Genomic DNA, 128,380 nt, shown 5'->3' with positions numbered 1-128,380 from the left:
GCAGGCAAATTCTCTCCCTTTAAACCCATGATTATAAAGCACCTTGGGGCGAGTCTACATCCTAGATGGTCTCTAAAGTAACCAGCTTGTATTGTCATAAAAGCTGAAACGGCTTTAATCCATTTCCTCACAATAGCAGTTTTAATTCACTCCAAGAGGGCTGGCTGTCAAGAAAATAGTATTTTTCTCAGATTCACACCTGAGGTCAAAACCTTGCCCTCTGTGCCAGAGCTAATAAATCACATTTCTTTTTTCCTGTTCCTTTTGAACAGTGAGGACAGTCTTTTGCAGAAAGACAAAAAAGGGTCTTTGCAGGAGCGTGTGCAGCATCGTGGGGGAGGGATGTGGAAAAAGTCCCAGCAGCATCCCATAATCATGTACTGGGGAAGGCAGGCTTGCAGCTGTGCCTGGCCTTGAAAAGAAAGATTCAGCACCTGTTTACTCTTGACTGAAAGGTCTCAAGTTATGGCTGTAATGCTCTAATACACCCCATTAAATATTTGCATATTAAACATACAGAAAATAAAACCCTTTTGAAGTGACAGAGAGTGAATAGCATTGCAGCCTCTCCCACTCTTCATTGGTCCCTCTAATTGGTCCCTCTCATCCTGACACTTGATTGCTGTGGAGGCAGGGTGGGTTTTAAGGCAGAAATTCCCCAGGCATTCCAGTGGTGCACAGCAGTAGCTGCTCACAGACAAAGCCCTGGCAGTTGCCATCACAGGATCTGGTAGCTGGCAGGCTTTCCTTCCGCCAAAGAGAGGAGACTAGACTGTGTCTCCTGCACTGTCAACAGGAGCAATCACGGCAGGTCATGACCCTTCTTCAGCCCATCAACATCCCTTTCCCAAACCAAAGAGAAGTCTGACATCCAGAAATATTTCTTTCTACCTGCAGACTCTGCCTGAATCCCCTAAGTCTCTGTGGAAGATTATCCTAACAACCACAGCTCCAGCTGTAACTAAAGCCAGATAAAAAGACCTCCTCTGGGCTGCTCAACAAAATGCCAAGGTGCCCACAGAGCCTTCTGCCCTCAGCCACCAACAGCTGCATACCATGATGGTTTGGGACCACCCTGCCCACCCACAAATGCTGTACTGATGCCAGCAGATGGAATCGGGTCTCACTGCACTTCCCAGCTCAGTGTTTGAGCACTTGGACAGCCTGCTGGGGAGCAGCTGTGGGGCTGGGGAGCAGTCATGGGACTGGGGAGAATTGGGAGCACTCATACCAAAGTTCCAGAGGCTGGTCCATCCCCTGGCTGCTCCCTGGGATGAACACTCTGCTTCCTGGCACCGCAGTGCCCGGGCCTGGGGACAGCAGGAGATGTGACCACACCAGCCATTTTGCCATGCACATTTGGCAGACTCAGCTGAAGTCAGACTTGCATGTGGTTTCAGAGGTAGTCAATGTCTGGTTTGATATTCTGTTGACATGGTTTGTTTTCAGTTGTGGTTTTAAGCACCAGTCTCACAAGTGCTCCCGCCTGTACAGAGTGTTTTTCATTTGAGTGGCAGCAGGGGCCCCCCCAGCTCACAAGCGGGGTTTGGACCAGCAGCAGGAGAACATTTAAGAAATGGCATCTCTGCCTGGGGTATGAACGCTTGTTTGGGGCTTTCCAGCTCTACAGCCTGCATGTGCACCAGAACCCTGGCTTGCAGGGTGCAGAAGAAGAGATTACCAACTCCTGGTGTCCTGGCCATGTCTGGTATCCTTGCCAAAGGTCCCAGGACAGCCTGGTTGCACTGGAGCAGCAGATACCAGCCACCTCACTCTTTCAGAGACAACCCTGCAGCAGCCAGTCCTCATCTCTGCACCCCTGAGCTCCCTCACAGAGCAGTGAGATGACCACCCAGGCACAGCTGGCCCATGGCCTGGGGGCAGAGGCAGGTGCAGGAGAAAGCCCCTTTCCATAGCCTGCATCTTTGCAGTCAATGCTGCAAGTGTGCTCTGCATCATCAGAGGAAGATGCCTCATGCTGAGAAAGGATGCCTGATGCTGCCCAGTCTCTAGGGGTGTTCCTTCCACTGCCACACACTGGAAATGCTCTGCTCCTGGCACAAAGAAGCTTTATTCTTAAGGCAGAGACTTTTATTGTGCCAAAGGAACTTGTCCAGCACAATGGCCCCCTTTGTACTGCTGCTTCACCCATGAGCCATATGCAGTCCCAAGGCAAGGCCTGAATGCTGCGGAAGGCATTACAGGGTCTCTCTGCACAGAGAAACATTCAGCTCAAACAGTGTTATTTTTGTCTTACTTTTGGTGACTGCCAGGGGAGACTCAGATGAAGACAATGGTAGGGAAAGTGTGCATGAGCCCTGCAGACACTTTGTCTTTTCACTTATGAACAAGTAGAGAGGGAAAGAAGCTCACTGAGTTCCTGATGTGCCTAATTGCCCAGCAGCAGCAGCAGCGAGTGAATTGGCAGTGTCTGCATCACCCGCACCGGCTGGTTCCTCGCCTCACCATATGTCTGCTCAGACACTCACGACTCCCCTGAACAAGACACATGGCAGCTTGGGCACTCCATAAGGGCTGTGCATGCTGTTCTAGAGGAGTAATCAAAAACAATTCCAAATGTTCAATGTTTCTGGCCTTGGCAGAGACTAGAACTGGGCTGTTATGGCGCCATTCTATTCTGTAGTTTATTATAGGCATTACAGATGTTGGGAATGTAACCCTGCCCTCTTACCAGTCACATTTTTTAACAAATTATTGAATTAAATTACCAACTAGGTTGGCATTTCCTATTGTTCTTTACTGACTGGATTGTTTTTCAGTCACAAAACATATTTAATCACAAGTTAGCCTGTAAGAAATGCCCTCTCTGTCAGGTGCTACTGGTAAATGACCTTGAGCTAGAATGGTCACAGGCTCTGAGAGGTCTGGAAGTTTCAGCTAGTCCTGCTGCTCACCTACAGGGTGGGTTTCTGGAGCACCACAGCCTTGCCTTCCAGCTGGCTCCTGCCTCCATCGCACCAACAGAAGACAGTACTGCCGGGTATAGCAGCAGTTGCCCCTCCACAAAACCAACATTTTTTAGAATGACATTCAACACTACTCTGAGCTCCTAACTCATTGCACTGAAGTACCTCTTCACCAGGATATGCACAAGCAGCACAGCAGTCTCAGTTTCTTGGTTCTTGCTTCTGGGGGAAGGAGAATGCCTGCAAAATCCTTGTCCCTATCATACTGTTATCTCATCGGCATTAGATGATTCCATGTGATGGAGGGTGTTTTGGCCTGACATAGTCCTAACAGTGGCAGGAGTTAAAAAAAGTCTTGCTGTGAGTATTGCATGCAGGTCTCTCTCATTTAGCTTCCAGCAGCAAAAAGTGGGCAAGTACATTTCTCTAAATCTGCTGCCCTGTTGCAGGTTCGATCAGGCAAAAATCTTGATTTCCTTCTTGCAGCAATGAAACTAAAAACTTTACCAGCAAACAAGACCACAGATAGACTCAGAAATTCATTACCCACTGGAGTACACTTTTCCTTCTCAGCCAGCTTTACACCCCATGGCAGTCAGATACATGGGCTCCTTTTTTGAATTACCTTCAGTGGGTGAACACTCTGTAGAGGCAGGGGGAGAGCTCTACCAGCTCTAAAGGCACTGGCAAGAGCTTGGATCTGGCCATGAAGTCACCCAGCCCAGGGCACACCCGAGGGAGACGGGGTGTGCGGAGCAGTGTCAGACTCCCAGGCCATGCTCCTCTCCTCCGGCAGCTGTGTGCAGATACACAGACGGAAATGTTTTCCAAGCAGGCACTTTGCAAACCCTCACCCAGGGGGCAGGCAGCACAAACCCTCAAACAAACAGCTGCCAGCTGAGGAAAAGTGAGCAGCGTGGCTGTTGTCATAGCTTTGGGCCCACCACTACCGCTGTGCCTGGCACCTCGGCCTCCCTCACCTCTAATCCCTCGCCGCCATCGGCCTCAGTGCAAGGCCAGCCTTGGCCGGGCTGCGTTTTTTTTAATCTTTTCAGGCTGCCAAAACCCAAGCTGTCAAATACAAGTTAACAGACCGAAAGCACAGATGTCTGTTCTTGACTGAGTTGCCCATGCAGACTGGACGTGCTCAGAGCAGCTTTTAAGGTCAAAGCACTGGTCCCTTTCCCCAGGCCTGGCTCCTCAGCCCGTCTTTGTGAGCTTTGCTTTTCATGCACCTTGGTTTGACAAAGCACTGTCTTACACATACGTGGCTACAGTTTATCAGGGACAAAAGCAAGGACCTCATGACACATACACTTTGTGTGATACAGTGCACTGGGGATCAAAGATTTCTCATCTACAGTGCTCGAGAGTGGCCTGAGGCAGGGGGATTCGAAGTGTGCAGGGAGTTTGTCTAAATGCCCTTCTTACTCACCTGGAAACACAGATGCTCTTCTTGCTCACAGGCCTGAAGAGACTTGACCTGCACAAAGACACGGAATATTTGTGTTATTTGTGTGTTGCCCATGAAGAACACAGCACTGGGGACCCCTAGGGTTTGCTGAGAGCCTATATTTGGCACCCAGGGCTGGGTACTGAGCACCCTCCTCATCAGCAGGCCTTGGATCTTCTCCAGAAGGCAATCATACCTGGGCTGAGATCATCACTCAGCCTCCGTGTCACTGAAACTTCAGTTTCTCTCCTGACTCTAAAACCACATACTCAATGAGCAGATCAGATCTGTCATTGGACCAGTGTGGGAGAATCCTGTTAATTTTTTCCTGATGAATGTAGAAGCTTGCCCTTCACCTTCCCTGCTGGCTTACCTATTCCATTCACTTGCCACAGATTCTGTTCAGGACAGTAAAGCCTTTGAAAGGGGGTGTCAAAACTGAGATAGGCTTGTGCACGGGCTGCCACAGTGGGTCCTGGGCAGGGTGACCTGATAAAGCCTTAATACAGGATAAACTGCAACAATAAAAGCAGAACCTAATTGTTGGAATCAAATAATTCTTGCCAAGGCCACCCAAGCTGGTGACTTCAGGGGCTTTTGAGCTGTAAGTGAAAGGCAGTTTTTGTGTGTCAAACTGCCAGAGTGAAATCTGATTTCTGAAACACTCACCCACAAAATTATCCCTGAGAAGCCACAGCTCATTTTCAACAGTGTCAGGGATACTCAGAACTGCATAAATTTTAAAGTAAGGTCTCTCCTAAAGAAATGATCAATAAAGTGAAGCAAAAATAAAATTTATCCAGTCATTCCCTGCAGTACTGTATTAAGTTATTTTGTTCTCTGTTACTCTGGTCTTGGCTACATTGAGATAAGGTAGTAAGTCTGAGTTAGGTATTTGGGATGCATTTCCAGACAGGTGCCTTGTTTTTTATATTGTTTTTTTTTCTTTTGTCTGAAGCATAAAGAATGGGCCACTGCCACAGGCAGGGTACCAGGCTTGACAGACCAGTGGTCTGATCAAGTCTGGCATATCCTTTGTTCTTCTGTTCCAATTTAATGCCTGCTGGGAGTGAATTCCAATCATGAGGGGATGTTTTTGCCAATGAATATTTACCAACATCCTGGCTACCCCGGGAGTACAGTTAAAAAATTAACTCCCAGAGAAGTGAACACATACTAGAATAAACACAGATAAGCCATGAGCTTTTTCCTTTAACACTGAAGGGAGCAACATTTGGTTCAATTCCCATGTACATTTTGAGCTAAAATAACACAAAGGCACATACTCCACATGTCATGGTTACTAGACCTGGATTTTTAGGCCATTTATAAGCATGTCAATCATGTTTAAAGAATATATTATTTTAACAACCCATTCATCCTTACAGTCCAGGAGACAAATAGGCAGGCTGTAATCTGATTTCCTTAACTGCAGAGAAAGTAACTCATTAAAGACACAGGGTTTGTGCAGATAACCCCAAAAATTCAAATCCCTGATTAGTCCAGGAACTCCTCCATCATGTTAAATCCCTGGATATGTCTGTACCACTCATCTTTACCAAATGCTGTCCCATTTGTGGTTTGAGGATCAGTTGGTGCTTAGCTGTGAGAACTGTTTGATGATGCAATGTTTGTTCTACCTCTCTTCTAATTGCTAAGCTCCATTAAAACAGGCAAGAAGTCAATTATACTCTTCACTGGTGTCACATGGAAGAGCAGGCAATTGCAGCAGCTATGAGAATTGTTGAAGAAGATGAGGTGGGTTCTGAGACAATATGAAGTGCTGGAGGATGTTGTCACTGGGTGATCTCTGCTCCAACCAGTTGATGAGTTTCAACCACCACGCTGCATTTTTTCATCTCTTGAAACAGCATCAAAAGTAGGTAAATGTGAACTCTTCCTGGCCCCGAACACCTCAAGTGAAGCCTGTGACAACAGAGAGCACCTAAGGTCTTCTTCCCTACATGAAATTCACAAGGAACACACCTGCAGAGGAGCTTTGCAGCACAGCTCTGCTAACACAGTGGCTAGAGAGACCTCCAGAAGTACAGAGCTGCCCTGGCTTGCATGGTGTTCAACAAAGTAGTGCTGGCAGCCTCAACATTCAGCCTGTCCATCTGCTTAAAATTACAAGATTTTACAATAGGCCACAACAAAGATAGGAGAGTTTTAAGATTCTAACATGGCATTTCTCTGTAAGAAGAAGGGTTTGAAAGTTGGTGGGGAGTTTTGTATATATGTTAGTTTGTTTTATGCTAAAAAACATCCTGTAAACCCTTGTTGCAGAGCCTATGGCTTCAGGAAAAAAGAAATCAAAGCCTCCCCATGAAAGCTCTGGTGCTGGCGGCACAAATGCTCTGTTCTGCTCTGTGATGTTGACCTGGTGTCCTGCACACAAACCCCCAGTCTCTAGAGAGGAGAGGGTTTCACCTTCCCACTTTCATGTGCAAAATGATGACAGGGTCAGGATTTTCTCAGATGGAAGGTGTTTTGGGCAGAGAGGGATCTAGTGTTGCCAGTTTCACCTTGACTCACAGCACTTTGGAGCTCTAATAAAACCCAGGCTCTCGGAGGAGTGTGCCTGCTCCCACGTGTGCCTTTGCTGGCACTGACCTTCTCCCTGCCCATGCAAGGCCTCACCACAGGTATGGAAAGAGGAGCAGCTCTGAGGACCTTCTTCTTCCTCCTCATCTTGCCTTATTTGGGCCTCACATGCTAGACTAGTGAATATCTGCATCTCATCAGTGAGAGCAAATAGGCAGCACAAGGGAGCTGTTAGTGAGCAGCCTGACATAGGAATGCACATTTGTACCTCCTCTAGTCCTGGATAATTTGGGGTGATGAGATCTGGCTGCACTAGAAGGAGTGAAACAGAACTCCAATATTTATACAGGTCACCATATAACCACAAGAAAAGTAGGACAGACAATTTTGGATTAACCTGTAATGTTAAGTACTTAATCAACAACTTAAATATTCTTCAAATTCCCAGTTTGACTGACAGCATTTGAATAGCTTTCTGCAAATTAAGTGGGCTTAAATTTAAGCACATTAGGGCTCTCTAGTTAGTATTGACAGTCATAACCAGGGCTTCAGCTATTGCATATTTATGCTACAACACAGATAGGGTGTTCAGTCTAGATTTTGAGGATTTAGGAATTTTTAGAGTTCCAAAAATAAATGTAATGGAATGAAATATCAGAAATATGACATCTGCTCTAGTGCATGATTTGCAAGAGACTGTAGGTCTGTTCCTTTGAGAACATTATCATTGCCAGAAAATACTAAGTCCTAAAAAAAGTGTCAACTATAATTTGCAAATACTAAGCCACATTCCTCAGTCATTCCTTTCCAGGGCAGCCTGTCTACTCTGTATCCGTTCAGGATGCTTCTCTCTTTTTAGTGCCAGAGAGTCTCAGAGTATTAAATGTACATATCTTCATCATCCTTGCAGGGCAGCAAAGTGCTGTCACCAGCCTTTAAAAGATGGGGAACATGAGTCTTTGGCTTGCCCACAGTCTCTGAGGTAAAGCAAGGAATAGAAAGACTGTTTTCAAAATCCTGGTTTCCCTTTCATCTTTCCTACTGGGTGGCTTGGCTGTTCAGGCAGCAGCTTTTAATGTGTGGGTCTGCTGGTGAGAAGTGCAGATTAAAGCAGTGGTTCCCCTTCTGCCACAGCAGTCTGGCTTCATGCTACTGGCTAAAAAGACAAAGTGTATAGGCTTGCCAGAGCAGGCAACCTCTCTATTTTTACACAGTGCTCTGCAAATAATAGGCAATTTGCAAACAATGAATATTTTATACCAGTTTTTCCAAACTTTGCCTGTCATTTCCTCAGGTGCCCTGACTGTAACTACTATTTTATCTTTTCCAAAGTGATGAAATCAGAAGTCCTGTTTACATGGATACAGCTTTTTGGAACATCTTCCACATCTTTAAGACCAAGGCTCATAACTACTAGCAGAAAGGAGCTGCACAAGGGCTCTATAGGGCTTGTGAAGGCTGGTTTTTGTGCCTCTTAGTTCCAACTTGCCAGGAGATATAGTTCTGACTTAGACATTTACATGATTAAATGCTGCCTCCACAATGGTTTTCGAAGTTTATTTTTTGGCATGGATTAAACAGAACCTGAATTATAAACTGTTACCTAGTCTTTCCATCTTCCCCTAACCCTGAAATTGCGTAAATATTGGACATTTGCTATATCTCAAAGCCTAAACCTTGCCATATGGGACATGCAGACCAATAGATTCTGAAAAGAGATGTATTAATAATGATTTTTGTTTAATCTGGCAGCCAGAACTGTTACAAAAGAGTGAATTCCCAAATACTTTCCTCAGGCAAGAGATAAAGGTGGGGTTTTTTTGTTTTTTTTCTGAATTACTTGCCCTTACCATTATGATTACCATAAATTAAGGTTAAATAAAAATATGAAATGTTGACTTTTTAAATTAATAATTAAGGAGTTTCAAAGTTTTCTTCCTGTTTTGGGGCAGCCTGTTAGGGTCCAGCCCAGGTGGTTCATGGTTCACACTCACTAACAGATTTGATTGTCCTGCAAATTTCTGGACCATCCAGCTTGGCAGAGGCAGCTGCTGCAGTCTGGGCTGAACAACACTGCTCAGACATAGGCTCTACTTATTGAACCACTTGTATGGCAGTAGCTCTTTTCTCCTGTAGCAGTTCCTTGGAAGTCTAGCAGGGCAAGTTGCCTTTTAGGCCAAAGGTAGGTGTTAAAAAAAGCAACACATTTTATCATATTATTATATGGAAACAATTATACAGCAATCTTTAAAACATAAAGTCATGTCATCAATCTCTGTATTCAGTGTGTCACTGAGAAAATGGAAGACTTCAGGTACAGGCCTATCAGACACTTTGAATAAATAACATTTTCTGTATTCAGAAGTACCCAGTACACACTCTGCCAGCATCTCTGAAAATGCAAATGTTGTCCTTTTTTTCCATTTATATATATTTAAAATTAAAATAAGATGGTACTTTGTTCATTATGCAAAAAAACCAAACTGGAGATATCTCTTTGGGAAAAAAAAAAAGCCAGGAGGCTTCAGGGGTGGCCTGCTTGGGTGGCAGACTTGGCTCAAATGAGGGGCAGAGGCAGAGCACATCCCTTATCCCAGTCATGCTTGCTCAGAGCAAAGAGTTCTGTGAGATCTGCCTTGGAGGGGACAGCTTTGGAAGAGAAAAAGAACATTTACTAGCGTAGCTGCCATTAGCAGGAAACCAGGTGTAGACTGTGTGAATATTTTAAATCTAATTTAATTTGGTGCTGGGATTAGGTGTGTGCTATTTATAAGCAAGCAATGCCAAGTGGTTCCTCAGGTCTTGCAGCAGGTGGGAGCCTATTTATTGTGGAGTCAGGGAGCGCTGTGCACGCTGCAGGGTGAAGCTGGAGCTCTCTGTGGCTGGCACTGCCAAAGCCCAGCACGCAGAGAGGAGATTTACATTTTCTAAGCACCCGAGGGGTGATTAACAGGCAGAGCATGTGCATCCCCCGGCTTTGTAATCGCATCCCTGAGAAACCGAGCAACCTTTTGTGCTCAGTAACATTTGCATGAGGTGAGGACAAGTGGTTTGTTCTGGCTTTAGGGCTCTCCCTGGTACGGGAGTGGTTTGGTATCTTCCTCTGGACACAAAGAGCCATTCCCAGCCATCCTGGCAGAGGGCTGTGGCCAGGAGCTGTGCAGCACCAGCGGTGCTGGTGAGCAGAGGCCAGGCTCCGTGTGTTCTGCACAGTTTGCTTCACTATCTAGATACCAAATTTTATTGGACACATGGTCCTAAAAGAGTTTCCAGAGCAGTAAAACATTGTCAGAGATAGGAACAGGGCATTTAACCCATTAGATCTGGACCAGCTGCAACTTTTTCAGTGGGGGACACAGTTGATCCCAGAAAAAAACCTCAAAATCTGGATAAAAAGTGCTATAGGGAAAAGCTGAAATTAGGGGAAACTGCCAGCTCAGTTAGTGATTCTTATTTCCCATGTCCCTTTGTTGGGGCATGGAAAAAAATTCATAGTGCATTCTGATGGCAAAGAAATTGATAAAAAATATATAATGCCATTTTGTCTCCTGCTTACTGTACTAATATTACATTATTGCAAAAATAAATCCTTCAGATGGAGCAGGCACATTCCCTAGACATTCAGTCACAGCAGCCCTACACTTCTGTCTCCCTGAAACATGACAGGCACCCAGAAAGGCTGTCTGCTAGCGGCAGGAAGTTTGTCCTGGCTGTCCCAGCACTGCCAGGTGCTGTGAGTACCCACTGCTGACTCACAGGAGATCTGTGCATGGCTGCTGCTGTGTTGTGCAGAGAAGACCTCAAGCACTGCTAGTCTGGGGTTTGGATGCACACTGTCCCACTAACTGCTTCTTTCTTCTATTCCCTGCAGTTTGCAGGCGGTACTGAAATGAGGGGAGGTGGATAATTCATATGCTGGAGGGCAGAGTTGCTGTGCTTCAGGGCTTTACTGCAGAACCTGGAGAATCAACTGAGAAGAATCTCATTAAACTCAAAAAAGACAAACACAGAGTCCTGTACCTGGGATGAGACAACCCCCCACAGCAGGACAGGGTGGGGTTAAGCAAACAGGCAGCGGTTTGGCAGAAAAGGATCTGGGAGTCCTTGTGGACCAAATGTGGGACATGAGGCAGCAGTGTGCCCTTGCAGCAAAGGCAGCCAGCTCCATGCTGAGCTGGGGGAGCATGAAGCAGAGGCAGCAGGTAGGGAGATATGAGAGTGTATCTGGAGCACTCTGCACTTTTGGGCTCCACAGTGCATCAACAAACAGGATTGAGTCCAGAGGAGGCCACAGAGATGGTGAGGGGGTTGGAGCAGGTGATGTGTGGGTGGAGGCTGAGAACTGGGTTTTTTCAGCATGGAGAAGGGAAAGCTTCAGGAAGGGGTCCACAAAAGGGCAGATGGAGTCAGACTCCTCAGTGGTACACAGTGATGGGCAGCGGACCAGCTGGAATATGGTAAATTCAAATCAGACAGTGGGAAAACCTGATTCATCAGCAGGGCAGAGGGAGACCCTGCAACAACTTTCCCAGGGAGGTTGTAGAGTCTCCATCCTTGCAGATGTGAAAAGCCCAGCCCATCAAAACCCTGAGCAGTGTGCTGCAGTTGACCCCCTTCTGAGCAGCAGGGTGACAAGATGGTCTTCAGAGATCCCTTCCAACCTAAATTACTCTGTGCTTCTAAGGCACTACCCAGGCTAACTGCTGAGTTGGTCTCATCAACCACGTGCTCCAGAGCACAGTTCCAAGTTAGGTTCTTTGAACTGACCACTAAGAAGCCTTTTACTCTTTATTGAGACCTTAGAGAGATTATATGGGTAAATAAGTGTGCAATATTGGTTGTGTGAATTATCTGTAAGCCTGATGGCACAAATACAGGTGTGAATGCTTAATTCTACTGAAATTGCTACTTGATCCTCCTTTTTCTGGAAATCACAACCTGATTTCTGAATCTTTTTGTTTCTTAAAAAATTATTATATACTTATTTTTTCAGCTTTCCAAAAACCTCAGATAAATTCTATTAGTATTGCAAAGCACTTAAGCACATGCCCAGCTTAATGATTACAGACATTATTGGTTAGACCAAAGTACTTGTATCACAACCCATCTTCAGACAAAAGTCTGAAGTGTGAAATACTGTATTTTTCACTGGGATTTTCTGTTTACTGCTTGTTTTCACTCCCCCAGTCATTTGCTGTTTGCAGAACTACACGATGAGATGACAGAACAGTGCTGGTTTCAAAACTGCAGAAAAAACCTAACAAATTCTGGCATGAATAGCAGTTTAGGATTTGCTAACATTCTTTTACCAAACCATCTCAATATCTTTTCCTAGGTATTTTTATTATTTGCCATGAGTCTACTAATGCATCAGTGCATAAGCTATCTGCAGGTCAGTCCACACTGCTAATTTAGCTGGAGATTAACCCAGGAGCTTTCTTATCCTATGTTAATTTATATTTGAGCCCCCAAACCTGGGTATTGAGTGACCTCCCACTCTGATCTAGAGCCTTCTCTAACCCCAGAGTCACTGGCCAATGAACTTCTTAAGAAAGACTCAATTTTTCCCTTAAGCACCATTTAATTGAGAGTAGTTTTCCTTCCTGCTGGAGAGAATAGTCAAAGTTTAGAACTTCCGAGTACCTGAAGCTACTATGCGCTTATAAAACCTCAGGCAAGATCCTATGACTGCTTGTATATGATTTTATGGCATGAATTGTAAAACAAATACATTTTAAAGCCTTATCCTTGCACTGCCCTGCATGAGAGTGTTTAAATCTGTCATGACAGTGTCCTCAAGCTGTGCTTTTCAGTACATACTTGCAAGCTCAGATCACAAAACCACACAAATCCCTTTTCTTCTTGGTCTGAAATAAATAGAGGCTATCAGGTTGTACCCAAAAAAATAGAATCCAGGCTCCTTCTGGATTATTGGTATATGCAGACACTCATAGCTGTAGTGAGATGATGGAACTGAAAGAGGTGGAGTATCTCCAAAAGCAACCTATGTATCTGGTTATGTCCTAGCTCTGATTGTCTTGAAAAGCAAAAAAATACCTCCGTTTTCCATTGGCTTTCAAACAGCAATGATTGCTTTTGAGCATTGAGGTACCTCATGTGCTTAGGAGGTTCTTAGTGCTTTCATTAGACCAGAATGAAATTAGAAAATTAATAACCAGAAAGATCTGTTAGATCTTTCTACCATTTCCCACCAATAAAAGTGACAGAATGGAGTAAAATAACAGCAGCACATTGCGCCTCTTTATTTTAGATAGGATTGATTGTAGCAAGGAAAGTTTCTGGTTAAGGTTATCCAACAGGAAAGTGCTGGATGTACAGGAAGTGGAAGGACTTGTCAACTCTTCAGAGACACTTTCTTTGTAAAGGTGAACTCTTTACCAGGGTATTTGACACACGCAGAGAAGAAGGTGTTAATCTGTTCACATCCAAGGCACAGTCTGCAGGCTGCTGGTAATTGCTGCCCCATAAATGTGCCTGTCATGCCTCCTTAGTCTTTAAATATCCAAACTCAAAATAGATGTCTGTGCAACATGTTGAGCCCAGCACTATTGTTTTGTGAGGCAGTATTATTCATTTAGCTTCAGCCAGCTGCTCTCTATATTCAGCCTGGAGGAACAGACTGGAATTTGTAACCAGACAGTCAGGCTGGGAAGCTATAACTTATTCCCTGGGCTGATAAACCAGTGCATCGAAAGTACAGTAAACAAACGCCCACTGGAAACCCATTCCAGGGCTGTGTCCCCTCCTTTCCCCTGCCACAAATAGCAGTGATCACAAGGGAACCTGCCTCCATAAACAAATACCCTAGACCTTAATTCTAGTATCAGCTGCATGACATAGTGTTGCTGGTATGTTAAACACGGCACATAACAGCAGGACACACTATTAGGTCACACATGGCAATATAAAACACTAGGTAAGGTCGATGCCTTCTGCTGGGTGGGGACCCGGAGCAGGTCGGTTGTTTGTAACTACATTGCCCTCTACTGACAGATGCCCAAGGAGGTTGAGACCCTAATTCTGCTGAACTTCACTCGGGGAGAGGCTGTCCTGTTGCACGTGGTGAGGCAAAAGCAGGAGGTGGTGTCATGGCCCAGCCTGGCAGGAGATACCAGCATTCATCACCTTTGGTGGAGACACCATTTATTCTAGTCTCAAAGACGGGTACTTGGCTATGAATTGATGTTCTCCACTGAGAGAGTCTCCTTCTTTTCCTTTTTTGAAAACAAATAAGCAATTGTCTGAACTGTTTTCTCTGCATTCTTCAACCTTTTGTGGACATTGGAAGCAACCATGTGCATAATCCAGCTGCAGGCAAGCAACCATTGTGAGTAGGAGTGCCTCCAGCCCTTCTGCAGCACGCTGCAGCTGTGTGGAGCCTCAGCACAAGCACATCCTCTGGCAGCTGTTACTGCTGCTTGAGGAACAGGAATCTTCACAGGGCTCCACATGGATAAACTGGGAGGTCTGTTTCCATGTGCTCCTACAAGAAATAATAAAGCAATGGGTGACTTCTCCTCAGCCTCCAACAGCTCCCAGTCAATGGCTGTGACTCTGTGCTTGCCTGTGGGAGTTGCCAAGGCTGTCAGAGCACTGGACTAAGCAGTCACAGCCTTGACTTCATCTGTACATCACAGACTCTCAGCTGGATTGTGTCTGGCCTCCAGCAGAAGCTGTGCTGTCTGCTGCTTGTAGCAGGCTCTCACTCCCCATATGTCTTTGAACCACCTCCAGAAACATGTGGGCTGCAGAGGAGATGGCACTCGTCTGTGAAGCTGCAGTTTGAAAGGCTGAGAGCTGGCACAGCAGATTAAAAAGCCTGTGAACTCCTCTTCTGGGACAATTGTGTGTTTCACTCAGGTACTTCATGTTCTCTGGCCTTTATTTACTTGAGGCAGCACAAAAGTTTTTAAGAAGGCAAATGCAATTCTACAGCTATGATAGCAAGGAGAGTTACATTGTATCTTCTCAATCGGCAATTTGTACAATCAAGACTCATTTATATATGTTCCTTAATGTAGGGAGAAATCTTAGATGCCAAGTATTTTCCCAAGGGAAATTTCCACTAGTGCCATAAAAATTCAAATGGTAGAAACTTCATGTCAGTGCTATGCAATTTTTCCTATCTCTAAAGATACTGCTTCATACCAAGAGAAACCAATAGAAGAAACATATTATCTGCATGGGAAAACTTGCACATGCCTGAAAAGAATGTGGAATGTATGTGTGTTTGTGTGTGTGTGTCCCTCTCTACAACAGGATTCATATGATTAAAATCAGCACTTTTACTTCAGGCATGAATTATTTTCATTCAGTCGCTGGTGGATTTGAAATGTTTTCAAATATCCCTTGAAAACAAGTGGGAACATCTGCAAAGCCGACAGACTGTGGTGTGTGTGTGTGTGAACTCACCCTGTGGTGAGTTCAGAGGAAGGAAACCAGCCATTGATCAGCTCACCATCAGGTGTCATCTCCATGGCTGGAAATGCTGGCAAGGAGGGAAGCTGGACACGGGAAGGAACTGAGCAGCAAACAGGCCATGAGTGAAGCCCAGGAATAAAGAGTGCAAAAACAATGAAGCTTAGGTAATGGGAGAACTCCTGCCATGTAGGAAGAGGAACAGGCTGCAACTCATTCCAGCCCAATCACTCCAGGACAAGCATCATCTGAGGGCACACATAGGATGCTATTTATAGCTGTTAGTTGAAGTTCTTATTTATTGTTGTGTTTTTGCAGAAGGAAACCCACTAGTACAGGAAAGATGCTTCTCCAAGTCTCAAGTGTTTCCTGCAAATTTTATATATGTGCTTTAGCCCAGCTTTATTTATGTTCACATTCTTTGTGTTAAAAAGTGTATGGATTAATGGTGCACTGCTGATAAATATTTATTTATACCAGTGTGATGCCCTCCCAAGGATCCCTGCAAAGGTGGTGTGGGGGATCCTTGGGCTGATGAGTGTGTGCATCTCCTGCCAGGTCTTCCATTATCTCCTCCCTCAAGGGCACAAAAGGCTGAAACATGAAACGCCCCAGGCTCATCTTTACAAGATAAATAAATAAGTAGCAGGCAGAGGGCTCAGTGGGCTCTGGGCTGCTGGAGGCCTGGAGGAGGAGGTGGCAGGTGAGTGAGAGGTCATGGTGAAGGTCAGCTCTGGCTTTCCCCTGAGGAGTTTGTATAGCTCAGTTTTTCCCCAGTAAATGCTCCAGGGTGACAAATGCTTTAGTCCAGAGTGTGCCTGAGGAGAGCAGCCCAGCAGCTCTGCTTCCCCTGGGGCTGCTTCCCCTCTGCCACCACTGCCTTGCTGGGAGCACTGGTGTGGGGGAAAGCCCCAGGCACCACCCCTTTAGCCCAGTAAAATGCCTTTCAGGTCTGCCTGTCTCCTGTCTCCAGGAGCCTGGGAAGGCTAACAGTGCATCCCTAAATTGCCAGCTCTGCAACAATGGCAGGCTTGCATAGCCCCCAGAGATTTTTCCTCTGCCCTTTCTGTCATTACCCCCAGCTGGTAATGCTCATGCAGAAAGAGGAGTGTTTGTGGGGCAGATCCATTTACACTATTGCTTCTCATGGAATGAGACATGAGACTGGGTGGTGGTTCCCACCTCTCCTCCTGTGCCAGCTGGCTCCCTACGGGAGCATTTCTGTCCTCCCTGACTGCTACAGCTCTCAGGGCCCTTATCTGGAGGGCTGGAGATCTGTCCAGCAAGGAGCTGGGGTTTCATGGATAACATTGTCCTGATTTGGTAAGAGGGAAGCAGTGAGAGAGTGCTCAGCTGTAGGAATTGTCCTCCCCATTTGCATGCCTGTGTAGGCCCATTTCACTGCCAGTCCTACTGTAACCATCCAGCTCTCCTTTACTGGGGATCTCTGTTTAACCCTTTCCTGAAACATCAGCATCATTTCTGTCCTTCCACACAGATCTCAGTTATTGACTGAAGGTGTCAGGAGTGCCTGTTAGCATCAATGAGGAAATACCATTCAGTTCCTTGCTAAACAAACATTTAATACATTGTTAAAAACCCCACAGTAAGTACTATTTAGAATACCAGTGCTTTAGTTTTAAACAAAAGCCATTCAAGCAGTAAATCCATTGGCTTTTCTCATACAAAATTTCCCCTTTGTTACCACTACACATACTTGTAGTGAAAGGTCACATCACAGCACTTGCACTTCTGTACTTCAGTATGCACAAAGAAACACAGTCCTCTCCAAACGTCTTTCAGGGATAATTTTCCTGTCTTAGTATAACTGCAATTTACAGTCTAGACCTGAATTTCTTAGAGCTGGAAAAGAGGAGTATCATCTTATTTGTTACCTAAACACTTCAAAAGCCCTTCAGCAAGCAACCTGCGTATCTTCACAGCCAACAATATTTTCCTGTTATGACTTGACCAGCATCTTCAGCTGCAGTGACACTCCCCTGGAGTTCTGCTTTTGCACATACATTAACACAAACTCATTTGGCCAGTTAGTGCACACAACTAAATTTAATTTCTAAATTTACAACCTCTCTCCAGGCTGAGACCCCTGTCTGTCTCAGCAGAGCTGTAGTCAATGAAGAGGAGATGCATTCACCTGGTAAGTTTTTTGAGCTGGGTGAACTTTGTTTGAAGTCAGAAATCAGAGATTTTCTTTGCTTGGGCCCTTCTGGCTGAATTGTCCTGGACACCATATAATCAAATAAAAAATGCATCTTTGTTTTCATATGATTCCTCTCCTTTGCTTTTGCATTTCCCATCACAACTGAGGCATAAAGAGGGTGGATTGTTCCTCCAGTTATAGCATTGCAGAATGATGTAATTTAGAAGTAACCTTGGGAGATCTCACTCCATTCACAGCAGACAACCCCCAACTTAGTAGCTAGGTGGAATTTTCCAGTTTCCAAATTGTGTTCATTGCCTTTTGCTGTGCACATCTTTTAAGAGTCTGGCTCCTTCTTTCTTCCCTGCACCCCAGTAGCTGTAGACAGCAGCAAGAGCCCTGACAGCCATCCCTCTCCAGGCTGGGCAGGCCCCTCTCAGCCTCTCCTCGTCCACATGCACCAGCCTCCAAAAATCTTGGTGGCCTCTACTGGGCACAGTTCAGTATCTCAAGGTCTGTCTTGTTCTGGACAGTCCAAAAGTGGACATGGTACTCCCAGCGTACATAATTCTGAATAAAGGTTAATCACAGCTTTCCTCAAAACACGAAAAATTGCCTCAAACTGTGCGAGCAAAAGCAGCCTGTGTTTCTGGGAATGAGGACATCATAAACAAGAATTTTCAAATCAAAACAACCTCTTCTTTTCCTTTATTCAGCTGAGGCTTTAAGCTGAGCATCTGGGAGTTTCTCTTTAGTAGGAGAAACCTGCATGGAAGCCACCTTTTCATGCCCACTGTCTCCTTCTAACAATACAGAAGTGGATTCATTACAAAGGGCAGAGGAAATCAGTTGTTCTTAACTTTCATTTCTGTACTTTATTTGTCCACAAAACCCAAAGTAAGACTCTTTTTTAATGTCTTGGCAGCAAGGAAGAGGAAGCATTTAGCCCAGATTCTGTATTATGTGCACATTATTTTATAAAACTTGCATTAATAACGTCATTATAATAAAGTGCAAAGAAGAAATTTGATCTGCTGTGCATTCCCTGCAGGGAATGCATTTCTTTCTCTGCTGAGTGAACCTCTCAGCATCTCACAAACATATGGTATCTTAGGTGTAAGTGATGCTCACCTGCTTTATTGTCTTTAGCGGGAAAGAACTAAATATGTAACAGATGCTCAAGTACCTTAAAATGAATGTATTGTGCAAACAGAATTGTCATCACAGCCCTTGCAGTCACATTTTTCACCCGTTGTATGTTTGTTTATCTGTAGTTTGTTTTGACAATGTGTAAAGTGTTTTTCTAAAAGATTGGAAAACTCCCAGTTGCAGAGCTGAGGTACTGTCTTATGTCTCCATAGGTGGCACCTCCATATCTAGATCATTTAATATCTGTTTAAAACTCCAGTAAATGTATTCCACTCCCCCCACACCCTTTTAAATTTTTTTTAAATTGTGCTAAATTTGTGCATGGTAATAGACAGTTTGGCAGAAAAAGAGGTGTTTCATCTTCAGACAGCAGAAGACAGTCCTTTTTTGTTTTGCTTGGAACGGATCCAAATATGAACTCATACCTGAATTTGAATTCCTTGCATTTCAGATGTTTTCAGATCAGACTTCAGGTTTAGACTATCACAAAACACAAACCAAAATATACATTCTGGCTACTGACTCAGGGTTTTTTTCTTTCTTTTCTCCCCATCATTTATACCAAGTAGAGTTTGGAAGAGAATTTTTCCTGCCCTCAGGTTCCTCTTTGCTGAACTAAATGTGTGTCATGTCAGCAAGTGAGCCAGGTCCTCAGCCCAGGGCCTTCAGCAGGTCTTGCATGCAATCAATTTTTCTGGTTTTATTAAATGTCTAATCTTCATAACAGAAGAAGAGGAAGATTTGCCCTGGCCTTTAGGGCCATGGCTTTTATACTTCTGTCTGTTAGGTGATTTATATTACAACCCTTTTGGCACTAACAAGCAAGAAGTTGGCACTTGGGTCCTCCTGGGCACCACTTCCCAAGGTCTCCAGCACTGCTGGGATGTGAGAACAGCAGCCATCCTTCCCTCTCCTCTCCTTCTCTGTTTCTTGGCTGCCTCATGTCCATGGCTGTCAGCCATGCTGCACACAATGTATGACTACTACAGAGTTTACCTGCCCCAGAGCTTTTCTTGCGGAACCCCAGAGACAGGAGGTTTGTTTTCTGTCCACAGGTATAAAGCTGCGATGGAAATGGTGGGTCCATGGACACTCGGCTTGGTTTGGGGTTGTGCTTGTCACACTGTTGAATTTGAGGACAAGGATGCAAACAACCACATGGCAAACCTGTGGCTAAGTGATGAGCTCTTGGGAGATTCCATGCTGCCAAGAGTTCTGGGATCTGCCTGGTGGGCTGTGGAGCTGCTCCACAGCTCACATGCCAGGCAAGATCTCTGTCCAGATGCCCAGTACAAACTGAGTGAAGGCAGTAAAGACTTGCTGATATTCAAGCGGGTTTAGCCTTTATTGTCTCCATAGAATGTTTGAAAGCCTCTCTCCCCAGTGCAGCCAAGTCAGAAGGATCAGCTTTTCTCCATTTGAGTCATTTCATGGTGGTTAAATGGATGGGAGAAGCTCGCACTCAATGCAATCTGCCTCAGAGCTGCTGTACCTGACTTGCTGAGTGAGTTTTCTGTCTCTTTGATCCACTCAGGCTCCAGCTCTCCAGCCTTGTCCTGTATTGTGAGGCAAAAGAAGTGGCTTCTGCTATGGGGACTGGAGATCCACCTTGCCCTCAGCCCAGACCCTTACAGCAAGAGCACCTGAGGCTTGCAGGGGCATGCCTGAAGCTACCACAGCCAGAGAGAGCTGTACCTCTGCCTCCTACTTCATCAGGCAATGTGCCATTGCAGGATTTATAAGAGGCTGCAGACAGCTCTGCCTGAGGGATATAGGCTCTGTAGCACCAAGGGGGTCAAACTCAGCTAGAGATAAGCCACTGCTCTTGCTGTAGGACATCTCTGGTTGCTGGGTACATGGGCCAGTGCACAAGACAGATCAGAATGTTTCCTAATTGCTGTGCAAGGTTATTTCTTACTCTGCAGCTTGGTTTTTATCACTCCTTGTGTGACGAAAACTCGGAGGGGCTTGACTCCCTGCAGTCATACAATGTGCAGAGAGCTTTGGGACATAATTCAGGGCCATGACTCCAGTTGGCAGATAAGGTCTTAAAAACCTTTTTTGTGCATCTTGCCCTGAGAGATGTGTACCAAGAGTGTGGTATTAGTAGAGGGTCACTTCTCATGCTCACAGACCCCTGACCCATGGCTGGCTGGCACTCTGCACCAGCACATGCTGGGCTCATTTTTAAGCTCTGCAGCAATTCTTTGAGAGTTGCTCAAAGGCTTCAATCTGACTCTGGGACGTGACTCTCAGGCACTGTGCAGCTGTTGGCTGACTTGCCTCCTCTTGTATGCTGTGGTTGGGGCACTTAGATCTCAGCAGAAGAGGAGGTGCCCGAGCCCCTTCCTGTCCAGCTCACAGGGGAAATGGCACCTCAGCTCCTCCAGGCACCCACCAGCTCAGTCAGCCCCCGGAAACGGTACAAATGCAGCTCTGCACCTGCAGGAGCACTGAGGCAGCACTCACATGCAGTGTCTTGGCTGGGAGGGGGAAAGGCTTTCTAACATTAGCACACTCACAGTCCAATTTCCTTCTCTTTAGCTGCTCCAGGAATTGCTTTACCCTCAGTAGGACTGCCTGGAAAGCCAAAGTGAGCAGAGCCTGACCTTTGACATAAAAAAGGTGTTGTTTCTTCATCCCAGGCTTTTTTCTGCTCTACCGCGTTCATTTGTGTGTCACCTAATTCCTGGTACCCAACCATGGCAACCTCATTTTAAAAAGTAACAGCTCCCAGGATCAGTCCCTGCTGCCCCTGTCATGAGTGACAAGGTGTCTGGAGGGCTCAGAGGTGCAGGTCTTGGGACTGCACAAGCACAGTTTTCAGGGATAAAGTGAGAATTGTGTCCCTGAAGACCCCTGCTTCACACCTCCCTGTAGTCAGGCAGGCCTGGGTGTCTGGTGAGATCCTCTAAACCCTGGGAAAAGAGCCTAAGTTTTAATTTGATGTGAGACAAGCAAATCACAACTTAGATAAAGGAAGTTTCTCTGTTTAAGCAAAAAGGACTCTGTTTTGTTAATTTATTTATTCTTCTTTCATAGTGTACTAATACCTAGAAGCAACACAATTACTGTCCAAATCCTTATGCCTTGAAATGCTTTCAGAATGAGATACTACAGAAAGTCTTGTATTGGTAAGAGAATATTTTTAGAAGCCAGAAAAATCTTTGGAAAGTAAGTGAGGATAATTCTGTGTGTTTGTTTACTTCACAAAGGACATATCTAAGAAAAACTATTGGTATGTCATAACCCTTACAAAACTGTTATGATATACCAATGTCATGGGTAGTTAAGCTTCAGCAAATTTCTTTCAGTTCTGCAACTTGTAGGCATGCACTAAGTGGCAAAAATTCCCACCTGTCTTGGCACCTGTTGCTCAACTATTCCAAGTGGCATCTCTCATGGATTTTTTGTTTACAGCTTCATTAAAGGCAAGGCACTCTGAACCCCACTTGGTTTTGAAGAACGTGTGACATCTTGCTGCAGTGACATCTCCAGCAACAGAGATGTTCACTTGTTCACTTTAAAATCAGAACTATAGAAAATTGACAATATTTGCAAGGCACATTATGCTCTGGCTGAATACAATTTCAATAGGCATTTATAAACTCAAGTAACAATGACCTAAGTTAATTTGACCCTCATTCTCATCTACAATATCCTGCATTTTTCCAAATGTTGGTTTTTATGGCTATTGTTTAAACTAAGGCCAATATTGATCAACACAGGTTTGAATACCAGCCAAAATAGCACTAAATAAAATTCTTTGCTAATTCTGAGCATCTGCACCTTGTAGGTTCTTTATAAAGTTGGCCTGCTGTCCTGAGAACAATTCCATGAACAAGGAGTGGGTCTGCTCTTAGCACCAGGGAGAGTTTGGTAGCAGGGCTTGGCCAGTGCAGTGTGCAGCACCCTCTCGTGGGAGCTGGCCCTGCTCCTCCTCCCCCTTCACTCCCAGTGATGCAATCATCCTTTTCATTGCAAACCTGGAGGCTGATTCTTCAACGATAGCATGTCTGGTTTCCAAAATCCATTATGGTGCACCTGCAGATGTCAGTATAGCCTAAAAAATATATACTTTAAAAAAGGGGCTCCTAATTAGTGGAGGTTAATCCATTCATGCAAAGCTCATGACTCGCTCAAGACTTTGGGCTTCTGTGAAGGAAAAGGTTCCTACAGTAAGTGTCCAAATGCTTCAGTCCACAAAATCAAGACAACTGAAAGGAGACAAAAGGAGCAGAGGCTGGAGAAAGGGGCTTGCACAGCACAGGTAGGAATGGGTTGGGCTTTCTAGTCTGTGCAGCAGAGGCTGTGGCTCTGGAAAGCACAGGCTTGGCTTTGCTCAGAGGTGAAGCAGCTGTCCATCTAGAATTTCTCTTTAGGCCATACTTCTAAAGGGAACACAGGCTGAAATAGTGTTTCAGGACACATTATTTGCTTTTAGAACCTATGCCCATCTGTTTCAGCCTGGGCTGTTAGCCCAATGGAACATTTGCAGATAATATATGGGCATTGTGCATCATCTTTGTGTATTTGCAGGAGGTTAAAAGCATGCCTTTGGGTGAGAAGCTGGAGCCTTTTTATTTCATGTGATTTCTGGTTTGGAGAAAAAGGCAATTACAGAGGTCAGATTCCTACTACATTCTGAATTTTTTGGAATAATAAAGAAGATGGGACAGTTATTCTTAATTTGTCACTCATGAAGTTAATCCTCTGTGCTCAAGGGCACTGCCTGCCTTGTGAGCTGATGTCTGTGTATCACAAGTTCAATCCCAGCAGGGGCTATTGCTTGAGGGTTGGACTTGGTGGTCCCCTCCAACTGAGAATATTCTGTGATTCTGTGAACACAGCAGCCTTTCTGCTGCCAGGGAGGGTAGAGCTCTTTGCAGGAGATCGTGGAGGCACTTGCTGCCTTTCTCCTGCAGGCTCTGAGGTGGGAGGAGCTGAGTTAGCTCTGTAATTCAAAGCTGTAGGTATTTACATCATGATTTTGCAGCCTATGCGAGGTAACCTGCCTTGGAACTGAGCAGCAGATGAATGCCAAATAGCTTTCCTGTAAGGGACTTCACACTAAGCCTTTTAGGAGCCTGGCTTATGGCAAATACCGTGGGGATAGAACAGAGCAGCAAACAGCCTGTGCAAAGAGCTGGCACAACTCAAGCCTGCTGCCTCTGGAGATCACTCAGAGGAAAAGCAGCAGACCTGGCTGAGCCCCTGCCTGAGCAAGGAAGTGCCTGTATGTACACAGGTCACTTTTCCTCTACTCCCCAAAATCAAGGGGGATTTTTTGTTAGGGTTCTTTTCTTTTCTTGTTGTTGAAAGGTTGGAGGGTTATAAAAACCAGTGTCAGCTAGTGGCTCAATGCTGCCAGCAGCCTGCACACCTTTGAGCCTATGGAAATCAGTGCAGGGGTGTCTGGTAAATGTTTGCCTCCTACATTAACTCCATCCTGTGCTAATCATCTTGTTTTAGCTAAATAGGACCATGAAAACATGTGACTAACCAAATATGTCCCATATATAGGGCTTTGTGTCACAGGCCCTGGACTGAGTTCACCTGAGGATTTTTCCAGGACATTGCAAATAGTTGGTCAGGGTCTAAAATTATTCCAGGAGATCTCTAGGCAGGTGCAGACACAGAACAAATGGACCCACATAAACCCAGAAGAAGAGTCCAGGATGAGAGAACATGGATGTGACTTCTCAGCCAGGGGTGTGCCATGGTGCTGCCCATGGTGAGGTGCCCCAACAGAGGCGTGCCCAGGGAGGAGCGATGCTCCCAGGTGTGGGGGCTGTGCTGGCAGCCTGCACTGCACCACCCTCTGCCCCAGCCTAGTGGAGCTCCAAGCCTGTTTGTTGGCTAGTTTACCCCCTCCATCCGTATGTTTTAATCCAATAAGCCAGTGCATGAAGGAGCCAAGTACAGAAGAGGAATGGAACAAAAGCTGTTCATTCTACCTACAACAGTCACACCAAGCAGTTAAAAGCTGACAGCACAACAGTAAACAATCAATTTCTTTGGTTCTGAGAGTTTGCCCTAAGCTGAACAGAGTTAACAGAAGTCTTCCAAGACTGGGTTTGTCTTCTGCTTTGGTCATCACCTATTTATAGGATAGAGAGAAAAACTTTGCAGTTCCTCCTGCTAACCTCTCTCCCCTGATGTGAGAGGATACCAGTCCTTGCTACCCTCAAACTGAGTTGAAAAATAAAGAAATGACTGGAGAAATAAGAATCTGACTATGGCTTGTCTTGCTTGTCTTGATCTAATTCAGATCTCCTGAGTTTGTAAAAAAATAATATCGAGGTATACACCAGACTCAGGATGCAGCTCAGGCCTTAGGTCTAAGTAGAAAAGCAACCCCTTTTCTCTCTCCTAGGACACATTGCATCACCAGTCAAAATGCTTTTGGCAAATGTTTCTGAGGTTGTGACAGAGTGAGGACCCACGACATCTTTGTTCCTGGGGCTGGGGCAGCAGAGGATGTCAGGGGAGGCTGAACCACCAGCTGCATGATGCTCTAAAAGTGCCATTTCCTCTCCCTGAGCCCCAGCAAAGCAGCCAGGACTGCACCTGCAACAGAAGCAACAGCTTTTCAGGAGCCATCTCAAATTTATCCCTTAGGATAAGCTGTGTCTGAGTTGCCCAGTGACCTATGGGTGGTGGACAGTTGTAAATGTTGGGAGGAGGAATGTGTTGGATCTGTCTATACTGAAAGTGCTCCTGATTCATTTTTACCTGTTATTGTCTGTGTTTGGAATCTTCCTTGATGCCCTCAGTAAACTTCAGTTAAGTGACCCTGAAATAACCTTTTTTTCCCCTGCCAATTGACATAATTTAATGAACAGCAGTGGTGCTTAAAGATCAAGTTTTGCTGGAAATGCAACAAATTAAAGGCAAAATGGTGCTAAGTTCTGTGGCCTTGTGTTCCTAGGAAGCCTGTGCAATGCTGAGCTGCCTCACCCCATCTGCTCTCTGGTGGCTCAGGTCCTGCCTGAACCTCTGTCAGCTTTAGATTCTACAGCTCTTGTAGGCAAAACCTTCAACCAGCAGTATTGCAGCAAGCAAGAGTGAGAGTCCCGGCGGAGCATTTGCCGGCATGGGAAAAACGCGCCAAAGAGAATGTTCTTACTGCAGTGCTTCTCTCCTATTAGGTTTTCAAATAACAGATGTTTCCCTCTGACATTTCACAAAAACTTCTCTGTGAGGTTTTCATTGCTTTCCAGACACTTTCCAGTTAAAAGAAACTTATAAAATTGCCTACTGTTTAACACCTGTTTAACATCAAGGCGAGTGGAAACTCATGGCGCCTGTGCTAGCGCAAAAGGACCACTTTCTAAACGTGTCACTTCCAGTTTCAGCTCCTGCTGTGCTGTGAACCAGGACATGGTGGTATCTTTGATCTCAGAAGGATGTGGGGAGCACAGGGATGTGTGCAATATGGAGACTTTCAGGAGCACTAGTTTACTGTAGTGAGTACTCCAGCTGTGCCCACATGCACCTGTAGCAACAGTCAGTCAGGAGTCCTGGAGAAATTTCATAGCAGGAAACTATGGAATAACTTTACTAGGCCTTGTCACTCAAAACATGTTTATGTCTTGAATATAGCAGCTTAAATACCATGAGTGAAGTGGCCTCTTATTTCTTTAGTGATACACAGCATGTTGACTTGAAGGTTTTTGGCACAGCAATCCTGCGAGTTTGTGGGTTATGCTGCAGGGAACAGAAAAGCATCATGTTTTCAACAAAGTACAGTACTGGCATAAGAGCAGGATGATACTGTAATTGCTGCAGTCTGCTTTGTGCTCCACTTGTGCTTATTGACCTTTCCCAGCTCCCTTTGGCTTCTATCTTTTTCCTTCTTTTTAATCAGCTCTTGCTCATCATGATCTCCTTCTATTGCTGCATCATAAGTACAAATTTCTAAGGCAAAACCTCTCAAAGCCTTTCTTTAAAAACCTGTGCCTGGAGAGAATTCTTTTGCACCATGATAGTTTCAAAAGGTACCAAAATGTAGGAGAAGACAAAATTGTTCTTTGAACATCCCTTTTCTTTGGACACATTCATTTTCTTTTGAAGTCGTTGAATCCGCAACCCTATCACACACATTCTCGCTCTTGCCCAATGCAATATTCCTTCCCAAGTGTGGGTTTTGTGTATGTGTAGTAGGCAGTTTGTGGTGTCAAATCATAGTCAGTGTAAATTATCAGGGTTTTTGTATTGCCCTTAAACTGATACTTAACTGTCTTTCTTTTGTAAATCAGCTAACAAGTGGTAGGATGCTCTGTGGGGGTCTCTTTAGTGAGGCATTCTTCAGACTCCTCCGAAACACCTGGAAGGGACAGCAAGCGACTAACAAAAGTCCCATGGCTCTCTGTATAAAATTTTTGGTGCTGGGGTTTTTGCAAATTCACCCCATGCCTAAATATGTCAGGAGACCGAAAACACAGCCTTAAAATCCAACCAGGCTTTGCTGAGCTTTAAAGTGAGCTCCAGTCTGCAAGCACCAGTGACGTCTTGCCCAGCTGGGAGCTGAAAACTTGATCTGCTGCATACCCGCTCCCAAGGATCTTGGAGAGTTCTCTGACAACCTGCCACATCTAGACATAGTAAGGTGAGCTAAGGATAACTTAGGGTAAACTTCATTTTTCTCTTCCCTTATTTGGACTTACAGCACAGTCTTAACTTTTTAAATGGCTTTCTTTGTCTTGGCAGATTGCTGTGAACTGCACCATGCCGGGATGACATTTTAATATTAATCTCAGTGAAAGACCAATTTAGGGTTTCATGTGTTTTCTGAGATGTTCCCAACATCTGTTATCAATTTGGGCATGAACGTTTGTTTTTGCTTTGTCAATGGGTACGGCCACTATTCCAGCTGTCAATAAAATCTTGTTAGGAAGGGAGGAGGCTGGAGACTCATTGACTGCCGGCCACCAAAGAAGCAGTGGCAGAGTGAGTTTTATTCCCTTCTGCTCCTGCTTCTTCACAAGACCCTAAGGCCTAAGTGCTCAAAACGTTTTAGGTAGTGCAAGGCTTCCTCTGAAAGCGAGGAAACACTTTTTCACTGTGAAGGTGATTGAACACTGGCACGGTGCCCAGGGGTGTGGTGCAGTCTCCATCGCTGGAGATATTTAAAAGCCATCTGGGCATGGTTCTAGGCAGCCTCCTCTAGGTGTCCCTGGCTGACCTCCAGAAGTCCCCTCCAGCCTTATCTCTACAGTGATATTGTGGTTCTGACTGCTCCCATCAGGCAAACTTCCAGAGAGCCTATAGCCGTGCATGACAGTAATGGTGGCACAGACTGCCCATTTGTACCACAAGGCTCCTGTAGTTCTTCTGTGGCTCCTCAGCAAACTGCTGCTGCAGTTACAGCCCTGGCAGGAAAACTCATGATGGCCACTGACAGGGCTGGCATTTCCAGAGCAGCTCGAGTTACATGTGCCAGACCAGGGTCAGACACAGGGCGCACGCTCAGGAATGTCCCTCTGGGTCCGTGTGTTTTGGTGCAGCCTGTAATTTTTTGTTCCTTTCTAATTTTTGTAACATGAAGAAGCAAACATGGAAAATCTTGTTTCAAAGCCCAGTTTGTTGTAAAAGATCAGGAATGTCAAGGCTGTGTAGCTGTAGTTGTTTGGAGAGCTGTTAACAGCCTGGAGGAATCTATGCGGGGTTAGAGGTTTGCTTGCCTCTTTTTTAAAGCTTTTCCTTCTGCTCACAGCTGAATTAAATAAAGAAAAATAGGAAAGGAGCTTTATTAACAAGAAGCACTATAGGGTATTTTTTTTCCTTTGTGGATTTTCTATAAGCAACTGTTTGTCAATTGTATGACATTTCCTCCTGTGGCTCATTCCTTCACCTGGCCCAGATGGCTCCCTCTGGCCACCTCACACCTGGAGACTGTGGCTCCACCATCCTCCTTCCACTGGCTCTGCTCAGTGTGCATGTGCCTGACAGTTCAGGTAGTGGCTTTGGCAGAGATTTGTACCTTCTGACCCCTTGTTGCCTGCCAGTTTCTGCAGCAGCCATGGTCTCAGTGAGCTCTAAGAACAGTGCAGTGTCCTTCCCCCCCAGGAGAGCTGTGGCTGCACTCACTGCCCATCCAATCCTCCATCCTCCCACCACCAGTACATGAGTTGCAGGGTGGAGAGTCTGGGGATTTTTACCAAGTTCTCTTATCTGCTGAAAAATTCCCTGAGTTGATCCCTCATCCTGCTTTGGAGATATATTTGTTTCTTGGTGTAGATATTTTTGTCTTGTTTTAATTTTTTTTATTGCCTTGTTATTTTTACTACTTGCTTCACTTTTACAAAGGCTTTTGCTGAGCCTGGTTTCCAGAGGGGGGAAACTCCTGCAGATGCTGTCTTTCATCCTTCTCAGCATTCTGCATCCTGAGCTTTAGCCTGATAGATTTTCTCCTTTCTACCCTGAGTCCTGGCATTGTAATATTATAGACAATCCATGACAGAACCCAGCCAAGATGAGCTTATGCACAAGCTTTTTCTGTAAAGACATCATCTTGCTCTTTTAAGCAACTCTGAACTAGTGTGTAAATCTTGGCAAGTGTGGAGTAACAAATAATTAAACAATTCTTTTGACAAACAATAAAGACATACCTTTGACATTTTTGGCTTTATGAACATGTTCTAAAAGATTTATTTTGCATACTTTAAATACAGCAAATATTCATTTCTCCAATGGCTCTGTTACAGTGGGAATCTTCATCTTGTTTGTCTGCACAGCTTCGAGTAAGGTCATTGAGCCAAGCAATTAATAAAAGGAGCCTCTAAAATTAAGGTTTCTGAAATAACTTTGGTCCTTTGCCCCTCAGTGTTTGTGCCCCACAAGGGGAGGTGTAGAAAGCTCTTCTGGCATCTCATGGCCCCTCAGTGGGCACATGTTCAGTGCAAAGATATTTTAGCTGGCAACCTCCAGCTGGAATTTATTGCCCATGTGCTGTCTGAAAGTTTTCACAGACTCAAAAATTGGCCAAATTTGGTCAAGCTGCATGGAAATGACAAAATCTCATCATTAATATGAGACCTCTCAGCCAGTTTCTGAATTTCTGCCTTGAACAATAGATGTGCTAATGCTCCCCACTGAAGGCCTGTCACCTCAGGGTCTTTCCCTGAGCTCCTTCTGAGGTTTCTCTGAGCAGGTTTTGTGACAGTGCCTCTCAAACATTACAAACCAAAGTAGAAATCCCACACAGCAAATCTTGTAAACTTTTCTGCTCTTGATGGGTTTATAATCCACCAGAAAATGGTCCTGTATTAAAGAATTTTGGACTGCTTACAGTATTCATAATTATAAATGCTGACATGGCTTGGGAAAGAGATGGAGGGAGTTGAGTCATACCTGCTGAATTATTGGAGATATAAAAAGCAAGGTGAGGAAAAAGAAGGAAGGAGATAGAGAAAAGAAAGAATTATTAAAAGGATCTAGAGGTAAAGGCAAGTTGCAGCCTTTACAATGTAGGAGAAAACCCCGAAATTGTGCCAGTGGTTGAGCTGGGATGAGACGCCCCAAAGCATTTTGCCTAATCATGTCCTGCTTCCAGGTCATGGAAACTCACAGCTAGTGCCAGGTACTGTGAACTTAAAGCAGCATTTACTTCCTCTGGTGCAAAGCTTTTTTTAAAGTCCTGTGTGTAAGCAGAAGCTGCTTTCAACCACCTTCTAACCAGAGAGCTGCTCTTTGGTCCAAGCTGGATTCCTCCTCAGTGAGAGTGAGTTGGGTTGCAGAGGAGATGCTCTGTGGGTGAGAATTGAACACACTCCATAAGCATGGTCTGTGCCTCTGGCACGCTCCTTTTTCTTCCTTGCTCACTTGGTTTATCATATCCAACAGCACAACAGGTCTCATTTCCTCTTCTTCCCCTCCCTGCAAGCTGCTATTGCTTCAGTGAGTCATCAAATGTAGGGACTGGTGGAAGATGGTGATGTGGTGCTGACTGGAGCAGAGGGAGACACACAAACAAAATATTTTCTGTCTGAAAGAGTCTGATCAGCACTAGTGAAGCCAGTGCCTGTCCCTGTCCCACACAGAAAACTCTGCTTGGCTCTGTGCAGGTGTCACCAGAGACCTCTGTTAGGGATTAAGAAGAGGACCAAGAGCTCATGGCAGCTGCAGGAAGAGGCTGCATGAGCCTCAAGTGATCCTTTGGGGATGTGATGCAGCATCTGACTGAGATGCTTCCCTGTGTGAACCACTTCATGGTACTGATCTGTGCTGACTCACAGAGCTGAGGCTGTACCTTATTTCAAGCTGCTCTGCACTCTTAGGCTGACTTTCAAATATCTTTCCTTCAAAGATGAAAGATGCTAAGAAGTAGGTCCTATAGCTGCCTCTATCTTACATGTTAATCCAATAACATGTAAAATGATAGACAGCAGCTCTAAGAAATGTCATACAAAGTGTTCATTTTTAAAAAACCAAAAACCAGTCCAACTTTCAAAATTAAACTAATATAACTCACAGCGCTTCTGTCCCCAGTACCAGAAGGTTTAACTTTGGGGGACATTTAGGAACAAGCAGTGTTTAAAAACAAAGAGGTTAGAGGTACAAAATGTAGATCCAGACTGCATGGCCACCCGGGCCTGGGGCCCTGGCTTGGGAGGGATGGAAATCTGAGAAACAGGCAGCTGCACAGACCTCATGAGCATGAAGAGGTTTTTCTTACTTTCTGACTGCTGGAGCCTATAAAGTACACAAGAATTTTTAAATAGTGCTTTGGAGTCAACACACCATTTTCTTAGTTAACCAGTTGGTATGAGTGGTGGTTGTTTATGACCATAATGAATCTACACTTCAAGACAGGAGGACTGCATGTGAAGTTTAATTAGGATTTGCAGAGGACTTTCTGCTCTCACCCATCCCCAAGCTGCTGGTACAACATTGGAGGGACGTTGAGGCCTCACTGCTGAGCACAGATGGCGGAGGTGCAGAGGGTAGCACCTGTCTGGGAGCAGCATCAACAGCAACAACACACTCAAAATCCTCCCAGTGGGGCTGTAGATGTGTTAAAATCAGTACCAAGGCTGTGAACAAGGTAGCCAGTCCAACACAAACCTTTTGGCACCAGACAAGGGCAACTTCTAAAAGAGAAGATATTGTCTGCACGCTGCTTTTATGCACTTATATATACATCATCATGTGCCAAAAGGAGAAGGGAAGAATTTTGAAAGCATTCTCTCCTTTCTGTGTTTGCTCTGGGAATAGATAAATATTTCACATTAACTGTGTTCGTCTGCCAATTTTTGTCGTGAGAGCGCTATCTCCGAATTGTAGAGCCTGTGAATTATGGTGGTAAACGCTGTATTGCTTTGACCTTTTGAAATGTCTCCAGCATGACTGGCTGCCTGTCCTCCCCTTCCCCCAGAGGTCAGGCAGGTTGTAAATATAGGCGAAATGGAATAGCCAGATAATCAAATTGAACCCATTTCACTGCAGTGCGGTGCAATCACAGCACAGCGAAATTCCATCAGCGTCGGGGCTGCATTTCCAGTGCCACGGAAATCGCTCTGTAACTGTCCACACAACCCGAGGAGCAGGGCTTGTCATCTGCCACAGTCTGGGCTCTGCATTTTTAAGCCTCCTTTAGCAAAGGAAAAAAGAAATCCCAAAGCCACATAAAAAAGGGTAAGGAATAGGCTGACATTTAAAAAACACATCATCTGAAAAGAATTACCTTGACATATAGGATGATTGATAAGTTATATTTGCCTTGTTGGTTGGTTGCTTTTTTCCTTTTCTTTTAAAGACTCTAAAATGCTTCCTCTGCTCCAGAGCAGATAACAGAATTGCTTGCTGCATCACCTGAGAATGCCTTCTTCAAAGAATAAGTACTTTAGTCATTATATTAGCATTGAAGTACAGCACAAAAGTAGTGATACAAAGAGCACCATAACTGTGGTTATTCATGAGGATGGAATTTAGGACCAATGTCCCTTGACCAAGCCAGACAAAAACCTGGAAGTTGAAATCCATATAGATGTATTTTCGGTAGTAGGAGCCAAGCACAGAGCTGTGCTTCTGTTTCTTGCAAGCCCAGAGATGTTAGCAGTGGGGTAGCAGGGCATAATTGATGTTTACTTACAATCAGCATCTTTCTGTGCCAGCAATCATGGCAGACTGAAACTAAGCAGGGGAACCAGAAACCCTGCTGCTTTCAGCTGTCTGGAACAATAATTACACAGTGCCACGGCACCTCTGGGAGTCTGGCACCATTTATCCTCCCGACTCTCGGCGTTGGTTACCTGCCACAGAGCAATCCCCAAAGCAACCAATCCTCAACATCATTTTCATACAAAAGGTGGAGAGAATGATAATGGCTATGCTATTGCTCTGCCTTCAGAAACCCGGGCTGATGGCTTAATTGAGGTTAAAATAAGCTCCAATCAGAGAGGTAAAAACTTAACAGGGCTACTTAATCTTATATAAATACAAGAGAGATACAAGTGCATGAGGAGAGAATAATAACTTACTCTGGTGAGGTTTCTATGGAGAATAATCATTAGCCAAGCAGTGAACAGATTGGACTGGGAACAGGCTATTTAGCATTCATGCCCTGGTGGTAAAGGCTTTGAGCTGGAGCCTAATTTGAATTTTAGGGTTGGGTTTAAAAAGAATAGAAAAGAAAAGAAAAAACCCACCCTGTCTGGAGCAAACAGCATCAACCTAATTTTTGCCCTAGACTGTGCCAAAGAAATTCGACTGACTTTTACTCTGTCACCTAAGTGCAGATTGCCTAATACAAGAGAGAAGTAATTGCAGGGCACGAAGGCTTTCAGTTGTCTCGGGAGCAGGGATTTGCCCTGCCCAGGGCAGTGTCCTCAGCCCTGTTTGTACCTCCTCTCTCTCCCCACACTCTTTGTAAGGCTGAGCAGGCAGCCCAGCCTGCTGCCCTTCAGCAGCAGTACTGGGAATGCTACCAGAAAAACAAATTTAAAAAAGAGTTTGATTTTTGCTTTACATTTTCATTCTCAGAAATATTTCCCTTTTTAGAACTTGAAATTAAAATATTTACTCTTTTGCAAATCACTGGAAAGGTTTGGCAAAACTCAGATGTTTTTGTTTTTTAGGCTTGCTGATTGCTGCTTATCTGTTTTGTTAAGTTAAATTAGATGTTAGATTTCAGAAGTATTTGCAAACACTTCTTTCATGCAATGGCCCTTCAAATAGGAGCTATAATTTTGATCCTTTTCTGCTCTGTTTTTTTGTTGTTGTTTTTTTTTTTTACCAGCTGCTTGCAAGAGTGGTTTCTGTTACAGTTATTTCCTTTTAAACATACTCTGAAAAAATGCAATAACTAGCTGGAGATGTGCAGATCCTGCCAAAGTACAGTTTCTGGGCTCTTTTTTCCTCAGTATGTATCCCAGGGATAAAGTGATGTCTTTCCCAACCAGCAGCTCAGCTGACACAGTCCCATACCAGCTGCAGCTGGGCCTGGCCTCTGGATCTGTAGCTGGGGACAGATGAAGTTAGAAGCATGTATGATACTGCTGGATGTATTTCAGAGTTTATTTATTTTAGTCTAACTTGAGATCCAGCCTCTCCTGTTACTTTTTACTTAGTATTTAGTAAAGCATATCTTGTTATTATACAATTTCAAAAACATGTTGCGTGCACTGTGACAGAATCTGTGGTTTGCTAGGGACTTCTGTGTACTTACTAGCTTTGCTTGTACCTCCCCATTTTCCTGATTTAGCTGGAAGTCCTTCAGTTTATGCCCATCAAGAGATAAAAATAAACCGTAGGCTGCAGCTCAGTGTAGTTGGATGCTCCATTACTGTTGCAAAGTACAAGAGTCCTCAGGAAAGCAATGAAAAATTACCCCTCTCCAGGCAGTGAAAAATGTCAGGAGTCTCATGGTCTCTGAGGCCTTAGCAGAGAATAATTATGCTCTGAACAGATTGCTCTGTGCCAGAGACCTCACAGTCCTCCTAAAGGGACGGCTGTGAGACCCCCTTGAAAGGGAGATCAGAGCCCTCACATGGCACTTTTTGGGAGAAAGCAGGAAATGATAAAACACCATATTCCCAGACTGGCTGCCTTTATTGAGGTGAGTGGTCCTGTGCCTTCCAGGACTGCTTACAACCAGGAAAATACAAGATAAATATGATCCAGCAGATAATTGGGTGTGTATTTTTAACAAACTGGGCTGTGACCTTCATTCTACTGGTAGCCAATGACTGGAGAGTAAAACAAACAGAAAAGGAGTCTGAGGTTTCAGGCAAGGAGAGAACTTGGCCTGGAAATTTTCCTGGAATACCCAATTCTCCCTGTGCTTGTAAGCATTGCCTGTCCTCTCCAGGGCACTCTCCAGTCAGAGGATCCAGCCCACCTTGGCCCAGGCTGTGCCTCCTGCTCGTGCCCATCATGGTAAGGGACAGCCCAGAACTTTGCCCTGGCTGTTGTGCTTGGAGCTGGGGCCCTCCTGCCCTCGGGGAGCTGCATGCAGTGTCTGACTCCAGAAGCAGGATGAGAAGAGGGAGTTTTTTTGCAGCCTGGTAGCATTCATAAGTGTGCTCTGCAGAGGAGACGTAATGAGGATGATGACCAGGACCAAGGATGACCAATGTGATGAGGTCAAGGCAATTCCAAAGCAATTTGTGCTTAATGGGTAACAGGGGCCAGAATTTGTAAGATATTTCACCTCCCTAGGAAAGGGTCTGACAGAGCCAAGTTCATTATCCTGGGGAAAGGTGACAGTGCTGTTCTGCCAGATTGAACAGGAGCAGGGTTAAGGCTGCAAAAAGAGGACCAGAGTCCTCCTAATTGTGTCTTCCCTCTCTTTTCAGTGCTTAAATTATAAAATGTGCTTGTGCAAGACTGTGAGATGCTGGGCAGCTTGGTGGGGAGCAGAGCTTTGGGGGAGGGCAACAACTTTGCCCAGGGTTTGTTTGCAGGGCAGGTGGGAGGGGGCCCAGATGGTGGGATCAAAGGAGCAGTAACTCACTCACTTTGCACCATCTGCTCTGCCCTGGGTTATAATTTCCAGCTCTTTCAACTTCACCCAGGATTTGGTGACTTGTTTGGGGATCACTTTGTGTGAACAAAAAGGGAAATGGAGGCCCTGCTTTGCAGACCTTGGGTTTCTCTCAGGAAGAGGATTGGCCATGTCTTCCACACAGCAATGCACTGTGGGGAAATCATTACTAGACCCCAAACTACCACTGAATGGCTTTACAGGGTTTGAATTAAAGGCTTTTCATGGGTTCCTGCAAATGACAGGAAGTTCAGATTGTCACCCTCTTCCTGGAGTTGCAGGTGTAGTGTTGATGACCAGCTCACATAAAATAGTAATAAATAACACCTCTGTTTGTTCTTTTAATTTGCCAGCCAAATCTGCTAGACTAAGCCGAATGTGCTAATACCTTGTTTTTATTTTAATCTTGGTTCTGAATGTTCAGAGCCTTAATTTTCTGTACATAATTACAAGATGTTGAGACCCGTTACAAGGTTAAATATTTCATTGTCACAACAAGTTTTGTCTTCAAAATAATAATCAAGCTAGATGTGTTTGGTGTTTCTGTGTCCAAAACCTCTTCTAGGTAGCTAACAGCACGGTCCTTCGATGCTGACTTTCATGCCATGAGCAGAAAGGTAATTCCAGCTTTTCCTGGTCTGTCCAGGGCCCAGCTGGTGGGGCAGCTCTTGCCCGGATGACCTGACTCATGGAAGCTACAGAGCAGGGCAGGACAGCATGGCAGCTGTCATGGTCACCACTGTGGGACACAGAGGGGAGGGTACTGCCAAGAGGAGGGAAGGGGAACCCCAGGGCTTTCCCCGTTTTGTGGCCCTGGCCCCATCCAGGATATTTGTGAGGCTTTACGTGGTGTTCTAGGGAGACAACAGCAGGGTGTGCAGGGCTGCTGCTTTGGTGACAGCTCCTGAAAGCCATTCTTCTTCTTCTTCCCGGTCCAAAGCCTGGTTTTGGGGGTCAGTGCAGTCCCTTTGCAATGTCCTGGTTTGCCAGTGCTGCTCCAGGCTCCCTGCACACAGCCCAGCCCATGGAGCAGCACTTTCTGCCAGTGCTCTGGTCCCTGGCACTTCAGAAAAGCTTTGGTTCACAAGGATAACAAGAGTTACCTACCTGAGTGTTGACATCACCTAAACTTGTTGTTCTGGAAAGGAGTCAGAGTAAACAGCTCCTCTGCCCAGACCCAGTGCAGCTGCCCATGATGGTTTTCACTTTCCTCCCTGAAAATTAATGCCAGTTCTCCTTGCCAACACTTCTGAGTAGATTTGTACATTTTGGAGAACTTTGATCTATCAGCTGTTACTGTGAGTTTTTGCTCCTCCCAAGGACATGTCCCTGCAGATGTTAAGCAGAGTGATTTGCACACCAGCCGGACTGTGAGTGCTGCCATGGGTGATGAGACAGGTTTGCTCAACTAGGCAGTGCTCATTTAGGACAAAAATGGGAAGGAAGCCTTTGGCCAGAAGAAGTGCTTTCATTTGCTAGAGACCATGAATGGCCAAGTGGGAACAAAGAAGCCCATGGCTAAACAGGAGGCTACTGCCAATTCCATTCACAGATTCTCCAAAATCCGGGAGGACTGCTGCAATGATGATGTCTGGCCTGCAATTTGCCAAGACCCTTAGATCACAACCAAGCAAATGAGAAAGGCAGCAGGAAGGAAGGAAAGGCTCTAGTCCCCAGGTTCTACCTTGTACAACATGGGCAGCACTTCTGTCACCTGAGACTGATGCTGGCAGAGTGAGATTTGCTGTGCCACCAACAGCAGCACTCAGCTTGGTTGTGCTGCATCCTGCCCTCATGTGCTCAGGCTTTCTTTTAATCTCAGGGATGCAAAGAAAGCCCAGAACACATTAGGACAACCACCTGGGGAGTTAGTTATGATTTTTAAAAGCTAATGATGCTGCCCACTGTTCAATGTTTATAATAAACTGTCTTCTCCCCCCTCTTAACTAAATTGTGTATATACAGGGTAAGAAGCTGCCCAAGGGCTCTGAGCACCTGGCTTGCTGCACAGAGCTGCTGTACTCCATAAATAGGAAAGGTGGACAGAAAGTTATTAATTTTCATACATTTGAATGGGACAGGCTGGGAAGCACGGGCAAAAAAAAGCAACAAGAATGATCCTGGCCTACAGCTGCAGTGTTTTAATGCAAACCTGAAGACAGTGCTGTCCTCTTGGCAGCTGGCTGGCAGCTCAGCCTGCACAAGCGATGCAGATGGGGATTCAAAGGTTGCATGGAAACACATTGCTTTCCTCCAGCCCAGTGCCAAATGCAATACCTGATTGCTCAGCTTACAGACATTTCTGCAGTACCAGAGGAGAGGCACTCTGCAACACGGAGCAGCACACAGCCTGCTGTAACTATCACCTGGAAAGGAACATTTCTCTAATTCTCTAGCCCATGGCTTTCTGCTGATGGCTGCTTTGTGATGAAGTGCCTATGGCTGAGTGGCTTGTACCTCAGCCCTGCCAGGGAAGCAGCTCTCTGGGCAGAGCACAGCACATTCCAGGGCTCCACACTCTTGTACAAATAAGGAAGCAAAAGGTCCGAGCTGGATCAGAGCAGGACTAGTGCATCAGTGAGAACAGCACTTCAGCTCTGAAACAGCTTTGTCATAGCAGGAAATACAGTGGCACCCTTCAACCTGCCAGAGGAGGGGCATTACCTTTCGCACAGCCGTGTCTCAGTTTTTCCTCACAGAAGAAAGCTGTGAAGTTGAGCTCACTCGTGTGTGTTGGCAGGGGCCTGGCAAGGCCAGCACCCACAGAAGATGCACTCAGTCACTCTGTGCCAGGGAGAACATCCCTGCAGCAGCAGGAGAGCTTGGGGACAGCACTGTGCAGGTCAAGCCCCTGCAGCCCAAGCACCACCCAGCCCAGGCTGATTGGAGAGGTTTTCTTGTAAAGAGGAGATTTTTCAGTTCTGTTTTGAGGTTAGTTGCTTCCTTTACTGGAACAATTGGACACTTGCATGCAGGAAGCCACCAAGCCACTACCAGCTCAGCACCACCCACTTCATAAAGGCAGAGAGCACTGGCACATCAGTGGCCAGGAAACACTGCCAGTGGTTTGATTCCAGTCATTTGGCTGCAGCACTTGATGAACTAGACAGGCTGACCAATGTTTAACATGTATTTTCCAATGCCTGATATAAGAAATGACAGCTTTTAATTACAGTACTTAATTTTTTAGAGGACAGCTGTTTCTTTCACATTATGAATTAACAAGCTATTCTGGGCAGATTTGTACTGTGCAAACAGATCTAAACTAGTTGTGAAGATAGCTTAGCTCAGAGCTTTATTTTTTTTGCATACTCCCACTTTTGAGCTTCATGCATTTGTTTCTTCTGATGTGCTGAGGCTGTAGCAGACAGGATCACCAGTGTTTCTCAGGATCTGCTGCCACAAGGGTTGGATCTTGGATGGGGCTCTCAGTGCCACCAGAACAACATTGCCAAACTGAGAACAAGTTTATTTTCCTATTGCACACCTGCTGGTTGAAGGGACATAGTTCTTGACTCCCATTAGCACTCAGATGCTTGTGTCCAGGGAAGTTAGACACAAGTGCATCCCTGAGGAGCTGACACAGAGAAGCCACTCCAGAAAAGATGGAGAAAGGCAGGTACTGCTGCTTTGCAATGTTATTTAACTGCACCTGTTTGCAGAGCAAATGACACTTTAAAAACATAGCTGGGCCTTCATCTGTATTTTAAGACATGCAAAGGAAGAAAAAGAGAAAATAAAAAGCAGCTCCAGCCCACACTTGGCAGCTTGGCTCTCTCCCAGGTCCCTGGCCTGGATTCCTCCAGTTCTGGGTGAGTGTTTCTTTGCTATCTTGTTTGTCCATCACACCTGCTTTGTCTGTTCCCTTCAGTGTTCTGCATTTACTTATTCCCACACTCAGGATCTCCCTCCCCTTCCCCAGCCCACTATATATTAGTACAATAAGCTGTAAAATGAGATTTATGAAAAATAAAACTGACACTGTACCGGCTTGTTCCACTTTGCGTTCTAAGTTTGCTCAACACAGATTTCTTTTATTTTTTTTAAAGTAGCAGCTGAAACAAGAATCTGCTTGGGGAAGTTGTAGGAAACTAATATTAGAGCTGCCATTTAATTCTCAAGGCAATAAAATGGACCGAGAGGCCAAGTCGCCTCTGAATGTCTTTCATGTTGGTTTGTTACACAGTGTGAGCTTGTTTTACAAGTGCTCTGTTTACAAGAATGCTGGGGGAGCTGGAGAGGGGGGGAATGTTCATTTAAGCCCCACATTCACATAGGGCTACTTTTGTAAAGGACTGATCCAGTCCTACCAGCTGCTTGCCCACAAAACTTCCCAATTGTGGAGGCTAATTAAGATTCTTCAGAGGAGCTCTCCTCTCCCCAGAGGCTGCAGCAGCCTCATCAGACATGCTGTCCCTCCCCCTGGGCCCGGCAGAATGCCCCACTGTGCCTGGCTTACGTTATGCCTTATGAATTAACCAATTGATTCTGAAAACATCACTACTTTAGGGCTAAATAAAGCTATTCCCTTCAAGGGGAAAAGAGGCAGGGCTCAGCCTAGGAATAAACTGATACTGTGTTACCTATAAACTCCCTTCTCTCTCGTGCTGCAAGGCGAGGATTCGCTCGCCAGGATACAGAGAGTGGAGTACAAAGGGAATTTATCATGGATTTCTGTGAAAATAGGGAGGCTTTCCTGAGCCTGGACAGTAAGCATGACCTATCCACCTGCAAGTAAATAAAGCCTCCTGCATGCAACTCCGACTTAAAAAAATTAGTCTACACAAAATGACTGTGCATACTTGCCCTGCCTTTTCTGTGCCCACTTCTCTCTCCAGCTTCAAAGTGAAGAAACCTGTAACCAGTACAGATCAAGCATGGCTGAAAGTTGCTTGGTACTACTGCTGTGTAGCTGAACACAGCTCTAGTGCTGGAACAAAAATTTCAGCTGGCACCAATACATAATATTGGACCTCCAGTTTCCTTTGAGTGGTCATGGCCCCAAAAAATTTATATCCAGGCTTTAAACTGATTTTAAACCAGAACGAAATCTGACATAGAGCCTGAACTGAGGAATATAAAAAATTAACTATGTTTCATCTGATACACATAGCTTTCCCCTGGTGTCTTTGTGCAGATCCCTCGTTTTGATTACTTAAAAGAAAGCTAACTGCAGGAACAAGACAAGATCTTTCAAGCACTGAAGAAACCTAATGTGGTGACATACATAGTTTCATGCTGGCCACAACAAATGTACCATCAGCTTGGACTTCTTCCTCTTCCTGAATGTTTCAAGTGTTTGCCTACACCTCCTTCAATTAAAAAGAATCCTCTTCCCTCCCCAAACTAAAAATTAGAATATTAATACAACTTCACTGCACAAAACCATATCAGATAACTAGATTTTGTAATAACAAAATGCTTTATTTTTGGGGAATACAAGGAAAAGTGTGACATCCTCAAAATCAATTGCTTTAAAAAGGCATTCTTCCTTTCAAAAAGGGAACACTCACAACAAAAGGTGACCGGTGAACAAGCCCTCTCATGTAGCAGCAGGAATTCTTCCTTTACAGCCAAAGGCAGGGTTTCAATAATGTACAGCCACAGATTCCAACTCAGTCAATATTTTCTAGAAGGTTAGGGCACAGGCTCAGCTCGGTGTGACAGCCCAGAGGGAGGCTGACAACACACCTCTGAGACAGGGCTTTCACAGTTCTCACCCAGGTCGCTTTGCAACAAACCACAAGACTTCACCATTACCACAAGAAGACACTGAGAAAGCCACAAGGTTACTAATCTCCTTGCTCATCTCTAAAAACTTTTCATGCAAGCCCTATGCTCGTGAAATTCTCGTACCATCAGTCTGGTTACAGCTCAGTGTGTCACCACACGTCCCCTGTGCTGCCAGCCAGGGCTGTGTGTGACAGGGACACAGCAGAGCCGAGGCTACTGACACAATCCCCTCCTCAACGTAACTGTTTCCTGTACAGCGGGCTCCAAGCTGGGATGTGTTTTAAAGACTGCAAATTTATATCCATAAATTACTTCTGCCCTCTCTGAACCTTATGTTAGAATTCAAGTTGTTAAAGAAGGGGACTGGGAAGTTCCTAAAATTGTCAGGTTATAAAGCAGGCATTGATATTTCAGTCCAGTATGACAGCTCTTTGTCACAAGTGGTATCCATCCATGCTAAGGGGTAAGATACATTGGTCTTGTTCAAAGGGGGCTCGTGTTGTCTGAAGTGGGTATGGTAAACTCTAAAAGAACTACTGGTTTTCTTTATTCAGGTTAGACATAACAAATATGTCAGATACAGCAGTTAGTCTAGAAAAATACATTTAAAAAAATCTTCAGCAAACCATGCTCCCTGTAACAAAATCTTTCAAAACCAATTTTACAAATTATTCTACATTAATGTAAAAAGAAAATCTTAAATTTAGCATAGTGGATTCCATCAAACATCTATCTATCAAAACATGACTTTCACTATCTGCAGATGTTAGAATTCATAATACATTTTTCTAATGTATCCTGTACATATTAAATAATCTAAAAGGCTCTTCTTGTAGTGCATTAACAATTTAGCAAGCACACTCAGTATTTCTCCAGTACCATTTGCATTACAGTTATTTGCCCGCAAATGTAATTAACATCTAAAAGTGCACACAGTTAGATCTCCCTCCCTCCCCATAACCTGTTTCCCTGCTGAAACCCAGACATCCACTGGAAACATTATGCTACTGTAGCCAATCTACCCATGATTAGAAATGTGTGACTAAAGTGTTCTTCAACTATACAGGAACCGACTTATATACAGGAATCAAAAGGACAGCCTGTATTTACATCAAGAATGAACTTCCACTACCACAGCATTATACCAAGAACTCAATACAGTGTTACAGTCGGTATTTACTTAGGACTTCAGCTTTAGATCAGTATAACACAAAACTTAGCTCAGGACATACCCTGAAAAATGAACATGTTTATTAAATATTACTTCTATTATGCCCCACGACAAATAACCATTGCTGGATATTCTTACAAGTTCAGTGTTTGAAATAGTGTAATAGTGTGCTGCTCTATGAAGCAGCAAAGAACTTCCAGAGAGGCTGCTGGAGAAAAAAAAGGAGGAAAGAAAGAAGTAAAAAAAATCCAAACAAACAAACAACAAAACAAAACAAAAAAGCCCCACAAAAAAAAAAAAAAGACAGAACAAAAAAAAAAAAAAACCACAAAAAAACAAAGCGAAACAGGAGAAAAAGAAGGCAGAGGGCAGCAGACATCAAGGGAAGAATTAGATCTGAATAACTAAACCAAACTGTTAGTGCAAGTCTAGGACAGTCAGGCATGCAGAAACCCCTTGGAAAAGTGTCATACAGATCTAGGTAGGTTGTAATAAACAAGCTTAAGATGTAACTTCACCGAATTTTTCCATACTGGGAAAAATGGTAGGACTTTTCCCCATCATATGGAAGAATTTTGAGATTAAATTCCAGATTATCCAGTCTGAGATTATTAGTTTTACTCTCCAAGAAATCCAGTGTATGAACCTATATTAAATTTTTCCAATGATACTTTAAAAAGGCAAACTATAAACTTTTCAATTCATTTTTTATATTGAACTTTTCAAAGAAATCTGAAGTGTTGTCTTTAATTCGCATTAAAGTGGTCAAACATTTCTCCTGTTTCTTCCCTCCCCAAAAGTGCAAAAAACAAGTTGCTGCTTGGTCCACAAACATAAAACATCATATACAACAAGAAGTTTTCCTTCTGATGGAGTACTGCTGCCAACCCATCGCTTCCAGTTTCTTCTCCAAGAAAAATGTCAGCGTCCAAAGATGGAATTCAATTCCAGTAGAATTAACTCCACAATCTGATTCTGGTATACTGTGTGGACTGCTATGTTACCAGTCTCTTTCTCTGGTTTTAATAAGGTTGGACCAAAAACTATTGCTATACTTTGATAGGTCATTCGGTTCTTTTCTCCATTTTCTACAACTCTGAAAGAGAAAAAAATACACAAGAAGAGATTTATCAGTTGGGGCAATAGGATGACAGAAAAAGACACATCCCAAAGCAAATGGCTAGTCAGAGTATTTATTTAATGAGCAGTCCGGCTATTAAGACATACAGCTGCTGTAATTCCCCTCTCTGTGAAAAAAGTTTTGTTTTGAAATGTCATTCCTGGTCCTCTCACAGTCCCTCTAAAGCACTTGGCAGCAAACACCACAACTATGCAACATACTGTCTCAAGTCTGGTGCTCAGCAAGCTCATATCCAAACAGACTGATACCGCTTTTATCAAGTCCAATATAAAAAAAATGCAGTAAGAACAGTCACTTGGTACTTTAAATTGGATTCTTTATCTTCAAGGAAAGATCAGCAACACAAAGTCTTTCCTTCTATCTGTCACTTACCTTTTCAGGTGTCTAAAGAGTACCTGCATCGTGTCCTGATTTGGTTTTGGCAACTGTTTGATTAAATCTTTAACAGCAGGGACACGCTGCCTTGGTTCTTGCTCTGCAAAAGGGTGAGGTTGAGAAACAAAAGTTCAGTATTTTTGTTCAAAACTTGAGCATAAAATGAAGGAGGCCGGGAAGGAAAGCCGCGGTTTGCAGTGCTAATCCGAGATAGGACACTGCCACCTCCCGGCCGCCCCGGCAGCACGGACAGGCAATTCCCGACAAGTCACCCCGTTCACAACCAAAAAACATCCTTCTGATGTCCAAAATAATCTTTAGAATTGTACAGGACTTATCCAAACACCATATGCAAGTGCTCCAGACTTACTAATTGCATTGACAAAGTCATTGAAGTGGTTGTAAGTGAACAGTGGCTCTGGCAACTCTCTGAAGAACATTTTTAGAGCTCCTGTAATGACATGTATATCTTCCCATTTACTGTCATTCAAGTCCAGCTTCTCATCTGAGAGAGAAAAATAAATAATTAATGAAAATAGTTCAACTATAAAGGCTCTTTTTATTTTTTTCTTTTTTTTTTTTAATTAACCCAACTATTTTTCTGTACTTATTGCTTTCAAAATAGTGAAGACTTGCTCCACTTCAGCACATTCCATATCCCAATCTGGGTACAGTGCTGCAGCAGCAGATGGAGATGGCTAAATTCTGCCTACTGCACTACATACAGTTCCTCTACTCCTAGGGCATTTTCCAGAAGGGAACAAGAGCTGCTGCCACAATACAAAATTTACTGTCAATCAGGAAATGAGAGGTCAGATTCTGGATGGGCTATGCTAAGATACTGCCAGAAGAAAGGGTTTTATACACAAAGTACAGTAAAGAGGAGCTAAGCCCTCCCCCCACTAAAAGGCAGTAGCAAATCTAACTAAAAAACCCATAAACTTACAATTTTAATGCTAGTGAAAGCTTAACATGCTTGCTGGTGTTCCATAAGGTAGTGAGTTATTTTGTTTGAAACAATCCCCCTTCCTCAAATTCTATTACCATCTTTTTTTAGAATTCTGTTCTAGCAATGCCTCTATCATCCACACAAAACTAAACCTCCAGAATATCAGGTTTTTCAAGTAATGTATGTTACACAGTCAGTACTGTAATTCTGAAGTAACTTTACTTTGAGGATGACAGTCATTCCTCATGATATACTACAGTTATAGAGAAATCTTTTTCCTTAGCTTTCTATGGACTTCAACAATCTGAAAATATATGCCAGTGCAATATAACTGGAGGAAGCTTACCATGATTGACTGCAAATCTCAGCTTCTGTATCACTGCAAGATTGCCACTAACTCTGTATAAACCATCAATATCTAATCCTGAAACAAAGGGATAAATCCATTTTAATAACTTACATATGTATAGGTCTACTCAGCAAAATTAAAAGCAAAGGAAACCTACCTTGTAACAAAGAAATAAAAAGTTAAACTATCTTGTTTTGATGGACAGGGCATATAAACAGAAGGGGTTTAATTTGCTGACACAAGTTTGGCAGCATCGAGCTCAAAGTAATCTCTAGAACTTCCTATTCAAGTAGTAATGAGGCAACAGCTCCAAGTTTCCCCAGTGAGATCAGATGTCTTGTTTAAGATGCTCTTGGTGGGTGGGCAGGGAATACATGGGAGTCCAACATGCAATAACCAGGTATTTTGTGGCTAAAAATGTTCGATTTTTAATGTATGTTAAGAAAAATCCAATCAAGTCATGCATAGAGAGCATCTCAAAGTTGTCAAGTGACCAGGTTTACAAGGAGAAGGAATGATGCACATGCACACTCAGAGCTACCCAACAGCCTACAGAACTAAAATGGGCAGCCCTTGCCTCACAGGATTGCACACTTGACCAGAAAACAAGAAAATTGTGTCTCTGTGGTTGCTACTGCAGTTACTCAGCAGTGATTAGGAGGTAAAGAATTTATCTGAAAAGCCACTTGGATGCAGCAGGTGAGTCAGTGCCACTGAGAGGGTGAGTGTTGCCAGAATACCTGCAAGTCCCTGTAGCTCCTCAGGGAGTTGTCTGATGCAACAGAGCACAGTTACCAGCACCATCTGACATATCCCTTTTCCCCATAATCCACTAGTCATTCCTTTACAGAAAGAACTGATCTGAAGTGTATTGGTAGAAGGAAGAGTTGGAGAGGTAGGAAAAAAAAGCTGTTCATTTCTGTCAGCTTCCCCTCAGGTATTTAAAAAAGGAAAACTTCACTATCTTCACTGCAGTCCTGCCTTTAAAATAAAAAAATAAAAAACAAACAAAAAAAAAAGGAACAAAGCAAGATAACCCCTTTCTCACAAACTTCAGATCACAAATGGAAGAAAGCCTGCAGCCACAAGCAAGGTGGCAGCTTGTCAAACTGGAGTAATGCAATGGAAGCAGTTTTTCTCCCCTCCCAGGCCATAAGATAGAGCATTGACAAAGAGGACTACAGGCTAAATGAAGATCCCATGGAAGATGCCTTAGAATTCACATGTACTCCCCTGTAACACTTACCCTGATACTCAAGGGAATGTTCTCAGATTAACGGACTGGTAAATATCTGAATGATGATTATGGAGATTCCATAATCCCCTCTCAGTCATCTTTTCCAAGAGATAAGGCAAAGGCAACAGCAAGAAACAGGCAAGAAAACCCACAGAGACTACAGCCAAGTCAGGAGTCACAACCAATAAATTTTTAACAAAAATGTGAAGATGTGCTTTACAGCAGAAAACCCAGAACGTTACATGTAGCTTTCAAACATAGTGTTCTCAGTTGTTAGGTAGGGAATACATATTTTCAATCAAAGCAAACAAAAACTGAGTCAATATGTGGACACTGATAATCTCCAGAATTGCATAAAATATAGCAATTTGTGTAACTGGCTGAAGGGCATCAAACAGGCTGGTCTTCTGGCAGTGCATACACAGAGCAGGAACAGAACTTTTAGGAAAAAGTTCATTTCAAGGAAGTTTTAACCAAAGTGATTGTTAGCATGCTTAAACCTTCCAAAAATGAACAGCTGCATTTCAATAGTCTCAATTTTAATCCCAAAAAAAAAAAAAACCAAACTTGATGAGCTGAGCTCTTCTACTACTTCTTGTACTCCTTCTTCCTTTGGAGCCTTGCTGCCAGGGGGCTGTCCTGCCTTTTCCTCAGCTTGAAATATACTGAAGCAGATTTGTTTCTCAGATACAAGATTTCCTCCCCTCTCCCCACTTTGGATCCCACCTACGTCCTCACTCTTGAAAACCCAATGCTAACTGCAGATACAAGTCTCAGATTGGCTTCCCCAAAGAAACCAACAGCATTTTAAGATTAAAACGTTCAACATTAAGAGTGGTGAGCTAGAGAGATTTGTAAACAAAAAATTCAACCATACCATGTTCTTCAACATGCTCAATGCACAGCTTCACGAACTTTGGCACCGTGCTGTTTTCTCTTTGACACAAGCTGGTGAGATTTGAACCAAAAACTTGATCTGGAACCAAGTAAAGAGACTGATTTACAGTGGAACAGGACACGAGTGACAGAACTAGTTCAGGTTACAACAAACCTCTACAAAGGGCAAAGTCTACTGGATACAAATGTCGCGGCATTGGAGAGGAAACAGGAAAGTTTTGAAAAGAGTTCTCAGCAGCTCCCAGCGAGAAAAGCTCCCAGTAAGAAGAGCATCAGCAGCTACACAAACGTGAGCCTCCAGGAAAGGAAGTTTTGCTACTGAAATCCTTTTAATCCATCATAGGATACTTTATGAGTAATTTTGTCAATAATGTTATAAGAAAAGTAATGGATTCAAATGTGTCCTGTTACACTCCATTCCTGTCCCAAGATCAACATGCATTTATTGCAATCTTTGTTAAAAATTCAAAGAGATAATGAACTTTAACCGGTGTGAAAGCTTTTGGCATTGCTTGGAAAAAAACCCAGCAAAATGTCATCTTTCCTTGCACCCACTGTTTAACACAGCATTATATATTAATTTACTTTAATGTAGAGTCTTCTGACATTTTTAAGTTCTGACACAAAATTGTAAATGACAGACTTTTACCTCAGAGCTCTGAATGGATGCAAGTCTGACCATGAATAGGCAACCTGGCTGCAAGGTGAGAATCTAAATACAGATATTTATGGGCAATGGTAAATCTGAATCTTATTTTCAAAACTGCACAATCCAGGGGGAGTATTTTCCATCATAAAGTGGAGCAAAAATGGAAATCAGCTTGGACAGAGAGGAGAATCTTGCAATGTCTCAGTGAATTTTAGCAGCATGTAAATTCTTCTTGCTCAGATTGTTATCACCAAAACCTTTGATAGATCCATTTCTGTGGCTTTCATCAAAGATGCCCAAATAACAGATGGCCTCTTCTGTTCAGATGCATGAAAGTGACATGGGGTCTTGAGACAGAGAAGCAAAGATTCCACTCTTAAAGGGAAGGAGTGTTTGTTGGTTTGTTTACTGTGTTAAATTAGGTACATAAGTGGCCATCTTCCCAGAATCTGGTGTATCTTACTTCAGAGCTTCTGCAAAAGAGAGACTGCTCTTGCATTTGCATCATGCACAGCACCTAGCCCATTTTTCAGGTTCAATAATTTCAGCAGATTAACAACTCTTGCATCTTGACTAGTGCTTTGGGAAACCCAAACAGCACACAAACCAATTTTACAATAGGAAAATGGGCATTTAATGGCATTATTAGCTGGACATAAGGCCAAGTGGTCCACACCACCTCAGTGCTGTGGCAGCTACTCACGCAGCGAGCTTTAGAAGCAGAATCAGTAGCAAAGGATTGAAAAAGCCCACGCAGCAGAAAGCCAGGCTAGCATGCAGCTGTGGCAGGTAAAGCAATGCAGATTAGGTAGCAGAAGAAAATAGTAGCATGTAACAAAGTAATTTGCTACAACTGTCTTCGACTTTAATAATTTGAACAGATACAGGAATAGTATTTTTTCTTCACATGTTAAAAATAATGTCTGTTCTTTTGATTTTCCATGTAACAAAACTTTAACACAGTTCCTTCTCCACTTAGTGCATGCTGTTTCAAGTGGATTTTTTCTTCCAGAACATTTCACTAGTTTTTCTGCTCATACTGGATTTGCCAAGCTTTCCATTTACTAAGCTTGTTCTGCAGCAGCCACAAAAGTACACTGGGTTTTTAAATGAAGACTTCTGTATTCTTCATTCATACAGTAAATGTAAAGCTGGACAGTGCCCATCCAGCTTTTAAAACTTACACCATGCTTTTAAATAAAAACCAAACTCCTGATTCCTTAATGCCTTTATTAAAAATCCAATCATTAGCACGCACATGTACAAGTTAAACTTGGCTTAGTGTTCACTGTTGCCAATGTCAGAACTTCTGTCACTGAGCCATGACATGAATACTAAGTTGTAAAGCAGAGCAAAATGTCAAAGTCTGGGAATAATGCTCCCTTATTCCAAACAAAATTTCCATCATTTACAAGTAAATTATATTTGCAAATACACAAATATATCAAATGCCACATGCAACAGAAGCACACCTGTTAAAGTATGCGGTGAGGCAAATCACAGTAGGAACTGGTCTGGTATTTGCCTACCCATATGCTATTTTGACCCTAGTAGAACATCACCTACAAGTCCTGCTAAAGCATACAAATAAATAAATAAATGAAGTTTTACAATGAGTACCAAGTCAATAATTTACACAAACACATTAACTTAAACCTGTGCAAACACCATTCTCTCAAATTGTGACAAAAAGAAATCTTTCATAACTTTGATTCAAGAGTATCTGTAACACTCTTCATGAAACAATTAAAATAATGTATACATTCAAAAAGGTTATGGGAAAAAGATGTTTAAGTTAAGACTCCTGTAACCTCATCCTGGTTTTCCTAAATATTTAATTTCTTATGATATGGCACATGATTGTCTGGTTCCACTTGGACTAAAACACCCTTGGGTGAGCACACACACTCAGCTTTGTACCCAAAGGGCTGTTCCTTCCCCTGTTTGCACAAATGAGGGTCAGATATCTGGATTTCCAGCTCAGAAGGGTGGAATGCAGTGCTTCTTAGCTAGAGAGTCCAAGTCCAAAGGGGCTCCTGGGCCCCCAGTTTTCACTGCAGTTCGGCCAGCACTGAGCCGAAGGAGAGGGCATCCTCCGAGCAGTTAATGGCTAGTGACAGCACTCAGAAGTACAGCAATCACCAGTTCCACTATACATCCAAGACTTTTGTTAAACCAACCATACACATGTATTTGACTCTGAAACTAGACCATTTTAACCCCATTTTACACAGGAACTACTAAATTCAGCTTTTCAAATTATGTCCTTTGTTAAAAAGGTTCATTTACCCTTAATGTAGCCTTTTTCACGGACAGCTTGTAACGTAGGGCGCCGTGTAAGAAACTTCTTGAGCTTCGTTTTGGTCTTTTTCTGATCTGTGGAGTCTATATTGCTGGGTGCTTTCACTGCTGAAAACATAAACACATTTGGCATTACTACCCACAGAACCAACACTGCATTTATCAGCCAAGGAACCAACATTAAGAGAAAAAAACAATTATGCTCCAAAACACACAAAAAACCTACTCAAATTTGCAACTCATCTCTAATTTTTTCCTTAATGCTCTGGAACTCCTTGTAAATAGCATCCATTTCTCAAACTACCAAGAGACAACCCTGTCACTAAACACTTGCAAAACCAACTAAACAGTAGCTTACGTATGGAATTGATGCGGAAATTTTAAAATGCAGCTATGCATTTTTATGCAAAACCAGTCCTGCTTCCTGTTAGCTTCACTACCTTGAAAGAAATAAATACTTTTTTGAAAAATTCATATAGAGTCTGGAAGGAAACGAAAGAAAACAGTTTGCCTGGTAAGTCTGATACTATTTCTGTGCATTTGACAACACCTTGAAAATAATTAATTTCACCACTGCTTATTTTCCCCTGTTTTAAATGTGTCATACAACAGGAGCTAAAGACATTTCACACTTCTTTTCTTCTTTCCTTTTTAAAGTATGATTAATAAAACATGGAAGAAAATTTACCAAGTGGCATCAAGATGTAGAATGAACTATATTTGTTTCCAAACTCCAGAAGTTTCATTTTCAGCTGTTCTTTTGAATTCTTCCCTATTTACACAAAATACTGAAGATGCAGAAAGTGAAAACTGCCATTGCTAGAATAAATTAATGGAAAATTTTCAACTCACAACGAAGTTTCTTTGAGTCTTTATTTTCTTTCTCTTTCTCTTTGTCTTGTTTTTCCACTCCAGGGGAATCTGGTACTTCATCATCTAATGCTTCATCAGACTCTATTACCTGTTGGATTTAAGAAGATATGCAGTGCTCAGTTTGCCAGTTCAGAAATACAGCATTAACACATATTTCCTGCAGACGGTTCTACAATACACAGTTTTCCCCCTGTAATGACATTCAGTTTTTCTTTCCTGAACTCTAGATGTTAAACATTTTCAGAGACAACTCTCATTGGCAGAGTGAGTAACTTTGAGAAACACTATTTATTCGTAAGACCCAATAAAGAAAATGTTGCTGGATGTTGAACAAAGTACAGCCAATCTTTCATGATAACACTCCATTACATCAACCAATAAACAACAGAAATGATTTTTGGTTGGGCTTATTTTCCAAATCCAATAGACAAACATCAGCTATTTAATGGTCTGCCACAGAAATGCCTGACTGATGGAGTAGAAAAAACCTTCTAGAGCATTTACCCAATTTTCTTTCTCTATAAGTAAAATTTTCTTAATAGAACATAGAACTATCAGTTGGAAAATCTCACTACTGGCAAAACAAAAACTGAATTCACTCTGAAAAATAAGTGTACCAGTGCCTAAAATTCTTTCCCAGTGTTCCTGCTATCTCAGCATATTCTCATTAAACATTGTCAAGAGAAAACACAGATCATGTTGAAGTGTGGAGGCAGATACCAGAGTCTGCTGATCTTACATGCAGCCCAGGCTACGTGTATGACTGCAGACATACCAGGAAATGGGGAAAGAAACTTCCTCAGCTTTGGTACAACATATTCCCTTCCCAAACTGTGAATGTCTTACTTCACTTCAACTGAAGTGAACTGGACTGCTATGCAGTTGCCAAAATCTGACTGCAGAGTGCCTTCTTTTACAAGGAAAGAAAATATAAAAATGAGGTAGGGTTGTGCACTCCAGAGCACTGAGCAGCAGCATGACTTCCTGGACTAAGCTGTACTTTAACCTGTAGGGCAATGTTACCTTTAAACACCTTCATTCCTGTTCCTTTTCAAAAGCTTTGGATAGTCTTTTTACATATCACAGATCAATATATTCAACTGCCCAAATAATGTCCCCATTAAGGATCCTCTGCCACTCTTCAAGAGGCCTCAAAGCTTTTTAGGATTAGCATATTTCAAAACTATTAAATGCTTTGGAAAAAAGTCATCTGGGATCTAGTTTGTATTATGCAACAAGTAATAACGTGGAAATTTCTGTGTTTAAAAAGAACAGCCACATCCTTTGCAGGTAGCTGTTCTTCTTGTACAGGATATTGCCATAACAGCAGCCTGAGGGAGCAAAGAGAACAGAATCTGATCTGCCTTTTCTTTTGAGGAAGATCTTGTCATGCTAGCAATAGTACCTTGGTCACGGGAAAGAGATCACAGCTACTATTACCATAAACTTTCCAAAATTAAAAGTTGGTTTTAGATCTGATGGATTTTTGTACCCAATGCTTCAGTGCTTCAAATTATCAGGTAGTCTAATGCACTTTCTTGACTTATGCCTTGTAGTCTTGGGTCTCTTGGCTACCAGCTCCCAGCAGTATACATCACCATTTCCTCCAGAATGCTGATAAACTCTCCTTATTCCACCATTCCTCAGCCTAACATATAATACCTCACACCTCAGCATATCTCAGCCTTTCCATCTTCACTCTTTTTTAAGCAGGGAAGAAGTGGCCTCAGTTGTGTTACACAGGGCAGACAGGAGAAGGGCTCACTGGTGACTGGATGACTCTGCCTTGCCTGGTTATTAAGGGCCATGACATTCCCATACCAGGGACAGAGCAGATTAGGAACCTAAACTATGAGTGTTCAGAAAGAAACTCAACCATTCATTCTAGCCTGCTGTGTTTTGGTGGAAAACATCCATATGTGAAAAGCACTAACAGAACTAAGAGAAATGAAAGCCAGTGACTGGCATTGAAAGCAACAAAACTGGAGCTAATGGACAGCAGCCAAACCTGGAACTATTAAAAAGTAAGAATACACATGAAGTAAACTTGATAGAGAGCAATATTTTCTCCAAGATCTCCTCCAACTTCTGAATTAAAAAACTGTTAATCCTATTTGGCAATATCAAAAGCAAATGCTTGAGCACTTCTCTGATAATTAAATACTTGGCATTATGCTGTCAGATAAGAAGAGATAATACAGTATTTTGCCAGGACTTTCAATCTGCACTTCAGTGCAGCCATAAAAAGTGAAAAGCAGTATCAAATGTTCATAAATGTACGTCATTAAGTTATCCCTTGGCCATCCTGCCCCTTTCATTCCCTCTCTATCAGAACCTTTCAGGTCACTGAGACAGAACAAGTATTTGGCCAGGGAAGTAAGTTCATTTCTGAGATGGATGTCAGCCCACAACTCCTGCATCTTAAGCCAGTGGACCATCCTTCTCCCTTTGCCACTATCATCACCACCAGGAACTGCCATATCCTCAAACTCCTGCCTGCTCTCAAGAAAATCAGTAAATGAAGATGCACATGAAACTTTGGAAGTTGCTATATCAATTAGTTTACTAAATTACCGTGAAAATGGAAGCTTCATGATATAAATACATACCTGATTATTGATGGTGTAGTTAAGAACTTTATACCATTCATTAATAAAGCTGTCATTATCTGATTGAATTAAGAGCTCAGTACCTTGGCGGGTTTTTAGCTTTAAAGAAATAAAAACAGATATCATCAGAACTGATAAACACGCTACAGTTCAGAAGTAAAATCGCTTAAATCAAATTAAACTTCTCACTGGCAAAATTGTTAGCTAATACACAGACACTCAAGAACATTCAGCAGTGACAACAGTCATTAACAGTCCGCTTAAAATTGCAAAGCATATCCCATACAGACATATTAAAAATGGACATTTCTTGCAGGTACTAACAGCTACATTTAAGCAGGTAGATATGGATAAAACTCAGTTTTATGAGCTTTTGATTTTAAGCTTAAAGAAAAATTCATGCATCAGTAATTGAAGTGCATATAATTCTGCATTTAAATAAAATAATTTACCTCAATAACATTCTTTTTGCTGGACTTGTCCTTCGAGGCCCAGTCAATCAAAGCCCCTTTGAGATCCACTGTAAATTCTGGCTTAGACTGATTAACACCAAACTTCTGGAAAAAATTACCAACAGTAAGAAAATTAAACCTGAGGAAATTCTTTACAGTCTTGCAATCTTTTAAATATAACATGGATTATTTACAGTCTATACAACTTAGACCAGATGAAGTACTTTGCCACCAATCAACAGGCATGACACCAGGAAAACAAAAAACCTTCCACAGAAGAACCTTTAAGCATGTCTGTTACAAGCTGCTCAGCTTAAAGCCCTCAAAATTCTGCAAATTTAAATGCCAATCAGACTCCAGCAGAGATTTTTTTTCCTATCACAAATGGCAGAAGTCCATACAACATTTGATTGTAGCTTGATTTAAGCCAAGATAGTCCCAAGCTTTAAACAAAACCAGCTAATAAGTAACTGAACAAAACACCCCCAAACATTCTGCCACTTAATCAGTGGTTGTATATAAAACCAAAAATCAAACCAGAAACAGTAGGCTTGCTGGACAGGAATCACATCCCTCCACACTGAAAGAGCACTCTCAGTTTGTACATTTCTCTATTTATAATTTTTAAAAAACATTTACCCCCCAACACTTTTATATATGTATGTCCTACCAAGTAAACAGAACTCACTGTCTGTCTGCTAAAGAGCAAATAACCCACAAGTAACCCCTTCAAACAATTTGGAGGAAAACCTCAGGGAGCTATTCTTACCTCCTACCTTCACATTTATATTAGGTATCAGAATTGTTTAAATTAAAGTACTTTTACTATGATTTCAACATACACCACATCACTTTGAAATGTAATTCCTCAAGGAAACCAGTTCAGTGGCCCACACAAACAAAAAGCTCCAATTGCAAGTGACACAAGTAAAATATGGAACAGGGAAAGCTGGAAGTCCCTCAGTTATAGCACAGAAATTTCATGCTGTAGTTCCAGGGAAAGCTTGTAACATCTGCTCCCCCTGAAAGGTTCTTATTTCTTCAGGAAGCCTTTGATGTGTGAGTGCTGCTCCTGTGACAGCTCTGGGGGACCTAAGCCCCAGGACAAGCTCCTTGCTGCAAACACAAGTTTCCAGCCTGTACAAGAACAGCCATACCCAAGGGGAGAAAAGATGGTTCAGAAAACAGGACTAATCTGCTGCTTCTGATGAAACTCCCAGCATGGATGTTAATTAATGCTAATTGTGTTTCAGAAAGGCTGCTTACCACTGGAGAATCTCCACGTCTAGAGTCCTAAGGGCAATGAAGTGTAGAATGGAAAGCAGCATCATAACTTCTTTATTTTACCCATGAAATATCAGAATAGGGCTGTACTTCTAATTTATCCAATGCCAGCACTGGGGAAAAAAAATCCACACCACCTTCCACTTTCTAACTTAATTCTCAGATACTTCCTCCAAGAACATGTCTTATTGATTACAGCAGAGCTTTTGAGAGAAGCCCAGCTCAGCAGCAGAGTCCAAAGGAACAATCTCTGGGCCATTTTGGCTCTGGCAGCAGCAGCCTGTTCAAGAGAAAGTCACATAGCTGCAGCACACTCATCCAAAGTGTCCCAGACACACTTCCTGGCAGTCTAGATCAATCTTGCTGTGTGTTGGAAAAAAAATTAAATCAATTTATAGAGTTTGGCACTGGAGAGAACAGGAAACTAGTGCCAAAGTCCTCTACAGGATTGGGGCAGGGGGGTCATTAGTTAAAACCATGGCCCACATGATGCTGAGAATCACAGGACAGGACTTGCTACAGGTGACATCAGCACATAACAAGTAAAAAATGTTACCTATCAATGCTGTTTTGACCAAAAGAAAAGCCCTCCACCACATTAGCTTGCTGAATCCACACCTGACAGATTACAGCACTACCTCCAGCTTTACACTGTACCCATCTTTTTGGCCTGACTCCCCTCAGCATTTCAGAGATTCACAGAAGAAAGCAAAAACTAAAGTCAAAAGGGAAAAAAAAAAGACGACTTTTACCACTCCTTCACTCAAATGTTGGCCAAACTGCTATGTGAGAGCCAAGGATGGGAAAACCCAGGCAAATAATCCAGCTACCCTGCAAAGCTCTTCTTAAACACCAACACATTACACACTTGTCACAGCCTTTTTATTCAAGGACATTTTAAGTTTACTATGCAGGCTCTCCTTTGAGCTTTCCTGTCAAGGTTCTTTTCTGCTCCCAGATCTAGGAAAATGAGATGCCAGCAGCCATTTCCCTCCTTAAAGCTTTCAGGAGCAAGTGCTGCACAGGGCTGCTCACACAACCTGCACACAAAGGTTGCTGAAGGCAACTGAACCCTCCTGAAGCCAGCAGGTTCTGCTGACAGAGCTCAAAAAAAAGCCTTTCCTTTTGCATCTGCTGCCACACAGATATTAAGTCTGCTTTCACTAAACAGTGCTACCTAGTCAGCACCAGTCAAGAGAAATCCAGCTCTTACTGAGCAAACACCTTACTCTTACTGGATTCCTCTTTTGAGCTGTCTGGGAATTTTGGGAAGGGCAGCAGTGTAAAAGAGGGAGAGGTCTGTAAGTGGTGCTGCCAGTTGCCCTAGATATGAAGCTGTCCTACTGTCACTTCTGACAGCTTTTTTTTAGACAAAAAACATAGTCATGGGATGTGCTTATGCTGGTTGTATGGGAGAGGTAACTTTTTGGAAAGAATAAGGTGTTTTCTTGGCTTTAGATAGAGCAGCTGCTGTGCAGCTAAAGGACAGCCTTGAAGATTGACATCAATAAATAGAAGGCCTTTTTAATCTTTTCAGGATTTTCTCCAAGTCCTGGAAGCTTGCACAGGGTCAAACCACACAGTCTGTACTGTGATACATTCTAGCATTCTTTGGAAACAGAACTGGAAGTTATTTATGGGAAGACTTTGGATGTACACCTGACATTCTTGTAATTCTGTTTCTAATTAGAGTTGGGTAGGATGCTCTAATTCCAAGTCCACCTCATCCACAGGTGGACTGTGGAAGAAAGCTGTGGAGCTCCTTTTTGGCTGACAGGGGAGTTTCAAAACTACAGCTTAAGCTGAAAATATTTTAAAAAAAGAGAAAAAAATTCTTTATTGTCACAGCAAAATGAATGATTGTTTTTAAACAAGACTGATAGGACCATTTGCACTCCAAAAAGTTTTCACAAAAGTATCTGAGCTCCTGCATAATCAGCAGTGCAATACTGATGAACTGTAGTAATGTACACATAACATCCTTGGCTAAAACCACAGTTGTGTAACACCAACAAGAGTTTGCTCAGATGAATCTTGAAGAGCATCTGTTTCCTTGATGTTTGGGAAGTTTACAGGCTTGGTTTGCCACCCCTGTACTTGTCACTGAGGACACGTCCCTCTTACAGAAAGCTGACAGATGAATCATTCTAAGCAGTTGTCATTTCCTTTGCTTTATGAAGCCCTGTCACTTTGACAATAATGCATCTCATTCATACCAAAAATTGAATGAAAAATACTTTAAAAAACATCCAGATCTTATAAGAAGTAGCCTTTTAAAAGGCTACCAAACTGTTCACAAGTTATCTGTTCCAGGCTTCCACATACAGAGCAATTAATTTCACAAACAAGAAGAAGACAGTTGAATAATTTTAAACACAAGGTTAATAAATGAATCTTTGATAGGCAGCTCTTCTGTGCCTGGCATTTTCAAAACATAACTACAGATGCTTAAATTACATATAAAAACCCTACAAATTTACACCAGTTTTCTGTATGTGGAATATTGCCAGAACATCCTTGTGCTCTTTTCCTTTCACCTCTTTGTGCATAACATTTACATTTTTGGGTATTCCAGTTGCAGCTAAAATTATCAAACAACAAGTACACCATTGTATCAAAGGTATCATAGGCACCATAAAAAGAATCCAAATTAGTTGTGTTAGAATAAATCAGTCAAAATATCTGTTAAACTCAGAAGATCATGCTGCTTATTAGTCAAGGCACTAGTGGTTCAGATAGTAGGCAAATTTGGGATTATCATTCTAGCACCAATGAACCAGATACACTTTCTACTTTGTTCCAGTGGAACAATTACAGGATCATTGCAATAAACTTGTGTTAATTTGCACCTTGGATGACTTTCAAAAACAGCAAACAAGATACATGTGCTGTTATATGAAGTGTCAAAACGAAATCTTGGAAAAATTCAAGCTTACTTTCAGGATTAGTGGCAAATAGCCTTACAGTGACAAGAGGCATGCAACAAGAACACATACAGTGATAGCTGAAACTTGGGCAGAGTTTACATAGGTGACAGCAGGTCGATGACTGAGAGCATTTTTCCAAGAAGAAAGCAGCGAGAGCAAGAGCTCAGGAATTGAGCCCCCTTGGCAAAATGACTTGATGAGAAAAAGGAAGAAAAGTGATGAAGTCAAAAAACAATGCACAAAAAAAAGAAGATATGGTTATATCAATCACTAGATGAATGCTAAATATTCTCATAAGGTGAAGAAGAAATGTAATTCTTATCATATGTCAAAATCATAGACTTGACTTCACCTTATTAAAATATGGACACAGAACAAAGTTTGAGCGGTGAGGTGGAATTTTGAATACCTTAAAAACAAAAATTGCCTACAGAGACCAAGAAGAGTGTGTGCTGAACACTCAATTACATATCTAAAAAGTCAGCTATGATTTTGCAGGTGTAAAACATTAGGTCCTTGAGAGAGATTCTATTTTAATATTTCCAGCTTCTTTTTATTCTCTTTGTACTGTTGATATTTATTTTGCTGACCCTTCTCTAGTGCTTTACAGTACACACAATTGATAGTGTCTCAGAAATATTCTGACTTCGGGACTTCTGCTCCACTTAAATTATCAAAAGAATTTACATATTTTTATTTTTAAATTTATTTGTTAAGATTCTTATTTATTTTTAAATTAGTCTATCTGGCATAACATGACTTACACTAGTGCCCATAAATCATGCAACTCTGCTTATAGCTTATCTTTAATGGATAATTAATTTGGGCACACATCATTTATAACATTATCATATATTCATGAACAGTTTAGCATTGTGTGTTTTAATGATATCAACATACAGCTGGAAAAGACAGTTCTTTTGATTTACAGCCACACCTGAATTAAGAGTATTAGTAGCTGTAACTGAGATTTTGGAACTTCACTAGTTACGTAGGCAGAACTTTTACTCTGCAATATTCCCATTAATATCTGTAAAACTAAAACACTTTTTGGATCTTTGGTTGCAAAAGTCAATCACAGAAGTCACCAAAATCCACTTCCTGCCTTACAGTGGAATTGACCTTCTTTCATGCCTTTAATCTTTACTGTTTTTCTTTGCTCCATTTGCATGATCATCTTGCCCAACTTTACCTTTTTCATTCTCTTCTACTCCAAATTTTATTTATCCATCCTCATCTATTTTCTTCCAACCACCCCTTCTACAGAAGGAGGGAAAAATATATTTAGAGGTCTGAAAAAACCTCAGTACTATAGAAAGGAATTGTCAATTCCAATTCATTATCCATAATGAAGCACAGCAGGAGAAAGTGAGGCAAGTAGAAAGACCAGTAAAGCACAGCAAGACAGCACAGAGCTGTAAGAGGCAATTTTGCTGGAATTCACATGACAATACATGGAAATAATGAACATTGGCTCTGGCCTGTCTTTACTAATTATAGGAGATCCACACAGTTTAATGTCAGACCTCCTAAAAAGGCTATGAAAGTCATAGATAAAGAGCCATTTCTATACCTATTAATGCAGGAATGCAGCTGGATAAATACAGCAAATTTAAAGAAAGTCCTATTACACTAGAGGTGATTTAAAAAATTGAATAATCATCATCTTCAGTGTGATGTTTCTCTTTTGGTCTTCATCAGACAACAAAATAAGTACAAGTACTTGTCATGCAGTATGAAGACCAAGAAGAAAATATGGAATCCAGCAAGACAAAGACTAAATCATAAGACATCAATACTGCATTGCTCAAATAGGCCAAGGCAAGAAGCCATGTGTCAGACTATTTTCTTCATTATATGTATCACATTCAAAATTACCTGGAGTTTACAAAAAAAATATCCAAGAATGGTAAAACACACAAACTGTTTAGACAAACATATTAGTAAAGAACACAAAAGTATTTGGCCTGGAGAAATAACTTCAAGCCTAAGGAGCACCTGAATGTCAAAAATACACACATACAACTGGTTTTCTTCTTACTCTACATCATAATTACATTATGGTTACACAAAACTATTTTCTTGCCAACTTCTACACAGGTATTTTTTTCTGTATTGGGTGTGTATATATATATAGGTATTTAGGCCCTGCAAATAAGAGGGCTTTATTTTATTGTGCTTTACATGACTAACACTTCAATGAGGGTGGGGGTTGTTCCTGGGCTTACCCAGCCAGTTCCACTTCCTTGAGTTTTAGTGAACAGCAGTGATGACCCTTGTAATACTGCCCATGATGACATCCAATTCTTTCTGTAAATAATTGTAAACAAACAGAAAATAAATTGCCTCTGAAAGCAGATATTTAAACTGTCGATCATTGTTGCTCAGCTGACCTGTAAGTTAATATAGTTAAGCACATATATAGTCATTAGTGGCATCAGTAAGTCTTAATTGCTATCATATTTGTAGAAGGAAACATATGTTAACAATCCCAGCCTGACCATCAAAGTCTAAATCAAACAAAGCTAATTAGCAGTAGAAGCAGTACACCAGGAGAAACACCATGCAATTATAATTTCAAAGGGGCTAATCTGGAATGCTCAGCTCACTGTGTACTTAACAGAACATGCCAAACTACTGCATAATTCTGAAATTCGTTGATCTGAGATGCAACTGTCCCATGTTTATGTAATAAGCTCATTTATATTGGCAAAAAAGTATTTCCTACACATCTGAAAAACTAAGAGAAAGAACAAGTTGTTTCAGTTGTCTGACTATTTGATTTTATGCCAGCAGACCTGTCCTCCTGAGGTTATTTTAAAAAAAAATCTTGACAAGCCCTGAATATCTATTTCCATTGCCCAACATGAATTATTACTTAACAGCTCTGAAAGTGACAGGATGGCCACGATGCATCTTTCTGTTCAGCAGTGCAACAATCCAGATCAATGATTCCAGCAGATGCAACGTAAATGATGACAGCACGTTGCACCACCAGCAGCTCACACACACTACTGTCTGCCCAGCCCTGGCAAACTCTTAGAAGAACTCTGAGGAACCAGACTGGAGGTCAGATGTGCTGCTCAGCCAGACTGGACTAGGTCAGGGTGGGTCTACAGTAACAGCTGGGTGTTGGCTCTTTAATCCTCAGAACAAGCATGCTTTGTGTATCACAGCTCTGGGAAACACTGAACTAGATACAACACACTACAGATCTAAAAGATTAAATTAACCAAAAAAACAATAAAAAGGGAAAAAAAGGCAAGAAGCAAATCTAAATTAACTCTGAGGATGTTTCACACCTCTGCAGTATTTGCCATTGATTCAAAACACCAGAAATGTAGTTAGACAGCATCACCTGATTACACATTATGATTTATAGTGCAAATTGCTGCCTGGGACACAGAGGAAAGTTAAAAATGAGGTCAATCACCTACAGGAAGCTGACATTGGGCAATACACTTCACCAAAGCTTTCAAAAGCACAGTGAAGGGAGAGTTAGGGAGCACATGGATGTACGCTCCTTTGACATTAAAGCACAGCAAGTGAAAGTCTGAAAACTCCTCTTACACTGATTTTATCCAAGGAACAAGACACACCATAACCTATACAGATTTGTTCTTCAGTAAATCAAACAATCAACCCCATTTTAGAAAGCTGTCTCTCATCACTGCACCTTCAGGAAATGGCAGGCCTGTGTGAAGCCCTGATCCATGAGCCTCTGGCTCTCTGCAGTCCATTGGCTTTAGCTCACTGGGACAAACATATGGGGTAAGGTTAAGCTGTGTCATACAGGAAAACCTCTAAGGCAAATTCACACAAAAAGTAAGAAGTTGCAAACCCCAGTATGCTGTCCTAATACAAAAGACCCTTGATAAACCCTAAGCACATGCACTTTTCAAGTCCAAGACTTACCGAACTTTCTTCCCATTTTCTGTGATTTTTGTCACATTTAATAACCCGTACTTTTCTTGACCCTGTAAGATAAGAGTAAGACATAAGAAATAGAAAAGAAAGCCTGCTTCTATTAACATCACATCACAGAATTCAATTCCCCAAATAATCCATTTCTGGCAGTGAGCCACCATGTCATAACTTCAAGAAACTGTCTTTAAGCATATTTAAATATTCAGAGATCAGCAAAATCAAAATTCCTCTGGGAAAGTACTTATTACCACTCAGATGGTAAAAAGCCTTCCCTCATCAAGACCAAGGTTCTTTGGACAAGCCAAATTAAATAATTTGTGATAGTAGACAGTGAAAATTATGAATGTAAAATTTATAATGATTTGCATAATAGTAATACAATAATAGCACAGTAGTTCTTTACTAAAAAAGGAGGTGGCTGACAAAAAAAACCAGCCTAAGTTCCCATATAAATTCTTCCTATTAATTTTAATATAATTTCTTATTTTAAATAAAACATGGTTGAAGCACATAAAAATTAACATATTCATGTTAAAAACAGAAGAGTGAAGCATTTCTTTGATGTCCTCTTTTTTTCCTATCCCCATGGAAAATAGTAGAATTTTAAACTACTTAGTTATGTCTTGTTGATGAAAACCATCTATATTAGCATGCCTACCAAAAAAAATTTGAACACCAGTCAGCGATTGGTGGGAGAGGAACACTGCTGAACAAGAAGGCTGTTTGCAAGTTTCAAAGATTTTAAGTGAGTATTTCTAGTCTCTGTGTGAAAATAATAAAATGAAGGAATGTTCAAAAAGCATTCTGGGATAAAAAGATTCACTTAAACCATCACCTTAAATTGAGGCATGAAAATCTACCTTTTTTTTCTGACACCCCAGCCTTGTCCAACCAGCCAGTGGTGCTAAAAGAATGCTAAATTATTTTATCATCAATTCCTTTTCAGTAACAGCTTCTAACAGTTCCCAATGTATGCAATAAGCTATTAGTTGAAACAATCAACTAGGGAATGGATCCAAATTAGTTTTATCATTAAAAAAAATGACCTCAATTCTAGATCCAATGAAAATAGAAGATAAATCCTCTTCAGAATTTTCCTCTAAATCTCAAATTTAAATAGACCATAACTGCACAATACAATTTTGAAGATTTTTTTTTTTTTCTGGGATACCATGGGCAACACTCATGGACTTCAAAAATTTCACCTGCATGTTTCAAGCCCAGCATGTAAAATACAGAAAAGGCACATTATCAAGGACAAAAGTGTTTAGCTGGTGGATCAGATGTTACTTCAGTCCATTGGTAACTGCTGCTCTTACTCAGTTTAATATCTTCACTGGGCTGAAATGCTTTTTCAAGCCAGTGACAGAAGCATTATTTTTCAAAACTGGTATTTTCAAGAGAAGAAGTGAGCCCCTTCCCTCATCCACTCTCCAAAAGGCCAAACAAATGAATTATCCCATTCTTTGGATTACTCTGTTTGAGATCCATGTGGAGCTGGGACCAGCAGTCCCAAGTATTACACCCTTTTAACCAACCTTTGGCTTTTAACCAGCAGAACAGCCTGTTGCCAGCTTTCACAGTGATTGAGTAACCAGTGCTCACTTCCCAAAATAAATCATGGTTTTAGTCAATTACTCGCAGTGGAACCAGTGGGGATGTTTCAGAGAATTACTCAGAGCAAGGATCATACTGCCCTACTTAGCAGCAACACTAGGGGGTACTAACAGGAAAATTAATGGAATCAGGAAAAAGAAGAGGAAAACAGGTTAAGGATCAAAATTCTCAAAAATTTATCAGCTTTCTTTGGAATACTTGAATCCCAGGGAACAGCTAAAGAAAACAGAGGTGTTTTTTTCTATTACCTAAATCAGGAGTGAGCTCTTCTGCAAAACACAGTTTCAAAAATTCAAGATCTGAGCCATTTTTAAGAAATTAGATCACATGCACCAATAACTGCTTTTGTGTAAGGTTATCAGCTATGCTTGCTTAATAAACAATGTTTATTTTATTGTGAAAAACTGTTTGAAGTGTTGTGAGAATGGATTATCATGACTAAGCCAGAGAACTACTCCCCTGCATGCAGAGTAAGAAAGAAACAGGAGAAGTTGTGCCCTTAATGCCCTGAGCTACCTATCAAGGGGCTGGTAAAACTGACCAAGTTACTTTTTTCAATGCTACTGTAGTACAGTTCCAAAATTTAAAAAAAAAAATTAGGAAAATGAAGTTTTTTATTGATTTCCCATTGTTTAAAAAGGAACGATCACATTTAAAATATAAACTGAAATTAAAAATAGCTGTTTAGCAGGCTAAGGTTTTTCTCCCAGAAGTTATTCTGCTAAACCAAAAGGACACAGTCTATTTATGCTAGGTCACCTATATCTCTTTAAGAAGACTGAAACACAAACCAAAATTAGAGACATCAACTATTACTAACAGGGAGGGATTCTGTCACGAGGGGAAATTTTCTGTTTTTACTGTTAGCACTTTCTAGATGCTATGTAAGAAGATGTGACTGTTGGAGGAAGCAAAGCAAGTTCTACATAATTAGGCACAATTTGGCCACAGTGAATTTTTGACTTAATCTACTATCACTAAGTTGCATTAAAACCAAGGACATTCACATTTTTTTTCCCGAAAGCAGAGCTGGATGTAATGCATTCCTTTTTAAATGCAAAGTCTTCAAACAGTTTTATCCCATTGTTTTTTCCAAGAACAAGAAGGCTTGCCCTCAATTCTCTAATCATGAATAGCTCCGTTTCTACAATATCCATTTATTTATTTAAACATTTTGCATACTGACTGTGGCTTGATGCTTTGGTGAAGAAGGAGATGATTCATTTTCAGGAAAACTGGCCTTAGAAGCAGTTGATGATTCCTATAAAATTCAAATAGTCAATGTCAAAAGATATTGTTATCACCTTTTATACAAATATTTTCTTTTTTTTCACCTAAAGATACTTTCTCTTTCTTTGTACACACTCATAGGTTAGAAAAGTACTTTTTTTAGGCATTCATAATATTTTCAGTTATATTCTAAACTTACTTACTAAACAGTGTTCTTATAAGGTTTACAGACAACAGTCAAACTGGGTTATTAGTACATAACTATCTGAAAAAAAGATGTTAATACATGCTGCATCAGCTTCAAGCAAAGCCTTATCAAGAGGTAATTTTTTTGTACGACATTGCTATCAAATTATGATATATATTTAAAATAATGGCTGATTACAAGACACCATATACAAAGATTGAGATTTTAAAGAATACAATATGTTTCTGTGTGGTTAGTAAATACAAGATTAGCATAAAAAATTATATAAATAGAAAAACACATACCAACTTTATTAATTTTTGTGACTCATGATCATTAATCTCCTTATAATCAAACACTGAAAATATCTAGAGTTTGGGGGTTTTGTTTTGAAGTGTTAACTACAGACCAAAATAAAATACTTAATCTCTGAAAACTAGAAAAATTGCCCATCTGGTGCAACAAAAAAAAAAGGGCATGTCTGTTTTCTCTGAAGTAATGATTGCCTTGCACAAACACACTGCTTGAAAATCTGGTAAAGAATTTCCAATGGAAGAAAAACATCACTTGTTCTCTGTTACTGTTAACACATTTCTCCCCCTCTCTCTTTTTAAGTCCCTTGATAGCTCTCCTAAATCCAGTTTGCTTTTGGAGCATTACATAGGACTCTGCACACTTGTGCTTCAAAATTCACTTGCAAATCTACCTAGAGAAATGGCCCACTAGTTCTTTTAGTAGCTAATAACAGAGAACTTTAGCACTCCTAAGTAGAACGGCCTAAATGTTCCATATTTTCAGATGTCTGCAAAGGAAAAAAAAAAGTTCAAATTAAGAAAATCAGTTGTCTCCCCCAGGAATGTCTTTTTTCCTATGCTTATCAATTTTTTTAGCTGATGGCTATATCCAGATATGTGCCACAGGCAAACTGTTAACCAGTATGTTTGGTATCATCAAATTCTCATGAGCCCTGGCAACCCATACTTTCACTCTGACACATTTCAAGTACTCTTCTGACTGCCCTATTTTCATACAGTTGAGTTCCATTGTTTTTCCAGGAAAAAAAAACAAAATAAGGAAAAATCAGAAAACAGCTTCCTTAGGAGACAGCTAAAAAGAAAGCCTGGGGGTCATGTGGCCACCCAGACAAATACCAGTTGCTTTCCTTTCTTTCTATTTCATTCTGAATTTGAGGTAGCTTTCATACAGCAACTCTGCAACAAGAAATCCAGTATTTGTGGTAATGAAACATTCCCTTTCCACATACTAATTTAAAGCAGAATATATTAACAGTGTGCCTGCTAGTGGTAATAAAACAGCTGCATTAATGAACTAAAAATGATTTGTCTTTCCATAAAACATTAGTTTATTGCTCCACTACATGTTTTAAATTTTCTCTAAGCCTTAATGCTGTGCTGCATATAAGCTATTTTCTTCTCACCAGTAAAAAACACATGCTGCCTACATGTTTGGAGTCTGCTAAAGGAGCTTTAGGCTGCTGACTTAAGACTTCACAGCTCAAATAGAGTTTCTTTTGGTTATTACCCATAACATTTGTGCATTTTCATGCTTGCTTCACTAGGTTTAAGTTCTCGATATGTGAACACTGAGCCTTGAAGAAATGTAAACAGCTCTACTTATTCAATGTTTTACAAAAGCTTCTTCATTCAGTGCAGCACTACATAAAGTTCTTTCCAAAACAGCAGTACATCTTATGCCAAAAAATTAAAACTCTTCCTTAAAAGCGAAGCCAGAAGTTCAAGCTATCTCCAACAAAATCGTTCATACCTGCGAAGCATAAACTGCACACGAGGCTAGAAGTGTCCACTCAGCTTTGATTTATCAGGGCTCCATCTAGGCTGTGTCTCATGGAGTGCCACAACACACTGAGTACAGAAGGATGCATGAGGCAGAGGAGGAGGAGGAGGGAGGGGAAAGGAGCAGCAGCGGGATCTCAGAACCGCTGGAGCTGAATTAATGCCCAGAGGTGCAAAGTCTCCAGCCAAGCACGGCCCACTGCCTCCTCAGCACCACACGTGATACATCCCAAGTGACAACTCAAAAGCTCAAGATCAAATCCAATAAATCCTGCTCTGAAGAGCTAAGTCAGCTCATGGAAAGCAAGTCCCTTAAAATGGATACAACAGGTCGAGCAAGTAAGGTTTTGGGCAGCAGATCCATTATCATTACAACTACTGTGTTTTGTCCATTTAAGTTTGGTTTTGACATCTGTGATTACACAAGGCCACTAATAGGCTTTTCCTTACATTTTCAAATCTGCAGTAATATTTTTCCTCTAAATTTAAGGAAAAGGGAGCTTACAATGCCATTTCTTGGTATTTCATTCTGAGAAGTTTGTGTAAGATCTCAGCACTACCAAGGTATTTTATTTTCCAGGTATCTTGGGATGGACTGCAGTTACAGAAATCAGCATGTCACCACTGTACATCACCCATTTCAGTTCCTCCCTGCTCAGATCACATCAGCTCTCCTGACCCATGGGCAGAATGGCCCAGCACAAGAAGAAATGGCAAGGAAAAAGGTCAAAGCAGAGGCAGAGCAAGGGAAAGGCCCTGTCTCCTTGCTGGCCTAAACAGCACCTCTTACTGTACAGGCCAAAAAAGACTACCAAGAACACGCCTAAGAATGGGCAGAAAACAGCTTTTGTTGTTACTAGCCCACAGCATTTTTCAGGCTAAACACCAGCTCAGCTGTGGAGGGGATCAAAGCCCAAGTGTTTCAGCACTTTCAGTACTCTCCTCTGCCCTTCAGTAACAAAACTACAACCCTGTTGTAACCATGCACAGCTTTTCCCCTGAACTAACACTAGTTAAAATACTTCAAGGACAATAAAAGGGCTACTATTCACAAAGTAACAGTAGTGAAGTTATTGAACAGCCCTTGTTTTTGCTGCATGTTATACACAATGGTACAAGAGACTGAAAGACAAATGAAACTTCAGAAAATCAGACATAGTAACTTCTGGTACATTAAATGTGCCACACATCAGAAACAAGTGGCATTTCAGCACGCTGATAACTTGCTCCTACCTTGTCGTTGGTGTCCAGCACAATTGTGCTGTGCCTCCATTTTGTTAAAACTATTGGTTCCTGTAGCCTCCTGTCCAGACTCCTACTCTTTATTATGTCTCTCTGCTGCTGTGGTGAAGCATTATACTAAAAAAAAGAAAAATAAAATTGTAAGTAGAATCTAATTCATGCAAACAAGACCTGGACATACCACTCATATGCCTAAATAGTGCAAACTTTCAAACTCCTGATGTCACCACCCAAGGGTGTGAAAACAGCCTTGGTTTTATTTTGCATTTAGTCTTCAGAATTCTCCTTTCTCCTATAGTTCTCTCTGAAGCAGTAGCTAAGACTGGCATGTTGGGATAATACTCTCAGTTGGCAGAAAGATGTTTGATTTCTTCTGCAGCATATGTTGCTGATCTTGCAACCCAACAGGGCATTGAGAACCACCAAGGAATTACAGGAAAGACAAGATTTAAACATTCACTCTTCATATTGCATTGACAGTACTACAGCACCTGACCAGCTCTTGTGTAACAAAAAGAAAACCTGTGATCCTAACAATATTTAGATTGTTATAATTGCCTGGTATGACTCTGACCCAAAGATTTGGGATGCCTAGGATGAGGAGACATGAGGGTGAGGATTTGCTTTTACAGAATAAACATATCAAATTTTACACAGAATAAACACATCAAATTGCTTATAATTTGCTGATTTGGAATGTACTTACCACGTACAAATGTACACATTCCATAAGCATGGAAGTTAATATTTAGAAGGAAATAATTTTAACACTTAGCAGAACTGTAACAAACCAAGAAGAAACCATATTTGTCACAGGTTTTCTAGTAACTCAAGAGCATGCAAACTTGCTGACAAAATGTGAGGGTCATGAGAAGGACAAAGCATTTAACTAGATCTCACAATTGCAGCATATTTTTCATTAATAGTGTTGCCATTTTACATCATCCCAATACATTATAAAAAATTCTAAAAATATTTCAGACAGTGTTACACTGAAAACACAAACAAGAAAAGACAACATCAATGTATGGGAGCTTTAAGTGATTTATTAAAATCTCATTCTTTTAATCAGTATCAAAAGAGTGAAATTTGCACATGGAAAGAAACTTAAGGCAGCATTTGTGGAGTGACGTAAAGCACTAGAATGCACTAGGTAGGAAATAACAAAGAAAAGTGAAGTGTCACTGAGAAGGCTAAAGCAACAATCTCTGCAAGGACAATGAGTTCTACTGATTCCTGCTATAAGCTTAGAGCCTCACTTGTTCAAAGACAAAACAACCTATACCTGCACATACCAGCAAAGCGTGGCAAAGTTTAACCTAAACAACATAAACACTAAATCTAACCAAAATTGCATAATACAGTTATATTTATTGTCCAAATAAAGAACCAGCATTACTACTGCTATAGCACTCACAATGCTTGAGAGCTTTGTAGTTTACTAAGAACAGAGTGAATGCTCCAATAAGCCAACAGATGCTTAAAAGCCAAATAACTTTAGCATTTTGTTACATCATTTTAATATGCACAAAACTAGTAAAACACTCCCAAGCGAACGGATGTTGCAGTATTGAGAATAAAATCTGGTAGTTCATGTACAGACAGAAACAGATCAGCTGTCACTGCAGAAAGTCTCTTCTGAGCCTGCCTTTGTACTGGCTTCAGCACATTTCCACTCACATGACAACTGCTTTGGTGAGGTTTAACCAGCTCTCAGTTTGTCTCCTTGTTAAATCAAGAGCTGAGCTGTGATAGATGCTGAAAGGACCCTAGTGCTGGCTTGCTTTCTTGTGAAGGAAATATCCACTCTGCCAGAGCTCCTGCAACCCAAACCACAGCAGCACACTGAGCAATGTGCAGCAAAACTGCCTGCCAGCAAAATTAAAATCTAAACAACTTCCAGTGAAACTATGTCTAAATCACAAAGGAGGCAACAAACAGCATTCCTTGCAGCAGCTCTAACCCATTTAGGTGGGCAGTTCCAACACATTTCTTGCTACGAAACAGAACTGTTTATTTCAGAAATAGATTTACACTTTACTGACACTGGTATAACATTATTTATGGGAAGCTTCCATGCACTTTCCATTTGAGAAATTCAAGGAATTGAATAAACAAATAAGTATTTTGAAGTAATTTATCTTGAATTTAAGTACATTTTAAAAGTTAGGATACAGGCACAGGTGATCTGTATTTAAACAGTGCCTTTGATACTATCACAAGCCACAGGAGTTAACTTCTCTAACAAACAAACCCACCTGGAAGGGGAAAGGAACTGTAACATGAAATTCAAGTTTTACTAAAGATATTTAACAAGAAAGCAAAGCAACAGTATATGGAGTTCATCAACAAACACTGCTAACAACTCAGGAACACTGAGCTCTATGAATTTTAGCAGATTAAAAAATTTGCATTGGTGATACAAACAGCATGAGTAAACTGACAAGTCTTTAAAGGGAATATTTGACATTTTTGCCCCATTTTCTCACAATAGAAACTTCAAGTAAATCTTTTTTTCTCAACATCTATGAGGTTTTTTGTTTGTTTCATTCATTATAAGTAGTAAAACACACTGTGGGGAAGGGTGATGTGGAAATAAAAAGTTTTGCGTTTCAGGGCTCAAGACAAGTCTTCACTTTTAAAATACATGAATTGGTCTGTGATGTCCAAAGGGAATCAGAGGGAGACAGAGGCACCACTTCCTACTCCACATTGTCCAGCAGAACTCACCACCCTGGACCAGGCAGCGTGCACTGGCCAGGGAGACGTGGCCAGAGCAGGAAGGCTTGCCCTTGGGAGACACCATCCTGCTACCCTTTGCTCTGTCCCACCCAACCTCAGCTCAAAAAGCCTTGCAGCACAGCTTCAGGTCGGTTCCCTGATGCTCTACAGGACTCCTACATGACAGGAGCTGCTCTCTCTCCTCCTGCAATTGCAGTATTCACCATTGTTTATCAGAAACTAGGCTGGGCTTGCCTTCCCTCAAACAAAATCTTGGTTTCACATAACCATAAGCAAGCTTTCTATGCCTAAGACTTGGTGTGATCCTGAAGACTGAGATCAGGCAAGGCTGTCCTCTGCAATAAAACTGACCCATTCAAGATTACACATTGCCTGGTGGGACAACCCCTGCTACACCATGTGCCTTACCAGCATCTTCTTAGGGTGCAGTGTTTGTTTCCTAACACTAAAGCTTTTCAAAATGTAGACCACAACTCCACATTTACACACTGCTGCTCATTGGAAATCCTCCACAAACTCAGATTTGCCCCATTACAATAACCCCTCTGGCACATCACCCCATCTTGCTCCCCATTTCATTGGGAGCATCTCTTATCACACAGGGGGCACATGAGCAAATCCTTCATTCTCTGACTGCAAACACCAAGCAAAACTGGTTTTTTTTGAAACAGTTCTTGCTGTAGTTCAAAGACACCAGTGGTGTAAATTTAGGTCACAGAGTATTCTTTTTCTTGCTGAATTTGTTCAATACCTTCTCCAGCTACTTAAAGGCTTTCTTTGCCTCAGTATAAAATTTTCTAACTTTCTCAACTGGCTGAGTGATTTCTATTTAATTTTAAGCTGATATATGGCATGGCTCAAGGCTCTGTCCTAGCCTAATTGTGGCTGAAACAAATGTAACACCTCCAAGTTATTTGTAGCAGTTGTCCCCATTCTTACAGAGATGGCACGGATCTGTCAGTTTTAAGAAACAGAAAACGATTCTTCTTGGTCTGCCTTAGCAACATCTTCAGCCAGACAAAGGAAGTGGGTGGGCTAAGGGAGAAAAGACTGGGAAGCAAGCAATACTGAAAGCTGGTAAAGACCTGAAGTGAAGCATTTTAGACAACCTTACTGCAATCAAATTCAAAACAGCAGCATTTAAAAATATTGTGCTACCCTAGTAACCTTTAGCACCTCATATATGTTATTTGTTATAGTTGTCCCAAAAGACTGTCTGAAATAGAACCTTCCTTAAATTAAAAACTACTCAGAACAAAACTACTTTCTAGTGCTCCTACTGTCCTTGGCTTTGAATAATCCTTTTTGTTGTTGTGGTAGAGGTAACACCTATGTTACCTCTTTTGCTTTTCTTATCAACTATATCAGTAACACATTTTTCTTAAACCTCCATAAATAAATAGGACTATTTTTGCCCTCTTAAGGAATTTCATTCCCATCCTTTCTCTAGAGAACGAAGATCTCTCTGCCAGAGAAATGTCAGGGTGGCAGTAGCTGGAGGCCTCAGGCACACAGAAGGAACAGAACCCAGGCAGAATGAGACCACTGGGACAAGCAGGTCGAGCTCAAATGTACCAGTGACTGAAGATACCTCTGGATAACCCACTTTGTTCACTTTGCTGTCTTGGACATCCACTGCTCCAACTTTTAATCCTCAGGGTCACCAAGACTGCTCATCTTTGATGAGCTGCCCCAAGTCCTTGCTGATTGCACAGGTCCTGCTGTGTGCCCAAGCAAAGGCTGGGGGAGGTGGGAGCCACTAAGCCCCGGGACAAATGAGGAAGATCAGACCAGGATTTGTGAGTAGAAATACAGATATTAAAGAGAAAGGGAAAAAAAACCTGACTGCCTTCTCATCCTTAACTCGGGTTTGTTTTTTCAACAACTTGTGTTGGTAAAAACCACCTGGATCTTCACACCAACTGAGGCTGTCTCAACTTTCACTAGCCAATCCCAAATTTAAGCACAAGAATGTCACTACTGCTAATGAAACTGCCTAGTTCATTGACTTGCAGTAGACTCAAATGCCAGCACACAGGGTAAACTTCAAATCCAGCAGCACAGCTCAGAACAAGACAAATTTACCATAAGACAACCAAGTTTAAATTACATTTTCTTATATTTATTTTTCTTTACCATTTAATTGCATTATATGTTTCTGACATTACCTGCCCCCTGTTTTATTGTAATTTTTTCAGCTGTCATGCTCTGACAGTTTTCAGGTCTCCATCAGGAAAACCAACACCAAGTACCAGAACTGAGGCCCCTGAGCTCACCCCCCATGCTGGCAGTGCACAGAGTGAATTCACACACTGCTGGTCCATTAGCACGGCCAAAAATGAAACTCCTCCAGCTACTCCTTCCTCTCCTACTCCTTGTGGATACAGCAAGGAGAGCTTATGCTGCAGGAATTTGTGAGAAGAACACAGACAATTTCAATATCACAGTCTGTAAATATTAACACTAAAACTGAGTTCACTCCAGAGGCTTACAGTAGACACATTTCTCTTCCAAAGGCTACTCTTGGATCAGTGAGCTTGCCCAGAGGAAGGCCAAACATCATGCTCTTATGTCAGGTGTTGGCCTAAGAATGCATTTTGAAAATCTGAGAGATTTTTAATCTCTATTTTTTATGAGATTATCCCCTATAACACTCATTTGAGCTATTCATTTTGATATTTATTCAATTTCCCACGTTGGGTTTGGGGTTTTTTTGGTGGGTTTTTTGTTGTTGTTGTTGTTGTTGTTGTTTTTTTTGGTCACTTAGGTTAACTTTTCTTGAAACTTCCGAAATTCGGGAGTTCTTACTCCTGAGATGAGTTTCATTCCCCTCACCCTTACTAGAGATTTCTCATTTGCTTAAGTCACAAAACTCCTATTAGAAAACTAGGTTTCTGGAATAGGGTTGTAGCCTTTCTTAAACTGAATTTAGACAGTATTCTTTCACTAAACAGGAAATGAACATATTTTATTAAGTAACTTTTAATTTCTTGTTCATTGGGGTTTTTTGTTGCTTGATTGTTTTGGTTGTTTTTGGTTTTGGTTTTTAAATAATTGGCAAGAACCAAAAACTGAATACAGCAGAATACTGCAGATGAGAAATCTCAGTCCTCTGCAGGATCTAGTAGAAACTATGATTAAAATATTATTATCCATTTTAAAGATTAATTCAGTATGTTCTTCTCTTCCAGTGCAGAAAGCTGGGTCACACTCATCATGAGCCTTAATAGACTTTTCAGCAGTTGTCAAAGCTACTGCATCTGAAACATCATTTTTAGCCAGAGGCATCCAGCTATTCCTAGATGTTATTTAAATCCACATGACTGGAGGGCTTTCTGTGAGACTGTCTAAAGTAATTTGTTTTGTAACTGTCCTCCCTTCACAAAATATACCCTCACAATTTTTAACACACGTACAAGAACAGAGTGTTATTCCCAAGCAGGTGCACATTTATAGTTAATTCTATTACTCTGAAGATTTTTAATGTCACAGTATTAGCTCAGCTAAGGTGCTATTTCCAGAAATCTCTGAACCATTCTTAGTTCTAATGAAATCCAGACTATTAAGAACCATCTAACAAAAGATTCTATTCTTTTTCTGGTTTATAGTATTACATGACCATGCTATTATATCACTTTATTTCACAAGATTTGGAAGGCAATATTTGTGCTAAATACACTGAGGATAAAAAAAAAACAAAATGGAAAAAAACCCACCAAACTGAGCAAGAGTAGGGTTGTTCCTAGTAACTTATTTTTCATTTAAGCAAGTTACAATGCTGAGATCTTTCTATGGTTTTCTCTCATTGCTCAAGGGAACTTTCAACATAGATTCTTTTTCTTCAAAGCAGTTTTGTGGTCTGAGTGTTCTTTAATTCATTTGTTTTAAGTACTTTATAACCAGCTTCAGCAAGGTCTTTGACAGACTAATCTTCAGTCATGCTTAATTACTCACAAGCATAACGCCTTCAAATATATAGTTACATAAACTAGCCTAATCTTTTGTTGAAATATTTAATCTGTTCCACAGAATTTAAAGCTAAAAGCCAAGGATTCTGAATCTAAGAGTCAATTGCTCATTTTGTTCTGTTAACCTCATGTTTGCTGCCAGTCAAGATTTACTAGTTTCAAGAAGGAATTAAAAAGTACATTCCACCCAAATGAATCATAAGAAATAATTTTCAAGGAAAATTTCTAATATTATCTGGTCACTTTCAGATCACAAATTACAAACCAAAGGCTATGTTTCATTTTGGAAGTGGCTACTAATACAACAGAATTCAGATTTTGTTTAGAATCACTAGAATAACATGCATTATTAAACAAATACTAGAACCCACTCCCTTATGCCTCCTAATGTAACTCAGGTGATGGTTCTGGATTACCTTTGTGACTTATTCTAATTGGATTAAAGGCAATTTGCTATTTAATTCAAATCCTAACTCAATCTATTTTTGTCAAACACAATTTCCTCCAAGTCAAAACTTTCTGCACAGCACAAGTCATAGAATGAAGTACTCATGACATTATTCCCCAAAATTATTTCAATTTTACATACAGAAGTAACAATTGCTTCTGGTAAAACCTGGTCTATCAGATTGTAAGACTTCTAATAAATCCAGTAACTAATCAAAAGCTAAACAGCTTTTAAAACCAATAGGTACAGATGGTATTGTTACATTGAGACATGTTACAAAATTTACCTAACACATCAGACTGACATAGGAGAATTCTCAAAGCTAACTCAACTCTTCAGTGATTCAGATGCACATTCTTCTGCTGACACAACAAAACAGCTTAGAATATAACTTCATTCCTAATTTTCATGTAAATATTTTCTCACAAGTATTATGAAAGCACTACCTATTAAGGTTGCTCCTTTCTAAGTGGAAGTGACTCAAGACTCTGGTTTTTGTACTGATAAAACAATAATGGAGAAACGTGCTTTTTCACATATTTATGCACACAGTTTTGTGTGAAACAATTTTTTTAATGGCCACAGCTTTTTATGTAGTATTGAACAATGGCAGGGAAGACATACATAACAACATCCATATGACAAACGCCCAGTTTTTTAAAGTGAATGAGAATTAAATAGCATTAGATACATCCTCAGACTACCAAGTGTCCCCAGATCTGTCACTTCCCTACAAATTTCTATTTTCACTACAAAATTAATAATTACCAGAACACAATTCCGGTGAAACTGTGCCATCCTCAAAAATACAAAAAAAAAAAACTCTGCTGAAACTTTTGTATTTCCACACTTGTTTGTATAAGTACTTTGGAGGGTTCTAAAAATAGACTACAGTTTCTCAGTGAAGATTTCTCCTTTTTCCTATACAGGTTTTCTTCATCACAGCAAAATCACAGATACTGTTTTGCAGCCCTGCATAAAATTTTTGCTCAATTCAGCAAAGACACCAGATCTCCTTTGACATTTGAATAAACTACATCCATCCACTTTTCATGTCCTTGAGTACATTTTTTTTCTCTTCATAATCAGAAATTCCACAAAAATGCAATAAATAACAAAGAGCAGTATCTGAGTCCTCTGGTGGTTAATACCTCACATTAGAGGCCTGATAGAACACATATTCAGGAAGAGGGGAAAGCCCCAAGTTGCTGAAGTTTCTTTTTTAGGTCACTCACCTTAGGTAACTCCCACTCTGATCTGGAACCATCAGCACTGTAGTAGTATGGTCTACCTTGTTCATCTGCATGTTTTATCCACTGCAGAAAGAAATGTGATGATAGAAAATATAATCAGAGTGACAGTCACAACAGTAAATCTCTGAGACCTGAGATTTAAAGTTAATTTTTAATTAAGTGCCATCCACTTCAGCCGTGTCTAATGCACAACCTCCATTAACCAACTAAGGTTAGACTGCAGTAAGAGCAACAGTTTTCAGCATCCTGATTTTTTTCTTCTGTAACTCCTCAGAAAACAGCCCAGCAATATAACACAAGAGATTGTGATAAATAGATTTTTTTTTAAGATGCCATATCTCATTCTTATCAACATTATGTTGTCAGTTTAGGGAGGCACAATTTTTCCATCAGATTTGCACCAGGATCTCATATATAAAATTACAAAAAAAACAGCTCAACCAGCAACTGCTGATAATATGAGAGATTTATGCATTCACTGAACAACTTTTTAAAAACATCAATGGAAATGTGAGATGCAGTCCCTAGAGAAATCATGAAGAAGACACTAAATTCCTGTAACCTCTACAAGCACCTCCCACAATCAAAGACGTAAACCCATGACAACTGGGACTGGTCATGCAGAAAGAAAATAATTGTAATGAGAAAAATTCAACAAGATGATTGCAGAAAAACACAGAAACACTCACAGCAAGGCTCTTGGCTCAAGCAGGTTTCACAAGATTGCCTTTCTATAACTGTTTGTGGTAGGAAAGGCTGGTTTTTATCAATCCCAGAGCAATTAAAAAAGAAGGCTGCATATTTGCTAAATCATAGGACTGTGCTTTACAGTTGTTTGTCAGAAACTGATTAAAGAGAATAAAATTCTAAAACTGACAAAAACATCTAACTACTTAGAAAATTCTTGCAAATAAAACTTGCCTAATTCAACTCAAGAACAGGTGCTATAATATCATAGAGTACTGACTCAGTGCACTTCAGAAGTTAAAAAAACTCAAAATGCAACTTCAGTGAACAACTGGAAAAATGGACTGCTTTACAAATATAAAAAAATACTGTAATTTATCCTAGAGTGGGAGAAATTTTTGTGCCATGCCCAGAATCACAGTAAGTTGTCAGTAGCAATTAGATAGTAAAAACAGGGCATAAATCTGCTGATATGGCTGTAGTTTAATTAAGAAGTTTGTCTACATCTGAAAGCAGTAGTGAAAAAATCTCTAATAAAGGAAATTATGAAAGCAATAAAGCAGCATTATATTCAGTTTAAAAACACCTTAACTAGAAGGTCTATGTAGACAAGAGCAGCTCTTAAAAGACAGTAAGAAAAACTTTTTGGTATGAATTCTGTTCCTGAAGTATAACCAAGAGGAAGGGGGCGGGCAAGGACCAAAAAACAATTATACATGGTATGTTCATTAAATATAACCTAACACACTACTGGAAATAAAACTTCTTCTAAATAACAAAAACATCCATAAGAAAAAAAAGTCAGTTCACTTGCTAAAGCTAAATGCATACTTAAAAAAACCAAAAGGAGCTAGTGCTGAGGTATGCTCTTCACTTTTGGAAATGCAGGTTTCATTTCTAGAAGTGAATTAGTGGAAAAGATTTAGAACACATGATGAGAAGAAGGAAAAAGTACCTTTTCATTAGTATAGTCATTGGTATATAAGGTTTGACCATGTTCATCCAACTCTTCTGACCAACCCTTTGGAGGAGAACCATACTGACTATCTGACTGGCTGTAACAAGAACTGTGGTCGTTTTCTTCTGATGAAAGATGCTACAAGTAGTCAGAAACATACAAGGCAGTTTTGAGAATGAAAGCGCTTTAAAATCTGAAAGATCAAAGATTATTTGACTAGAAAGAGAATAGTAATGAAAACAGGGAGTTCACATTTTTATATCTTATGAGAGAACGAGATGCATTTTTACAGTGCAGACAATTCAAAGTATTTTCAGAACTAGCTTTTTACTGATAATTTTATTTTAATTTCCACTATATCAGATTTCACTACTCAAATTTAAACTCCAGGGGTTTTGTCTATCCAAATTTTATTCCTACAAATTTACATTACTGATGAAGAGAGTCAGCTTTAGTAATCTGCATTGCCTTAAAAAAAACCTTGGAGCCCTGCACCCTCAGTTTTCTACCACCATCCCATCTACCACCATCCCTAATTTCATACCTAAATCCTTCTCCTTTTCTCAAATACATCTGGAAACACAGAAGTGATTAAGGACAACTTGAAACTCCAGTTTCACCTTCTTAGATGGCAGCATTTTACAGTATTTGTCCACTGCATCTTAAAATATTATGAATTTCCACCCTCCTCCTTCCAACTCTGATGCACACGACAAAGAGCATTGCAAAAGCAAGCCCTTCCACAAGGCACAGCTAGTTGAGGTGAAAAATTGTTTCCTGAAGGAAGAAGTCAATTATTATCCTAGGAACAAGTCTGAAGTGTAACGCAGAGAAAAGGTTTCACACACACATCAAACAATTTCTGTTCCCCCATAAACCTTGTTCATCCCCCTGCTAATACTGTAGTCTTATTCTAAGCATCCACTCCATGCATCAAAAAAAACCCCTCCCTTCTTTCATCTCCCACAACATCCCTATGCTGTGGTCTCCTGAGGAATTCTATGTAGATTTCCTTTCACAGTATCTTGGATCCTCAGCTAGCAGGAGGCAAAATATTTAAGACACCCTGCTACTTAGAAACTAATAAAATACTATGGTTCAATAACATTGGCATAAGGGTTTTGAGAAAAATTGTAAGGCAGGAGAGAGACACAATTTCAATTTTAAATAGGAAAAAACCTCTCCCCAAAAAAATCAAGTCTTACAAAAAATACTCAATTATCAGAAACTCCCCAGTTTTTAAAAGTTAGTGGGTTTAAAGACTTTATGTTTAGTGACATATCCAAATGATTTCTGTGTAGGTTTTTGGTGTTACTTTTCTGAGTACCTTACCACTTGTGTGACACACAGTCCTTTAACTGACATGACCCAGTTTACCAAGCACAGGAAAACCCACAGGAAATTTTTAGACCATTAATTAAGGAACATGAAAAAATGCAAACATCCTCTACAGCTTACAAAATGTGAGCATATAAACTATGGATTAACCAATGCTACCTCTCTTGCACATGGGGCAATGTGAAATTCTCATCTGCCAATTCCTAACCACTGTGGGGAGGGGAGGAGAGCAAAGGGAGCAGGGTGGGGGGAGTCTTCAATCCCATTTTTACACTTGCAGAATTAAGACTGAAGAGTTGCCAAGGGTGCTATTGGCCCCATTTGAACTACTGTTTCATAGGATAACTATATTTGTATACATGTACTTAAGTTTACATGGCTTTAATAGTTAAATATTAATTGCATTGATATATGGTAAATCAATGTGGAAGACTTTGGACATTGTTATTATTACTATCTAGAGGGATTATGACCTAATAATATAATACCCTGGTATTTGCCTTTTCCAAGCAGCTCCTGATACTGAAGAAACACCCTACACAGATAAAACTAAATAGAGGACCTAAAAATGAAAATTCTCCTAGAAAAACCACTGCTGTATAGTAGGAATGTTAATATGCCTATCTGCATAGCACCCATATAGTAATAGTTTAGATGCTGCAAGGCTTAACTCATATCCTGTACATTTGCAGACCTAAACTCCAACAAAATTCCTGAGTAATTACAAATTTTACCAAGCCAAGACATTCCTTGTCCCTCAGCTGTCAGGAACAGCTGCTAAAGCTGCATGAACACAGTTTACAGAACACTGGCTAAACCACGTTCCTCAGCTTTCAATTTCACTTTCAACACTTTTTCAGCATTAACTGCCTGTATGTTTTTTTTCATATTGCCCCTGCTTTATCTCAAGTCTCATCCCCAGTTACACTATCCCACATTAAATAAACCCATCTTAAGCAGACAGGTGCCCAGCCTTGCACCTTATAAGAACTTTGCTGTGACATTAAGGAGGATTACAGAAAAGGTCCCCCACAGCATTGCTTCTATTGTCATTCTTGGTTTTTTCTGTTTACATAGAAAGTTCCTGGGGGCAGAGACCAGTTCATCACCAAGCACTTACTAGGAACAGCTACCTGTGCCCCTTCTATCACTTCACCTTTCTAGCTTTCAACGTTACTACTACTTGTGAAAGTGAAAATAATCAGGAAGAATACTAATTAGGGAAGCTACCATCCCTTTATTACCATTTGTTTATATTAAAACAAAAACCATGAAGTGAAATCACATTCTGGACACGATTTAAAATCTAGTTTTGAAATTCAATTAAAACCCATCGCTTTTCTACAGCTGTTGGGTAATTTGTGGATGTTTACTTCACATTATGATCTCCTATCCAGGTATTAAAGGTTTGTCTTCTCTGATATTGTGACATCTCGTTCCTTTTACAGTTCAACTTAATTAAATCACTTCACCAGACAAATTCCTCCTAGCTACTGTTAAGCACTCCTTCCTCAGATACACCAACAAATCACTGCCTCTAATACATTTTATCTGTAATTCCAAAATCTTATACACTTTCTTACAGGCCCTGTCCATAGGACTTCACTGCTTCCCCATATCCCATCCATGTAACATGTAACATCCATTTAACTGTCATGACCTACAACTGTTTTCTTTGTGCCATGTCTGTGACCAGCTGCCTAGGCAAATAAGGTACAATTCTGCCTCTTTTCAACTATCCAGTAAAATCTGATTTCCTAATCACAAAGTTCAAAGGCCAACTATAAACTATGTCATGTTTCATATATTACTCATATATTAGAATATCTGATCTCTCCGTTATTATTTTTACATCCCCTTACATTTTGCTACCTAATACAACAAAAGCTCCTCTGAGGACAAATCAGTAGAAACTAGCTTTTAATCCTTCTGCATGTACTTTTTTATTATTAAAAGAGCATAACTCAGGCTAGCATAAAAGCCAACTTATAATTATTAAGACATATTAGCTCTAACTTTTCCTAATCAGACAAAATTTGAGATGTCCTACATTTTCCTGCAGCTCAGGCTTGGATCTCAATTTTAACTTTACATTGGATTAAATATCCAGAGGTTCCAAAAAGGAACATGAACAGTGGAGTGTGAAGCATGTTCCCAAATGCAGAACAGAAAAGAAACAAAACAAAAGAGGGGTGGGGGGAAAGACAGCTTCAAAATCAAAACATGACTGCGGGTAAATGGATTGACATGACCATGCAGTGTGTATCTCTCCTGCCATATTCTGATAACCCACTCAAGACACAAATTACCTAAGAAGCTTATGCTACTGGAAATACAGACTTAGTGTCTAGTTAAAAATCAAAATATGTATCTCCACTGGTCTCACAAAGACTGAAAACTTGATAGACATAACTGTCTGATGGCCAACTTGTGATACCTGAAGCATCACAAATAAACAGAAGAACTGAGAAGAAAGAACTTATGGGCAATTTTTAAAATGCAAATTAAAAATCAAGCATTCCAAAGATGCAACCATGTGGTGAAGTGATGGTACAGATGTATGAGCAGGAGTCAGAGGGATTGCTTGCATATGGGGAATAAGAAAGAACTCTTGCAATCCTTCCGTGAAAAGAAGGAAGAACTACAACAATGAAAAATTATTACTAGGAGATGGAACTGCAACAATGAGAAAGCCACTACCAGGACAAGGAGAATCACTACTCAAAAAAGCAATCTGCTTACCCAGACTAAAACCAGTCTTATCCAGCAAAAGGACAGTCAGTGACAAATTAAGAGACCATCACCAGAGATACCAAAGGGACAGGCATAAACATTCCATCTGTTTGCCTGTTGCTGCCATTCGCCTGAGGCAAGAAAATTTGGCTATTTAAATGCTTGTGGATGTCACAGTTGCTGCAAAGGCCAGTGCTAAAGGGAATGTAAGGTTTCCATTTCCCTTTCTCACCTGTTCCTGTTACTGCCTTTCCAGAGGTAGACTTCTGTGACAGGCTTCCAGCAATCACAAATTTTTGAGCAGTCCACAACTCAATTTTAAAACTAAACTCTCATTTTATAGTTTAGATATATATAGGATATATAGAGACACTATATATAGCTGTCTCAGGAGAAAATCCACCAAAACTATATATATGAAAAGGGAATATAGAAGTGAAATATGTAGAAGATTTTTTGATAAATATTTGCTTTCTCTTTCCATCAGGAAACTGGTTAACCTCAGTACTGTCTGGACACAAGAACACTATTTTAAGCATATCTAAATAGCAATATCCATCTCAACTATTCCTTTGCTTTATCTGAACCACTGCAGTTCAGATAAACACCCTTCACGATCAGACTTTCCCTAGCAACTGGCTGCACAGAATAAATTGGCACCTCAAATATTAGTCCAAATCATCTTTTAACATAAATAACTTCACAGTAAGCTTCAACTATCTCAAGCAAGGTCAGCAGCAAAGTTTTACCAAGAGGCTTTGCAAAAGCAGAACTTTTACATGATGAAAAAAAATCCATTGATATACCTAAAGAATATGTTCACGATCTGAATGTAATCTAGTCAAAAGTAGCAGTGTCTGCTATGGGGCTGTTTTTACACTAGCATTTTTACAAGTTGCTACTCTTCCACACAGATCATGTACACATTCCTGTACACAAAAGCAACTCAAGAGTGAAACTGCTGACTACTTCATACCAAGACACATAACCAAAAAGACAAAGGAAGACACTCCTTGACGCCTCAAAACCAAGAGATACCAAATTCCACAACAAAAGACCATTCATATGCATTACAATCTCATTGCTTTTGATCTCAGAAGGAACTACCTCATGATCTGCATGGCTCTGGGAATCCCCTTTATTAATGCTTGCATCTCGGGCCCACCGCGGAGGTTTCCAGGTTCGCTCCTGTGATCCTCTGTTGTAGTAATAACAGCGTCCTGTCGTATCTTTATGGGTTTCCCATTCCCCATTTATTTGGACTGGAGCACTTGTAGGTAGAGGTGGAAGTGCAGATTGAGATATTTTCAGTTCTTGTAAGTTAGCATAAACTGGTGAATCAGGCCTCCCTTGGCTTGGTGGAGTAGTTGGCTATTGAGAGAAGAAATGCACTGTTAACGAGCAAATGAATTTTTGAATGCTCCCTTACAAATCAGAATGCAGTAGTAAAACAAACCAACAAACTCCTTCTTTTGTTGTTAAGTACAAAAGCACAAAGGACAGCCATAAAATGCTGGGGTGTAAGAACATTAGATTCTTAATTCTAAGGTAGATACACAAGCCATATTTATTTAATACTGAACCAATTTTTCAGCATTCTTCCTGATGACAGCTGATAATTATGTCTTACAGTGGATTAGAAATACACTGGAATTGTCATCAAAAAATTATATCCTTGCCATGCCTTGCTGAAAAACTTCTGCTTTACAGTTCATGTATTGCCCAGAAACTGTAAGTAATGTGATCTTGTCGAAGACAATACATAGCATTTCTGAGATGCCACTTGTTAGGCAAAGATTGTTCCCCATTCTTTCCACCTCACCGTTGATACAGTGATGGTGAATGTAAAGCAGCACTTTGGCATTCTCAGCAAGGTCTAAATGGGCAGCTCAGTCAGAAAATGAGCACAATGTTGTGACTAAGAAATTGACTAAGAAATTCTGAAAAACACCTGGACAGTTCACCTGTATGCCTTTTCAAACATGCTTATTTGAAAATATTTGAGGCAACATCACCAAGTATTTCAATTACCCCTCTCTTCTTGTAGAAATTAAGTGGATATTCTTATCCACCTGCTTTTGTTCACATGCACACACAAAAGTAGAACAACAAATACCTACAAAACACTAATGACAATTGCTCATTAATAAATAGTTTGCTAATGTGACAGACAGCAGAAATTATGGTTTGAAGACCAAAGAACTTAATGAAACCACAAGTACTTCCAAATGAACCCCTACAGTGTTTAGGAGAGAAATAAAGCCTCAGATGTTCAATTTTTAAAGCCTAATACAAATACGCCATGCAGTGTAAGAGCAGGCGTTTTCACAAGAACTGTGATTATGAGATTGTGAAAGCAGCTAGTTATTAAACCAAATTAAAGAGTTTCCTAGTAATGCACTGCCATTTTTGTATTTTGGGGCACAATATTAGGTACTCTAAAGGAAAAACTATACGATTTATACCACCCCCTTGGTTTTAATTGAGCAGCTTTGCTGTAGGCAAGTCCTTGTGCCTCCTGTTGCTACTGCATTGCATAAAAGATCTTTTATAATGGACTTTCAAACATTAAAATCATAAGATGCTAATCTAGGCCACATCTAATCATAAATTATCAGGGTTTGCTCAGGCAAGACAGCATATCATACCACACAATCAGATATAAACTGATTGCACCATAGGTAGAACCAAATATGGGCAATATCCACAACCAAAGGGGGAAACAGCTAGAGAGGAACTTAATGAGATTATAACGGGCATGGACTTGTTTTGCGTGCCTTTAAAAGAGACAACACAGCTTACCAGATATAGTGAGTACAGTACATCTAAGGCAAACTACAAGTGCTGAAAACAAAAAAAATTGCAGCACTGGTAAAATCTGAAAGCCAAAACCAATCTGTATCCTCCTATACCTAATTCAAAGGAAAAAAATCTGCTACAAAACTTGATAAGCAGTAAAAGGGTATTGTTCTACTACCCAAGTCACACATGCTGACTTTTTTTTTTACTTTGTTTTATTTGTTTTGGGTTTTTTTGTGAGGAGAGTAGAACAGCTGCCTTTGGTAGAGAGTTGATCTTGAGAGCCCTAAAAGCTACTGTGAATGAAGACCATCCTACTGTCTTCAGGGATGATGAACCAATTCCCTGGGATGTTAGGGCAGCAATCTTGATGCCTCCTCATTCAAGAGCACAATTTCTGCCTTGGTGTCCAAGAGCCTGCAGAGCTGCACCTCCCACGTAAACCATTCTGCCATTAAACCACAGGGTTTGTCATTGAAATGACACCACAGAATGCACAAACCTCCAGCTCCTTCCTCTCTTTTAAGGAAGTGGCAAAAGTGGCACCACCAAGCACCCTGGCTGCTGCCAAGGCAGGGCTGGTGGCTTGAACAACCCTCACCTCCTCCTAAAATCCCTCTTTAACACAAAGCAACAAGGCAGCTCCTCTGTCTGGCCCACATTTAACAACTACTATTTTGTTTTAATTAAGACAGCTAAGTGCCATCACTAAAAGAACAGTTGTGTGTATCAATAAAAATGTTTTCCAAATAGCCTGAAACACAGAATGCTTGGTATATTTTTGCATTGGAATATTTTCTCAAGCAATAGGAATATGGCTCAGAGGCTTCACACAGAGGTTTTCAACCATTCCAGCATTATAACCAGCACAACTCCAGATGAAACTGCGGGATGTGGATGTGCTCAGCCAATACTGGGAGCTCCCAGCCAAAGTACTGCCACCTAACTCAGGCAGCATACAAGCTATGTTTAAAACAGTAACACGATATGAAAGTGTAAATGAGGGATTTTCTTCTGAATGCTTAGTGCTTCCAAACTCAAGATAACCAATTTCTGGTTTTCAAGGAGAAGACAGAACTTTTCTCCTGAGCAACAAACAAGACACCTAGCTGTCCTGGCCAGCCAGCCCTCCAGCTACTTTCATTCCCTGCTGTTTTCTCTTCTGACAGATTTTTCAGAGAGAACTGCAAGATTTTTGAAAAATATCTGGAAATTACTGCTTTCAGTGAAGCATTAAGAAAAAGCAAAGCCACCAATCTGACTATAACACGCAGCTTAGCTCATAAGTACGTCTTTGAGGGATATGACTGTGTTATCAGGTTCTATTTTTAATAACCTTGCAGCACACAAGGAAACTTCCTCATACCCTGAGCCATGCGATGAGGTATGTTGTTTTGTCTGGGATTTTGCTCAGTTCAACAGCACTCAACCTTACCAAGGCTAATTTTGTCAGTATCTTATTTATTGATAAGAAAAGCAGCTTTTAGCTAGTTCAAAGTTTCCTGAAATTAGCATCAGTGTAGGTTCTATGTCAGCATTGGCAGGAAGGTCAATCCCCCCTCAGGCTGGGGAGTCCCACACAGGCGGGTCACAGTGCACAGCCCTGTAGGGCTGCCAGGCACTGCACCACCTCCCCCTCTCCTTCCAAATGATCATTTTGTGAATTCCCAACTGAGTTCTGAAAAAAACTTGAATAATTTTAAGCCAAAAAGCAGATCAATTTAACTTTCATTTATCAAAATCATTACTCTCTGATAATATATTAAAAAGAAGAGACAAAGCATTACCTAGACCAAAACAGTTCCTGATCACTTCCACGGGTGTATGCCCAAAACCAGAGACAGTTAAGGGAGATTTAAATAAATGCTAAACATAAAACAGGACTTCCAGTGAGAACTTCCCTCCCTGAGGCCTTTTTTTTTGCACTATCAAACTCTGACTGCTCATAAACATGGAATTAAATCTTCCCAAAGAGACTCTTTGTCTTCTCACTACCAGAATTGCAAGAACATGTCCTTCAACGTGCCCATGCACGCCTGCACTAAACGCCTTATACTCCAAACATTTCAACATTCATTTGCTATTTGATATGGATTTCAGACTTGTTCATGTTGCTTTCTTCTGCTAAGAACAGTGAAGGACTCTTGCTGGAAAATTGATGTAGGAAAATTAGCAAGCAGAAATACTTCTGTGACACTACAACATGAATGAAAATTGTACAGCCCATTAAGCACGCTGGCAACTTCAAGAACATAAGGGCCTCTCCCAGAGCCCAGTAATGCTCTGTATAATACTGTAAAAATCTGCCACGTTTAACCTCAGTCTCTCCAAAGTGTCTGCTCACACTTGATCTTCGCTAATTGATATGGAAGAGAGTTTCATGCAAGCACAACCAAGTTTCCAGGATCAACACGGAACATTCTTCAAACAGAGACTGCACACACAGCATTTTCAGAAGGCAGTTTTTGTACTGGCACAGTAGGAAGCAGATATGGGCCTTTAAAAAAACACAACCTGTTAATCATTCATGAATGAACAGTCAACATTTTTAACAAAGGCCACAGATATGCTATCAGGCCTCTGGAAACCTGAACTCAGTGCAGTGGAAAGCAAATGTACACATTTCAGTAATGAAAAGTACCTTGTGAAGTGGCAGAGTATGCCAGCAACAAAAAGCCAGAAAACAAAGTTCACTTGCAACTGATAATTACCTTTTTCCTATTATAGAACTTAAATTCAAGACAAAAACTAGTAGAACATAACAACTGCTTAAAGAATGACTGCAATGCTAGCCTGCAAAACACGACCTACCACACATCAAATTGCTTTCACTGTGGTGCCTCTGTTTGCAGCTTCTTTTAATGCTATGAACCTGAATGTAAAAGCTTTCATTTTTCAGTAGCAGCATTCAGACCTGATAAAAATGAAGAACCTTTAAAAAAAAAAAAAAAAAAAAAAAAAAAAAGGGAAAGGCAAATCTCAATACTCCTTATGAAGTTACAAACAACAAATCATCCATACTCATGCAAAAAAGGAGCATTATATCGAAGGAAATTAAGGGAATACTGTTGCTGCAGCAGCAAGCTGAAGAAAGGAGAGCAGGCAAATCCCACAGCATCCTGAGACTGGGAATGAAGCATCCCAGTTCCCTCAACAACTGAGCTTCTTGCCAAGGAATTCCCACTGTCCTTTTAGGAAGGCCTGGGACTTCAATACCAGCTTTATTCAAACAGGAATGATACAAAAGAAATCTCAAAAACTCTACAGTTTCATGTTCATAAAGTGACAGCTTCAACTGGAATAATTAGCTCATCTTTTCCTTCCTCTTTCTGCTTTTGGTTTATACTTTTACAATCATGTTCTGGACACTGTTTTCTTTCTAACAGATACAGGCATATTTACAATTTATACACAAAAACAGGGGAGATTTTTCAGTGAGTCCTCTACTACCTCAGAGGTGAACAGAGCAAGCTAATTTAACAAGCCAAATTTAAATGGGAACTGAATTTTTTACACTCTAACCTTCTCCAGCATAGGCTGAATAGTTCACACAGTAAGTCTAAGGAACATACAATGAGAGTAAATATTATTAGCCTGTTAACAGCTGATTATAAATTTCAGGCAAACTATAGTAATGCAAATATTATTTAAGTGCATTGAAGTCCTTCTGTTAAGTTGATTTGCCATTATAAATTGGTAACAAAAAAAGACATTGCAAAGCAATACAGAAACAAAAACATCCCATACAAATCATTCAATAATATATCTGCCTAATAAAGGCCATTCAACAGTTAAAAGTGTCCCATTTAAAAATATAGCAGATAGATTCAAAGTAATTTTTTAATGGCTAGTCAGTAACTTCCTATTAGACTGGAAACAGTAAAATTAAGCATGATTCGCCTTTGCTAATTTTATCTTTCAGGAAATTTTGTATTTTACTTACACTGAACTACAGGCTGAGATATTACTTCTTTCTATTACTGGAGATAGTTGCATAGAATTAATTTTATTCTATATACTTCTATTAATATTTTGCTTAATGAAACCAGATTATGAAACAGTCTTAGGACATCAGGGTTGCTAGAATGTGCTTGTGTTATTTCGGCCATGTAAATGCCCTTCTGTTTTAGCTCTTGCATAATACAAAAAAAAAATTCCTATAGTTGATGAAAATATAAGTCTTTATCTAGTCCTACTGTAATCTATCAATATCTAGGTGCATAGCAAAAAGCCCCTCAAACTAATTACATTTCCTTCCCTTTGTAGCCCAAAAGAAGTAACTTAAATTATTTCCATACTCATCAAGATAATGATTTATTTAATTGTATTGCAAAATCCTGCAGTACAAAAAGCTAAAGGTGGCTCCTTCTGCCACTCTGACAAGCACTCAGGGACAGGAAAGGAAACTGGCTGCAGCAGCAGGACACAGCCTGTGACAGGAGGGAGCACTTGGCTGGGTCACTCAGTACCAGAGACCACTCCCAGATCATCCATCACAAGTGACTTATCAAAGAAAATTGATGGAAAACCATTTTTTTCCCTGCACACTCTGCAAACTTCCCATTCACATCCCTGCAGTTGCTCACTGCATGAGCAAACTATGACATATGCACGTAGGAAGTTGACAGCAATAAAAGAATGTATACTGAAGGACAGCAACAGTGATGTCAAATATTTTAAAAAACGGAAATAAGATCTTACAATTGGATCCTTTGTCAAACATGCACAAAGATGACAGTGTTTACCGTACTTGTACTTTGCCACTTGCACAATCTAGCTTCTCCCTTCCATAAAAAAGCTTTTGTCCAAGGATATAGACAAAGCTGCTTTTCCTATAGCAGAAAATTTCAATACCATATGAAACACTTTACGTCATACATGCTTACACAGCAAGCTTACCCCAGTTAGGAAAGAGGAGCCAAATTTGACAATGTTCAAAAGTCAGACAGTAAATTTCCTTTAGTCCTTTTCCCCCTGTTCACCAGATCAAATGCTGATACTTTCAACACACATAATAAAGTTATCTGCAACCTAATTCAAAAATTTAGCCCACATCTTGAACAACTTGGATATGCCATACAGAAGGAGATTTACACATTTCTTTTTCCTCCACTTTTAGGGAAGTTAATTTCTAGTTGTTTCCGCATTTTAGCTAAATTGCTGTCAGTTCTTGAGCTCTGTGAAGCCTGCAGTACATGTCTGAATGCAGATTTGTGAATGATAAAGCTGTTGGGAATCATTTGTGATCTCTCTCAAGGATATATTCTATAAAAACTAAAATAGTACACTAAGAAAGCACAAGAGAAGCTTAGCTTGACTTCTCCAGTGAAAAATTATTGGTACTAAGCCAATAGGTACTGCTTTTCAGATGGCAAGTATCACAAGAACACAACAAGCACTTCAGTAGTTTTAGAACTGTTACAGCAGAATAATCTCTTGAAGTTTCAGAAGTAGTGGAGACTCCTCACTTATCAAAGCATTTACTGTTTTAACTGGTTTAATGTATAGCTGTACATCTCATTTGCCTCAGAGAGGTGAAAGTATTCTTAAAGGCAGATTATTAAGACCTTCATGGAACACTTCAATCCATTACACTTGTATCCATTCCAGAAACACAGCATGTCTAAGAAGTTCACTCCTATGAAATATTATTGTGGGCATAGTGTAGAATGGTATGATTTGAACTCATAATAGCCTAAAGGTCATGGAAAAGTTTCCATTACTGTCACTTCAAACTGAATAGCAATTTTTTCTACACTTTACATTTTCAAAAGTACAAATCCCATAGCCTTTAAGTGTACTTTTGAGCATCCAGTGCTTACACAGAGCAGTATAAAGCCAGGAACCCATGAAACTGCAGACGGGAAAGTAAACACCACCTCTGATAAAATTCCCAAGTTACTGAAGTTGTACCGAGCAAGCTCAAAAACCTAAAAGATAGCTTGAGAACCACTTGAATGAACAGAATGAAGTCTAAATACTACCACACACAAGTCACCAAAACCCCATCATTCAGTAGAGCAAAAACGGTAATATTCGTCTATTAGAAAGAGAAGGAAAAGCCCAGAACAATTAAGAAACTCTATATGTGTATTATAATGGTTCACTTCACAATAGATTGTTGGGGATTCTTAAAAAAATAGGGAAAACAACAATTTGCAAGAGACAGTTCTAAAACAGAACAGTCATCAAATATGTGTTCTGTTAGAAAGGGTACTTCATTCCAAACACTTGACAAGAAAATGCAGAACTCCCACTCAGTTTACAGCTGCTGTCCTTTTACTCTGCTGCAAAAGCAGATTTCACTTGTGTGAAACTGCTTCACCAAATGTTGCTTGTGGCAGCAAATCCAGCAAGCATTTGTTATGGTAGTATTTCTTTGTTAAGTGTCAGAATAATTTCAAAATTCTTCTTCAGCTTATGTACTGCAACACTTAGAAGTTTTTAATATCATGTGCAGCTGCAGAATATCACCAGTATTCAAACATATGAGCTAAGCTGATGTATGAGCACACTTACTGGGATACTGGAAATATCTTATGGGATTAATTAAGGTGGCAAACCCCAGTGAAGAACACAGTTAACTGGCCTAGGAAGCAAAGTATCAAATCAGATACTAGAATGGCATCTGTTGGTTTACCTCACTAATATATTAACAGTAATACATTCTATTGGGTAACTGGTATGCTCCACTTTTTACCCTGTCACCCTCCACATCTGCCTCTCCAAGCATTCCCTGAGTTTATCACCTGCAATTATCATTCACAAGCAACTACACCTCTCATGTGCCCCAAAACTCCAGAATGCAATTTCCTTGATTACAATGCCCACTCAGGAATAAACTTCAGAAACAGCTGAGGTAGCTGTAACTATTCACATTGACTTCCACAAACATTGCATTAAAATCTTGGGAAACTAGTTTCAACAGTCTCAATTTATACACAAGAACACCTGAAAAAGCATGTTCTAGAGATCATGACTGGCTAAACAATTTCAAAATATATTATTTGAAGAACCACATTTTACATACTGTCTAGCTCCATACCGTTACAAAACAAAACACAAATTATACACCTGAAGACTAGAGAAATTATGATAAAATCTAGTAATCAAGTAATGTATTCATACTGTAATATAAAACAAACTTGGATTAGGGAAATAAGAATCGCAGAATGTTCTTAAGTCTGTACACAAGAGCTATCCTTTCTAACACATCAGAACGCCTACTGATTAAAAAAAAAAAAAAAAAACCTCTTCTTAATTTTTCCTTTTAAAAAAATTGGTTTGCTCATTTTAGAAGAAAGGGAAGCCAAGAGAAAAGTAACTTGCTAAAGTAACCTTAAATGAGTTAGTTACCCTAACTACCCATGCACACAAGCAAAGAATTTCCTTAGTGCAGAAAGGCAGAAGCCACACTGACACTTCTGCTCGTACGGAAGTTCAGCAAATGCTTTTGCTAATTCAGTTCAGGTAACCAAATCAATAAAGCACATAGTTCAAGGGACTCAGACAACAACTCAAAATTTAGAAAACAAGAAAAACCACAAATTTATTTGTTTCAGAAAATCAAAGATTAATGATACATTTTTAAGACCTAGCTATTCTGGTCTACTGGCCACTGGCCACCAGAAGGAGCAACCCCATCTCCCTTGTCCTCTGCACCCCTGATGCTGATGTGACCCTGCAGCAAAGGGATGGAAAAAACCAGAATGGCAATAAATTACCCCGTTGAGACTTCAAAAACAAAACAAACAAAACCCCACAAACAAACAAAAAGCCCTCCCATGTTTAGACTCCTTAGGTGTTTGCAGGTCACTGCAAGGTCAGCCAGAGACACCTCTGAAGTGTCTGACTAAGGTGACAGGAGTGCAGGACCTTCTCCTTCAGAACCTCTGTGTTAGTTCTTAAGGAGGTTTAGCTGCCTAGTTAAATTCCAAAGGTGGCTGAGTGAAGGAATTATCTTCAAGTATCTAAAACAGAATCAGTTATAGAAACAATAATAAGTGAAGAACTGTCTATTTCTCCCAGGTACAGGTAAAAAAATGGCTAGATTGAAGTGGGCGGAAAAAATTACTTACATACAGTGCAAACAAGGAATTAAATTTTGCAACAGCCTGATCAGCAAAATAAGGAACTTTCCTTGAAAGCTTAAGTGCAGTTTAGTCCACAACCTTCAATAGCACTTTTGGTGTTCTTGCTTCTGTCCCTATGCAGTGAGAAAGGAAAATAGAGAACAACCCCATTGTGGTTCTTACTCCCACAAGGCTACATTACAAATCTCTAACCCTCATCCTGAAAAGCAGCACATTCACATCTGAAGTCTGAAACAAGTGAAGACGCTATTAAAAGTATATAGTAAGAAGCTGGTTTATTGTACAAGTATGCACAATGAAATGCTGGGTTTAAGTCCTTGTTTTTTCTTAAGAAAAACCAGCAGCCTGTAAGAAAGAACAGTACAGGACCAAGGTGATCAGAGCATTCAAAAAATAAAGCTGATGAGACCTCATGCCATCAAAAAAGGAAATAAGTACCCCAAGTAGCTGAGGCAGAGAATAACAAATATTTTTAAGCTGACTGAAGACAGCTCTTCCTGTCACCTCAGAATACAGAATGCAGCAGTAGGATGAAAGCTAAGAGTGAGAAGAGAAAGATATTTTGTTTACTAGCTGAAGTCCCACACTTGGAATGAAAAAACTGAATTCTGAAGAACATGGTTTTTGTCAGCATTTTGAAGAAAACTGTTTTAACATTAAATCTAACATGTTTAATACTTTACATATGAAGTATAAAAGAAAACATTTTCCTCACAGCATCTTGAAAAATTAAAAAAAATATTACTAATGTTAATTTTTGGTAGGAAAACCTAGGTCAGGAATGTTGGGAATATCTTAAATCAGTTTAAGCAAGGGAAGATGCTATATTCTCCTCTCCTCTGCAAACCACCAGGGTATCTTAATACTCAGAATAAGTTAAAACCCAGAAGTGTCATATAATCATACCAGTAAGGAAAGAGGACATTTTCTCTCTCCTCTCTCTGCACACCTTCCCAAAAAAGAAAAATTTATGGACAATTTTCTTCAACCAGTAGCAAAACTAGCAGGGACAAAACAAGAGGCTACCACTGGGTTTAGTCATCCTTCCAATTTCAGACATTCCCACAAATGTGAGGTATGAGTTATGGGCAATCAAACTTTTCAGATTTCAGAAAAAAATAGGGACATACTCCCATTTTCAGTTCACTGAGGTGGTTAACCCCCAAAAATTAGTAAGATGCAAAACACACCAGAAAAGAAAATATAGACAGTGCTGTACTTTGTGGGATTAATAGGCATTTTTTTCAGAACAAGCAGGTTCAAGAATGGACAAACCTACCTCCATGTCCAGAGACGATCAAAAAGGCAGTAAAATCATCTCTACACGAAAAAGCTGTCCAGCACAGAATTTAAGTCACCCAAGGCAATACCCTGAAACATGCCAACAAGTGGGAATCCTTGTGCTTCAACTGTACTTCTCCCTGGACTGTGAATTATCAACTTCACCATCCTCAGAACTGCAGCTGTGAAGTCAATTCCCAGGTACAATTTGCAAAAACAACCCTAAAATGTTATGAGCTGGCAAACCACACGTTTAATTAAGAGTCGTTTTACTGGACCTGGGGTCATTTCCCCCTGGTTCGCTTTCATAGCTGCAGCACTGACAGGAAACTTCAAGTCATTTTTCTTCCCTGAGAAGTTGCAAATAACAAGTGATGAAACAAGCTGCATTTTGCAATACAAAATAGGGGTCCTGCAAACTAAATGAACTGGGCTTTGGGGCTTTTGCTTAACTTCTTTATGCTTCTGAGTAAATGCAGTGCAATCTAAAATCCAGTATCAATCCTTTCAGAAGCAGTTAATTGTAATTTTCACAGTACAAGCATAACTTCTACATGGCCATGAGGATAAAAGAAATTCTGTTGATTGTGTGCTACAGTAACCAAGACAGAACCACAAAATAGCATTAATGCATAGTGCCTATAGCATCTCTATTCTATCTTACATAAAACGATTGGTGAAGGGACTAAAGTAGCATGTCACACAGTCTAGAAACTTGTTTAAAAAAAAGGAGGGAGAGAAAGAGTGTATGCCACAATACTCAAAAATAAGTAATAAATGGGCACATCAACAATTCCCCCAGAAGCTCAGCACAGCTATCCACCCTCCAAAGCCAAAACTAAGTCTAAGTATCTCTCCTCTTCCAACAACACTCCTTAAACATAACCAAGTCACATATTTCACACAGAAAATTACTGCATTATGTCCACTGGTATATGCTGCAAAACTGGAGTCAGAACATGTTCCAATGGTCCCTTATGTTCTACATGGACTGCTGAGCAATTAAAAGGCTTGGTACTATCTGTGCAAGATAAAATGCTGTGTTTGCTGTAGATGCCAACTGTGTAAGTAACAGGACACACACACAAAAAGTCTTACTCTATGTTTCTGTGTGGATTTCACTCACTCAGACAAGTATGAACATCTACTGCAATCAAATGTTTAACAGAAATCCCCCTGCTTGTTTGCAGGTCCTTCTCCAACAAAGTTTGAGGTTGAAAGGCCTCTTATGAAGAGCTGAAACAAAGAGGTACAGCCTGCCAGAAAGGAGGAGGAGGTGTGTGAGGGAAGGGGGTCAAGTATTTTGATATTTGAGCTAGACTCCATCTCCCAAAGCCTGCTGTCACAGTTACACCAATCCAGAGAGGGTCAGCTAAAGACGCACTGATCATAAAGACTGCATCTGGTCCTCCCAGGGATGGCACTGCATTCAAAGTAGAGCCATTCTGACCATGAGCAGCACTGGTGGATTAAGAGCATAAAAACCTTTTTTGAATTCTGGGCTCCAGGAATGAGATGAGATTCTCAGAAGTAAGAGATATGAGTGAGAGCAGCCATAAGTGAACCAGACCCTGCAATAAAAATAGGAAGCAGAGTTCTTTGTCACATCCCTGCCCATTATGCAGACTGTCTGGGCTGACTGTCTTGTACCACACTAGGGAGGGGGAAAACACAGTGACCCTTCTCGCTTCTCCCATGATTGTAAGACAAATTTACAACTTACTAAAAGTAAAATGAAATTAACTGACATAATTGAATTCCTTCTGCCGTGCAACACCATTTTTCACTGCTGACAAAAAACCTGAAAATCATCCAAGCCCTAGGTATCAAGAGATTCCTTCCAATTTATCAGTAAAATGAAGGACTTATTAAAGTGCCCTAAAAAAAACCTGCCCCTAAACAAAAGACAGGGAGGAAAAAGAAAACAGTCAGATTCAGATATCTGGCACTAACCCTCTCTGAAAGAGGCCTCACTAGCACATACATTCCCCCGTGCACTGCGTGCTCCAGATTGCAAAGCATGTTCCAAAATACTGGGTGGTAAGACATAATTTAAATTAATTTTTAAAACACCAAATAATTTCTGTGATTTTTTTTCACTGAACTAGGATTTACAGTCTTCTGACAAGCGTAACACTGCGACTAAATTTAGAGAACATGTTTAAATGGACTAAAAACATACAGATACTTTTGTTGCAAGGAATCTATTTTGTAAAATAACAATTTTAAATTCTAATGTAAAAACTAATGTAAGAAGAGCTGTGTTGCAAAAGACACAAACAAATTACCAGCACGAAGTACACAGGAATGTGTAATGGTACTCTTGTTATACAGCGTGAGGGAGTTCTGAAAACCTTGTCAAACTTCATTAAGAGGAATGTTATGCTTATTCAAAATTACTAAAACATTCCAGGCTTTTTGGACTGTCCTATGCAATAAAGCAAACCTATTAGCAGTGCATTATAGCTGAGATGGCAAGAATTTGCTAATGGTTTCATGCTGATTAAGCAACAGGCAGCGAGCGGTGCCCTGTGTGCGCACAGCGAGCCCAGCCCTCCCCCGAGCTGCTGAATTACAACTCCGTGCTCAGCATGCAGCGGGTCAGCTGGGGCCACCATCCTTTGGAGAACGTTCCAATTGAAACTGCAAGTGTCATAAAGTATGGCAGCACTGTCTGCCAAGCTGTCAGGGGAAAAAATGCTTTAAAGGACATGTATGTTTGCTTGAGTATATAGCAATGAAGCTGTTCTTGCAAGCTGACAGAAAGCTGGTGTTCATCTGCATGAAACACAGGTGGAATGGAAGCTGAACTTTCTGGGAGTCTCAAGAGAAAAATTAATTAATAATTAATGTATTTTGAATTACTGGATACACTGATACTTTGCTGTTGATTTCTATGTTGTTTTCCAGCGAGATTTCCATTGAGCTCATATAAAAAGGTGAATTATGCAAGTGCAGGCATTGTAGGAGCTCTGGATTCCAGGTCCCACGAGGGTCTGTAGAGTAACAGTGCTGAAAGCTGATCAGTCCACTGCCCAAAGAGCCTTCTGCAACACTGCTGGCAGTGCCAGAGCTTATCCTGCTGGATGACTGTTAAGATTTTGCTGTGCAGCCAGATTTAGTACAACAGCTATATTAAAGATAAAAAGCTTATTGGGAAAATTTAAGTGCCTGAATAGGCTTTAGGCTAACATTGCCCCAAATGCTTTTGTCTCCACAAGAGCAGTAATTGAGTATGGAGGGTGATTAGCTCTATCTCCTAAATAACACTTACTGGAAGCATTAGCTGTGCATTTCTGATTGCCACTGAAATGGGGATTAGAGGACAGGCAAACTATCTGGCACAGCAACAGTACAGCAACCATAACAAAACCTCCAGTGAAGCCTCAAGATGAGCCTTGCAGCCATAAATCCCCTCAGAGGAATGCAGGGAGATGCTAAACTGCTAAACTCTGCTAAGAACACATACTTTCTATTTCAGCATTTGGATTCCTCTATTTTGAGCAGAAACTGAAGGTCTATGCCCTCTTTTGCCACAGCAGTGCAGAGCTTTGGGCCATACTGGCTGGCATACCATGACAAAATGCATCTGGTAAGAGGTTACAAGTATCAATTTTTTAAAAAGTCACTTGTCATAAATCATGCCTTTATTGACATGCTTAGCATAATGCATTAATATGAGAAGATTCTTCAACCTGAAGAAGATTCAGACCAAGAAGCTGTTTGATATGGTTTTGATGGCTTTTCATAGGCTTCTTTTTCTCTACATAAACCTTCCCTCAATAAAGACTGAAGCTAAGAGATTACAGAAAAACCATTTTCCCCACACTATTCAAAACTTTTAACATATTTAAACAATTTCAGCTAACAAGTAATCTTTTAAATTAAGTATCATTCTACCACTTACTCATTTATCCCATTATTAATATATACAATCTAAAATTTCATTATTTTAAAAATCTAAATTCATTTTCACCTGGCAGATTTCAAAGAATGGTCACCATATTAGGCTTTCTTGTCTTTAAAACCCACTAGTCCCTGTATTAGATTTTCCTTTATTAAATCTGTATTCAGATCCAGTATCCTCTCACATGTTTACTGTGTAACACTGAATATAATTAGTGGGTTCTATGACAGACAGCAAGACTTTTTTACAAGGTGCAAGACAAAGTCACTGTATAAGGATTTCGAGAAGAGATTTTCAAAGGAGTCTTTGGTATTTTAGGACACTGCATTTCTTTGGAATCCTCCCTGTCTCCCTGTATATTGGGATAGGACATTCACCAGCCTGCCTGAAGCAAACAAACTTTAAGGCAAAAAGCAATAGGAGGGAAAAATATTTAACATTAAAATGAATATATCTTTTGTTTTTCCAGTATTTTGCATGTGTTTTGTGTTGAAAACTCCTCTGACCAGGAAAAATACCTCTGATTTTGGCACTTATGGAAATGAAGTTCACAGCTCCACTAGAGAAAAATTTGAAAATTAAATTTCCATTATAAGTTGGGCTCTTAACAGGCTCTTTATATATTGTCACCTCCAGTAGACATAAGTACTCAGCTGTTTAGCTTGCATGTTGAAGTTTCTAAATAAACCATTAAAATCCCACATAAATTGGCATCTGTCACGTATACTGGAGGGGAGAGAGATATAAAGAATTAAGACAAAATGTCACAAGGCCTTCTAAATTCCCAAGACACTGCCTCTATTCTCAAGACAATGTACGTGCTACAGCACACAAGCAAAACCCTGAGGTTTTGTTAGGGTTGCTTGAACCCCCTCAATCTCATGTATTTTAATGACTTGGGACAAAGAATGCCTCCTATTACATCACGTATAACATTTCTGTCTGGTAATGAAGGATAAAGCAGAAAGCCAAGTCTCATGCCAGAGAAGACATACAGAGAACATTAGGTCAAGACTTCAGTTTGAAATTTTGCCTTAAAAGACATAAGAGGATGAGCAAAATAAGTGTTATCAGTTAGCATATTTATATATTTATATGAGGTGTTTCAAATTTTGAGCAGACCAGGAATATTTCCCTCAGTAGCTGTTTAAGACCACACAAAAAGAAGCCTGTACATAATTGTGCCATGGTGCTTCTAATATATTTTGAATTTCCAAATTTAACTGAGCTAGAACAGGCTGTGATCACTCCAGTTTTAACACTGGGATTCTGTTTTGCAAAAGTATTCTGAATAGCAGGAGGAACATTTTTAGGATTATATCCAACCCACTGTGCCTAACTTAAAGAAGTTAGAGATTTTTTAGGATCACTTTTGAGGGCTTTTTAAAATGCTAAAGCCAAGTACACAATTGTACAGACTTTTTTTAAAATTTCCAAAATACTCAGCAATAGACATATATACATATATGTACTGCTTACAGCAGAATTAAACAAAGCAATAAAATACTCATGGGAACCTCAACCAGGTTGCATCTTTTTTTCCCTCTCTACAACTACTGAAAATAGAAGTATTTGTTCTTTGACTGCATTTCTTAGTCTGTTTCTCTCTACTTGCAGACAGTTTGTTGGCACCCAGTGTAAGGACAGAAAGCATGAAACACTCAGCCATGCATTTCTGCAGTTTTTCTTCCTCTTTATTTTCCTTACACTAGCAAGAATGTCTTTCATTTCCAATAACAGCTATTTCTGCAAATCAGTATCTAGAAAAAGAAGTATACATTTTTCATTGAATTTTGTGTTTCAACATGAAAATGTTTAATTAATTCTGCAACTTCCACTTTACTTCAGTGAATTAAACCAGCAATTTTTGTTTCAGATGGCAGTTAAGAAGATATAAAAAGACTCAGTATTTGTGGAATTTTATTTACTTTATAATTCTGAGGCTGCACTCAAGCACATCCATCCATACCAAGGACAACACAGAAGGCTGGCTCAGGGCTCAAATCATCATTTAACATAATACTTTGAGAAGCAAAGCAGCAGTTTATGGATAGACAGTAATGATATGAGAGCAGGATAAGCACACACAAACCCTGAGACCATCTATGGGCATAGAATTTAAATACAGCCCTTCAAGCTACTTTCCTCAAAAAATTGATTGCAAAGAAAGGATTTGTCAATGTAGTACCATCTCAGCACAAAGTTCACTTCAATTGTTTTAATAAACAGCACACCAAAGACCTGCAGCAGCTGGAAAGAGCTGTTTTACAGTCCTCACAGTGCTGTACAGGGAACATCACACCTTAGGTTTGGACACAATCTGCTGAGGCTTTAAAGATTTACAAAACAAGAAAAGAAGAATAAAAGTTTAGAGCTAGATTTTTAGCATAACACTCGGGATTTGGATTTCTGTTTTTCCATTTAAAAAAAACCACAAGTTTTTTTAAGTTATGCTCAAATGATAGTTACAGTAGCAACTTATGAACTAGCAAAAAGCAAAAATGGATGCAATGCAGTTTTTACATATATAATTAACTGAAAAGTAAGGAAAACTTAACAATAAAATTTACACCTTGGTGAAGCACAACCCACAAGCTTGTGAAACACCGAGAGAGGTCTCTCTTTGAGAATGAAGCATGGAAGAACAAAAAGAAAAACTATCTCAAGCTGAGCATCCCTCACCCTGCGTCTCCTCAGGCAGTCACATAAGCACGGCCCTTCAGGCTGGCAAAAGCAAGAATGAAGGCAAGGGAAGAGGGAGGCTGGAGCTTTTACTGAGGAGGCTGCAGTGGGTGACTGTGAGGAGCTGCCACGGGCACAAGCGAGCAGAGGAGCTCGAGGGACAGAGGGACAGAGGGACAGAGGGACAGAGGGACAGAGGGACAGAGGGACAGAGGGACAGAGGGACAGAGGGACAGAGGGACAGAGGGACAGAGGGACAGAGGGACAGAGGGACAGAGGGACAGAGCTGTGTGACCACCAGGCTCCTGGCAGAGCCACGCTGCCTCTCCCCACACTCCTGCTCCCAGCCTAAAGCAAGGCAGCCACAGAGCCTGGCTGTGAAAAGCTCTCCTGGGAGGAAGCACTGCAGGTCCCTGGCATAGCTGGTGGGCACCAGCACCATGGGGTAACACATACTGCACCAGGAAAATCACACAGGGAAGCATGAAAATGCCATTACAAGTTAGAGTACAGCACCCAGGAGGGATGAACACAGCAAAGTCACAGCCAGGACAAATGGACTTATCTGGATGGCAGAAAAAAGACAGTACTGATTGAGTACATCTCCTGAAGCAACTTGTTGTAAGGAAGCTTAAAATTGGTAGTCACACTATATGACGTGCAAATCAAGATCAAAGGGCTATCAGGAAACAGAACAGCTGCTCCTGGTTTTTTTATATCTCATATATACAGAGAACATGGGTATATAGATACACACCCACACACATACAGAGTTCCCCAGGCCTAAAACACAATGCAGTTATGCATGACAAACATCTATTAGCTTTTCCAGTTGGATGAAGATACCCAAGAATTGATAAGGATAGTGCCAAGCATGTTGATAAATCTGCAGTGGTGGGAGCTGGGGGAGGACGGAAATACACCTGCATTCAATTTCAACAGGAAAAGCAGTCAAATCAAAGTCACTCAAGAACCTCATTTACTGTTGCAACACTTTAGTGCACGATAAAGCTTCTTCTAAATATCTAAAAGACAAACAACAATTATGTGCGACACTTTCTGTAACATTTCTGTGGTACCATGAATCACTTACAAACAATATCCTGGTGATCTTTCAAGCTCTCTAGAAAATAAATGAGCATGCAATATTACTAGACATGCTGAACAATCAGCTGAGAGTCCAGAAAATTTGCTAACTGTATTTTTGTTTTTACCAGATATAACATTTTATTACAGTATTGCATAAGCACACCTGTTGCCTGAGTCCCATCACATCAGTGACAGTAAAAAGGCAAATGTGTCCTCGAGTCCTTCACATCTGCTGACTTTGCACTAGACTGTGACTATCCAGGCTGCCATAAAGGAGCTCCTTACAGGCCAGTGACACACTCATGACAACACTGCCCAGGCCAGAACCACCACCTCCCTGCAGCACTGGAAATAAATATTGGTAGAGCCAGGTGGTGATGGGAGCAGCAAAGTGATTCAGCTGAACAACAATCCACAAAAGCAAAGGTGGCAACTGTGTACACTACACACCAGCAGAAAACAGACATAAAATACTGCTCTTCAGCACTGCATTTAAACAAAATACAGGGAAGTTACTTAAATTTAACTAGATGATCTGAAGATCACCCAGAAGCCTTAGGTAAACTACTTTAAAAGGGAATAATTAAAACTATATTATTTAAATTCAAGATGTAATACGCAATTTCAGATTTAAAATAGGAGTCCAAGTTTCTAATCATGATTTTGATTATAAGCAGAAGGTGAAGCCAGATAATTCAACATCAAAACTCAACATAAGCAATAACCTAAATTCATTCAGACAGCTCCTGAACTTCTAGCTTTCATTTACAAAACTTATCAGATGGAAAACTAGAATCTATTAAAATACAGACTCCAAACACCTATGCCAGTCTTTACAGCATCACTGTACACAAGCTCCAAATCTCTGTCAAAAGAGTTTACGAACTCTTAGGGCAAACTATCAAAAGATGGGGGAAAAGTATACCAAAATTAGCTCCTTTTCAAGATGAGAGAGGCCAGCAACTGCATGTTATTTCGAATACAGAAACACCAAGAAATTTGCATTCTGCATTTTCATTCTGCACCATTTCCCACTGCTGACATTCTCTATGCTTGTTTGAATGCCTCTCTGCACTAACCTAGCACTTTCATATCTACCAGAATAGAACTATAATCTACTAGAAATCTACTGTCTTTCCCAAGAACTAGGTCAGAAGACCTTTTAAGATAGGCGACATTCAAAATGGATACAAATATTCTAACATTATGTTGTCCAGTTACTCACAGTCACAGCAGAAATCATTTGAAAATCCTCAGTTTTTACTATCCTGAATGACTGTTTTTCCAGAAGTATTGTCCTTAGCCTTAGAACAAACTCCACAAAAAGGACAAACCCATTTGTCTCTATCGTTTTTAAATCAAACATACCTGGCAAGGCATGTCAGAGACATATCAGCTGTTTGGGTACTAGATATGCACAGATTTTGCTTGCTTTTTTTTTTAAGCACAAATGTCTACTATTCCAGAGAGCTGCCTAAAAAAAGGGGAAAAAGTGTTTTGCATTTTATTCTACAGAGTCATACGTTCCCTGATGTTTTGTCACACTGCTGTGAAACAAATGATACTTTCTTTAGGATTCTACAGAATAACAGCACCTTTGTTCCATAGGCAAGCACTGCAATGTTAAACAACTGCATAGATCGTAACCAGGTAAAGACATAGCAAAAGCAATTGTTTGTGCCCAGAGTTATGTGAGAGAACAAGATATGATCAAATATTCTCAAAACAGTCTCAAGCAGAGTTTTACCTATTACAGCCTTTTCTGTGTCTGGTGGTTCCCTACTTCAAATGACAGAAGCACTGACTACGAGAAAAATCAAGTCCCCAGTATCTCCAGCTGCTTTCAGCTTAGGCAGCAGTGAGACAAAACACCCAATCCTTTTCCTAGGGCTGCTTTCCTGTTTAAGCATTTACTCCACCATCCCTAAAGACTCTGTCATCACCCTGCTGAGGCTGGCACTTGGCATGAATTCAAAAGAAAAGGCAGGTGGGACAGCATGCACCAAAACTCACACATTGCACACAAGAAATTACACTTTTCTAGATAAAAACTGAAAAATCAATTCCATATTATGACTATTATTCCTTACACAGTGCAGCCTGAGCTGCATTTGAGCTAGGAAGTGATTCTACCAGGATAAAAGCCAGAGGTTTATTTACCTAAATCAGTGCCTTCGGAGTTCCATTTCATCATTTACTGCATGAAATTTGGGTTAATGGGGTGCAAGAGTCAAAAGACTGTGTTGGCACCTGCAGAATTTTGACAGTGCACTAGATGTTTGTTTCAAGTCTGAGAGCACAACACAAAGCTGCATGTACCAAGCAGATCTGTAACTTACACAGCTGAGCATTCCAACACCACTATTAGAACAAGCCAATCAACTAAAACCAACTTGTCTCACAGGTCGTGATTTTCTGACAACTGCCTCACACAGATAACATTGGTGCTTGCTGTTTAGTTTTTTAAGGAAGCTCAATCTGATTTGCAGCAGGGATGTGCAGAGGAGCATAAGGGATTTGGGCTGTAGGCAGTGTTTGTGACACACAAGGGTTGCTCATTTTAGGGCACCTAAATCCAGATTTACTCACCTGGACTGAGAGGGAGAACTATCAACAACCTGAATTACATATGAAAACTACAGAGGCTGAGCTGATCACAAACAGCAGCACTGTAAAGTGAAACTATCCAGACCTGTTGACACTGCTTAGGAAAAAAAAAACAAAAAAAAAAAAAAAAAAAAAAAAAAAAAAACAAAAAAAAAAAACACACAAAAAAACCCCACATACAAAACCAGCCAGGAAAAATATTCCTTAATATTATCTGTCCAGAACCTTTGAGTTATTAACATAATTTAGCAAACATTTCAAGCTGTTTACAAAGCTCTAGCAGCAGCTACCGAAATCACAGGAAAAAAAATTAATGTTTTATAAAACTCCTTAAATTATAAAGCTTTTAGCTCCTTGTCATTGAAAGTTATTCTTCACCTCATTATAATGTGCATATTTCAGCATTTAACATCATTAGAATAACAAATGCTGTTTTTAAGAAAGTAAGAGACTAAAGGATGGTACTTAAAACATAATTCAAACTACTACATTATACATATCACCATGAATCTGCAAACATGTTCAGCTTTATTAAGAAATAAAATCTTCCATGCTTCCTTCGTACTGTCAAATCTCTTGGAGATTACTCATCTCTTGGAGAAATTAATGAAATAAAAAAAAAAATAGCATGAAATTTCTTATTATAAAAGTAAACTGATTCTGTGCCCTGCAAAACAGTGATAGCCATTTATTTAAGAGGTTTAATGTTGGACCAGCAAGGCAGTCTAACACTAATAACCTGCCACCAGTCTTCCAACTAAGTGACAAAGTCAAGAACTCCAAGATCTCCAGAAGATATGCTGACATCCACAGAAACAGAAAATATTTTATTTTCCTGACTAAAAAGTTAGTTCAATCACACAGAAATTGGAAAGGCAAGACAGAAAGAGCTCTTTAAGATCTTTACAACTCAGAATTAATCAAAGCAAAACAGCCATCCTAGTGATAATCCCTTTTAGTGCTTCACAGTTTATGCAATAGTCAATTACTAAAGAGGATGAAAGACAGAACAATCTTTGCAAATAGGTCACTGTCTATATTTATAATGATTAAAACCAACCTGCTGCTAAAAGTAACTTCTAATAAGCATAAAAAGTAACATTTAGACAGTGCCATGTATTTACCCTTAAACACATTCTATGTCTCCTATGACAAAAGAGGAGGTAACACGCCTCAGAAACAAAGTTATTTCCTATGGGTTATCCATTAGCATTGCCAAAAGCAGATTTTAATTCTGTCTGTAGTTTTATCATAAAGTATCATCCTCAAAGATATCACCTAAACATTCTTAACATGATCTCTGAACTTAACCAACACTCTCCCTGTCTGCACACCTTCTCTCTCAAAACTTGGTAGGAAGCAAGCATTGCCCAGGGTGCTTTTTAAAGACCACTTTTAATGTCTTCTGCTTTTGCTTCAGCTTTTCCTGCCTGTTTAGGCATGCCTGAACATGTAAGTGCTTTTTTTTTTTTTTTTTTTTTTTTTACTTCAGAGCAATTACCCAGGTCCCTGCTTCTACTGCATACTGTTCAGACATCCCATCTGCTTCTTTCAAGTACTGTCCTTATCTGCTAAAGAATCACTCAGAACTTTCCTTCCTACATGCTTGGCCTTCCTGGGGAATATTTCTGCCCTTTCCTTGGGATCAGGATATAACACCTGACACCATTTTCCTAAAATTTTATTGAACTTCATTGATTCTCACAGCTTGAAGTGCCACCATTGTCTCAGTGATTCTTACACCCAGCTGTGCATTCACCCAAACCATTTCATTCAGCTCCAATTCTACCTGCAGTTACTGTCAACACCAGAGAATTAAATCTGGTTAAACTGAAGCTTGTTTCCTCTCAAGCCCTACTTCCTCTAATTACCTCCAGCCTCCCACAGTTCAAGCCCATAAACTAAAGTATGGTTCTTACAATGTCTTAGCCACCAGAGTGGCAACCAACAGTCGTCATTTTTTTGCATAAAATGTCAAAAATGTTCATTATCCAGTCCTGATGTTTCTCTTGATCAAACCCCTTGCTGCATCTTCATTAGCAAATACTTCTGCTCACACTGCCACCTCTCTGTCCTTCACTTCAGATACTTCATCTGCTAAAAAATCCTTCCTTTTTGTATTACTTTGGAAGCTCTGGATCTTCCAGTATTTCCACAGCCAGTAAGCCTGTGACTTCAAGACTGTACAGCTGCAGAACCAGCACATCATTACTGGAAAGGAGGAGGAGGATAATCTTCAGAGAATAATGTAACCACTTCTTAGAAAGATCTCACAAGAGAGGCATTCTTCTATATCTCATATATTTGTACTCAAGGACAGTGAAAACACACTGAAGGTCAGGCTAAAGCTGAATGCTATCACCTCAACACCACCAAAAAATTACTTACATGAAGGCATTATTAAGGTAATTCTAGTTTCTAATCTTACAAATTTAAGAGAAAACACCTGTAGCTTAGAGTTTATTATAATGCAGACTGCATAAAACTGAACTCCACAGCAGGCAGGGGAGGGAGAAGCAGTCAGTCTTGTGAAGTGAAATCCTGTTTGTGCGTGAAAGCCAGGAACTTGATGTTCTCACTACAGACTAAGAGCAATAAAAACAGCTTTCTGAGCCATTAATTTCTACACAGCTGATTTCTACTAAACAATGCTCATTATTGAAAGAATTCTAAAAAAACTGCCAAGCTGTTCCAGTGAGAAGGCTGGCACTCTGAACCTCTAGTCTGAGCTAACGGTGACATCAGTTCTACCACTGCTTTAATCCCCACGGCTACTAAATGTCAAACATTTTCATTGTATTTAAAGAGCTTGCAATTATGTGCCATGAGATTAAGTTACAAAATAAGGCAAACTGCAAGGCATAGCAAGCATCCACGCTCTTGTTGCCCAGGATTCTCATAATGGCAAGTGAAACTGCCAAGCATTTTCCACAGCCAAAATGCAGCATTTTTAACATGTTATTCTTGACCACTGTGAAAACTTCCCCCCTCATACCTCCCCTAACACAGTGTCTACAATTCATGCATTGCTGCACCACTCAAATATAAATTTATAAATCAGATGTAGCATTGAATAAAGTGTAGTGGGGAGAGGGGAGAATGGTGAAAAGATTAAGTGTCACTGCATCAAGAGGCACAAAGTCCAGTGGAAACTGAGCTGCAGGCCATATATTTATTATTGACAAAAGACACCCATGTAATATTAATTCCATCTGCTTTAGAGAAAGGAATGCATCAAATTATAGGCAACACAGAAGAAGAAACTGTCCTACGATGTAATATTAAATTTAATGTGATAAACTATTTAAAGTAGGATACACTTTTATATACTTTCTAAACATTCCTTGGCATTTTCATCATTTGTTTGGCAATTGATTAATATGGCAGTAACATGCCAACACATGCTTCTAAAATAAATATATAGTAATCATTTTATTGTGCCAAGTTCTGAGTGGTTCATATCAACTACACTGAGCTAGGGCAGTGCTATAAAGACAGTGCAAGAAAGCTCATGGATTCTCACACTGTAAGAAAGACATCACTGAAGAAAAGAAATAAAATTCAGTAATCCTATTCATTCCATAATATTTGTGGGAGGGGTGATGAAGTTAAAACTAACATAAAATACACACATATTAGAGACATGATGTCCCATAACTATAGAAGCTGAATATAAAGAATGAGGCCAAGAATATAGTAGGATATTGAAAGAATAGTAGGGTATTGAAAAGGTACAGATTCTGAGTATTTCAATAAATATATATACACACAGTTCAAGACTCTGTAATTCACCTAATCAATCTTGGATCTTTAAGATCTTCCCATACAGACTCATTCCTAAGCAGCTTGGTCTTCACTGTTTCTTATTAGCAAAGTACTGATTCACAGCCCTCAATGGTAAAACTTTTCATGTCTAGTGTTAGCATCAGGTTTGATTTGAAGTACTCTGAACACATGCTGCCAAGTGGGATTTACTGTAACAATCAGTTTTTATCCAAGCAAAAACAGTTTCACACAACAGATTAAGTTCAAGAGTAGGGAGCTTTGAACAGAATTTAAAATAATTGAACATGTCCCTAAAGGAAGATGGGGAAGACAAGCATGAGGTGGGGTAATTATCTACATACACACATATATAAATATATAATTATGTGTATGCACACATACATCACTGATTTAAGAGCAAACCTGGATTACAATAGACTAATTAACTTGGTTACCCGTACCAGAAGTGACCTGATTAAGTCAGAGTTCTAATCTTTTGATGGGGGTGGGGTTGCCTGTTAAAAAAAAAATTAAGAAGTGAGAGAAACTGCTTTACCAAGGACAAAGGCCATCAATGCTCAGTTTTAGCCTGAAGTAGGAGTACATCATTCCTGAGATTCTTCCATACTAATTAACAAACTCACATGTTTTGAGTTTTAATCCAGAATAAAGTTGTGAGAAGCAGAATTGTCACGGCTGACTCATTAAAACAGTCTACAAATAAAATGATCAAGCCAGAAATTCAACTCCATCTAAGTCTTGAGTGTAATTAAACCCTCTAAAACAGTAATTTACAGTTCTTATGTTATCTATACACACTTAGGGAAAACTGACAGTAACTTGCACATTTCAACAGGCCAAGTCATGAGGAGTTACAGCAGTGGGCTCCCTTCCTCTGAAAGAAAATACAACCCAAATTCTGTGTCATATTAAAACAATCTTAATATGGAAACACTGTTGTTCTTTCTTTAAATCACAAAATAATGTCAATGGAATCCCTTTCCATAGCACAGAAATTGTGCAAGAACTAAACACGTGAACTGTTTCTATTTTAGTAACAATTTCATGCTGAGACAAGACATTTTTATTTGAACAACTGGAATTTTTTGGGAATAAGTCTCAAAACAGTAGCAGACAATTATGGCAATAACAAAAGAAAACAAACCAGACATGGTGGCCATTTTTCAGCTTACCTGCACTTGTTCTGTGGAACTACTACTGAGTTCATCTCCAGACTCTGAATCTTGGTGAATTTTTTCTGAGCCTTCTCCTGCTGAATCACAAGACTGTTCATGTAAAAAGCTGGTCTTCTCTATTTCCAAGAACTCCGGGCATGGGAAATGACCCATGGAAATGGTTCTAAACTGATTGGAAACCTTGGGAGACTGCAACTCATTGTTAAGTTTTCCATTGTTCTGGGTAAGGTCCAGACTCAAACCAAAAGTTTGACAGGGGCTATTGTTCGGTCCCAGATTTTGATTGGCATCTCGAACTAAGCAAGACACTTGAACTGGAGAAGATTTTCCAAAACTAGAAAGCTCTGGTGACTTATTCACATTTTCTGTTGATCTCTGTAATCCATGTGTCAACTTCAAGGTGTTATTTGGCAACATGCTTGCCTGCTTGACAGGGGGCATCAGTGCTTTCCGGGGTATTTCCTTCACATATTGAGCTGGCACATAAAAGGGTTTGGAATTTTCATCTCTTTTGACCTGCCACCAATCATCATTAGTCTTTTTCACTAAGATGTATTTCTCCCCTTGCTTGATCACAATTTTCTTATCCTTGGCCTCATACTCATAGTCATACTCCACTTGAATGTAAAAATGTCCTGGAAGCATCTTCCCACCCTTATCAGCCATTTCTATCTGAAAATATTTCACCTTTTCAGACAAAAGGTAAGCGACATTCTGCTTCAATGTTATTTTCCTGTTAATGTTCAGAGCTGTAAGAAAAAAAAAAGTACATGTAATCAAGTGGCTGTTTAAGAGCACTTTGGATAAAAATAATTTTGAAGAAATCCTGCCTACTTAGACTAATTGATGGAAAAATGCAGTATTTTCCTTCTGAGTGTTGAAATAGAAAATCAGTAGAACAACGTAGGTCACTGATTGAACTGTCCTATTCACACAAGCCTCCTGCTATCAAGTGGCTCATTAACTTCATTAATTAGTTAGTTATTGCTTCTATTACTAATTAATATTGATTGATCACTGGGGATTTGGTGAGGGGACTGATATGAGTCAATCCCTTGCTTACATACAGGCTTAATTTCTTAAATAAACTGTTAATACACTAGTTTTAATCAAAATACTCCAAAGAAGACTTATCTATCTCACAGAAAACCTGATCTAACCAAATGTTTAAGGGCTAGATCTTAAAATCTAAACACGGTGACAAACAAAACACAGTGACACGGTGACAAAACTGGACTATGAACCAAAATGGGTAATGAAAAATTACTAATACATGAAAATTCTAAAAAGCACTTTTCAGCATCTTTATAATCCAAACAACTGCTACTGCATCCACACCCACAAACAAATTCTATTTAATCATGTAGCATCAATGTCCAAATTCATGAGTGGGTAAGCATTAGTCTTGCCAACTTGCACTGAACACAATATAGTAAATTAACATGAAAGGTAGGCTTTTTAACCTTGAAAATCAAAGCATGTAAGATCTTCCATCATTCACACAGAAAATAGGAGAACTGAAGTGAAATGCTGCCATATTTAACCTTATGAAGATTAACAAACACATCTTTTTATTTTTAAATGCACATTTCACGAATGAGAAAAGTTATGTAGAAACTTGCAGCTCTGCAAGTTAAGACTTTGTGATGAGATTTGTAGCCTTTACCCTGCCACAGAGTGGAACTAATGCAATTCCATGCAGGCACACACATGCAGAGTGAACTCAGCTGCTAAATGGGACTAAGGACAGAAATAACAACAGAAAAGAACTTCTGGGGAGATCTAAAGCAGAAACCACAAAGGATCATTCAATTTTCTTTTGCCATTTCTGTTATTTGACCTGAGCCTGGAAAAAATACATTTGGCTCATAACTCAGAGACAAAGTAGAAGGTAAAAAGTTAAAATATTACACCAAGACAGAAGTGTCCATCTTTAATCTGTGTCTCTCTCCCACAGACCACCTTGTTTTACTTCCAAGAAGCATTTCCTACAGGTAATCAGGAAGCCACCACCGTTTTCAAGGCCCCAAACAGAATCACAAAGTCAGATTTACAATTTTATAAAAGACTTTGCAGAAGTAATGGTGGTACCACATTCATCAAAGCTGACAATAGGAACACAAAGCAGTAGAAAAGAATGCCAGGATTCTGGTGTTTACTCTCTACCATAAAATGGAACGTTGACATTCAAAGTCTATTTACAGCCTCAGTACAAAACAACTTGCTTACCTGCTATTCTACATAAATAGGTGTTTTTAAGTGCAGCTCTGCAGTTGTTTAGCAACAGCAGCAGAAGGTAAACATGAACAAATTGCAGCCATTTCTACTCTCTTCCCTGTTTTGGAAGCTCGGCCATGCAAACGCTATTTTTTTCTTCGAAGCAAACCTGACTCCTTCCAACACTTCTTCAAAGCTGCTATCAACCCCTTTCACGGCTTCCAGGTCAGACACCAGAAAAATGCAAGCCTTACCAAGCTGCAATCTACCTCAAAGCTCTGTTACCTCAAAAAGCTGAACCATAGGACAAGGATCCATCCTAAATCTCTTTCTCCCACACAGAAACCAAAGAGAGAACGTAAGCCTCTGTTTTCCCACAGGACTAACAAACGTTTAAAAGCTTGGATTTGTCATTCCTTTTTTGCCAGTTCCATATGACAACTTATTGAGAATGCATGCTTAAAATTTTTTCAAGACAGAAAGGTTCAACAGGTTGCATGTTATGCTTAAAAAAAACCCCAAAATTTTGAATAATACAAGTTAAATAAAACAGAACCGCTACAAAAATAGCTCTACCCACTTTTGAAGTCAGTTTTGCAGCCTAATCCCTTTTCAAAAAATAACAACATAAAAGAAACAACAAAAATAAGCAGCACAATTTTTGGTCTTTCATCCAAGCTGCAAAATTATCAAGTCAATAGCAAACATTTGGTAATGTTGAACGTACGATTAAAGAGCGACAGGCTGTGTTCAGCCAGAATACTAAAACAGTTTTACAAACAGATCACATCATCGGGATCGAGCAAGGCTTTAATTCTCCTCCTCAACCCAAAAAAGCAAGAACTATGTATGGTATAGGTGGGAAATTTACCCTGAAGATCAGCAAACAACTACCACAGCTTTGACTTCACAGATTCAAATTAATTAATTTTTGTTTTGCTTTAATTTTTTTAATGCAGCTCTTGTGTCACAAAAGGTAGACTGCATGTACTCTCTGTGCAGCCCAGGGGCCAGCTAATTGTAATGCCCTTTCATGAAGCTGTCTCACAGAACACAGTTTAAAGAGCCATGAGAGCCTTGGCCAAACCTCTGCTGTAAGGGGCTCACAGCAATGCAGGTGTGAATGCACAATATTGACACCTGGAGTACTGACTTCACTGTGCTACCAGTCAGCAGCTGAAGTGATACAGCTGGTCAGTCCTTGTAACCTCACAGTATTTTTATTTCTTACCATTTACCTGTCATGCTCGATGGCATCCACATTGGTAAAGAAGGTTGAATTACTCTAATTAGAGGATGATAAGTATGAAAAATCATTTACTTCCTCAGAGAACATCTGTAAGCTTTCATACCTTAAATAAATAATACCTTAAATAAAGTCTCAGTATCTGATTGTGAGATTAATAACAAACGGCCTCACTAAGAAAACCTATGTTCATGAACATCAAAAAAGAGACTCAGACCTCACTTTTCTCCTGGTGAAGAAAACCTCAATCGCTACTGACAAGTGATCTAAGGTGGTCACATCCCCACGTGGACACACAAGCCACCATTTCACGGATCATTCCCGCTGTCCCACGGGAGTGGAGCCTGGCGAGGGCAGGCACGGCACCGGCTGCGGCAGCCGCTGCGAGAGAGGCGAGCAGGGCTTTCACTCCACACCGGGGCAGAGATCCCTTCGGACTCCGGCTGCCATGGAACCGTTCCCATCTCTTACTCAGCTAAGGCTGACTAAGGCTGGCAGCCCTGGGTGATCGCAGAGGTCAGCTCCTCCCTTCCCCCACCCCTCCGCCCGCGGGCGCGCCCCTGCCAGGGCCGGACCTGTCCCACGGGCTCCGCTGCCCCCGGCACCGGCCCGGCTCTGCCCCGTCGGACCCTCCCGGCACCGGCCCGGCCCTGCCCCGTCGGACCCTCCCGGCACCGGCCCGGCCCGGCCCCGTCGGACCCTCCCGGCACAGGGCCGGCCCGGTCCGCACTCGGGGCTCCGGGGAACTCTCCCCACGAGCGGATGCAAATGCAGCACCAGGGGTTCGGCATGCCAGCAGTCGCCTCTAGCTACGTTTTTAAGCGCGTCGCCACAAAACGAGACCGTTTTTATCTAGACCCGATGTGACAGCTCCAATCACCATCAGACAGGCAGGGTTCGGAGAGCTGTAGGTCCGCTCAGAGCTCAGCCCTTCCCGGAGCAACCTGAACCCTGCAGCTGCACCCTCACCTCCTTACAGCATCCAGTCTTAGCTACAGAATGGTGCTCCTCGACTGATCCTCAAGCCCATGGAAATGCTTGAAAGAAGCACGGTCCTAAGACACGGAATCATAAATATGATCAGATGTGATACACACAGAATGCTGATGTATCGTATGAGACATGATCACCCCTACCTTCAGCATTATTCTAGAATTCAAGACTCACCCCCACCCTCTCTTTTGAAATTATCAGGCACAGAGCATTTACTTCTCATCTTCCAGAACCAGGTAACTGAGTCTTGGGAAATAACCTAAAATACTTTTTGCTTTTTTTTTTATTTATTTTCCTCCAGGGGAAAAAAAGAAAAAACCCAACCACAAAAACCTTACTGGGGACAGGGAATTGTTACTTACTTTCCAATACAAGCAGAGGATAAATTGTTAAAAATGCTACTGAGTACTAAGGGATCGCCTTAAATTTCTTTGTGTGACCTTGTTCACAGTGTCCTACAAAGCAGCAGCAGTTGACTTGTGTAATCTTTTTCCATTTTCAGCATCAAACTTCACCCACTACTGAAATGAACCCCTGCACAGTGCTGATACAGAAATAAACTCAATTATGAAGGCTAAATTAAGATAAATTCTTAACAGTTCAGGCCAGATGAGATACCCTGGCTACACCTCAAAAGATTCCATGATTCTGCTTCTCCCTGGGCACTTTTCTTAGGGGTTCAGGCTGTATCTGTATGACCACTGCCTGGCAGACTGGTCCCTTGTCAGACTTCAGCCCCATTCATACCTTTCTTCCCACTGCTTGTCCAGCACACCTGACTCCTCAGCCAGTATTTTCCTGCAGACCAGCGCCTGCAAGAGCCACCCTCTGCAAAGCACGCATTGAGAGCATGAAAAAGTTGCATACAAATAGAGGCAAATGGAAACGACAGATATAACAAAAACACAGACAACTTACAAGCTGTATGAAAACAAGCTTAGCCCTTCGCTCTTTCCTCAAACACACCTCGAAATCGAGCACTACTCGCAAGTAAACTACCTACCCGGAGCTCACCCGTCTCTAAACGCTAGAGGCATAATAAGCAACCATTTAATAATTACCCGTGACTCAGAGCACTGAATAAGCGATGCATTTTAAACAAGTGTCAGGACAACTTTTCAGCGCCGCTGCAGCCCGCGCCCCCCCTCCCCCCGCTCGCTCGCTCCCTGCCAGCCCCGCTCGCTCCTCGGTGCGGGCTTTTGTTAAGTTGTTGACTGCGAGAGCTAGCTATAAATAGCGCGGCTCGGCCGCCCCGACCAGCCCGGCCCAGCCACCCCAAGTTACCGCGCTCAAGTTCACACAAGGGCGGCAGATCCCCCCGGCCCGGCGGGGGCGCCCGGGAAGGGCGGCGGGGCCGCCGCTGCCTCCCTTTGTCTCCCGCAGGTGAGCGGGCGCCGCTCGCACACGGCAGCGCGGGCGGCCCGGCCCCGCCGCCCGGCAGCGCGGCCCGCGGCGGCGCCCAGGTGCGGAGCTGCCTCCCGGCGCCGCCAACTCGGCGCTCCCGGCGCCGCCCGCGGAACGGAGCCGCCGCCGCCGCCGGGGGCAGCGCGGGGCGGCGCCGCCCGGAGCCCCGGCGGGCGCGGGGAGCGCTCCGCGAGGCCCCCCGGGAGAGGCAGGGCGGGAGGGCGGCGGCGCCGGGGGGCTGCGGCCCCTGCGCCGGCCCGGGCGCGGACGTGCCCCCGCGGGGCCACCCAGCCCTGCCCGACCGTCCCGGCGGCGGCAGCGCCGCGCTCGTCCCCGCCCCCGCCCTCCCCGGCGGGCCGAGGGGCGCGGCGCAGCCACCCACCTGCCGCCCGGGCCCCGCTCCGGCTGCGGCGGCTCCCGCTCCGCTCCCGCCGCGGCCCCGGCGAGTGTCGGCTCCGGGGCACGGCGGCGTCACCGCGGGTCACGTGCCGGGGCGGGCCCGGGCGGGGGTGGGGCGGGGGCGGTGCCCGGGACCGCCCGGCCCCCGGTGAGAAATCGGTGTTCGCACCGGCCGCTCCGTCTGTCCTGCTGTCCGCCTCGCCGTGGGCTGCTGGAGCGACGCCAGCACCTCCCAAGTGATGCGGTGTGTGAAACACCCAGGCCTTTCTGTCCCTGGTGAAACGAACAGAGGGAAAACAAAAAGCAAGCACCTTCCTCCCTGCAAACAGGGGTCGGTCTGACTGTTCAATAGAAGATACCTGACGAAACCACATTTTTTAGGTAGTTGCCCAAAGAGAAACAATAAGAAATAGTCCTTGATTCTTATTCTGAGTTAACTCGCTTGGTACCTCTTACTATATTAAACTATATTAAAAAAAAGTTTTCAAACATTGTTTGAAAATATTTAGGTGGCCTTCATAGCATTTTCAAATTGTAAGTAATCTTATCTTTCTCTTTGAAAAAGCAGTATCTGGTTCTCCTGGTTACAAAGATAACCTTGAAAGCATGAACTGACTGTAACTGATACAGCAGTATCTGAATGAATCTGCAAACAGCCTGAAACAATGGCATGAAGATGTGTAAACTGTCTGCACTCTATTAATCTAATGAAGGATAATGCTGGTCTAACTTCTTCTTTGACTATTTTAACACAAGGAAGGAGGAAGGAGACAGTAAAACCATCAAAAGGTGGAAAGAACAGGTTTTCTGAGGGAGGGACAAACAATGGGAAAAGACCTGAGAAGTGCCAGTAAGAGAGAGAAACAGACTTCAACTGAGGAAAAGATGAAAACAGCATCAATAGGTTTAATTGAACATGTGGACATATTTTCATGTCGAATTGCAGTCCATCTTGAACTTTCAGTATTGATTCCTTGAAATCTCATGTGTGTTATGCAACAAACTTGCAAGACAAGTAGAAAACACTGCATACACCTTAAAGCTTCTTCTTCTCAAGCCTGAGTACTTGTGAGAATGTCCCCTTGACACCAAGGATCATTTGACTTTGGGCTGTCTGTTCACAAAACATAATTATTGAAATTCTGTTGGTGTTGTAAGACTGATAACACTGTCACACCCATGCGTTCAGCAGTTATTCACAGGGTCTGGAAAATACAGAGTAGAGACCAGCTTTTCTATTGTAAGGGAAACAACATCTTGTATGTAGATGTCCATTATTTACCCTTAAAGGCAAAAGGAATGTGTAAAAGGACAATAGTTTTTTTATTCATGCTCACTCTTTTGTAAATTACACATACATGAAAAAGATATAGAGTAATTTTGGATGTTTCTGTCTAGTAGGATTCTATCTGTATGCCCAGGTTTGTGGTAAAAAATAATGTGCTTGGAACACTTGGGTACTTCTGACCAAGCTGACTGCATTTTACCTGCTGTCATGCCTGAGGTGTATATAAAAGCATCCCAAAAATCAGTCACAGTAACCACATTGTAATTATCCTTCCTTACTGCCAAGGCTTCACTAGAGTGCTGCAGGATATGGCATTAGTGATTCAGTCTGAGGCACTCTTCCCTCTGAGTCAGGGTTGAACCAATGGTCTCACATAAGATCAACAGGCATAATAGAGCTGAGGGTGCCAGAAGATATGTAATTTTGAGTTCCTGCCCAAGTGCAGTCATGAAAGATTCCACATTACAAATAAACTGTCCAGCCCAAGTTCCAGTTTTAGTATCTGTTGCGTATTCTGCCTGTGAAGGATTTCTCGGCCCTTTCACTTTAGCTCTTTCAGAAAGAGCTAAAGTTCACAACCTTTACTCACCATGACTTGTTTTTCCCAGAGATGTAGGAATGTTGCCATACTCATACCTCAGATGGGACTACATGTATATATTAGTTGGAAAGATCCAGTACATGTACTGACCTTACAAATCCCAGACTGAAAGAACTGCCAACTATAATTGCTTTATGTAGTACATGTGAGCTATTGTAGAGAGTACAGGACTCAATTCATGTATCTGTTGTGTTCTGACTATTCTGTATCATACCTTGCACACAACAACATCAATCTCTCTCTTGGTAAGCTGATTCCTTATGAAACATCAGTGATTGAAGGATCTACCTGTTCTATTATGCCAAACCTTCAAAACCTTTGTCCAAATTTAACTGTGTTTGACAAAAGGGAGTTCCCTTAAAGGTGGTTAAGATCCACGAGGTCTGTGGAAGCAGTCAGCCATATAGAGGTGGAGAAAAATCTACGTAAGAAAGTGACATCATAAATGCTGCAATTGTGGGAAAACAAAAAGATGATAGTTACTATCTATGATATATCACAAATCCATAGAAAACAAGCTTCACAGTTCTAAAAATCCAGTCTTGAAAAAATCCATTTCTGGTGTTTGAATTAGACATAGAAATGTTGCTTTCACTTCTCAAATTCAAAGTTTTCCAATACTAGTGTTATATGTATAAAAAGCTGAGCCTATTAATTTTGAGGGTGAAATTACCATATTTTTCTTTTCAATTTTTTTTTCTTCTGAGTCCCTATCAAATCACTGCAAGTTCAGCTGTCCATTATTTTATGCCTCAGTCACAGTAATTCTAGATGTGTGTCATGTTTTAATTAATTAGAAATGCGTATCTGAGAGTGGCTGCTGCCATCCTGTTACTCATAGTGCCAGAACTGGTGTTAGGTAACCAGGAGAAATGTGCTGCTGAAAACGTGATTGGTATTAAATCTGGGTTGTTTATTCATTGTTTGCCAGCCCTCCTTACCAAACATAATCTCATTATGAACTGTGTTGATTCTTTCTTTCAGAAATGACCAAGAAGGCAAATACAAAAAGCTTTGTCACTTCTAACAGGCAGATGCTGCAAATATCCACCCTGCTCATTTTGCTGTTTCCTCAAGTTTTCACTCCTTTTTAGAGACCTTTCTCTTTTTGGTCTTCTAACCTTAGCAGTGATATGCTCTAGAGAAACCATTCTGAATTTAGACAAATGCACTTATTTCAGCAAATAATTTTGATATAAATAGAATATATTTTTATTTTACTTTTAATCCTACTTACAAATGTATTTTATACAATGGCTTGCCTGATCTAAAGCACATTACCTGGGGCATCTCCTGTGTACTCTGCTCCTACTCTCAGTTTTTTGACAGCTTCCAGCCTCTCACCTCTATCTAAAAATACTCTTACCACCCACACTAGACATACAATCAATTCCTTCTTTCTGTTCTTTCTCTGTACTACAAAAGCACTTTTTCACAAAGTGCAGATGCTGTGGGCTTTTTGCATGAACTTGTCAATTTACTCCCCATCTCCTGACTCAACTAATAGATGAGCCATTTTTATTTATATAACTGTGCATTATAAGGAAAATCAATTGACGAGGAAACAACTAAAGTAAAGACTATAGAAAAAAGAACCCAAATTTCTCACCAGCTCAGTAAAGAACTTCTTTCACCATTACACTACAAAGGAATTTTCTGCCTTAAGGAGGAACTTTTATCCACAGTTCAGAGAAGATTATTTGTTTTACTGTGAAAAATCAGCAAGGAATTCGTAAAATTGTTCCATTTTGCCAGCAGATTATTTTTGCAATTTGTATTAGGCAGAGTGGACAGTGGCCAACACATGCTTTTTCACTCTGCTCTGTTTGTTAGCCACATCACCATTGTGATCTTCAATATTCGCATCTCTCTTGGAGCAGCCAGTGGAAGCTGTAACAAAAATTCAAACATACCTACTGTTTGCATTTGCAGTCTCAGTTTGCAAGTGAAGGACATTTTTTTTGCAGCTATCTGATTGTCTGCCTTACTAAAGAACAAAGTGAGATTTGTTTTGGTCTAACAGATCTTTTGATTCTGCTCTTGCCAAGAGCTGATTCCCTACTCACCTGTGTAATTAAACTGTTTATCACCTTTCTCTTATTGAGCACAGTATTCCAAACTATATCACTTCTGTGTGGAGCACTAAAATATACCTCTGAGTCACAGCACAGAATTAAAAGTGGAGAAAAGTAATGAATAATTTTCTGACTGAATAGCTAAAGCCTACAGTAGATGAAGGCGGACTCTTCTTCATGCTACCTTGACCTAAGAGCTCTGCCTAAGCTAAATCTTAGTCATCTTTGCACAGCTAGTCATGTCTTGATCTCATCATGGTTTGACCTAACAGGCAACTAATCCTTCTAATAGTAATATCTATTCTTATAAATTATAATAAAAAGTGATCATATTCAAAGGCACAATGTAAATGTCCATTTATACCTTGGAGAACTAAGGATAGCCCCACATAAGTGTCTTTAATTTCTACATACCTTGTATATTTTCTAATGAAAAGGAAGGGTTTTCTATTCACCACTGAGAAGCAGAATCTAAATAATACATTGCTTTTCAAAAATAATTAAATAAGACCTAGTGTGATAAATGTTTTACTCATGTTGAAGTAAATTCTATTATACTGCACCAAATTCAGGCTTAGAGAAGATTCACAGGAGAGTTTCTAGTTCCTCAAATCACAGCAGTTCAGAATTTACTTCAGTGCAAAGGTCTGGTGTGACCTGGTAAACAACCCAGTCACTGGTGGGTGCTCTGAAACTGGAAGCTCCAACTCATACTGCACATTGCTGGACCCACGCAACCACAGAGGCTCCTCAAGGTCCAGCAAAGCTCCCAGTGGATGGCCAAAGTGAAGTTATGTGAGGTTGTCTGGTAAATACTGTGTGGTTTTTTCTGAGGAACAGCAGAAACTGACAGCCTGGATAGGTTTCCCCTCACCTTCACAAGCATAGCTAGAAGTCAGAGGAGAGGTTCATTCTGCCCACATATTTTTTGGGTATCTGTTAGTGTGTATCTACATCAAAGATGGATGACAAAGCTCCCTTCAGACTCAGTGGACTTCTATTTATCACAATCAAAGGAGTCTGGGGAGTAATTAACCTCATCTTAAGGTAGGCACCTATATGTGATCAGATCAATTGCACTCTAGAGTCTGTTCATGTACTTAGTGGAAATCACTGCCACTGGAAATGTGAATGCCAAAAGTTTTCATGTGCGTAAAGAATTAGACAAATTCAAGGGAGAAAAATGAGCAACTTCGATTTTCATTTTCAGCTGCCTGAAATCATGTGAAAAATAGACACTTTTTTTTTTCAGATGTTCTCCAAATTCTTTTGTTATATAAGCATGATATTTTCTCTTAAAGGCATTGCCTAGTCACCATGGGGCTGTTCTTGAAGAAAACTGAACTAGAGAACAATCCTGGTGGAAGAGGTTCCACTCTATGCATCCCATTGTCTCACAGAAATACCTAATCTGCACACTGTGATATTCAACTGAGTAAACATTCTTGCAAATCACAGTCTAAAGCCTGGCTGGGAATGGTCCTACTGCAGAACATGTGTGGGAGATGGCAAGCTAGCCTCTCACCAAAGCCATGGGGAGAACTGCTTTCACAATTTCACAGTATGGATGATCAAGTTCCAGCACCTGTGACTGTGTTTAATTGACTAGTACAGATGCCACCTTTCATTCTTCCTTCTCCAGTTCCTCTGCTCCATCGTAGCTCCTGCACCAACTCTTCTGAATTTCATTCTGCTTCATAAAAGAAAAAAAACCCAATCCTCCTGTGCCACTAGCTACTGCAGAAAGAGTCAGGTAGAAGGTCACGACATTTCCATGACAAGCTGTGTTTCTATCTTTCATTTCTGAGTTTTGCTTCTGACCAAAAAAAAAAAAAAAAAAAAAAAAAATGTTATTTCAAGTCCCTGAGTGGGCTGGTATGAAGGAAATTATGTGTTGGCTCAGAGTTCTTAGCAATTTCAGTATATCATAGCCATTCCCAAGGAGTCACTGGAGTTCAGGGCACAAACCCTTTCCAATCTCCTTCAAACAGAGATATCTTAAGGAATCCAAGTCCACATTTTGTCTTATGCCTGCTTTCTTGCAAATTTCTCTGCTGGTTTTCCTTCCTCTTTCCACTGAAAAGTGAACAGAAACCCCTATAAAGAATTTCATTGCTCGAAGGCTGACCTAGCAATAAAGCCATAGGTGACACATTCAATGCTGCTGCTGTCTCACCTGCCTCTAGCCAGAATGAGTCATTCCAGCCTTTCACTAGAGAGGAAACCATGGGAGAAAGTGATAAACGGGGAATGGCTGGGTCTTTGTTATTTTCATGTGGTTTTTAAATAGTAAAATAGAAGTTTCATTAGAAATAATGGAATTTTTTTTTTTTTTTGTATTTTGGCTCAGGCAGCATAATTTTACATCCCAAGCTGATGCAAAGGATCCCCTGGAATGTTTCATGTAGGTCATGGTTTGACCATTACAATTGCTCTGCAATAAAGAAAGGGAGAAATCAGAGGCTGTGTTGGCTGTGACACTGCACTGCACCTCTTTGCCATAGCTGTGGTCTCATGCCTTTTCCCCCAGCCTCAGCCATTCACTGAGCTGGCACTCCCCAGAATGTTTGTGAAAACGCCTTACCCTTATCAAAGTCGTTAAAGCAATCCCCAAACTCTCATAAAAATTGTTGATTCATGTAACCACAGACTTCATTTGAAAAGTCAGTGTGGAAACCCAGAGCACTGGGAATATTTCTCTGTCTGCTCTGGGGTGCCCCAACCCCCAGGGGAGCACTGACTTTGACCCTCATTCATGGAGAAAGTTTCCTAGACTTCAAGATAGACTGGAATCCACAAAAGTGGGAAATAGATTATAGAGAGCAGTGTAGGTGTATCACTTGCTGAGAAATTTAGGGTTTGAGATTTTTAGATTGTTGTGGATGGAAGCAAGATGGAGGGCACAGGGCGTTGTCCTGGGTTTCTTCTTCATGCTTCTTCTTCCTTCTTCTTCACGGGTTTGGGTGGCATTTTGTAATTGGGCAAAAAAGTCCACATTGTGGGCTCTGTGGGATCAGTTATTGGGTTAAAAGGGAAAATAATCTAGGTGTCAGTTCTTCATTGGATAGTTTAGTCTTAAAAGACCTTGGAACAAGAGATTGTTGGCCATTTTGTGTCTTCTAATGAAAAGCTGCTGAACTCACAGTAGTGAGACTGTTTTACTGATAAGAAATAATTAATACTTGAGTCCAAACATGAACTACTGTCTCAAGTGCCTTCAATCCAGACCCAGAGAAACCAACAAGTCAGGTTTCACTTTAATAAATTCTGAACCTTTTAGAGGCTTATATCTCTTTTGAAGCCCATGAAATAAAAACGTGCACTACATGGGCATTTTAGCCAGTTCTAATTAGCTCAGTCCCTAATTAGAAAGTCTAGAGGCCTTGTGCATACCAGGTCATGACTTTACCAGTACATAATATGTTCTCTCCATCCGCTGTTTTACTTAACTGAGGTCATGATCTCTTCCTGCAGCATGGGAAGAAATATGGTGAGCACCTGTCCGCAGCAGTGGCAGAGTGAAGCTCTGTAGGATGCTGGTTTGGGTCAGGATGAAACTATGTCCTGGAAGGGGGGAGTCCCGGAGCAGTTGCAAACAGCTGAGCCAAGATAAAAGCTGTTAACACCAAGGCAGATTCACAAGGAAGCAGTGGCAGAGCTGTAAGTATCTATTAAACTACTGATAAAAGAGTCCCTTGAAGGTGCTTCCAATTATGAAATAATAGCTCTACCTTAGGGATGAATAAACTCCAAAGGCAAGTGAGAAGTGTTCACTGGCTCAGAGTTTTGTTAGCTTTATGTTTGCAATTAATGAAAAGGGAGGGAGAGTTCTCGGGCTTCCTGCCGAGACAAAAAAGAGCAAAGAGGGCGGGGGGAGGGGAACAAAATTAAAACCAGGTCCTGACCAGGGTCAAAACAAATTTAAATGTTAGAGTTTTTATACCAAAACAATGACCTTGTAGTTTAGTTCAAATGAAGCAGAAACTGCGTTTAAAATAATGTTTATAATCTCTTCCAGATTAGCCTGCTAACCACAAGAGTCACTCTAAATGGGCCACCTTTGGTCCCTCTGACTGCCACAGTTTTGGTGCGTGGAAAATATATAACCAGTCATTTGAACAAAGGGTGTGAATGCTTCTCAGCCTGGAGCACTCCTCGAGGATGGAAGATATCTCAAGCTCATTCTCTCTGCAGTGAAGATTTAATTATTAATGCTAAGTGGAACAGCAGCAACAGGATTGCAGGCACCCCAGAATACTAAATGGTGTGGCTGGTAATGATGAACGACTGAGAAATAGGTGGTAGAGGGGGCTTAAATCCCTTCAAGCAGATACTGAACCTGCATTTTTCATGCCAAGCTTGAATGTTCAAAAGAGGCGTCACCCTCCCCCAGCTCTGTGATAGGAATACAATGACATCGCTTTTCCTTTGCTCTCCCTAGGAAGCATCGTTCAAATGAGTTCAGATCAGATCTGAATTTTTTGAATGACTGAAGCCAAATTTCTTGTTAATTTACTATTCACTGGGAAATATATCACCCATTTCCACTCCTGTTTAATGGAAATTGTTTTGTGCCCTAATAACCACAAGTTATCCTCAAGAGAACCACAGTATCTACAGTCATCTCTTGATCAGAAAATAAAGGGCAGGACAGTCACTTCTGAGCAAGCCTCTCGAAGTGCAGTTTTCTGTGCCAGTCCATCTGGCACTAAATGATCTCTGGCACTCACTGCATCAGCTCCATCTTAACAGAATAGCAACAGAAAGGCAGAGCTGGTAGCCTAGACCAGGTACTCTCTGCATGCCACAAATGGAGTGTTTTGTTAGGTGCTGGACACACCATAATTCAGCAATAAGCATGAGACGGGTTATTGTTGTGGAGGCTGAGAAGCTGCCATGACAGCAGAAGTTAAAACACATCTGCTGATACAGCGATGAGGAAATAATAAAGTTACTAATTTCTAACAGTTATAGGTCTTCAGCTATTGCTCCTGCAATCAGAGACCCCCACAAAACAATTACCTTCCTCAGCCCTTTGCATTTGCTTCTCAAAAGAGGACAGGAGAGACACAGAAACTGAAGTGTTACTTTCTCTTATGTGAGTAGCTCTGTAGTCTTCTGCATGTTTTCTGAGTGGGCATTACCCATTCTTCCCACTTTATTGTGCCTTTTTTTTAAAGACATTGAAAACATTCATCTTTGGAAAAGACCAGTACCAGGAAACTCTGAAAAAAAAAAAGTCATCATGGTAAGGACAACTCAGATCAAAAGTTTCTAAGTGCAGTTATTCATAAAAAGAAAAGAAAAAAGAAGGGAACATCCAGTGATACTGAAATGCTACAAAGCAGAAACTGAGAAAGGTTTTCACACAAACTAGAACATGGAACTTATTGCCGAAGCCTTTCACCAAGGCCGAGAGTGCAGCAAGATAAGAGAACAAAAGGCACTTTACGCAGGTAGCCCTGGAACAGCGGCAGTCACAAGCGCTCAGGTTTTACAGCAGAGACCAGTCTTCTATCCCTCCCCCCGGTGATTAGGAAACCAGGGCATGTTGTCTCACTTGCTATTCCTCCAGAAGAGCTTAATTTTTTTGACTTTCAGAGACAGGATATTGGCACAGACAGACCTCTGAGTTGAGACCATGGGCCTATATTTCTGTGACTTCCTGTAATGCAAAAAAGAATTAGTGGTGGTTAATCTTTACAGCTGCAGGGTGTAGAATCATCACTTTCAGACACAAACATACTGAATTCCCAAAGAAACATCCTTTACAGACTCCAAGTTAGCCAACCTGTGCTCCCTTGTTCATTCTGCAGGAACACAAGAAAGTTACACAGGTTTTCATTTGCTGTGACAAAAGTGAACCTCACTACATTTTATGGCTTGCAAAGTGAGCAGGATGATTAACCATGAATCACAAGATAGAAATTCCTTCAGGGTATTTTCAGGAGCTGTGAAGTAGCCATTGACAAGATGGTATCAGCGTTTTGTCCCGGTCTTTTTAAAGGTGTATCCTCAACTCTCCCCACTTTGGGCCTGCAGTATTATAGGCTACAGTGGTTTTTAGGTCATGCTTCAGTCACGCCTTGGCATCTCGTGTGTGACCAGCCCCATCACCTGACAGATGGCAGGATGGTAGCTGGGTCACCTTTGAGCCCTAAGGCCAAGACAGGTGAATAAAAACATATTGACACTGCTAGAAAACTCAAAAGAGAAACAAAGGGAGACAAAACCCAGCTCTCTTCTTTATTTAACCCCCCCTTCAAGCAATTATAGATGAATTCTGCACTCTATGCCTCTCCTGTGTATGCACTTTCTCGCTGGCTAGATTTTAGTAATCTATTATTCATTGCCTTGCTCTCTCTTCCCTGCTTTTCCCTCTCCCCACACCACAGGGATCTGCAGGGCTGCTGGGGAGACTCCTGGCCCAGCTGCACAGACCCTGCCCCTCACCCACTGTGGGTTATTGCCATCTGCTGGAAAACCAGCAGGGACTGCCAGGGAATCCATCCCAACCCCAGGAACTGAGGTCAGGGCCCAAAACTGGGGGGATGACTGGGGCTCACTGCAGTGCAAGTGGCATCTTTGGGGTGTTGAGGGAACAAGTTGCCCCCGGGGCTCTGGATGAACCCCAAGCAATGAGATTATCCCACAGAACTGGGCTGTCAGGCAGGTGAGTAGGCTTGCTTTAAATATAGATCTTTTCAGGGTACTTTGTTAGATATACAAGAAGACTTCTTTCTCCCAAGGGTTCAATAAATAAACACAAGTGAGAAGACTCACATTTAAAATTCCTCTAAGCAAGCAGGTATTTTAGGAACAGTAAGATCTTCAAGATCTTACAAAATACAAAAAAACCTTCTCTGGAAAAAAGGAATGAATTCCCATTTCAGGAGCTCCTGACCATTTCTGCAGCTTCTGACAAATGACCTGATGGTCCTGCTGGGCCAAATGTGGGAGGAAAAAGTCTACTGTACTTTGTCAATACACACTTTTAAAACAACTTCTCATGCTTTCATATTATATGTCCTTATAAGGGACCTTAAAGATCATCCAGTTCCAGCCCCCTGCCATGGGCAGATAGTTTCCACTAAACCAGGCTGCTCAGAGCTCCCTCCAACCTTGCCTGGAACATTTCCAGGGATGGGGCATCCACAGCTTCTCTGGGCAACCTGTGCCAGTGCCTGGCCACTCTCACAGTGAAGAATTTCTTCCTAATATGTAATCTAAACCTATTCTCTTTCACTTTGAATCAACTCCCCCTTGCTCCGTCACTACATGCTCTTGTAAAAAGTCTCTCCTCGTCTTTCTTGTGGGTTCTCTTCAGATACTGAAAAGGTGAAATTGGGTCACCCCAAAGCTTTTTATTTTCACTTTTCCAGACTGAACAAATCAAATTTTCCTAGCCTTTGTTCTCAGGAGAGGTGCTCCATCCCTCCAATCATCTTGGTGGCCTCCTCTGGACTTGCTCCAAGAATGTCCTTTCCATGCTGGAAACCCAGAGCTGATGCAGTGCTCCAGGTGGGTCTCACCTGGAGGTGAGGGGCAGAATCCCTCCCCTGCTGCCCACCCTGCTCTGGATGCAGCCCAGGACACCTTTGGCTCTCTGGGCTGTGAGTGCCCATGGCTGGGGCAGGTCCAGCCTCTCACTCACCCCTAGCTCTTCTCAGCAGGGCTGCTCTCCACCTCTCCAGCCTGTGCTGGTACCTGGGGTTTCCCCAGCCAGGGCAGCACCTGGCACTTGGTCTCACTAAACCTCATGGTGTTCCCATGGCCCCACTGCTTGAGCCTGGCCAGGTCCCTCTGGGTAATGTTCTGTCCTTCAGCTGTGAAACTCAGCTTCAGCTATGGTGAAGCTCAACTGCAATCACTGTCAAAGGAAAATTATTTAATCTCTTAATGGGAGATGAAATTGCAGCTCTGATTTGCTGTGTTACCATTTTTTCCTGACTGTACATTGCAGTCATTTTATATCCCCCAGAGACAT

The 128,380-nt window shown here is 41.0% G+C and overlaps 1 protein-coding gene across 18 annotated transcripts; it reads right to left on the bottom strand.

The window, feature by feature from the left end:
* Positions 1-41,063: 41,063 nt before the first annotated feature.
* On the bottom strand, positions 41,064-116,526 carry ARHGAP12 (Rho GTPase activating protein 12). Of its 18 annotated transcripts, none has more exons than XM_059840490.1 (18): positions 116,413-116,526; positions 110,168-110,919; positions 83,859-84,122; positions 78,678-78,818; positions 77,018-77,098; positions 68,616-68,741; positions 65,338-65,412; positions 62,523-62,584; positions 60,836-60,917; positions 54,397-54,501; positions 53,945-54,043; positions 51,315-51,423; positions 50,451-50,570; positions 47,493-47,591; positions 45,376-45,453; positions 44,451-44,585; positions 44,078-44,180; positions 41,064-43,660 (listed from the first exon to the last, which is right to left on the bottom strand). In XM_059840490.1, exons 2-18 carry the CDS (start codon positions 110,834-110,836, stop codon positions 43,486-43,488), a joined length of 2,523 nt encoding a protein of 840 aa, XP_059696473.1. In that variant the 5' UTR covers positions 110,837-110,919; positions 116,413-116,526; the 3' UTR covers positions 41,064-43,485. The 18 variants fall into 18 exon arrangements, with proteins under 18 accessions (XP_059696473.1, XP_059696419.1, XP_059696418.1 ...); XM_059840436.1 differs by lacking the exon at positions 116,413-116,526 and adding an exon at positions 115,374-115,670 and having other exon boundaries at positions 50,451-50,567; XM_059840435.1 differs by lacking the exon at positions 116,413-116,526 and adding an exon at positions 115,374-115,669 and having other exon boundaries at positions 54,397-54,498.
* Positions 116,527-128,380: the final 11,854 nt, after the last annotated feature.

Source organism: Haemorhous mexicanus, chromosome 1 (genome assembly GCF_027477595.1).
Source record: "Haemorhous mexicanus isolate bHaeMex1 chromosome 1, bHaeMex1.pri, whole genome shotgun sequence".
Taxonomy (NCBI): Eukaryota; Metazoa; Chordata; class Aves; order Passeriformes; family Fringillidae; genus Haemorhous; species Haemorhous mexicanus.
This window is presented reverse-complemented; position numbering and strand designations above follow the sequence as displayed.

Bases quoted from the DNA above. Each gene is read 5' to 3' on its own strand.
- ARHGAP12 (XM_059840434.1), bottom strand. From the start codon at position 115,491: ATGCAACTTTTTCATGCTCTCAATGCGTGCTTTGCAGAGGGTGGCTCT. The intron at 62,585-65,337 runs GTCAGTATGCAA...CTTATCTTACAG, and splicing joins CACCAAAGCATCAAGCCACA to GGTCAAGAAAAGTACGGGTT. The intron at 54,502-60,835 runs GTAAGCCCAGGA...AATTTTTTCCAG, and splicing joins AAGGAAGTGGAACTGGCTGG to AAGTTTGGTGTTAATCAGTC.